Source organism: Hypanus sabinus, assembly GCF_030144855.1.
Source record: "Hypanus sabinus isolate sHypSab1 chromosome 24 unlocalized genomic scaffold, sHypSab1.hap1 SUPER_24_unloc_2, whole genome shotgun sequence".
NCBI lineage: Eukaryota > Metazoa > Chordata > Chondrichthyes > Myliobatiformes > Dasyatidae > Hypanus > Hypanus sabinus.
In genome coordinates, this window is record NW_026778933.1 from 80,861 (window position 1) to 225,039 (window position 144,179).

General features: G+C 44.3%; 3 protein-coding genes across 7 annotated transcripts; 2 read left to right on the forward strand and 1 right to left on the reverse strand.

The window, feature by feature from the left end:
- Window positions 1-33,116: 33,116 nt before the first annotated feature.
- On the forward strand, window positions 33,117-37,981 carry nat14 (N-acetyltransferase 14 (GCN5-related, putative)). 3 transcript variants are annotated; one of them, XM_059957562.1, is made up of 3 exons: window positions 33,117-33,293; window positions 34,666-34,765; window positions 35,426-37,981. In XM_059957562.1, the coding sequence occupies exons 2-3, from the start codon at window positions 34,685-34,687 to the stop codon at window positions 36,017-36,019; spliced, it is 675 nt and encodes a 224-aa protein (XP_059813545.1). In that variant the 5' UTR covers window positions 33,117-33,293; window positions 34,666-34,684; the 3' UTR covers window positions 36,020-37,981. The 3 variants fall into 3 exon arrangements, with proteins under 3 accessions (XP_059813545.1, XP_059813546.1, XP_059813547.1); XM_059957563.1 differs by having other exon boundaries at window positions 33,119-33,272; XM_059957564.1 differs by having other exon boundaries at window positions 33,229-33,254.
- A 22,627-nt stretch (window positions 37,982-60,608) lies between these two features.
- Window positions 60,609-68,664, forward strand: LOC132385472 (zinc finger protein 628-like). 3 transcript variants are annotated; one of them, XM_059957561.1, is made up of 2 exons: window positions 60,609-60,737; window positions 65,230-68,664. In XM_059957561.1, the coding sequence occupies exon 2, from the start codon at window positions 65,278-65,280 to the stop codon at window positions 67,129-67,131; it is 1,854 nt and encodes a 617-aa protein (XP_059813544.1). In that variant the 5' UTR covers window positions 60,609-60,737; window positions 65,230-65,277; the 3' UTR covers window positions 67,132-68,664. The 3 variants fall into 3 exon arrangements, with proteins under 3 accessions (XP_059813544.1, XP_059813541.1, XP_059813543.1); XM_059957558.1 differs by lacking the exon at window positions 60,609-60,737 and adding an exon at window positions 60,963-61,077 and having other exon boundaries at window positions 65,233-68,664; XM_059957560.1 differs by lacking the exon at window positions 60,609-60,737 and adding an exon at window positions 60,982-61,077.
- Window positions 68,665-83,807: 15,143 nt separating this feature from the next.
- LOC132385470 (uncharacterized) lies at window positions 83,808-101,433 on the reverse strand. Its single transcript, XM_059957556.1, has 7 exons — window positions 101,357-101,433; window positions 94,213-94,391; window positions 92,872-93,093; window positions 90,487-90,708; window positions 87,949-88,113; window positions 86,024-86,188; window positions 83,808-83,974 (listed from the first exon to the last, which is right to left on the reverse strand). The coding sequence occupies exons 1-7, from the start codon at window positions 101,431-101,433 to the stop codon at window positions 83,808-83,810; spliced, it is 1,197 nt and encodes a 398-aa protein (XP_059813539.1).
- Between the last annotated feature and the right edge of the window lie 42,746 nt (window positions 101,434-144,179).

Genomic DNA, 144,179 nt, shown 5'->3' on the forward strand with positions numbered 1-144,179 from the left:
ATGGTGACTATGTGGATGTGGCGAGAACTCTCAAGTACCTGGGGTGCACCTGGATGACAGATTTTAGTGGATCACCAATACAGAGGCCGAGTACAAGAAGGTCCAGAGTTGCCTCTACTTCCTGAGGAGACTGAGGTCCTTTGGAGTATGCAGGCCTCTCCTTCACATGTTCCACCAGTCTGTTGTTGCCAGTACAAACTTCTATGCGGCGGTGTAACGGGGCAATGGTGATGCCAACAGACTCTAAACTGATTAGAAAGGCTGGCTAGAGTCAAACTGGACATACTGGAGGCTGTGGTAGAACAAAGGACCCTCCGGGCAATTCTGGAAGATGTTTTTCACCCACTGAACAGAGGAGCACTTTTAGGAATACACTAAGACAACTGTGCTGCTCCAAAGAGTGTCATATGAGGTCATTCTTACCCTCCGCCATAAGACTCTATGGTAAGTCAATCTATAGATGGGGAAGTGATGACCCTCTCCTGTTAGACTGTTATTAACCTCTGTTTACCAGAACTCTGTTTACCACACCCTAGTATTGTGAACACTTTGTGCAATACTGTGCCGTACTACCATCACTTTTTATCTGGATGTTGTGAACGTGCATCCATTACTGTATAATATTATGGTAATTCTTGCACTACATTCTTATCAGTGTGAACTTGTAAATCTAGTAATGTTTGACTTGTAAATCTCATACATCTTATTTTTAAGGTAACTAATTTTTTATTATTTCTTCCCTTATAATACTTATAAACCTGTGCTCTTGTAATGCTACTGTGACACTGTAATTTCATTTGGGATCAATAAAATATCTGTCTATCCATCAAGAATATATCAACCTCCACTTTAAATATACCCAGTAACTTGGCCTCCACAGCTGTCTGTGGCTATGAATTCCACAAATTCACCACCCTCTGGCAAAAGAAATTCCTCCTCACCTCTGTTCTAAAGAGATGTCCCTCTATTCCAGGGGTTCACAACGTGGGGTCCACAGACCTCCTTGGTTAATGGCAGGGATCCATGGCATAAAAAGGTTGGGAAACCCTGTTCTATTCTGATGCAGTGCCTCTCTATACAGAGGGTGCTGGGAAACAAACCCCAAAAAAATCTGAAGATGCTGGAAATCCAAGGCAACTCACACACAAAATGTTGGAGGAACTCAGCAGGTCCGGCAGCATCTATGGAAAGGAATAAACTGTTGACGTTTCAGGTTGAGACCCTTTATCAAAGGTCTTGGCCTGAAACATTGACTGTTTATTTATTTCCATTGATGCTGCCTGACCTGTTGAATTCTACCAGTATTTTGTGTGTGTTGCAGACAGTGATGGGTGCCTGAAATGTGCTGCCTGGGGGGTGGAGATGGTGAAGGCAGAAACATGAGAGAGTTTTAGATAGGCACCAAAATGTGAGGAAAATGGACATTGTGCAGGCAGAAGGGATCAGTTTAGTTGGTCATTTGATTGGTTTGGAACAACTTTGTGGGCCAAAGAGCCAGTTCCTGTGCTGGACTGTTCTGTGTTCTATGTTCTAAATGCCTGAAAAGAATGCAGATGCAATCATCTCTCCGTGAGCTGTTAGCTCTCTGCCATTGAGAGGTATCCTGAGCCCACTGTTATCTCATGGAATTAATCTAATCTGAACTTTACACAGCCATTCCATTCTCTGTTGTTTCCGGAGCTGTGGTGATCCGAATACAAGCGCCATCATTTATAAATAGATTTGGCACTTTGTCCATGAGAAGCTTGTTCTCACTGAGCTTGCTGGAGTTTAGAAGAATGAGTGACAGATCAAGTTTGAAGTAAATCTACTGTCAAAGTACATATATGTCACCATATAGAACCCCGAGAGTAATTGTTTTGTCTTTAACAAGAATTTCTTTGTAAAATACAAAGAAATGCAATAGAATCAATAAAAGAATCAATAAAACTGTGCAAATACAAAAGATAATAGTACTAGTAATAAAAATAATATTAATAATGATAAGTAAATAGAGAACATGAGTTGAGTCCATATGTTGTGGGAACAGTTCAGTGATGGGGTGAGTGAAGTTGTCCGCTTGGTTCAAGAGCCTGATGGCTCAGGGGTTGATAGGAAGTGGAGAGGATGTTTTCTATGGTGGGGACACACACCAGGGCACAGAATATAGGGATGTCCCTTCAGAAAAGAGACGAGGAGGAATTCCTTTAGCCAGAGCATGGTGAATCTGTGGAAGTCAAGTCATTGGGTATATTTAAGGTTGATAGATGAGTTAGAGCATTAAAGGTTCTGGGGAAAAGAAGGAGGATGGGGTGAGAGGGATGATATATCAGCCATGATAGACAGATGGAGCAATTCTGATCCTACGTCCTATGATCATATGGTCTTGCATACAGTTCATACACAACAGATCGTTACACAGTGCATCGAGGTAGAACAAGGGAAAACAATAACAGAGTGCAGAATAAAGTGTTTCAGTTACAGAGAAAGTGAAGTACAGGTAGAGATGCAGAAGATACAGAAGCCTGAAAGCTCGAGGACAGCTTTTCCCCTGCTGTTAACAGACTATTGAACAGTCCCCCAGTACAATAAGATGGATTCTTGACCATAAGATGTAGGAGCAGAATTAGGCCATCTGTCCTCACAATCTACCTCGTTGTGACCCTTGCACCTTACTGTCTGTCTGCGCTGCACTCTCTGTAACTGTAACACTTTATTCTGCATTCTGTTATTGTTTTCCCTTGTTCTATCTCAATGCACTATGAACTGTACACTACACAAGATTTTCACTGTATCTTGATATGTGTGACAATAATAAACCAATTTAATTCCAATAGTGAGGTAGACTGTTCAATAATTCAGCACACATGCAGCATAGAAGCTGTCCTCCGCCTGGTGGGATGTGCTTTCAGGCTTTTGTATCATTACCCGATGGGCGAGAGGAGAAGAGAGAATTCTAGGGGTGTTCGATTATGCTGTCTGCTTTACAAAGGCAGAGGAATGTGTAGACAGATCTTGAAAGCACATATGTCAAACTGCAAATCTATCTGTTTTAGTGGAAGTTCCAATCGATCACAGGACTTACATCATCAAACAGTACAGCTCAGTACAGGAGATTCTGTAGATGTTGGAAATCAAGAGCAACACACAAAATGCTGAGGAACTCAGCAGGTCAGGAGGGATCTATGAAGATGGAAAATGAGTCGACATTTCAGGTCAACACCCTTCTCAGAACTGGTAAATGAATAGGAGTTGGGACATTGTGTTGCATTTGTACAAGATGTTAGCTCCTGGTGCGTCTGGGGTTGCCTATCGCATCTGGTGATCCTGATGAGCCTCCACTATGTTGGTGAGTCCCATCGTAAATTGGGGACCGCTTTGTCGAACATCTGCCAGAGGCGGAATTACCCAGTGGCCAAACATTTTAATTCCTATCCCCATTCCCATTCCAATATGTCAATCCATGACCTTCTCTTTTGCTATGATGAGGCCACCCTCAGGGTAGAGGAGCAGCACCTTATATTCCATTTGGGTAACCTCCAACCTGATGGTATAAATATCGATTTTTCCTTCAAGTAATTTTCCCCTCCCCCTTCTTCTATTCCCCACTCTAGCCTCTGGCCTCTTCTCCCCACCTGCCTATCACCTCCCCCCTGTGCTCGCTCTCCTTCCCTTTTTTCAATGATCCATCGCATCAGATTCCTTCCTCTGTAGTCCTTTGCCTTTCCCACCCACTTGGCTTCTAGTTTGTCTTCCTTCCCCTCCTCCTACCTTTTTATTTTGGTGTCTTCCCCTTCCTTCTCAATCCTGAGAATGGTTTCAGTCTGAAATGTTGACTGTTTATTCATCTCCATAGTTACTGCCTGCCCTGCTGAGTTCCTCTGGCATTTTGTGTGTGTGGAGCAGGAAGCACCAGAGGGACATTCTGTAATGATCAATAAACCAATTATTTGGAATCGAATGACTTTACCTGGTGTATCTGCAACAATGCTACGCCTGCATCTGCCACCTGTTCCAGAGCCCTCCCATGATGCCATTCCCAACGTCATTTGCTCCCACAAGATTTTCACAAAAGTCACTTTCCACTCCACATTGACAAATCTTTAATGTCTTGCACTGTATTGTTGACACCAAACAACACACTTTGTATCTTAGATACCCTAGCTAGCTAAATGTATGTGCCAAACACTTTTGCACAATATTACGTATACAGAAAGATGCCGGAAAAGGCCAGTAACATCAGGAAGGATCCCACACCCACCCACCCTGCTCATGAACTGTTTGCCCCATTCCCATCAGGGAGGAGTGCTACGTATCATCCACTCCAGGACCTCCAGACCAAAAACAGTTCCTTTCCCCAAGCTGACCAAAAGCTGATCAACACCTCCACCCAGTAACCCAGCCCTCCACACCCCCAACCACCACTACTTTATCATTTCCTGTCAGTCACCTTATATACAGACACTCCAATGCCTAGTATCATTTTATGGATGTACAATCAATCTGTGTATACAAGCTTGTCTCTTGTGTTTTCATTTTATTGTGGGCTTTATCATTTGTGGTGCATCAGATCCAGAGTAATAATTATTTTGTTCTCCTTTACACTTCTGTATGTACTAGAAATGAAAGTAAGCAATCTTGAATCTTGGAGAGTGTCATCAACTTTAATTTCCTGTCAGTATTTTACAGGAAAATAAGTGCAATTGTGAAGAAAGCATGTCAGCACCTCTACTTCCTCAGGAGACTGTGCAGATTTGTCATAACACCTAAAACTTTGACAGACTTCAATAGATGTGTCGTGGAGAGTGTGTGACCAATGCCTTTGATAAGAAAATCCTTCAAAAAGTAGTGGTTTCAGCCCAGTCCCTCTCAATCATTGAGCACATCTGCATGAGACACTGTCTTAGGAAAGCAGCATTCATTATCAAAGATCCCCACCACCCAGGCCAGGCTCTGTTCTCACTGCTGCCATCAGGTAGAAGGACTTACTCCACCAGGTTTGGGAACAGTTATTACCCCTCAACCGTCAGACCCTTGAACAAAAATTACACTCACTTGCCTCATCATTGAAACGTTCCCACAATCAATGATCTCACTTTAAGAACTCTTTATCTTTTATTGCACGTTCTTGTTATTTATAGCTATTTATCTATAATTGCATTTGCACAGTTCATTGACAGTTCATTGATAATAGTTACTATTCTATAGCTTTGCTGAGTATGCCCACAGGAAAATGAATCGCAGGGTTGTATATGGTGACACACATGCAGTTTGATAATAAAATTTACTTTGAACTTTGTATCTTGAATCACTGAAATGGACGAGTTGGGATGACAGCCTGTTTCTACCTTGTCAACGACTCCGGTGTACCGTGGCCCGGGCAATAGCGCCACCTACAGATTTCCCTGCAGGTTGCTCAGAACCAGAATCAGCGGGGTTTTTTTTATCATTGACTCACATAACGTGAAATTTGTTGTTTTGTGGCAACAGTATAGCGCAGGACATTAAATATTACTATGTTACAAAAGATATTGAGTACAGGAGATGGGATGTTATGTTGAAATTCTACAAGACTCTGGTGAGACCTAATTTGGAGAATTGTGTACAGTTTTGCGCACCAACCTACAGGAAAGATGTAAACAAGGTTGAAAGAGTGTAGAGAAAATTTAAAAAGATATTGCTGGGTCTGGAGGACCTGAGTTATAAAGAAAGATTGAATAGGTTAGGACTGCAGTTCCTAGAATGTAGAAGATTGAGAGAAGGTTCAAACATCAGAGGTGCAGAGTGACTCGTGCAAGACTCCCAGAAGGTTAATTTACAGGTTGAGTCTGTGGTAAAGAAGGCAAATGCAATGTTGGCATTTGTTTCAAGGGGAATAGCATATTAAAGCAAAGAGATAATGCTGAGCCTTTATAAGACACTAGTCAGGCTGAACTTGACAGAAGTATCTCCAACACCATCACACTGAACACGGAGGGCCCCCCAGGGCTGTGTGCTCAGTCCACTGCTGTTCACTCTGCTGGCCCACGACTGTGCTGCAACACACAGCTCGAACCGCATCATCAAGTTCGCCGATGACACGACCATGGTGGGTCTCATCAGCAAGAACGACGAGGCAGCTTACAGAGAGGACGTGAAGCGGCTAACGGACTGGTACAGAGCCAACAACCTGTCTCTTAATGTGAACAAAACAAAAGAGATGGTTGTTGACTTCAGGAGAGCACAGAGTGACCACTCCCCACTGAACATCAACGGCTCCTTGGTAGAGATCATAAAGAGCACCAAATTTCTTGCTGTTTACCTGATGGAGAATCTCACCTGGTCTGTAGCAAAGAAAGCCCAGCAGCGTCTCTACTTTCTGCGAAGGCTGAGGAAAGTCCATCTCCCACACCCCATCCTCATTACATTCTACACATTGAGAGCATCCTGAGCAGCTGCATCACTGCCTGGTTCGGAAATTGCACCATCTCAGATCGCAAGACCCTCCAGCGAATAGTGAGGTCAGATGAGAAGATCATTGGGATCTCTCTTCCTGTCATCACAGACATTTACACTACACGCTGCATCCACAAAGCAAACAGCATTATGAAGGACCCCACGCACCCCTCATACAATCTCTTCTCCCTCCTGCCGTCTGGGAAAAGGCTCCGAAGCATTCAGGCTCTCATGGCCAGACTATGTAACAGTTTCTTCCCCCAAACTATCAGACTCCTCAATACCCGAAGCCTGGACTGACACCTTGCCCTACTGTCCTGTTTATTATTTATTGTAATGCCTGCACTGTTTTTGTGCACTTTATGTGTACTGGTTAGTCTGACATTGGTGGTGGGGAAAATGCTACAGCCGGTTATCAAAGATGTGATAACAGCACATTTGGAAAGAGGTGAAATCATCGGACAAAGTCAGCATGGATTTGTGAAAGGAAAATCATGTCTGACGAATCTTATAGAATTTTTTGAAGATGTAACTAGTAGAGTGGATAGGGGAGAGCCAGTGGATGTGGTATATTTAGATTTTCAAAAGGCTTTTGACAAGGTCCCACACAGGAGATTAGTGTGCAAACTTAAAGCACACGGTATTGGGGGTATGGTATTGATGTGGATAGAGAATTGGTTGGCAGATAGGAAGCAAAGAGTGGGAGTAAATGGGACCTTTTCAGAATGGCAGGCAGTGACTAGTGGGGTACCGCATGGCTCAGTGTTGGGACCCCAGTTGTTTACAATATATATTAATGATTTAGACGAGGGAATTAAATGCTGCATCTCCAAGTTTGCGGATGACATGAAGCTGGGCGGTGGTGTTAGCTGTGAGGAGGATGCTAAGAGGATGCAGGGTGACTTGGATAGGTTAGGTGAGTGGGCAAATTCATGGCAAATGCAATTTAATGCGGATAAATGTGAGGTTATCCACTTTGGTTGCAAGAACAGGAAAACAGATTATTATCTGAACGGTGGCCGATTAGGAAAAGGGGAGGTGCAACGAGACCTGGGTGTCATTGTACACCAATCATTGAAGGTGGCCATGCAGGTACAGCAGGCAGTGAAAAAGGCAAATGGTATGTTGGCATTCATAGCAAAAAGATTTGAGTACAAGAGCAGGGAGGTTCTACTGCAGTTGTACAAGGCCTTGGTGAGACCGCACCTAGAATATTGTGTGCAGTTTTGGTCCCCTAATCTGAGGAAAGACATTCTTGCCATAGAGGAAGTACAGAGAAGGTTCACCAGATTGATTCCTGGGATGGCAGGACTTTCATACGAAGAAAGACTGGATTGACTAGGCTTATACTCACTGGAATTTAGAAGATTGAGGGGGGATCTTATTGAAACGTATAAAATTCTAAAGGGATTGGACAGGCTAGATGCAGGAAGATTGCTTCCGATGTTGGGGAAGTCCAGAACGAGGGGTCACAGTTTAAGGATAAAGGAGAAGCCTTTTAGGACCGAGATGAGGAAAAACTTCTTCACACGGAGAGTGGTGAATCTGTGGAATTCTCTGCCACAGGAAACAGTTGAGGCTGGTTCATTGGCTATATTTAAGAGGAAGTTAGATATGGCCCTTGTGGCTAAAGGGATCAGGGGGTATGGAGAGAAAGCAGGTACAGGGTTCTGAGTTGGATGATCAGCCATGATCATACTAAATGGCAGTGCAGGCTCAAAGGGCCGAATGGCCTACTCCTGCACCTATTATCTATGTTTCTGTGTAGGTCTGTAGTCTAGTGTAGCTTTTGTGGTTTTTTTTACGTAGTTCAGTCTAGTTTTTGTACTGTGTCATGTGACACTATGGTCCTGAAAAACGTCGTCTCATTTTTACTATGTATTGTACCAGCAGTTATGGTTGAAATGACAATAAAAGTGACTAGACTATTGTCAATAGTTTTGGGTTCCATATCTCAGAAAAGACTGAGTCCAGAGGAGGGTCATGAGGATGATTCCAAGAATGAAGAGGTATTGTGAAAGGGAAGCTAGGCAGGTAATAGAGAGGGGACATGCTCAGACTGATGGTTTGAGATGTGTCTATTTTAATGTGAGGTGCATCATGAATAAAGCAGATGAGCTTAGAGCGTGGATCAGTACTTGGAGTTATGATGTCGTGGCCATTACAGAGACTTGGATGGTGCAGGGGCAGGAATGGCTACTTCAAGTGCCGGGCTTTAGATGTTCCAGAAAGGATAGGGAGGGAGGCAAAAGAGGTGAGGGCGTGGCACTGTCGATCAGAGACAGTGTCATGGCTGTGGAAAAGGAGGAAGTCATGGAGGGGTTGTCTATGGAGTCTCTGTGGGTGGAAGTTAGGAACAGGAAGGGGTCAATAACTCTGCTGGGTGCTTTTTATAGACTACCCAGTAGTAAAAGGGACATTGAAGAGCAGCTAGGGAGATAGATTCTGGAAAGGAGTAATGATAACAAGGTTGTGGTGGTGGGAGATTTTAATTTCCCAAATATTGATTGGCATCTCCCTTGAGTGAGGGGTTTAGATGGAGTAGTTTGTTAGGTGTGTTCAGGAAGGTTTCTTGACACAATATGGAGATAAGCCTACAAGAGGAGAGGTTGTACTTGATCTGGTATTGGGAAATGAACCTGGTCAGGTGTCAGGTCTCAGTGGGAGAGCATTTTGGAGACAGTGATCACAATTATATCTCCTTTACCATAGCATTGGCGAGGGATAGGACAGACGAGTTAGGGAAATGTTTTGATGGAGTAAGGGGAAATATGAGGCTATCAGGCAGGAGCTTAGAAGCGTAAATTGGAAACAGTTGTTCTCAGGGAAATGTACAGAAGAAATGTGGCAAATGTTCATGGGATACTTGCGTGGGGTTCTGAACAGGTACGTTCTAATGAGACTGAAAGAAAGTTTAGAAAACTCGCTAATGACAGGGATCTAGAAGATTATAAGGCGAGCAGAAAGGAGTTTAAGAATGAAATTAAGAGAGCCAGAAGGGACCATGAGAAGGCCTTGGTGGACAGGATTAAAGAAAACCCCAAGGCATTCTACAAGTATGTGAAGAGCAAGAGGATAAGACATGAGAGAATAGGACCAATCAAGTATGACAGTGGAAAAGTGTGTATGGAACCAGAGGAGATACTGAATGAATACGTTACTTCAGTATTCAGTACAGAAAAGGATCTTGACGATTGTAGGGATGACTTAGGGTGGACTGAAAAGTTTCATCAAGGAGATATTAAGAAAGAGGATGTGCTGTTTTTGGAAAGCATCAAATTGGATAAGTCACTGGGACCAGACGGGATTTACCCCGGGCTACTGTGGGATTAAGGGAGGAGATTGCTGAGTCTCTGGCAATGATCCTTGCATCATCGATGAGGACGGGAGAAGTCCTGGAGGATTGGAGGGTTGCGGATGTTGTTTCCTTATTCAAGAAAGGGAGTAGAGATAGCCCAGGAAATTAAAGGCCAGTGAGTCGTACTTCAGTGGTTGGTAAGCTGATGAAGAAGATCCTGAGAGGCAGGATTGATGAACATTTGGAGAGGCATAACATGATTAGGAATAGTCAGCATGGCTTTGTCAAAGGCAGGTTGTGCCTCACGAGCCTGATTGAATTTTTTGAGGATGTGACTAAACACATTGATTAAGGTAGAGCCGTGGATGTAGTGTATATGGATTTTAGCAAGGCATTTGATAAAGTACCCCATGCAAGGCTTATTGAGAAAGTAAGGAGGCATGGGATCCAAGGGGACGTTGCTTTGTGCATCCACAACCGGCTTGCCCACAGAAGGCAAAGAGTGGCTGTAGACAGATCATATTCTGCATGGAGGCCAGTGGTGTGCCTCAGGGATCTATTCTGGGACTCTTCATAAGTTTTATAAATGTCCTGGATGAGGAAGTGGAGGGATGGGTTAATAAATTTGCTGAGAGTGGGGGTGTTGTGGATAGTGTGGAGGGCTGTCAGAGGTTACAATCGGACATTGATAGGATGCAAAACTGGGCTGAGAAGTGGCAGATGGAGTTTAACCAAGATAAGTGTGAGGTGGTTCATTTTGGTAGGTCAAATTTAATAGCAGAATATAGCATTAATGGTAAGATTCTTGGCAGTGTGGAGGATTAGAGGGATCTTGGGGTCCAAGGGACTCTGTGGTTAAGGAGGCATACGGTGCATTGGCCTTCATCAATCGTGGGATTGAGTTTAAGAGCTGAGAGGTAATGTTGCAGCTATATAGGACCCTGGTCAGACCTTACTCGGAGTATGTACTGTGCTCAATTCTGGTCGCTTCAATACAGGAAGGATGTGGAAACCATAGAAAGGGTGCAGAGGAAATTTACAAGGATGTTGCTTGGATTGGGGAGCATGCCTACTGAGAATAGGTTGAGTGAACTCGGCCTTTTCTCCTTGGGCCTATGGAAGATGAGAGGTGACCTGATAGAGGTGCTCAAGATAATGAGAGGCATTGATCATGTGGATAGCCAGAGCCTTTTCCCCAGGGCATTTCAGCCCATTTCAGGCTAGCACAGAGGACATAGTTTTAAGGTGACTGGAAGTAGGAACAGAGATGTCAGGATAAGTTTTTTTATGCAGAGAGTGGTGAGTGTGTGGAATGGGCTGCCGGCAACGGTGGTGGAGGTGGAAATGATAGGTTCTTTTAAAAGACTTCAGGATGGCTACATCAATCTTAGAAAAATAGAGGGCTATGGGTAAAGCCTATGTAGTTCTAAGGTAGGGACACGTTTGGGACATGTTTGGCACAGCTTTGTGGGCTAAAGGGCCTGTACTGTGCTGTAGGGTTTCTATGTTTCATTTGGCAGCTTTGGGCCCGTACTGGATGGAATTTAGAAGAGTGCAGGGGGATCTCATTGAAACCTACCGAATGTTGATGGGACTAGATAGGATGGCTATGCAGAGGATGTTTCCAGTGGTGGGGGTATCCAGAACTAGAGGGCACGACCTCACAATTGAGGGGTGACCCTTTAGAACAGAGGTAAGGGGGGAGCTTCTTTGACCAGAGAGCAGTAAATCTGTGGAATGCTCTGCCTCAGACTGCAGTGCAGGCCAAGTCCGTGCATGTATTCAAGGCAGAAGTTGATCATTTCCTGATCTGTCAGGGAATCAAAGGAAATGACAAGAAGGCAGGTGTATGGGGATTGAGGGGGATCCAGGATTGACCATAATGGAGTGGTGGAGTAGACTCGATGGGCTGAATGGCCTAATTCTGAATTAAGAGGGTATAGATAGGGTAAATGCAGAGGTCAAGGGTTAAGGGTGAAAGGTGAAAAGTTTAAGGGGAACATGAGGGGAAACTTCTTCACTCAGAGGGTCATGGGAGTGTGAAATGAGTTGCCAGTGCATGCAAGCTCGATTTTAACATTTAAGAGAAGTTTCAATAGGTAAATGGATGGGAGACGTATGGAAAGCTAGGGTCCTGGTATAGGTTGATGGCAATTAGGCAGATTAAATGGACTGGATGGGCTGAAGGATCTGTTTCTGTGCTGTACTTCTATGACTCTACACTGGACCCAGGATAGAGCATTTGAGAGGTTGACACCCAGGAACTTGAAGCATTTAACTGTAAAACAAATGTAAAGATTTTAAACAAGATATAATACTTCATTCCAAATGAACTGACAATTCACCCATCACCCACCCAGGGTATGATCTGTCTACCAAAGGAGCGGCCGGAGTAAGTGCTTGAGGCAGCCACGTTGACAACATTTAAAAGGCTCTTGGACAGGTAGAGGAAGGGAAAGGTTTAGAGTAGGGGTTGCCACCTAGGTCCTTGACATAAGAAAAGTTAGTAACCTCAGGTTTAGAGGGATACGGTGCAAATGCAGTGAGCTGGGACTGGCTCAGGAACTGGGTCGGAGGGATTGTGGAGTTCAAGTAATCCACTCAAAGACAACCTGTGGACATGGGTAGGGAAACAGCACCACCACTGTTAATGCCCAAACAACACAGACACACTTTCCTTTTGTTTAAACAAATTTACCTTCAATGACTCCCTTCAATACCTAAGGGCCGATATCCCATAATTTCCATGCATATTTTGGTGAGGATTCCTGATGTGGCAGAATTCTTTGTGCAGTTGTGCTGTTCCATCAACAGCAAGGATGTCTAACCCTACGCAGAATCTGTCATGTTCCTTGTGCCCAACTTGAAAGGCTGACTTTAGCTGAGGGATGACTGTTATGACAGAGTTTAGCAAGTTTCCCCATATGAAGTCATCCACATGACATGACTCCAATCACAAGATATCCTGAATCTTGCCAGTTAAAAAAAAATCAGCTGGTTCCACTTGAGATATCTTTCCACTTGTTTTCACCATTATTTCCTTGTCCTTTTTACACCAGTAGAGTTTTGCATCTGCTGGACCATACACACACCCTTTGAGTTTCCACAGTGTTCCTTCGCTTCTGGCTTCAGGAGGGGGTTTAATGTAAATGTCACATGACAGCTCCAATCCTTGCAAGAATACGGAATTTATGTCCATGGAAGAAGGGGTTGCCAATGCTTTTGACATATCACTGACAGAAGCAGTCTGAAGCACATGTTGGCAAGTCTTTCCTGAGTTCTTAAATGTTCATTTCCTCAGAACCTCTAGCCACCAGGAATGCTTTTGGTATAATTCCTGTCAGGATTTCTTTCAAGGTGTAGACATCTTGTAGACACTGTCTTTTGGCAAATGTTGCAGGCTTCCTCAAACACTCCAGCATTTCTCCAACTTCGTATTTCATCCCGTTTTGCAAATTCAGGTGACACCTCTTTAGTTACCAGGACATCTTCATCTTGACATTTCTCAGATGGTCCAGCTTGATCTACACTTGGTTCAATATGAAGTCTACCTACACGTGACAGGTCGGCTGACCCTGCAGTGCCAGTGACCGTGGCTGGTTCTAGGTAATTCAAGTTGTACCAACTTTTGTTCTCCTCGTGACTTTGCCTGCTTGTCCTAACTCTTCAGCTTTGTATGAGATACCAGTGTCTGTGTGCCCAAATCTCACAGTTGGTCCTGTTTTAAGATTGAAGCTTCCACGTTGTCTTTGCACTTGTGATAATTTCTATTCAGGCAAGTCTGTTGAGACCCCTGCTTCACTCTCTTCACTCTGTGTGTGCCACTGTAGCACAACTCTGTTGTGTCCTTAGCTGCACTCTCCTCACTGCGCTCACTGCTATGTGACCATGTGCTAGGTAGGTGCTTTTCACTTCAAAGGTTTCAAACATACGTTTAATGTCAGAGAAACCTATATCTTGAAAAGCTTTTTCTTCGCAACCATCCATGAAAACAGAGGAATGCCTCTGAGGAATTAATGACAGTTAAATGTTAGAACCCAAAAGTCCCTCCCACAGCTCCCCTCCCTCCCGCGCATAAGTGGCAGCAAGCAACGATCCCCCCTCCCCCCCACCAGCAAAAAAAAGCATCGGCCCCCGCCACTGAGCACTCAAGCGTAAGCAAAGCAACAGCAAAGGCATGGACCTGTGGTTACCCCAGAGACTTTGCATTTCACCAGGTATTCAACATACCATATTTCTCTCCCCTCTCATTTCACAGCGAGAGGGGAGACATAAGAAACAGCTCACTGGTTTACAATGTTAAAAGTCCATTGCATTGCTTTTTCCGAGCTCCGTGCCCAAAGATCTCAGGTCTCTGGGCACACAGCCGTAGATCTTTCATCTCCCACGACACACTGGTCTTCTGCCCAGACACCTACCTCCGATCCCCGCGTCTCCAGAGCCATGAAATCTTGGTCCTCCGAAGGCAAGTGAAGCTCTTAGGCCAAGCCCTTGGCATGCCAAACCACAGCCAGTTATGAAACCTGAGAGCGGGTCCCATTCCCACCAAGAACTGTAGTCAGTGTGTAACTCCAGGTCAGGGTTTTCAAAAAACCCTGAAAGGGAAAAACAGAGATATTAAAGATGGAAATGGAGCTGTTTCTGAAGATGCCAGCAAAGGAATCGCTGTTAGGCACCACTAACCCTCACAGCTGTCAATTATCTACTTTAGAATGGGAAATAATCTGCTTCGTTGTTTCCCGAACTCCTGAGTGGTTTCTGAAGCTTGTCCAAACTGCTTGTGAACACTTTGTATTTCTCATCCATGGCCACGTTTTGTGGGAGTTAGTACTTTGTTCTCACATTGGTTCTCAGTATTGTCTTTGTCTAGAATGTTCACAGTCATCTCCAGAGCTGGTGAGCTCAAGAGACACCAGCCATTAAACATCAGTCTCCATATCCAGTACTGCTCCTCCTTTCTTTAGTAAAGAATTACTCAAGAGTAATGGAACTTTCACTGGCCTCATCTCCATTTCAATGTAATGTTTTGTCTGCTCTATTTTTGCATGAATTTTCACTCTTTTGGTGGAATGTACAATCTTCCCATCTCCAAGTTTGAGTGCTTTCTAACTGGGCGTACCTGTGTTCACCAGTTTCTGCACTTCATTCTGGTTTAGTTCACTTAGATAGCTTTCAAACCATTTTCTCCACAGACTGTGCATGTGCATGCTGGATCAATACCCACAGATACTCGAGATGTTAACATCAAAATCCCTTTTTCAAATGTCTTAGCATTAGTCAGTGATTCCTTTGCAAACAATATGATATGGCACTCTTCTACATCTTCAGATTTGTTATTTTCTTCAGTTGGCCTAACATGCTTGGTTTAGTGCAGACAGTTCTTTGCTTAGTGGTAAATATTTTGACATACCGCACAATTTGATCTCCTAGCGTACTTGTTTTTTGGATTTGTGTCGGGTAATGGTATCCTTGTCTGATCCCTCTGGGATCTATCTTTGCTATACTATTGTTTTTGCTCAGTGAAGTGTGCAATTTCCTGACTCAAACTAATTCTAACTTATTTTAGCGGCCTTTTCTCCAAAAATCCTCTTTAGTGCTGATTTTATAGATGTTTAAGTTCTGTGCATGCAGTTAATACTAGCTATTTGTCCTTTATGTCTAGACATGCAGTGTCCAGCAATATAAAAACCAATACAGCGTCAAGAGGTTCAATTTTGTATTTCTGCATACAAGTGTACTTTGTTCAAAATCAGTAGTGTTATCGGCCATATTTTTAGAATTGTCTCAGTAAATTTTATCAAAGTCTGAATATGCTCATAAATCTGATCCTTCAAAAAACCAGAGACAAGTGTATTTATTAACACATTCATAGCACCACCTTTGTTCAAGTCTTCCACCAAAATTCCCATTGTGGTCTCCCCCACTCTTTCCGAAAGAGACAACGCAACAGCCAAGGCTTGCTTTGTCTTCTCCAGTTCTGTAACACGAGTCCATATTCCAATTTCATTGTTCCAGCTTTCGTGAAATACCAACGGGATCCTATAATTTGAAACCATCCTCTACTACCATTGTTAACTCCACTGTCCTCTGTTACCTCTCTTATCATTCAATATTCTTATAATGGTGGGGCAGGAGCTGCCTCCTGGTTGGATGAGAGCTGTGATTTCTCAGGATGATCTGAAAAACAGAGAGTAAACTTCAGGAACGATGGCAAAGCAGCACAATGGAAATCTGAAGGCGAAATTCTGTTCCCTTGGAACTAAGTAAAAATATTTCTGAGCTAAAGTACTGTGCAAAATTCTTTGGCAAATATATAGATAGAGTAAGGGTAGCCAAGATTTGCACAGTACTGTAGTAATTTTATCTCTCTCTTTCTCTTTTGTTTCCCGTTAAATGGGCTATCTTTTAACTAGGGCAGCCCTGGGCCGCTTAATTGGAGCAGGACTGGCTGAACGGTTTTTAAATAGTGTCAGTTGCATGAGTTTGTGTTCAAAAAGCAGTGATTTTTGTCACTGGTAGTTGGTGAGAAATAAGCAGTAAGACAATTCCAAATTGCTTTGCTCACTGAGGTTTCAGGCATTCAGGCTTGGAGATGCCAGAAATGGCTGGGAATGAAAATGAAACGATTTCACTACCTCAACAAGTTATGAACTGTGATGAATTTGCTGATGTTGATCAATCATCTTGAATGCCCCAATGAAAATGAAGATTTGGAGGATGCAATTGTCAAAAGCATTGTATGAAGACAGTTCATTATGTGCCACAAGTGACTACGCTGATTTTGTTCATTTACAGTCAATCAAAAGAACATGCCAGTGTACACAGGATGAATTCATCTGTCAATGATTATTAGGAACTAACTTGCAGTTTTATAGCACTGTAGTAGTATTGGTAATGTTATAATTTGTTCTATATTTCATTTAAATACAGTATATAGTTTGATATTTAATTAAATGGTAGTTTATCTTTCTTATACCTTTTTTAACTATTTCCATGAAACTTTGGCAAATTGGAACATCCACTTAATTGGGCCAAAGTGTACTGGTCCTGATGTGTCCCAATTAACCAGAATCCACTGTATAGATACACAAGTTAAAGAAGTAGTGCAAAAGAAAGCAGAAGTGGTGGAGGGTAGTGTTCTTGGCTGGTTCATCGTCCACTTGTAACGTTGATGATGGAGACGAAAAAACTGTTTCTGATACATTGAGAAATCTTAATTTGTAGCAGTTGTAGGCCAAAGCAAAGGTAGTGATGAATCAGTAGATATTAGGGAAATTGCAACTCTTACTGAGTGGTTTTGTTACAACTACTTTTTACTCAATGTCAGCAAGACCAAGGAGCTGATTATTGACTTCAGGAAAAGGAAACCAAAGGTCCATGAGCCGGTCTTCAACAAAGGATCAGAGGTGGAGAGGATCAGCAACTTTAAATTTCTGGATATTATTTTGGAGGATCTGTCCTGGGCCCTGCATGTAAGTGCAATTATGAAGAAAGCACGACAGTCCCTCTACTTCCTTAGTAGTTTTCTGAGATTCAGCATGACATCTAAAACTTTGACAAGCTTCTATAGATGTGTGGTGGAGAGTGTATTGATTGGCTGCATCCAGCCTGGTATGGAAGCCCTACAAAAAGTATAGATGCAGCCCAGTCCAGCACAGGTGAAGCCCTCCCAACTAGTGAGCACATCTACATGAAGTGTTGCACAGGAAAGCAGCGTCCATCATCAGGGACCCTCACCACACAGGGCCCATGTCCTTTTCTCACTACTACCATCAGGCAGAAAGTACAGGACCCTCAGGCCTCACACCAAGGACAGTTACTACCCCTCAACCATTAGCTCTTGCACCAAAGAGAATAACTTCACTTGCCTATCATTGATATGCTTCCACAAGCCTTGGACTCACTTTCAAGGCCTCTTCATCTCATTTATTATTATTATTTCTTCTTTTTGTACTTACACAGCTTGTTGTCTCCTGCAGTCTGGTTGAACGCCCTAGCTGGTGTGGTCTTTCATTGGTCTGTTAGATTTATTATGTCCACAGGAAAATGAATCTCAGGGTTGTACATGGTAAAATATATGTACTTTGATTATCAATTTAGCCTGAAGATACACACACAACGTTTTAGGAACAGCTTCTTCCCCTCCACCATTAGATTTCTGAATGGTCCATGAACCCATGAAGACTACCTCAGTATTCCTTTTCTCTGTTTGCATTGTAATCAGTTCTTTTACAATGTTTAGTAATTGTAATGTCTCTGCACAACTTTGCTGCCGCAAAACTATCAAATTCCTCTTAAGCCTGTCGCCCCTACTGGGGTGTAGGCTGCCAACAGCAATTCAAGGCCAGTCTCTCAAGTTGTCCCCAGGTGTACCTATCTTCTCCTTCCTCTCCCAGTGATGAGGTCTTTGGAGCCTCAGGTGGCATTTTTGTAGTTCTGGGTTTTTAGGGGATAGGATTGCTAGCCCCATGCCCAGCTCTTCCTTTCATAGCAGGGTCTGGGACCGTCCATGGTGGAGTTCGACTCGACATTGTTATTCTCGTTTGGTTTGTTTTATTTAGAGATATGGTGTGGAATAGGCCTTTCCAGCCTTTTGAGCCCTGCTGCACAGAAACCCCAACAACCTCTGATTGAAACCGACACGAATCGCAGAACACTTTACAATGACCAATAAAGCTACTAACTTTTGGGCTGTGGGAGAAAGTTGGAGCACCCAGAGGAAAGCCACACATTCCACAGGGAGGACAAATTCCAAACTCAAGCTGCAATAAAGTTGCACTAACCATTCATTACAGTGATGTCTGTACTACCCGCTCATTAATCTTCATAACAAACCATACTCTTGTAGTCGTGCACAATGCGCTACTCAAAAAACACATGGAGGCAGAGAGAGCTGAACTCAGAATGCCTTTACTGATTCAAAATCGTGCGCTTAAATCTCCCCTCCCATGGGCACCTGCTACCCGCGGTGACGTCAGACTGTCCCCAGAAGCTCCACCCCCAAGCAGGTAGTTCCAAATGTGCTACCACATGTCTGCCCGTGGATCCCCCAGTGCAGGCTGCCACACTCTCTGAATTTGGGAACGATTAAGAATGCCCTTCATCTGTTAGCAATGCTGACCTACCCTCAAGCCCACTTCTGACTGTTTCATTGTCACAAATACAAACATGGCCAATGCATACTTTCCTCTGTATTAGGTTATACCTGTGCCTGTCATCCCTACAGGGGCAAAGGCATCCATCATTGCGAACCCACAGGCAAAGTCAGCAGCTCATGAAAGTCCTTTGTCCTGGGCCAGGCGTTCACCTTGTCCCCAGGGTAGCCAACAATGTTGCCTCTGAGGTATGTATGTGCATGCACAGGAAACACACCTTTTGCTGCTAGCGCACAAAATGCTGTCATCCTCTACCTCATTGGTGCGTTAAGTACATTTCACGATCGTACACAATCACATTTCCATTTCCGGTTTCTGATATGGACAGTGTTGTTTTTATTGAAGACATTATTCAGTGCACATATGCTGTTGTCACTGGCCACGAAATTGCACAGTGCAAGACTTTTGTGCAGACTGGTCATTACAAATTAGAGGAAATATTTGTAGCCAATCATTTGGCTTCCAGGTGAAGATCCTTCCTCTCCCAAGGACAAGGTCTTTGGAGCCTCTGTTGTCATTTCTGTAGCTCTGGGATTTTATGGAATGGAGTTGCTAGCCCCATGCCCAACCCTCCTCCTTTCTAACCATCTGTGATGGAGTTCATATAAGATGGCAAGAATATATATATATATATATATATATATATATATATATAAATATTCTTGTATCAACCTCTAAATCCAGTAGGATGGTGACGTAGTCGATTGTAGCAACTTCTACAGGGTCAAACAAAGGTGTTATTATGCTTTTTTATGATTACAAGACCCAAGAATTTAAAGTACTGCAGGTCTAACATCAGCGAGTTGCTTGTTGGCAAAGAAAGTGAAGGAGCTGCACTTGGTGTGGATCACGCAGCTGCCTGTGTTGAAGAGGTGCTGGAGGAGTCAGTGCGGGAAGGCAGTGTGCAGTCTGACAGCGTGTGATTATCTTAGTCACTTTTCATGTGATCACAACTCCATGTTGAACATTGTTAATGTGGAATGCTGCAAGTACTGCAAGATTTATTTGTGGACCGGCAGGGAACTGCCTGACCTCAATTGTAGCAAGGACTAGGCCTCAAGCTGTAGTGTTGCCTGATTACAGCCACCCAGGAGACAGTGATACGCAATGTCCAATCTGCAGTCAGTGCTGCCCTTCACTGTTCATTCAGCAAAAGACAAGCTGTATTGTGCTCAACAGCAGACTGCTGAAACATTTATGGACTCAGGGGCTTGGACTATATATTTTCATTGTGACTGTATTTTATTGCTATCTTCTCTGTGCCTTGTGCTGTGTGTGACTGTTGGTACTGCATTTCACACTTTGGCCACAGAGTAACACTGTTTTGTTTGGCTGTATTCATAGATGGTTGAATGACAATTCAATGTGATTGAACTTAAATCTTACACTAAACTGCAAAATTTGTGGATTTTGCTTGTATACTGTAGATTTTCCATGATTGCAAATTTCTGGATTTCATAAAACACTTTTATAACCCTCTAGATTTTGTGCCGAATTGTAAATTTAGCAATTTTGCAAAATGCTGGAATACACCAATAGATTTTAGGTCTCTACTTTCTTAGAAGTTTGCATATTTTTGGCATGTCACCTACAATACTGTGCAGAAGTCTTAGGCACATACTGTGTATATAGCTCAGTGCCCAAGACTTTTGCACAGTACTGTAGTAACTTTATGTATTCCACTGTACTGCTGCTACAAAAAAAAACAAATTTCATGACATATGTGAGTGATGATAAACCTGATTCTGATCTGGGTCTCCATTGTGGAAAGAGAGTGGGAAGGGGGCAGGGAGAAGGGAATCATGTAAAAAAAGGAAGGGAGAGAGGAGGAAATGGGAAATACTATCTGCAATGATCATCAAACCAATTGTTTGGAATCATATTACATTGTGTCTCAGGTCTGGGAGTGTCAGCATCTGTGCCAGCCCACGACCCCGGCACCCCTTCTCTGCCACCTGCCCCACATTCTTCCTGCAGCACTTCACCCTCACCAGTCCCAACAAATTTTGCTCCTGCCAGATCTCCAAACTTGCTCTCTGCTCCACATTGACAAATACAGAACTGTGCAGAAGCCTTCAGCACCTTAGCTATATCCATGTGCTATACTTGTGCACAGTATTGCATGTTGTATTTTGTAATTCTAAACAATAAAATAATTGAAAGGAAAACGAGGGATAACTTGTGTACATAAAGTTCTACATTAAGGTGCACACCTATGATGTGGTGGCATAATGACATATGCCATTTAAGTACTTTAACATATAACCTGTAATGAAGTACATAAACAACAAGTAATACTTAATCAAACAATACATATGTGCAATATTACTCAAGGTGTGTGTGTGTGTGTGTGTGTGTGTGTGTGTGTGTGTGTGTGTGTGTGTGTGTGTGTGTGTGTGTGTGTGTGTGTGTGTGTGTGATCCGTGCGTCTTGTGAGACTATGGATGTGCACCCTCTCCAGGGCGCAGGCCTGGGCAAGGTTGTACGGAAGACCGGTAGTTGCCCATGCAGCAAGTCTCTGTCATAAGGGGACGTGGAGACTGGACCCAAATGCAGGACGCAGGACTGAAGTACTAGGGGCAGGACAGGAACAACTAAAGAATAGAACAAGATGAGGAGACTGTGGTATGCAAAGGTGATCCTGGGGTTCAGAGAGTTCATGGCGAAGGCAGGACCCTGGCTAGGCTAAAGGTTTATGGGACAAGGAATGCTGGGAGGATCGCCCCCTGGGCAGGGCCGCCTCCCAGGCAGGAACACGGGGGCCTGGGCAGGTTGCTTGCAGGGCACAACCCGTCGGAAGAGAGGGGTAGGAAAGGGTCAGAGTCCAGCCTGCTTACCCGGCGGAGACAAGGGATTGTTCCTGTCCTGCCCCTAGTACTAGCTGAAGCTCGGTCCAGGGTGACTACAAGAACGGACTTACAGAACGAGATGATTAACAGTGGGTACTCCAAGCCAGGGTCGAGACAGGATAGCCAGGCGAACAGCACGTGCGAGGGGAGGGGAGGACCCCCCCAAACTACACTCAGTTCCAGAGCCCCTTATATACACCTACCAGCCGACAGGCATCAGGTGCGCCTCCTTAAGCCAAGTTCATCCTACTTGGGCTTAAGAGTGAAAGGAGGGATGGCTACACGACCCGGAGTCCAGAGTACACGGACCGGATCAAGACCCGGAATGCGGGCTCCGGACCGGACCATAGCAGTCTCCCCTCTCCAGGGCACCGATGTTGTCCAAGGGAAGGGCAAGGGCCGATACAGCTTGGCACCATTGTCATCACAGGAGTTGCCAGAATGAGGCTGAAAGCAACATCAGACTGCCTTGTCCTTGAGGATTTGTCCTCAGGGTTCACTTCCGAAGCCTTTCCCATGAGTGCATATGACCACAAGGAAGTGGAGGTGTGAAATCAGAGTTTTCCTTCTCTTAGATTGTCTGCCTTCCCAGGCTGATGAGCTCCATCTACCTGAAAGATTAAATGCACAACATTCCCTCCTGCTTAGCTATAAACTCCAACACAATATAGATTGCACCTCAACTTGTATACAGAAGTGTTAGGCAGAGATAGAGGGTGCCTAAGACTATTGTACAATGTGGAGCAGAAAGTGAGTTTGTAATTCTGGTGGGAGCAAAGGATATTGGGAATGGCAAGGGTGGAGCACCATGGGAATGTCATAAGTCAGGTGTTGAATCAGGACCCAACTGCAGGACACAGACACTGGAGTCCCAGAAACAGGATGAGACAGAACCCAAGGACAGGATGGGATGCAGTCTAGGCAGGGGAAGCAGGACCAGAATGAGGGACTGGGAACAAGGAGCCTGGGGTGGACTCTGAGCTGAGCCTGGACAGAACCTCAGGCTCTGACCCCCAAACCCAGGTGAGGACATGACAAGACTTGGCTAGGGACTTGGGGTCTTGAGGCTTGGGTCAAGGCTTGAGGCTAGAGTTGAGGCTTGAGGCTGGAGCTAGGAGCAGACTAGGAGCTGTACATCAACATGGAGCCAGGACTTATCCTCCGACAAGCCAGGACTCATCTTTAACAGGACACTGACATGAAATGGGACAGTACACAAACATAGAGCTAGGACTTATCTATAACCCCACACTAAGGTGGGGCAGGAAAATCCATCAGGTAACAGCAGAACAGCCTGGCCTACCCAAAAGAGGCAAAGACAAGACAAATCCTCCCACAGGGCAACAGTAGAACAGCCTGACTTACCCCACAGGGGCAAGGACAGGAAGAGACAAACACCAAGGAACAACAGACAGTTCCATCTCTGCATCAGGGTAACTCTGAGTAGCCGTTACAGTCAGCAGCCTTGTCTGGCTACTGAAGCAACCAGATCCTACCTAACTCAGAGTGGCTGACGGCCACCCAGCTGGCCCAGGAAACAGCTGAAGCCATACCACAATGGCCACTCTGACTATTACCAGCAAGGCTCCCAGAAGCCATGGTTCTCCAACACGGCCCCAAGGATGGCAAGAGTCCATTCTAGCCTTCCACCAGCCATCTGTGCCATGAGTATCTTGACAAAACAACCCCCCAACCACACTCAATATCAGGGCCACTTATATTCCCAGTTCCAATATGAGCCTCTGGTGTTTCTAGTTAAGCCCAACTGCAGCAAGGGACCGCCGGAAAACCCGGAGTCTGCGGACCAGACCACGGACTTCGGACTGAACCACCACTGGGAGGGGCATGGGACAGTTGGCAGAGAAGGAGTGCTGGGGTCATTGGTTGGCGCGGGTGCAGACACACCCAGCCCTGAGATGTCAGGCAAGGTCATCTGAGTCCAAACAATTGGTTTATTATCATTACAGAATGTCTCTCTGGTGCTTCCCTACCATGAATCCCTTAACCCTTCTCCCTGCCTCCTTCTCACCCTAGGCACCGTAGCCATATATATATAGAACCACAGAACATTACAGCACAGAAACAGGCCTTTTGGCCCTTCTTGGCTGTGCTGAACCATTTTTCTGCCTAGTCCCACTGACCTGCACCCGGGCCATATCCCTCCAAACCCCTCTCATCCATGTACCTGTCCAAGTTTTTCTTAAACGTCAAAAGTGAGCCCGCATTCACCACTTCATCTGGCAGCTCTTTCCACATTCCCACCACTCTCTGCATGAAGAAGCCCCCCTAATGTTCCCTTTAAACTTTTCCCCTTCACCCTTAACCCATGACCTCTTTTTTTTCTCCCCTAGCCTCAGTGGAAAAAGCCTGCTTGCATTCACTCTATCTATACCCATCATAATTTTATATACCTCTATCAAATCACCCCTCATTCTCCTACGCTCCAGGGAATAAAGTCCTAACCTATTCAACCTTTCTCTGTAACTCAGTTTCTCAAGTCCCAGCAACATCCTTGTAAACCTTCTCTGCACTCTTTCAACCTTATTAATATCCTTCCTGTAATTAGGTGTCAAAAACTGCACACAATACTCCAACTTCAGCCTCACCAATGTCTAATACAACCTCACCATTACATTCCAAATCTTTGATTTATAAAGGCCAATGTACCAAAAGCTTTCTTTACAATCCTATATACTTGTGAAGTCACTTTTAGGGAAATTTGTATCTGTATTCCCAGATCCATCCGTTTTACTGCACTCCTCAGTGTCCTACCATTACCTTGTATGTTCTACCTTGGTTTAACCTTCCGAAGTGCAATACCTCACACTTGTCCGCATTAAACTCCATCTGCCATTTTTCAGCCCATTCCTCCAACTGGTCCAATTCCCTCTGCAAGCTTTGAAAACCTTCCTCACTGTCTACTACAGCTCCAATCTTTGTATTGTAGCGATGTACTACATACAGAGCTAGAGTCGTTTCGAGACTAGTTTATTCAAACTTCGCAGCACTGGCATTTAATCCCTAGTGCCCGCCCCCTCCGGGCGGAAATGACATCAGAGATGCATTACCAAAGTCTCTCCTCGCGCGATGGCTATTTGTGAGCCGGTCCGCCTGCACAGAAAGTGCCACAATATCATCAGCAAATTTGCTGATCCAGTTTGCCACATTATCATCCAGATCATTGATATAGATGACAAATAACAATGGACCCAGCACTGATCCCTGTGGCACACCACTAGTCACAGTCCTCCACTCAGAGTAGCAATCCTCCACTACCACTCTCTGACTTCTCCCATTGAGGCAATGTCAAATCCAATTTACTACCTCACCATGTATACCTAGTGACTGAATCTTCCTAACTAACCTCCCATGCGGGACCTTGTCAAAGGCCTTACTGAATTCCATGTAGACAACATCCACTGCCTTCCCTTCATCCACTTTTCTGGTAACCTCCTCGAAAAACTCTAATAGATTGGTTAAGCATGACCTATTCCGCACAAAGCCATGCTGACTTTTTCTAGTAAGTCCCTGTCTATCCAAATACTTGCAGATCCTATCTCTTAGAATTCCTTCCAATAATTTACCTGCTACTGATGTCAAACTTACTGACCTATAATTTCCAGGCTTTCTTTTTGAGCCTTTTTTAAACAACGGAACTACATGAGCTATCCTCCAATCCTCCGGCACCTGACTAGTGGATATCGACATTTTAAATATTTCTGCCAGGGCTCCTGCAATTTCAACACTAGTCTCCTTCAAGGTCCGAGGGAATACCCCAGGTCCTGGGGATTTGATTTGTCCTACTCTGATTTGTCTCAAGACATCAAGCACCTCCTCTCTTTAATCTGTGTAAGTTCCATGACCTCCCTACTTGTTTGCCTTGTTTCCATAGACTCCATTCCAGTTTCCTTAGTAAATACAGATGCAAAAAACCCATTTAAGATCTCCCCCATTTCTTTTGGTTCCATACATAGCCGACCGCTCTGATCTTCAAGAGGACCAATTTTATCCCTTACTATCCTTTTGCTCTTAATATACCTGCAGAAGCTCTTAGGATTATCCTTCACCTTGACTGCCAAAGCAACCTCATGTCTTCTTTTAGCCCTCCTGATTTCTTTCTCGTATTTTCTTACTCTTTTTATACTCCGCAAGCATCTTATTTTCTCCCTGTTGCCTATACATGTCATACATTTCTCTCTTCTTCTTTATCAGAGTTCCAATATCCCGCGAGAACCAACGTTCCTTATTCTTATTCGTTTTGCCTTTAATCCTGACGGGAACATAGAAACTCTGCACTCTCAAAATTTCTCCTTTGAAGGCCTCCCACTTACCAATGACATCCTTGCCAGAGAACAACCTATCCCAATCCACGCTTTTTAGATCCTTTTTCATCTCTTCAAATTTGGCCTTTTTCCAGTTTAAACCCTCAACCTGAGGACCAGATCTATTTTTATCCATGATCAAGTTGAAACTAATGACGTTATGATCACTGGAACCAAAGTGTTCCCCTACACACACTTCCATCACCTGCCCTAACTCGTTTCCTAATAGGAGATCTAATATTGCAATCTCTCCAGTCGGTACCTCTATATATTGATTTAGAAAACTTTCCTGAACATATTTTACTAACTCTAACCCATCTAGACCTTTAACAGTATGGGAGTCCCAATCAATGTGTGGAAAACTAAAATCCCCTACAATCACAACTTCCTGTCCCCTGAGTTGTCTGCTATCTCTCTGCAGATTTGCTCCTCTAATTCTCGCTGACTATTGGGCGGTCTATAATACAACCCCATTAATGTGGTCATACCTTTTCTGTTTCTCAGCTCCACCTATATGGCCTCGGTAGACAAGCCCTCTAATCTGTCCTGCCGAAGCACTGCTGTAATATTTTTGCTGACAAGCAAAGCCCCCCCCCCCCCCACCCTTCATCCCTCTGCCTCTATCACGTCTGAAACATCGGAACCCTGGAACATTAAGCTGCCAGTCCTGCCCGTCCTGTGGCCAAGTTTCACTAATGGCTACAATGTCATAATTCCACGTGTCAATCCACACCCTCAGCTCGTCAGCCTTCCCGACAATACTCCTCGCATTGAAATATACACACCTCAGAAGATTACTACCACCACACACAATCTTACTATTTGTGACTTTGCATGAACTACTAACATCATTTATTTTTACCCCCGTTCCACTATCTACTCTAGCACTCTGGTTCCCACCCCCCCGCAAATCTAGTTTAAACCACCCCCAATAGCACCAACAAACCTCCCTGCAAGGATATTGGTCCCCCTGTAGTTCAGGTGTAACCCATCTCTCTTGTACAGGTCCCACCTGCCCCAGAAGATGTCCCAACAATCCTGAAATCTAAAACCCTGGCCCCTACACCAGTTCCTCGGCCACATGTTCATCCTCCAGAGCATCATACTCTTGCCCTCACTGGCACGTGGCACAGGTAGCAATCCGGAGATTACTACCCTCGAGGTCCTGTTTTTCAACTTCCTACCAAGCTCTCTGTACTCACTCTTCAGGACCTCCTCACTCTTTCTTCCTACGTCATTGGTACCGATGTGTACCATGACATCTGGCTGCTCACCCTCCCACTTCAGAATGCTGTGCACGTGATCAGAGACATCCCTGACCCTGGCACCCGGGAGACAACAAACCGTCCAGGAGTCTCTGTCACGACCACAGAACCTCCTGTCTGTACCCCTGACTATGGAGTCCCCTATCACTACCACTCTCCTCTTCTTCCTCTCTCCCTTCTGCACTGCAGAACCAGACTCAGTGCCAGAGATCCAGCTGCCATAGCTTGTCCCAGGTAGGTCATCCCCCCCAAGAGTATCCAAATTGGTATACTTACTGTTGAGGGGAATGGCCATAGGGGAGCCCTGCTCTGTCTGCCCTTTCCCCTTCCCTCACCTGTGCGCTGGCGTAACTACCTCCCTGTAGCTACTATCTATAAACACATTCTCCCGAATAATCCGCAGGTCATCCAGCTCCTGCTCTAGTTCCCTAAGATAGTCTGTTAGGAGCTGCAGCTGTGACACTTCTTGCAGGTATCATTGTCGGGGATACCAGAGGTCTCCCTGACTTCCAACATCCTGCCTGGCATATTCTCTAGTCTGAACAAAAAAAAAAGATAAACAGAAACTTACCGGAACCTACCCTCGCCTCTGCCTGTTTCTCGCTGAAGCCTGATTGAGCCAAAGCCGTCCCACTCCGACTCAGTCCACTCCAACGATGGCCGCTACGACAATGGCCGCTGTATATGACAGTCTGTTTTTTTAAACCTCGGTGCGCTACGTCACGTGTCTGCCTCTTTTCCCCAATCAGCTAAAGAAAAAAAAAGAGCTTCCCTCCGCGATGCGGGCCAGCAACACACACAAAATGCTAGAGGAACTCAGCAGGCCAGGCAGCATCTGTAGTAAAAAGTACAGTTGATGTTTTGAGACAGAACCCTTCAGCAGGACTGGAAAATAAAAAGCCAAGGGATCGATCCCTGGGGAAAGCAGGAAGTGGGAGAGGGAACGATGTGCTTGATGGTGGGATTCCGTTGGAGGTGGCAGAAGTTTCAGAGAATTTGCGCTGGACATGGAGGCTTCTGGGGTGGTAGGTGAGGACAAGAGGAATCCTATCTCTGGTAGCATGGTGGGAAGATGGGGTGAGAGCAGATGTGCATTAAATGGAAAAGGTGAGGTTGAGGGCAGCATTGATTGGGGAGGAAAGGAAGCACATTTCTTTGAAAAAGGAGAACATTGCTTTAGTTCTGCATTGAAAAGCTTCATCCAGAGAGGAGATGTGGTGGAGACAAAGGAACTGAGAGAAGGGGGTGGGTATTTTTCCAAGTAGCAGGGTAAGACAAGGTATAGTCCACGTAGCTGTGAGTCCGTGTGTTTATTGGTGAATAAGCTGTCTCCAGAGATAGAGACAGTGAGATCGAGAAATGAGAGGGAGATGTTGGAAATGGACTGGGTAAATATGAGGGCAGGGTGGAAGTTGGAGGGAAAGTGGATGAAGTTGATGAGTTCAGCATGGGTGCAGACATTGATGTAGGGGCAGTCACCAGTGTAGATTTGGAACATAGAGTGTTCCCCATAGCTGCTGGTGGTGGAGGGGAACTGGTTGGGTCTGGAGTCCAGAAAGAAACGGAAAGCTTTGAGGCCTTCCAGGGGAGGTCCTTGTCCCTAGTCCCTAGCCGGTTCTGTCCCTTCTCGTTCCTCGCCTCCGTCAGGTTGTGCCCCGCGTCCTGTTCAGGAGTCCTGAAACCTGCCCAGGCCCCTGTGTCCTGCCTGGGAGTTCCATGGCCCACCCAGGAGGCTAGCCTCCTAGAACTCCTAACCTCCAGCTTCAAGCCAAGCCTCAAGACCTCCTAGGACTGCAAGATCTCCTTGAACTCCAAGATCTCCTTGAACCAAGATCTCCTTGACTCCAAGGGCTCCATGAAAGCAATGGTCTCCACAAATTGTCCTGTCCTTTAGTTTTGTCCCGCCCTGGTCCTAGTACTTCAGTATCTGCTCCTGCTTTTGGGTCCAGTCTCCACGCCCCCCCTTATGACAGATGAGGTTTGGAATTCAATTCTCAAGTCAGTTAATTCAACTTCTCTATTTGCTCGCCACTACCTTTTACAGTTCAAGGTTGTACACAGGGCTCATATGTCTAAAACTAGATTATCGCGGTTCTATCCTGATATTAGTCCCTGTTGCGATGTGTAAAGGGGGTGAGGCTTCCCTTATTCATATGTATTGGACTTGTCCTAGCTTGGAGAAATTCTGGAGAGATTTTTTAAAACTTTATCTCAAATACTTAATTACTACTTGGAACCGAACCCTCTGATTGCTCTTTTCAGCACTTCAGGAGAAGTTGACATGCATCTGACTCCGACTAAGCATCGTACATTGTTTCTCGCCTCTCTCTCGGCCAGACGTGCAGTCCTTCTTAGGTGGGGAGATGCTACCCCACCCACTCATGCTCAATGGCTCAGAGACAGTATGTCCTGCTTCGACCTTGAAAAGATTCGGACATGAAGTTCCAAAAGTTGTGGGGATCTTTTCTTGAATACTTTCATAATTTCTATTTAGATGAGGAGTGCATCCCTCCCTTTTTTCTTTTGCATTTAATTCCCTTACTTCCAGCTTCTTATGGTTAAGATTTACTTTCTTTTGTGGTGTAGACATATTATAGTTCAGATAGCAGGCAATATATCTTCTTTTTATAAATACAGCTCTGTGGTTATAAAAGTTCTGATTAACTTCTTTATATATCATAAAGTTGGCTTGGAGTTGGGTAGTGGGAGGGTGGGGTGGTAACTAACTTTATATGATTCTACTGTGGGTGCTTTTTCTTAATTGTTATGAACTGCACATTTGATATGTTTGCTTTGCACTGTATAAACCTCTTTTTTATTGTTTTTTGTTTTGCCACTTTGTAGAAACTTATTAAAAAATTAATAAACAAAAAACAAGATGACGACGAACATCTTTCTAACCTTGAACAAGTGCTCACCAGGTTACGAGAATATGGGCTCAGAGCTAACCGACAGAAATGTGAGTTTTTCCAAAAGGAAGTTTCATACTGTGGGCATGTGATCAACAAGGATGCTTACACATGTCTCAACACAAGATAGAAGAGGTGTTTAAGGCACCACCACCTGAAAATGTGTCTCAGCTGAGTGCATATCTTGGACCAGTGAACTATTACCACAAGTTCTTGCCTAACCTATCCACAGTAACTAAATGCACTATTACAGACAGGGCCACAACGGAAGTGGACTGGGAGCTGTGAGAAAATGTTCCAAGAAACTAAAAGACTCATAACTTTGGAAGGGGTGCTCGCACACTTTGACCCCTCCTTACCGAACCAACTGGCTTGTGATGCCTCACCCCATGGGATAGGAGCTGTGTTATCGCACAAGTTTCCAGATGGCTCAGAAAGACCAATAGCCTTGGCCTCAAGAACCACTAACTTCAGCTGAACGCATCTACACACAGATTGACAGATTCAAATTCAGACACAAATTCACATTTCTGTCGATTAGCTCTGAGCCCATATTCTCGTAACCTGGTGAGCACTTGTTCAAGGTTAGAAAGATGTTCGTCGTCATCTCGTTTTTTGTTTATTAATTTATTACTAAGTCTCGGGAGTCAAGAAATTCAGTCAGTTACTGTATGGTCAAAAGTTTACCCTGTTGACTGACCATCAGCCTCTCGTGTCAATCTTCAACCCAGGGAAAGGTTTTCCAGTGATGACAGCACAAAAGCTGCAGCGAAGGTCTCTTTTCTTAGGAGGTCACACGTATGTCATTGAACACAAGGGGACCAAACAATACAGCAACGCAGATGGTTTGTCACATTTACCACTGCTGACTTCTGAGATAACTACAGCAGAGGTCTTTATACAACAATAGCTGGACAATTACCAGTGACAAACAGCCTCATTGAAAAAGAAACACGCAATGACCCCACGTTGTCAAAAGTGTATGACATCACGGTAAAGGGATGGCCAGCACGTGGTAACACACTGCTTCCAGCTTCTCAGCCAGGAAGGAGCAGTTGTCAGTGTGCCGGGAACACTAATGTGTGGCTTACAAGTTGTGATTCCTCTCAAGCTACGCACCAGAGTGCTGGAGGAACTGCACAAGGGGCACCTGGGTACCGTGAAGATGAAAGGTCTTGCCCGTGCCTATGTGTAGTGGCCAGGAGTCAATAAACAGATTGAGGACTTGACCAAGAACTGCTCTGGATGTCAAAAGATCCGGAACGCACCACCACAAGCTCCTCTCCATCCATGGGAGTGGCCCTCATCACCATGGCAACAAGTGCACATCAACTCTGCTGGACCATTCATGGACTCTATCTTTTTAATTGCTGTCAATGCACATTCCAAATGGCCAGAGGTAATCAAAATGAAGCCAACCACATCGGAAAAGGCCATTAAAATTCTGAGGGCCATGTTCGCCAGGAATGACATACCAGAAGAAATCTGCACAGACAATGGATGACAATTTGTCTCTGAAGAATTCCAAAATTTTGTGAAGAATAATGGAATCAAGCACTTTACCTGTTACCATCCATCCACAAATGGCTTGGCAGGAAGATTTGTGCAGATATTGTGGATCAAATCTTGGATGCTCAGGTGAAAAGCCCAACAATACCTTGCCCGGACATAGAAGCAAACACTCCTGATGTGACTACATCAGCCTCATCTACAGAAGGCCCCTCCCCCGAGACTTGAGTTATAATCTGACTTTATTAAGCTACTTTGTTATAATTTGTAAACAAATGGTAGGCGTTTGTAAGTTAAGGGTAAACATATTTCTTTAGCGTAGTACCCCAGTAAAAAAAAGTTGATACACTTTTAAAATAAAGGGGAGGAATGTACTGTATAGCCTATATTATAATGAGGCTATACAACTTTATGTTGTAGTAACACGTCATTGCATGCGCTAGTAGGCGTGTATTGATCTGTACGTGAGTGTCAAAGTACGGATTTTACCAGTAAAGAACCATGAAACTTAATTGCCGTCTCCAGCATTTTTATTAATAACTTTGTTGTGTAAACAGGCCGCATACACAACACCTACAAATGTAGTGGATGCGTCCCAGTCCATCACGAGTAAACCCTCTCCACCACTGAGCATATCTACACGGGGCATTGTTGCAGGAAAGCAGCATCCAACATCAAGGACCCACGCGGTCCAGGCCAAGCTCTCTTCTCGCTGCTGCCATTGGGAAGAAGGTACAGGAACCTCAGGACTCTCAACACCAGGTTCAGGAACAGTTATCACCCTTCAACCAACAGGTTCTTGAAACCGAGGGGGTAACTTCATTCAATTTCACTTGCCCCATCACCGTATTTTTCCCATAACTAGTGGACTCACTTTCAAAGACTCTTCATCTCATGTTCTCAATATTTATTGCTTGCTTGCTTGCAAGATTTATTTATTTGTTTATCATTTTATTTCTTTTTGCATTTGTACATGGTTGACTGCCCAGCTTGTTGAGTGTGGTTTTCATTGATTCTATTGTGTTTACATTTACTGTGATTGCTCGCAAGAAAGTGAATCTCAAGAGTTGGTGACATATATACTTTGATAATAAATTTCCTTTTTATTGGAAATTTCTGGATGTTGCAAAACAGAAACCACGATGAATTGAAAATTTTTAGAATTTGGCAAATTGTGATATGAACCTCCGCAATTTGCACAATCAGAAATTTCACGATTTTGCTAAACGCCGGTAAATCTTCCAGCTGTCGCACATTGTTGGAGTTTGCAAAATGCTGGTATAAACCGGAAGGCTTCCTCCGAATTGCACAAAATCCCGCAACCTCCCACAGAAACTCCCTTCTGTGATGGTGGTCACGCCCGGCGCCGTAGCCAGTAACGGAGACCCGGGCACTTCCAATGGCAGGTGAGGGGGAAGCGTGGAGCATGACGCAAGGATGACTGACACTGGCAACGCGGGGGCGGATGGTAATGGCCACGCCCTCGGCCGCCCCGGTCAGTCGGCGGCTGGACGGCGAAGGGAAGGGGCTTGTGTAAGAGCTGAAGAGTTGGTGAGCAGCTGGACTGCGGGGGTAATTTTAAAAAGTAAAGGGAGGGGCATTTCTTCGAGCAATGCACAGAGGGGGCAGACAGTGCAGTAGTTCTGCGTTCACTACAATAAGACAGCCAGAGATTAATGCCCTGCTAGTGACGTTTTATTGGTGCGAATTTGGCAGAGGGGCAATTAAATACAAAGGGGGCATTTATTATTCGAAAGCAAAGTAAATTCGTCGCTTAAACGGTGCACCGATTACAGTCACGAGACAGAGATACTTGATCTATTCCACAGAGGATTATAAATAGAATTTAGAGCGGGGAGGGATTTGGGGTTTCATTATTTTGCATGGTGTCATTTAATGCATGAAGCGGGCAATAACCGCAAGAGGGGCGATTGCAAGGTGTATTAGTGATGCACACTTCAATCATTGCAAATAAGGGTCATTCATAGGTTTAATTTATAAAGCAACGGATAAGGATCAAGAAACAACTTTATTCGCCAGAAACATTTGCATGTATTAGGGATTTGTGTTCGCGACATTCAACAAAAAAAAAGCATTCAACAATTGATAACGAATAAAGTCAAAAGACGGATATGGAATAAACGTACATAAATACCAGCGTGTATTTACAACGTAAACAACATAATAAATAGTGATTTAAAGTATTTGCAGGGCGGTGATAGATGGGGGGGGGGGGGAGGAACGGTGTGAAGTTTGGAATTCTTACATACAGACTTTCAGAAGTGGGTGACAGAACCTCTCGATCTATTATTCTACATATAAACCTCCTAATCCAGGGGTTCAGGGTGTTTATATATAGAGTAACAGATCCCATGAGTGGGTTACAGGCTGGGATCTAATCCAGGGGTTCAGGGTGTTTATATATAAACAGATCCCTTGAGTGGGTTACAGGCTGGGATCTAATCCAGGGGTTCAGAGTGTTTATATATAGAATAACAGATCCCGTGAGTGGGTTACAGGCTGGGATCTAATCCAGGGGTTCAGGGAGCTTATATATAGAGTAACAGATCCCGTGAGTGGGTTACAGGCTGGGATCTAATCCAGGGGTTCAGGGAGTTTATATATAGAGTAACAGATCCCGTGAGTGGGTTACAGGCTGGGATCTAATCCAGGGGTTCAGGGAGCTTATATATAGAGTAACAGATCCCGTGAGTGGGTTACAGGCTGGGATCTAATCCAGGGGTTCAGGGAGTTTATATATAGAGTAACAGATCCCGTGAGTGGGTTACAGGCTGGGATCTAATCCAGGGGTTCAGGGAGTTTATATATAGAGTAACAGATCCCGTGAGTGGGTTACAGGCTGGGATCTAATCCAGAAGTACTGTTATTCTTGTTCGGATGAATCTTTTATAATTCTGTTGTCTGGGCCTGTCTCTCCCTGTAGTTCACGACTGGGCGCTCAGATGCCTCTGCATGACCTGGGCAAGGTGGAGTGCCGGGATATAAGGGAATGTGATCGCGAGATTGTCTTGGAGATCATGAGGGTAAGCAGTGCCTGCAATGACTGGGGATGGCCATGGAAGTGATTGCGAAGGCTGGAGAAGGTTGAGAAAAGATAAAATGGCAGAGACTCAATGGTCAGTCTGTTCATCTTGGAGAGAGAGGGGAAGAGGTAGATTGTTACACCATGCAAGGACAGGACTTGGGTACAAGAGGAGAGTTTTTTTTTCAAAATTAGGGTCTGTACACTATTCCCAGGAATCTATTATTCAAAGATAGGGAGGTGTTTGAACAGGAGGACGTGGAGTGTGTGGGTTACAGGGATAGGGAGGGGATGAGGGAGGGGTTTGAACCAGGAGGATGGGGAGCATAGGTGTGACAGAGATAGTGAGGGAGAGGTTTGAGAAGTTTGGACAGGGAGTGATAGGGTGACAGATAGGGAGGGGTTTGGACAGGAGGACAGGGACATGTGGCTGATACAGTGGTGTCCGAGATGAACAGTTCAGACAGAAGGATGTCTTGAATTGGTATCACATCCACTCATGTTCTCCTGTTCTTTCCCCCTCTCTCCCCCTCCTCTCTCCCCTCCTCTCTTCCCCCTCATTCCACCCTTTCTTCCCCTTCTGTCTCCTTTCTCTTGTCCTCTGCCTCACCCCTCTGTCTTCCCCTCACCTCTTCCTGCCTTCCTCCTCCCCACACCCCAGGAATGCTGGGGGGAGTCTGAGAACCGCCTCCTCCTCTTTGCCCTTACCCGCCCACCCTCGCTCCTTCTGCTTGCGCTCGCAAGCAGCGCCCTTCGCTTCCTGCTTGCCTCTTCGGCTGCTGCCCTCCTCCTGCCCCTCCTCCTGGCTGCTGCCCTCCTCAAGTTGGCGCTGGTGTCATTCCGCCGCCCAGCGTCCTCGTCCTCTAGCTCGGACGCGCTGCTGGTGGCCTCCCTGTCCACGGGCGAGGTGTGCGGAGTTCTGGGTCTGGCCCCACCCTGGGGAACAGAGTCTTGCTGTGCTGAGGTGACCTGTCTGGCCGTATCCAGGTTCCGTCGGCGCGGTGGCGTGGGCTCGGCACTCCTGCAGGGGGCAGAAGCAAGAGCGAAGGACGCCGGATGCCAGCAGGTCCTGGCCCGTCTCCGGACGACCGACCGTGGTGCTCTGGCTTTGTTCCGTGGGCGGGGGTACAGGTCGGTGGGGGATGGGGGCACGGAGGGGGTGGAAGAGACGCGAGGAGGGGCAGGATGCTGCTGGGGGGTGCCTGTGGTTCAGTTGTGCCGTGGGGCCACTGTGGAGTACATTAAAGAGCTCTGAATTTCCCTCCCTCCTCTTCTCCCTCACCAGCCAATAATTGAGGTCAGATTGTTGACCTCCCTCTAGTTGGCAAACTACTGAAGCTGAATTTCCCTCCCTCCTCTTCTCCCTCACCAGCCAATAGTTGAGGTCAGATTGTTGACCTCCCTCTAGATGGCAAACTACTGAAGCTGTACACCGTCTTTTCATCCAATGGTGGGGAGATCAAACGATTGACCTTCCTCCAGTCGGCCAATCATTTTTAACTGTCCTCCTACCAGTCACTGGTGGGGAGGCCAGATTGTTGAATGCACTCTGTCACTGCTTATTCACTGTCCTCCCTCACTAGCCAGTGGAGGAGACCAGATCTTTATCCTCCCTCCTACCAGTCTGTCAGAGCACGTACATCTTTGATCCCTCTCCACTGATGGCCAATCATAATTCCAGGACTCACTGGCCTCATTCCTTCACCAGGCAGTCGTGGGGAGGCCAATGGGGAAGAGGTTGCCTCCAGACCTTTGACCGCACTCCAGTTGCACCTCAAACAATCAGGAGGCTGCTTCTTCCATACTTCACCTCCTCTTTGACCGCACTCCAGTTGCACCTCCCTTTCTCTGCCCAATCAGAAGAAGCTGGTTCTTCTTCCTTTTCTAACAACCACCCCCCCCCACCATCCTTTGATCTTTCTCCAACTCCTCCCCCACCTCAGACCTTTGTCTTTTCTTGCTGCTGACAAGTCAGGTTCCTTCTGTTGCTTCCAAACCCAGGAGGAAGCCAAACACCCCTGGACATCTGAACTCTCACACTGAAGGAAGACCCACCTGGGATCATTGTCCACTCATCCATTCGGGTGGCTGGCGTCAAACATGTGAACTTCATCATGCTGACAAATAGGGTGGCTGCTCCCAGTATTATTGTACTTGTGTCTGTTAATCGATCAGGAGGCTAGGTTGTGGACTCTTGGCCTCCCTTCTTGCCACCCATTTAGGAGGCCGGCTCAAGACCTTTGACCTTCCATTCCAACAACCAACCAGCCAATCAGGAAGCTGGGTGCACATCAGGGTACCTCACCTGACTGGATTTTGGGACGGGGGGCGGGAGGGGGGGGGTTGCGTGGTGACGTCTTGTCCTGGGAGCAGATGTAAAACCAGAATAATTTCCACCCATTCCCACAAACATCCTTCGGTTTTATGGAAAGGAAGATCACGACCTCTACATCCACTTGCCTGTCCAGTATCTCCTAGCTCAAGAACTCCAGTTCTGGCAATCTTTTCTGCACCCCCACCGCCCCCCCATTTCTGGCAATCCCACCTTTCCTAAAGCAGGGTGACCAGAACTGAACACAGTTCTTCCAGTGTGGTCCTGTAGAACTGAACACAGTTCTTCCAGTGTGGACCTGTGGAACTGCAGCATAACGTCTCAACTCCTCTACTCCGTGCCACAACTGATGAAGGCCAGCGTGCTGAACATGGAACAATAGACAATGTCCACCTCCCTCTGTTCCCTGTAACAATGTCCACCTCCCTTTGTTCCCTGTGCACAGTGTCCATCTCGCTCTGTTCCCCGTACACAGTGTCCATCTCTTTACGCTCCCCGTACACAATGTCCATCTCCCCCCCATTCCCCGTACACAATGTCCATCTCCCCCCCCCATTCCCCATACACAATGTCCATCCCCCCCCATTCCCCATACACAATATCCATCTCCCTCCGTTCCCCATACACAATGTCCGTCTCCCTCCATTCCCCGTACACAATGTCCATCTCCCCCCCATTCTTGTACACAACATCCATCTCCCCCCCATTCCCCATACACAATGTCCATCCCCCCCATTCCCCATACACAATATCCATCTCCCTCCGTTCCCCATACACAATGTCCATCTCCCCCCATTCCCCGTACACAATGTCCATCTCCCTCCATTCCCCGTACACAATGTCCATCTCCCTCCGTTCCCCATACACAATATCCATCTCCCTCCGTTCCCCATACACAATGTCCATCTCCTTCCATTCCCCGTACACAATGTCCATCTCCTTCCATTCCCCGTACACAATGTCCATCTCCCTCCATTCCCCGTACACAATGTCCATCTCCCTCCATTCCCCGTACACAATGTCCATCTCCCTCCATTCCCCGTACACAATGTCCATCTCCCTCTGTTCTGTGTAGACAATGTCCAACTCCATAAGACATAGAAGTAGTATTAGGCCATTCAGCCCATTGAGTCTGCTCCACCATTCCATAGTAGCTGATTTTGGATCCCACTCAACCCCATATACCTGCCTTCTTGCCTTACACTTTGTCAGGAAACTATCAACTGCCACCTTAATTATACCCAAGGACTTGGCCTCCACTGCAGTTTCTGACAGAACATTCCACAGAATCACTACTCTGGCTAAAAATATTCCTCCTTAACTGTGTTCCAAAAAGTCACCCCTCAACTTTGAGGCTGTGCCTTCTAGTTCTCGATAACCCCACCAGAGGAAACATCCTCTCCATCCTCTCTAGTCCTGTCAACATTTAGTAGGTTTCAAAGAGATCCCCTGCAATCTTCTAAATTCCAGTGTCCAGGCCCAAAGCTGCCAAACATTCCTTCATGCTAATTAAACTAATCTCTGCTGTCTACACAATCTGCATCCCCTTCCGTTCCCCATACACATTGTCCATCTCTTTCTGTGCTCTGTACGTAGTGTCTATTTCCCTCTGTTCTTTTATAATTGTGAGGGGTATTGATAGAGTAAATGAAAGCAGACTTTTTCCACTGAGGTTGTGTGAGATGAGATGTTATTTTGCAGTTGTATAAGATGTTGGTGAGGCCGCACGCGGTGTATTGTGTTCAGTTCTGATCACCCTGCTGTAGGAAAGATGCCATTGAGCTGGAAAGAGTGCAGAGATTTTCAAGCACTGACTTTGTGAGAGAGATTGGCAGCGTTTGGAGTACAAAGTTCACAACTTTGTAGTTCCTTGTGGCTTGATGGTCTGAACAAGATGGGCTAGAGTCTGTCTTCTTGCTTGGTAGAACATGCTTTCAAGCATTTTTATCGTCTTCCTGAATGGAGAGGGGAGGTTAGAGAGAATGTGCAGTGTTGGTCAGGTATTTGATCACTCCGGCTGTCAGTGGGAAGTGTAGACAGAGTCCATGGAGGGGAGGCTGGTTTCTGTGAAGTGCTGAGCTGTCTCCATAACTGTGCGGTTTCCTGCGGTCCGGGGTGGAGCAGTTGCCGTTCCGAGCTGTGATGATCCGGATCAGATGCTTTCTATGGGGCATCGGTGAGGGTCAACGGGGACGTGCTGAATTTCTTTCACCTCCTAAGGACGCAGAGGTGTTGGCTTTCCTGGCTGTAACGTCAATGTGGCTGGATTAGGGCAGGCTGTTAATGATGTCCACTCCCAGGAACCTGAATCTCCCCACCTTGCTGATCTCAAATCTGCCGATTGTGAGAAAGGACTCTTCTGTTGAGAGGGTCTGTATGGTCCTGTATTTCTTATTTTAAGAAACAGCAGTGAGAAAAGATGATGTTCCTGTCTCACTTGAGGAATGGTGAAATACTCTGGATGGAGGGGAGACCCTCTTCTGGCCTTTTGCCTGTTCCTCTCCATTGGAGTTCCCCAAACCTGAAACCTGCGGCAGTTGTGATGGATCTTGAGTTCCTTTCGCCCATTCTCATGGCACTCAGGGTCAGACAGAGAGTGAAGCTCCCTCCAGATGGTTCCATCACACACTCCTGGGGTCAGACACAGAGTGAAGCTCCCTCTACTCCATCCCATCACACACTCCCGGTGTCAGACACAGAGTGAAGCTCCCTCCAGATGGTTCCATCACACACTCCTGGGGTCAGACACAGAGTGAATCTCCCTCCACACTGTCCCATCACACACTCCTGGAGTCAGATACAGATTAAAGCTCCCTCCACACTGTCCCATCACACACTCCCGGTGTCAGACACAGAGTGAAGCTCCCTCTACACCGTCCCATCACACACTCCCGGTGTCAGACACAGAGTGAAGCTCCCTCTACACCGTCCCATCACACACTCCCGGTGTCAGACACAGAGTGAAGCTCCCTCTACACCGTCCCATCACACACTCCCGGTGTCAGACACAGAGTGAAGCTCCCTCCACACCGTCCCATCACACACTCCCGGTGTCAGACACAGAGAGAAGCTCCCTCTACACTGTCCCATCACACACTCCCGGTGTCAGACACAGAGTGAAGCTCCCTCTACACCGTCCCATCACACACTCCCAGTGTCAGACACAGAGTGAATCTCCCTCCGCACCGTCCCACACACATTCCTGGAGTCAGACACAGAGTGAAGCTCCCTCTCCACTGTCCCATCACACACTCCCGGTGTCAGACACAGAGTGAAGCTCCCTCTACACCGTCCCATCACACACTCCCGGTGTCAGACACAGAGTGAAGCTCCCTCCACACCGTCCCATCACACACTCCCGGTGTCAGACACAGAGTGAATCTCCCTCCGCACCGTCCCACACACATTCCTGGAGTCAGACACAGAGTGAAGCTCCCTCTCCACTGTCCCATCACACACTCCCGGTGTCAGACACAGAGTGAAGCTCCCTCTACACCGTCCCATCACACACTCCTGGTGTCAGACACTGAGTGACCCACCGGGATCCCGTCTCCGGTACTGGTGTCCTGCTTCCTTTAAACCCACCAAGACTCAGTCTGTCACTCCTTTTAAACCCACTGGGACACTAGCTGGACATTAATCCTGCACCCCACATGGAGGGAACTTTGCATTTAGGAACACATCCCCAGTGGGTTTAGAGGGAAACGAGGTCCCAGTGGGATGAGAGAGAAACAAGGTCCTGGCGGGTTTGAGGGAAACAGCGTCTCGATGGGTTGGAGGAAGACAAGCGGGTTTCCAGGGAGAGGGCATCGCGGTGGGTTTACAGGGAGATGGCATCGCGGTGGGTTTACAGGGAGATGGCATCGCGGTGGGTTTACAGGGAGAGGGCATCGCGGTGGGTTTACAGGGAGAGGGCATCGCGGTGGGTTTACAGGGAGAGGGCATCGCGGTGGGTTTACAGGGAGAGGGCATCGCGGTGGGTTTACAGGGAGAGGGCATCGCGGTGGGTTTACAGGGAGATGGCATCGTGGTGGGTTTACAGGGAGATGGCATCGCGGTGGGTTTACAGGGAGGTGGCATCGCGGTGGGTTTACAGGGAGAGGGCATCGCGGTGGGTTTACAGGGAGGCAAAGTTCTGGTGGGTTTCAAAGAAGACAAAGCCCCAGCATGTTTGCAATTAGACGTGGCCCTGGGGATTTAACAGGGTGTCAAGCCCCGGCATGCTTGCAATTAGACGTGGCCCTGGGGATTTAACAGGGTGTCAAGCCCCGGCATGTTTGAAGAGGCAAGGCTCTGACAGGATCCCAGTGAGTTTGAAGGGAGACGTGGTCATGGCAGATGGCGTCTTGACGGGTTTTAAAGAGAGACATGGTCCCGGCGGGTTTTGAGGGAGATGGAGGTCTGGCGGGTTTAAAGGGTGACGGAGTCCAGTGACTTTCAAGGAAGAAGGGGTCCCGGTGGGCCCTAAACATCAGTCAGGGAACCAGCTGCTTAAACCTTTAGGATTTCGTGATTGTGGCGTATCGGAGTTTTGTTATAATTTGATGATTTGCCCAGTGTGTTTGTTAATTTTAAAGAATTTCTTATTAATAAATTGTGATACAAAATTGATATCTGTTTTAGAGCCAAAGTCCTTTCAGCCCAACTTGTCCATGTTAACTTTCCTGACCCGATCCCATCTACCCACATTTGTCCTGTCTCCCTCTAAATTGTTCCTAGCCCTGCACCTGTTCAAGCTTCTTTTATATGTTGTTAATGTGTCTATGATGATAAGAGGCCTTGATGGTGTGGATAGCCAGAGGCTTTTTCCACGGGCCGAAATGGGTAACGCGAGGTGGCATAGTTTCAATGTACTTGGAAGCAGGTACAAGGGGTATGTCAGAGGTAAGTTTTTCACACAGAGAGTGGTGGGTGCACTGCCAGTGGGTGTGGGTACAACAGGGTCTTTTAAGAGACTCTTAGATAGTACATAGAGCTGAGAGAAACAGAGAGCTCTTTGGTAGGGAAATTCTAGGCATTTCTAGAGTAGGTTACGTGGTTGGCACAACGCTGTAGGCCGAATGTGCTGTAGATTTCTGTGTTTCGATGTGCCTGCCTCAAGCACATCCTCTGGCAGCCTGTCCCATAGAAAGACCAGTGGGTGAAAAAGTGTCCATTGGGTCCCTAAAATCCATCCCCCCGACTCAGCTTAACACAGTTGTCCTCTACTTTTACTCCCTACCGCAGTGATTGCCCACCTTATCAACACACAGTTTCCTGCTCCCTTTAAACACTCAAGATCCTTGTGTCCCACTGCCTTTAAACCCTTCGGGACACATGTTCCGCTCCCTTTAAACCACTGGGGTCTCTGTCTCGCGCTTCCTTTAAACCCACTGGGGACACCATCCTGCACTTCCCTTAAACACACCGGGACCCCGTCTTCCACCCCGTCTTCCACTCTTTTGGAAGAGGACAGCGAGGCTTGAGAGGAAGTGCGGCGGTGGCCATTTTCAAATTGTCCAATTGCTTCTCAGATCGGAGTTCTGAGAGGCGGGACTGCGCAGGCACGTGAAGGAGGCCCGAGAAGGAGGGAAGATATATAAAGGAGATACTGAGTGAGGTAGTTCTCTTTTGGAAGAGGACAGCGAGGCTTGAGAGGAAGTGCGGCGGCGGCCATTTTCAAATTGTCCAATTGCTTCTCAGATCGGAGTTCTGAGAGGCGGGACTGCGCAGGCGCGTGAAGGAGGCCCGGGAAGGAGGGAAGATATATAAAGAACGCCGCCTTAAGAAGCGGGCAGCGGAGTGAGCCGGGCGCAGAGTGTAGGGCTTGGGCTCAGAGGGCTTAGGCGGAAGAGGGCACAGTAGGCTTATCTTTTAGTTCTTGTATTTTCAGTTATTTGGGAGGTATGAGTGTGAGGGCAGCTTGTTGTTCTCGGTGTCGGATGTGGGAGATCCTGGAGTCTCCGAGCCTCCCGGACGTCCACATCTGCGCCAGGTGCGCCGAACTGCAGCTCCTGAGGGACCGAGTTAGGGAACTGGAGCTGCAGCTAGATGACCTTCGCCTGGTCAGGGAGAGTGAGGAGGTGATAGAGAGGAGTTACAGGCAGGTGGTCACTCCGGGACCACGGGAGGCAGATAGGTGGGTTACAGTCAGGAAGGGGAAGAGGCAGGTACTAGAGAGTACCCCAGTGGCTGTACCCCTTGACAATAAGTACTCATGTTTGAGTACTGTTGGGGGGGACAGCCTACCTGGTGGGAGTGACAGTGGCCGAGCCTCTGGCACAGAGGACGGCCCTGTAGCTCAGAAGGGTAGGGTTAGAAGAAAGAGGTCCATAGTAATAGGGGACTCAATAGTCAGGGGCTCAGACAGGCATTTCTGTGGAGGTGACCGGGAGTCCCGGATGGTAATTTGCCTCCCTGGTGCCAGGGTTCGGGACGTTTCTGATCGTGTCCAAGATATCCTGACGTGGGAGGGTGAAGAGCCAGAGGTTGTGGTACATGTAGGTACCAATGACATAGGAAGGAAAGGGGAAGAGGTCCTGAAACGAGAGTATAGGGAGTTAGGAATGCAGTTAAGAAGAAGGACCGCAAAGGTAGTAATCTCGGGATTACTGCCTGTGCCACGCGACAGTGAGAGTAGGAATAGAATTAGGTGGAGGATGAATGCGTGGCTGTGGGATTGGAGCAAGGGGCAGGGATTCAAGTTTCTGGATCATTGGGACCTCTTCTGGGGCAGGAGTGACCTGTTCAAGAAGGACAGGTTACACTTGAATCGTGGGGGGACCAATATCCTAGCGGGGAGGTTTGCTAGGGCTACAGGGCGGACTTTAAACTAGTAAGATGGGGGGGGCGGGAGACTATTTGAGGAGACTATGGGAGAGGAGGTTAGTTCACCAGTGGAGCAAGTAAATAGACAGTGTGTGAGGGAGGAAAGGCAGGTGATGGAGAAGGGATGCGCTCAGCCCGAAGATGTAGGGGAGAAGAAAGAAAAGGATAATAAATTTGAATGCATTGTTAGGGATGGAAAGAGAGGAGGAGATGGAGAGAATCTTAAATGTATCTATTTTAATGCTAGGAGCATTGTAAGAAAGGTGGATGAGCTTAAAGCGTGGATTGATACCTGGAATTATGATGTTGTAGCTATTAGTGAAACATGGTTGCAGGAAGGGTGTAATTGGCAACTAAATATTCCTGGATTTAGTTGCTTCAGGTGTGATAGAGTAGGAGGGGCCAGAGGAGGAGGTGTTGCATTGCTTGTCCGAGAAAATCTTATGGCGGTGCTTTGGAAGGATAGATTAGAGAGCTCCTCTAGGGAGGCCATTTGGGTGGAATTGAAGAATGGGAAAGGTGCAGTAACACTGATAGGAGTGTATTATAGGCCACCTAATGGGGTGCGTGAGTTGGAAGAGCAAATGTGTAAGGAGATAGCAGATATTTGTAGTAAACACAAGGTGGTGATTGTGGGAGATTTTAATTTTCCACACGTAGACTGGGAAGCTCATTCTGTAAAAGGGCTGGATGGTTTAGAGTTTGTGAAGTGTGTGCAGGATAGTTTTTTGCAACAATACATAGAAGTACCGACTAGAGATGGGGCAGTGTTGGATCTCCTGTTAGGGAATGCGATAGGTCAGCTGACAGATGTATGTGTTGGGGAGCACTTCGGGTCCAGTGATCACAATAGCATTAGCTTCAATATAATTATGGAGAAGGACAGGACAGGACCTAGAGTTGAGATTTTTGATTGGAGAAAGGCTAACTTTGAGGAGATGCGAAGGGATTTAGAGAGAGTGGATTGGGTCAAGTTGTTTTATGGGAAGGATGTAATAGAGAAATGGCGGTCATTTAAGGGTGAAATTATGAGGGTACAGAATCTTTATGTTCCTGTTAGGGTGAAAGGAAAGGTTAAAGGTTTGAGAGCACCATGGTTTTCAAGGGATATTAGAAATTTGGTTCAGAAAAAGAGGGATGTCTACAATAGATATAGGCAGCATGGAGTAAAGGAATTGCTCGAGGAATATAAAGAATGTAAAAGGAATCTTAAGAAAGAGATTAGAAAAGCTAAAAGAAGATACAAGGTTGGTTTGGCAAATAAGGTGAAAGTATATCCGAAAGGTTTCTACAGTTATATTAAAAGCAAGAGGATAGTGAGGGATAAAATTGGCCCCTTAGAGAATCAGAGTGGTCAGCTATGTGTGGAACCGAAGGAGATGGGAGAGATTTTGAATGATTTCTTCTCTTCGGTATTCACTAAGGAGAAGGATATTGAATTGTCTAAGGTGTGGGAAACAAGGAAGTTATGGAACCTATGACAATTAAAGAGGTGGAGGTACTGGCGCTTTTAAGAAATTTAAAAGTGGATAAATCTCCGGGTCCTGACAGGATATTCCCCAGGACCTTGAGGGAAGTTTGTGTAGAAATAGCAGGAGCTCTGATGGAGATCTTTAATATGTCATTAGAAACGGGGATTGTGCCGGAGGATTGGCGTATTGCTCATGTGGTTCCATTGTTTAAAAAGGGTTCTAGAAGGAAGCCTAGCAATTATAGACCTATCAGTTTGACATCAGTGGTGGGTAAATTAATGGAAAGTATTCTTAGAGATAGTATTTATAATTATCTGGATAGACGGGATCTGATTAGAAGTAGCCAGCATGGATTTGTGCGTGGAAGGTCATGTTTGACAAACCTTATTGAATTTTTTGAAGAAGTTACGAGGAATGTTAATGAGGGTAAGACAGTGGATGTAGTCTATATGGACTTCAGCAAAGCCTTTGACAAAGTTCCACATGGAAGGTTAGTTAAGAAGTTTCAGTCGTTAGGTATTAATGCTGGAGTAATAAAATGGATTCAACAGTGGCTAGATGGGAGATGTCAGAGAGTAGTGGTGGATAATTGTTTATCGGGATGGAGGCCGGTGACTAGCGGGGTGCCTCAGGGATCTGTTTTGGGCCCAATGTTGTTTGTAATATACATAAATGATCTGGATGATGGGGTGGTAAATTGGATTAGTAAGTATGCCGATGATACTAAGGTAGGAGGTGTTGTGGATAATGAGGTGGATTTTCAAAGCTTGCAGGGAGATTTATGCCGGTTAGAAGAATGGGCTGAACGTTGGCAGATGGAGTTTAATGCTGAGAAGTGTGAGGTTCTACATTTTGGCAGGAATAATCCAAATAGAACATACAGAGTAAATGGTAGGGCATTGAGGAATGCAGAGGAACAGAGAGATCTAGGAATAACAGTGCATAGTTCCCTGAAGGTGGAGTCTCATGTAGATAGGGTGGTGAAGAGGGCTTTTGGAACGCTGGCCTTTATAAATCAAAGCATTGAGTACAGAAGTTGGGATGTAATGCTAAAGTTGTACAAGGCATTGGTAAGGCCAAATTTGGAATATTGTGTGCAGTTCTGGTCACCGAATTATAGGAAAGATATCAATAAATTAGAGAGAGTGCAGAGACGATTTACTAGGATGTTACCTGGGTTTCAGCAATTAAGTTACAGAGAAAGGTTGAACAAGTTAGGTCTCTATTCATTGGAGCGTAGAAGGTTGAGGGGGGATTTGATCGAGGTATTTAAAATTTTGAGAGGGATAGATAGAGTTGACGTGAACAGGCTGTTTCCATTGAGTGTAGGGGAGATTCAAACTAGAGGACATGATTTGAGAGTTAGGGGGCAGAAGTTTAAGGGAAACACGAGGGGGTATTTCTTTACTCAAAGAGTGATAGCTGTGTGGAATGAGCTTCCTGTAGAAGTAGTAGAGGCCAGTTCAGTTGTGTCATTTAAGGTAAAATTGGATAGGTATATGGACAGGAAAGGAGTGGAGGGTTATGGGCTGAGTGCGGGTAGGTGGGACTAGGTGAGATTAAGGGTTCGGCACGGACTAGGAGGGCCAAGATGGCCTGTTTCCGTGCTGTGATTGTTATATGGTTATATGGTTAAAACCCACCGGGGACCCCGTCTCCCACTCCCTTTAAACCCGCCGGGGACCCCGTCTCCCACTCCTGTTAAACCCGCCGGGGACCCCGTCTCCTACTCCCTTTAAACCTGCCAGGGACCCCGTCTCCCACTCCCTTTAAACCTGCCGGGGACCCCGTCTCCCACTCCCTTTAAACCCGCCGGGGACCCCGTCTCTCACTCCCTTTAAACCCGCCGGGGACCCCGTCTTCCATTCCCATTAAACCCACCAGGATCCCAAGTCCCATTCCCTTTAAACCACTGGGAACACCATCTTCCACTCCCTTTCAACCACTGGGTACCGCGTCGCGCTCTTCCCTTAATCCCACCGAAAACCCCATCTCCTGCTCCCTTTAACCCACTGGGGAACCCGTGACTTGCTCCTTCTAAATGACTGAGCACCTTGACTCCTGCTCCCTTTAAACCACCGTGGATCCCGTCTCCTGCACCTTTTAAACTCACTGGGGATCCCATCTCCTGCACCCTTTAAACCACCGGGGACTGTCCGCGGTTCCCTTTTAAACCCTCTGGGACCTGGTGTCCCGCTCCCTTTCAACTACCGGGGACCCCATCTTCCTTTAAAACCATCGGGGACCCCATCTCCAGCTCCCTTTAAACCCTTTTGTGACCTCATGTGCTGCTCTCTTTAAAATCACCAGGGACCATGTCTACCACGCTCTTTAAACCACTGGGGACCACATCTGCCGTTCCCTTTAAATCACTGGATCCCTGTCTCCTGTTCCCTTTAAACTAGCAGGAAATAGTCTCCCGCTCCGCAGGAAGTAGACTCCATCTCCCATTCCCTTTAAACCCACCGGGGACCCCATCTCCCATTCCCTTTCAACCGTCTGGTTCTCCATCTCCTGCTCCCTTAAACCCACTGGGGACCCCTTCTCCCACCCCCTTTAAACCCTCCAGGACCTCGTGTCCAGCTGGTGAGGGAGAAGGGCTGCATCCTGGTGAGGCTGAGGCGACGTGCAAATTGACCAGTGCTCCCTAGCATACTCCTGACTGGCATTCAGTCCGTGAATAACAAGCTTTGTGAACTGAGAGCCAGAATTCCCTATCAGCGGGAACGAAAGGAGTGCAACACTTTGTGCTTCATGGAGACGAGGCTGATGGAGGAGATGCCTTCGAGCCCTCTGGATTCTCCCTTTCCGGGTGGACAGGTCTAAAACTTCTCTGGGAAGAGTAAAGGAGGAGGAATAGGCTTCATGGTCAATAATGCTTAATTTGACCCTGGAACATGGATGCCCTCAAACCCTTTTGTTTCTGGATCTGGAGTACATGGTGCAGCTGCGCAGACCTTCCTGGCTGCCGAGGGAGCTCATGGCTGTCGTTATCACTCTGATACTGACCTGAATCTCAAGGAACGTTACAGGACCGTCAACCCTGGAGACTGCACACCCAGAGGTTGCTGGTGACTAATCGAGTGTCGCTGTCGAAAGTCTCTCTGACGTTCTGTCAGCACGTCCAGGTGAGCACACAAGGAGATAAGCTTCCTGGCCACTGCTGCACTCCCTTCCACAACGCTTACAAAGCTCTCCTTTGCCCAGTTTTTGGAAAACCAGATCTCTCTGTGATCCTGCTTTTGCCGATGTACAGGCAGAAGCTGAAAGTAGATGCTGCCATAATTAAAACCATCCGCTGTTGGTTCGACCACTCAGCCTGCGTGCCATAGGACTGCTTTGATGACGCCGACTGGGATGTCTTCCATGATGAGGATGTCACCGAGTTCACTGATGGAGTCACATGCTTCACCCGGAAGTGCATCGACGAAGTTGACACCCAGAAGTTGATCAGGGTCTTTCTGAACGAGAAACCCTGGATCAATATAACCATATAACAATTACAGCACGGAAACAGACCATCTCAGCCTTTCTAGTCCATGCCGAACGCTTTCATGCCTAGTCCCACTGACCTGCACCCAGCCCATAACCCCCCCCCAGTCCTTTCCTGTCCATATCCCTATCCAATTTTACTTTAGATGACAATACCAAACCTGCCTCTACCACTTCTACTGGAAGTTCATTCCACACAGCTATCACTCTCTGAGTAAAGAAATTCCCCCTCGTGTTACCCTTAAGTTTTTGCCCCCTAACTCTCAACTCATGTCCTCTTGTTTGAATCTCCCCTACTCTCAATGGAAAAAGCCTATCCACGTCAACTCTATCTATCCCCCTCATCATTTTAAATACCTCTATCAAGTTCCCCCTCAACCTTCTACGCTCCAAAGAATAAAGACCTAACTTGTTTAATCTTTCCCTGTAACTTAGGTGCTGAAACCCAGGTTACATTCTAGTAAATCTTCTCTGTACTCTCTCTATTTTGATGACATCTTTCCTATAATTCAGTGACCAGAACTGTACACAATACTCCAAATTCGGCCTTACCAATGCCTTACCTTACATCGCAACTCCTATACCCAATGCTCTGCTTTATAAAGGCCAACATACCAAAAGCTTTCTTCACCACTCTATCCACATGAGATTCCTCCTTCAGGGAACTATTCACCATTATTCCTAGATCACTCTCTTCTACTTCATTCTTCAGTGCCCTACCATTTACCATTAAATCACTGGGGACCCTGTCTCCTGCTCCCTTTGAACCACTGGATCCCTGTCTCCTGCTCCCTTTGAACCCACTGGGAATCCTGTCTCAACCTTAAACCTACCAGGGACCCCATCTCGAGCTCCCTTTAAACCATCCGGGACTCTTGTCTCCCGCTCCCTTAAACTCACCAGGGACCCTACCTCATACTCCCTTTAAATCCACTGGGGACCCCATTTCCCACTCCTGTTAAACCCACCGGGGACCCCATTTCCCACTCCTGTTAAACCCACCGGGGACCCCATTTCCCATTCCTGTTTAACCCACTGGTGGCCCCATTTCCCACTCCTGTTAAACCCACTGGTGGCCCCATTTCCCACTCCTTTTAAACCCACCGGGGACCCCGTCTCCCACTCCTTTGAAATTCACCAGGGACTCCATCTCCTGCTCCCTTTAAACTCACCAGAGACTCTGTGTCCTGCTCCCTTTCAACCATTGGAGACCCTTTCTCATGCTGACTTTAAACCACTGGCAACCATGTCTGCCGCTCTCTTTAAATCACTGGGGGACCCCGCCTCTTCCCTTTAAACCCACCGGGGATGCTGTCTTAAACCCACCAAAGTTACGTGTCCCTGCACCCAACTGTTCCAGAAAATCTGTCCCACCCTACCTAGTCTCTAAGTCAAGCCCTCCAGGCCTGGCAACATCCTGGTGAATCTTTCCTGCTTCCCTCTCTGGCTTAAGCCCAATCTTCCTATATCAGGGTGACTAGAAATGAACTTAATACTCCAAGTACACAATACACCAACATCTTGTACAACTGCAACATAACGTCTGAACTCCTGTACTCAGTGCCCTTGCTGATGAAGGGCAGCATGGCAAATACCTTCACCTGTGATCCCCCTTTCAAAGAATCACATCCTTGCTTCCTTGTGTCCCTCTGTTCCACCACACTTCCCAGGGTCATAGAGTCAGAAGCAGACTCTTTGGCCCATCTAGTCCATACTGAAGCATTATTCTGCCTATTGACCTGCCCTCCATACACCTTCCATCCATGTACCTATCCTGAAGTTGAAATTGAATCAGTGTCTACCATTTCTGCTGGCAGCTCATTCCACATTCTGACTGAGAATTTCCCCTTAAACATTTTGTCTTTCACCATTAACTCATGACTTCTAATTCTAGTCTCACCCAACCTCAGTGGAAAAAGCCCGTTTGTGTTTTCCCTATCTATATCCCTCATAAATTTGTATATCTCTATCAAATCTCCCCTCAATCTTCTACGCTCCAGGCAATAAATAATGTCCCAAGCTCTTCAACCTTTCTCTTTCACTCAGGTCCTCAAGTCCCATTGAGGACACCTTCAAAAGATGGTGCCTCAAGAATGCGGTATTCATCACTATGGTCCCCCATCATCTAGGATGTGCCTTCTTATTGCTATCCTCGAGGAGAGCCTGAAGACACACACTCAATGTTTTAGGAACACTCCTCCCTCCCTTCCCTGGCCATCTGATTTCTGAATGGTTCACGAACACTTCCTCACTGTCCGTCTTTCACACTATTTATGCATTTACTGTAAAGGTACAGTAATTTTATATCTTGCAGTGAAGTAAAACAGCACATTTCACAGCAGAGGTCAGAGGTAATTCTGATTCAGGTGCTTGTCTCTCTGTGTAAAAACCTTCTGCAGTTCCTGTGCGTTGGAGACTCTGGTCAGAAAGCTCTGCACTGTATACCTGGAGAAATTTGCGAGCTTCAAATTCCTGAACAAACAGAGTAGCTGACGTGCCTACTTCGTGGTTATATCAACGTGTTCAGTCTACTTGTGGAGCATGGAATGAGGCCATTCGTCCCACTAGCATTGAGCACTCATGAATACTAATCCTACACACTGTCCCTCTCCCACCCCCCAGATTTCACACATTTGTGGCAATTCATGTATTGAGGTATTGTTCATAGAGTACAGTGCAGGAATAAGCCATTCAGTCCATCATGTCTGTTTGGAACATGGTGCTGAATTAAACTAACTCAATTCATGGCTCACATCCGTACCTTCCTTGCACATACGTGTGCCTATCAAAGAGCATCTGAAGCACCTCAATCTTATCTGCTTTGACCACCACCCCTGGAAGAACATTCCGCATACCCAGCACTCTCTCTGTATAAAATAACTTCCCATCTCCTTTCAACTTTCCCCCTCTCACCACAAAAGCAAGCCCTCTGGTATTAGAGGTTTCACAGGAGGACATGGATGGACATATGGGAATGGGAAGTGGAATTAAAGTGGGTGGCCACTGGGGTATCCAGCTTATTCTGTTGGACAGAGCGTAGATAGTCAGCCAAGTGGTCTCCCAATCTGCAAAACCCATTTCCAGAAAAGTTGGGATATTTTCCAAAATGCAATAAAAACAAAAATCTGTGATGTGTTAATTCATGTGAATCTTTATTTAACTGACAAAAGTATAAAGAAAAGATTTTCAATAGTTTTACTGACCAACTTAATTGTATTTTTTAAATATACACAAATTTAGAATTTGATGGCTGCAACACACTCAACAAAAGTTGGGGCAGAGGCATGTTTACCATTGTGTTACATCACCTTTCCTTTTAATAACACTTTTTAATCGTTTTGGAACTGAGGATACTAATTGTAGTAGATTTGCAATTGGAAATTTTGTCTATTCTTGCTTGATATAAGACTTCAGATGCTCAACAGTCTGTGGTCTCTGATGTCTGATTCTCCTCTTCATGACACGCCATACATTTTCAATAGGAGATAGATCTGGACTGGCAGCAGGCCAGTCAAACACACACACTCTGTGTCTACAAAGCCACACTGTTGTGGCCCGTGCAGAATGTGGTCTGGCATTGTCCTGCTGAAATAAGCACGGACATCCCGGGAAGAGACATCGCCTTGCTGGCAACATATGTCTCTCTAAAATCCTAATATACGCCTCAGAGTCAATGGTACCTTCACATACATGCAACTCACCCATGCCGTGGGCACTGATGCATCACAGATGCTGGCTTTTGCACCTTTTGCTGATAACAATCAGGGTGGTCGTTTTCATCTTTGGCACGGAGAACTCGACGCCTGTTTTTTACGAAAGCTAGCTGAAACGTGGACTCATCTGACCATGGCACACGGTTCCACAGTCTTTCGGTCCATCTGAGATGAGCTCGGGCCCAGAGAACTCACCGGCGTTTCTGCATAGAGTTGGACCCGTTACTGTCTGGTCAAAGACCAGCTACGTGCACTTTTCGTGGTTTTATGTGTCACGTCCACAAATGAGTGGATTGTTCCCTACCCCCATCGGGGAACGGTTCTTGCCAATGTCATGGGCACTCGCCGGTGTTTGGGCCAATCGTCTTACTCACTCATAGCAGTTTCCTTGCGATCTTAATTTAGTCGGCAGAATAGTGACAACGGGGATGTGAAGCAGAATTGGGTTAGTATTAAGGGTTAGGGTTTTTTTTTAAATAATAAATAGGGAAAACGAGAACATGAGCTTTGTTTAGACCATTGACATTCATCTTTGCTTCATCCTTGCGTAATAGTTTCAAGTTGCATTTCTGGATGCAGCGACAGACTGTGTTAAGTGACAATGGTTTTCCGAAGTACTCCCGAGCCCAGGTGGCTATAATTGTCACAGTAGTATGACGGTTTCTTAGGTAGTGCCGCCTGAGGGCTCGAAGATCACGCGCATTCAACAGTGGTTTCCAACCTTGCCCTTTACACACTGAGATGTCTTTGAATTCTCTGAATCTTTTCACAATATTATGTACTGTAGATGTTGAAAGACCTTAAGTCTCTGCAATCTTGCGTGGGGAAATGTTCCTTTTGAACTGACTAACAATTCTCATGAAGTTTGGCACAAAGGGGTGAGCCACGACTCATCCTTGCTTGCAAAGACTGAGCCTTTGATGGACGCTACTTTTATACCCAGTCATGATACCTCACCTGCTAGCAATTAGCCTGCTTAATGTGGAGTCTTCCAAACCGGTGTTACTTGAATATTCTGTGCACTTTTCAATCTTATTTTAACTCTGTCCCAACTTTTGTTGAGTGTGTTGCAGCTATCAAGTTCTAAATTTGTGTATATTTACAAAATACAATTAAGTTGGTCAGTAAAACTATTGAAAATGTTTTCTTTGTACTTTTGTCAGTTAAATAAGGGTTCACGTGAACTAACATTTCACAGATTTTTGTTTTTACTGCATTTTGGAAAACATCCCAACTTTTCTGGAAATGGGGTTTGTATGTCGGGTCTCACCAATATACAGGAGGCCACATCAGGAGCCCCACAGCGTTTGCAGTTCCAGAGAAAACAACCCCAGTTTGTCCAACCTCTCCTTGTAGCACATCTGCACCCTCTCCAAACAACCCCTGCTCACCCTTCCCGTAATGGGGACACCAGAACTGCACACAAAACCCCTAGTGTTTGGCCAGAATTTTATATGGCTGCAACGTGACTTCCCAACTCTTGTACTCAACAGCCTGATGGAGACAAGTGTGTTGTACGCCTTGTGCAGTCATCTATAGGGAGCTGAGCACTTGGACCTGAAATCCCTTTGTGCATCAACACTGTTACGGGTCCTGTCATTAACTGTGTCCTCACCTTTCACATTTCACCTCCCAAAGTGCACCTTGTGTCATCTCGTTTTTCACTGCTACCATCAGGAAGGGGGACAGGAGCCTTAGGTTTCACCCCACCAGGCTCAGGAACTGTTATGACCCAGAGAGGATAACTTCTCTCACCCCAACACTGATCCTACAACATATGGACTCACTTTCAATGACTCATCAACTCATGTTCGTGATATTTATTATTATTATTATTTTTTTTTTGTATTTGAACAAAAAGGACAACAGCCCTTTGAACACTGGTTGTTTGTCTACTTTTGTTGTGTGCAGTTTTTCATTGATTCTGTTGTTTGTCTTGTATTTACTGTGAATGTCCAAAGAGGTATAAGGCACTTACTTCCTCCGCTAGCCTGCAGGTCACCCTTGGGCAAGGTGTAGCCCCTGCTTAGCCCCCGGTCAAGGTCAAATGAAGCCTCGGGAGCAGGTGATGGATGGTCGCATGAGCAGCTGCTTATGAAACCGCTGACACCAGGCAGACAATCTCTGAAGTGTATTGAGAATGGCTGGGGCCACTCGTCTTGCTGTGATACTGCCCAGAAGAAGGCAATGGCAAACCTTTTCTGTAGAAAATTTTGCCAAAAACAATCATAGCCATGGAATTACCATGATCACCCATGTCATATGACATGGCACATCTTGGACGAACTATAAATCTCAGGTTAGTATATGGTGACATGTATGTACTCCGATAATAAATTTACTTTGAACCTACCAATCTAGGTAAGTTCATGAGCTTCACTACAAGAAGAACAACCAATAGAGCAAAAGAAAACCCACAATTCCAACTGGAGTTTCGGATGCACCTCTGCTCTGGCAGGATTTTACATGATATTACTTCCTGAAAGGAGAAACAATATGCTGGTAGGTGTGTGACATGTGTAAAGTGCTAGAGGAACTCAGCAGGTCAGGCAGCATCTATGGAGGGGAAGGTTCTTTATCCAAAATATCAGCTGTTTATTCCTCATAGATGCTGCCTGGCCTGCTGAGTTCCTCCAGTATTTTGTGTGTGCTGCTCTGGATTTCCAGCATCTGATGACTCTCTTTAAGATTCAAGATTTAAAAATTATTTAATGCCATTTTCCAAGATGGCAGCGCGACGCAGCTTGCAGCGGCCACTCCAGAGCCAATTATCTGTTATTTGTTAAGCGGGGTGCTGTGCACAATCCTAATCTGATGAGAAACGGACGTAGGAGCACAGAGGAACATCTGGAAATCTCCAGGAAGGCCTTCTTCGTTGCTGCTGCTGCTGTGATGTCCGGGTCTCTGTGAGAAGAACAGGCCCCCCAGTCCTTGGGATCACGTTGCTGATGGCCGTTGGGAGGGGTGTCAATGCGCTTGGCAGAGGATGGTGCTCGGAGAAGCTGTACCGGAGGGGATGGTCGGAGGCTTGGAGGTTCGACGGACTCGAAGTCCGCAGTCAGGGCGCTTTCACTGTGTGCTGTGTCTGTGAGGCTGGGTCCGATGAAGCTTTCATCGTGTGCTGCATCTGCGAGGCTGAGTCCAGAGGCGCCTTGGAAGCCCATAGCGGGGGTATTCCCTTCTGCCACCGGCGAGGGATGACAAGTCTATCGGGACCCTGAGAACTTGTAGGAACTGTGTAGTGGTTTCTTTCAAACTTACAGTCTTTTAACATCTTTGGACTATTTTTTTTACTGTGTCCACGGTCTTTTTTTTCAATTATAGTATTGTCTGCACTGTTGTAACTATATGTTAACTATAACTATATGTAACTATGTGGTTTTTTATAGGACTTGTAGCTTTAGTTTTTGGTTTGTTGGGTGGTAGAGTTGCTCTCCTGACTTGGTGTGTCTGGAATGTCTTGTTGCGTCTGGTGGGTTTGGAGCTCCTTTCCGGGTAATGTGATAAGATGGTAGCACGATATTAATATGCAGCAGCCTGTCCAGACTCTGGATTGGGGATTGCCAAACGTTATGTGGATTTTCTGGTGTAGTCTGTTTTGTCGTGTGTTTTTGTGATATCATTCTGGAGGAACGTTGTCTCATTTTTTAACTGCATTGCATTTGTGGTTTCTAAATGACAATAAACTGAACTGAACTGAAGTGTAAAGGAAATAATAGTTACTCCGGATCCGATGACACACAAAAAAACACAATAAAATAAAGAACACAATAACAAAAACAAACCACAGTGAATATAAATACATAAGTTAGCTTATATTTCACAACCTATGCCAGTGATATTAAACTTGAATCTGATTATATTCATAGATTGATATATCCGTAAGTGACACTTGGCAGAGAGGAGTTTCTGCATAAGGTGACTATTATAAATTGAGCACATCTACATGAAACGCTGTCATAGGAAATGTCATAGGAAATCATCAGAGACCCCCAACCCTTTCTTGCTGCTGCCATTATTGGAGTATTACAGTATAAAAATATTATGGAGTATAAAACTTGTATCATTTGCTGTGCATGTACTCAATTTAGTAGAATGAAGTCTTAAAAATGTAGAAGACAATGGTATGTTAATGAGAGGTAGCTAAGAGATGTAGATTAGAACATGATTAAGCCAATTGATAGGAACAATAGGGACATGATGTACGTGTAGTACGTGTAATATGCAACTATAGATCGATTACATATGCTAATACAACTGGACAAATACTATAAAAAATGCTGTGTCCAGAGATCGGTGGGCAGTCAGCGACTAGCTCAATGACTTTCTCAGCTTTGATTTGCAAATTAAAGTTTAACCTTTCTTGAAGAATCTTCTGCGTCTCCTGGTCATTTGTGAGGCACGAAAAACCACAACACCATCAGCAGAAGGTACCAGAACCTCAGGACCCACACCACCAAGCTCAAGAACAGTCACCATCCTTCAACCATCAGGCTCTTGAATAACTCACTTGCCCCATCATTAAAATATTCCTACAAAATATAATCCAGGACCAATGATCCAGGATCGAAAGGCTTGCCATATGAGGGCTCAGGGTTTCTACTTACTCTGCAATTCAGAAGAATGAGATGAAGGTGACCTCATTGAAACCTATACAGTGCATGTGTCCTATGGTGGGGGGGAGGGGGTCGAAGAACATAGGACACAAACTTAGTAAGAGGGGTATCCTTTCTGAAGTGAAATCAAGAGGAATTTATTTAGCCAGAGAGTACAGTCTGTAGTATACCAGACATTCAAGTAACTATATAACATATAGTTACAGACACTTGAATGTCTGTAGTATACCAGACATTCAAGTATGCCAGGGAAGTGTAGTATGTGCAGTGAACTGAGGTGCTCAGGAAGCTTAATGGTCTGAGGGTGGATAAGTCTCCTGGACCTGATGGAATGCACCCTTGGGTTCTACAGTCGATAGATCCTGGGGTTGTACCGGATGACTGGAAAATCGCAAATGTTACTTCACTATTTAAGAAGGGTGGAAGGCAGCAGAAAGGCCTGTTAGCGTGACATCAGTTGTCAGGATGTCGGTGGAATCGATTGTTGGGGATGAGATTTTGGAGTACCTGGATGCACATGACAAGATAAGCCAAAACCAGCATGGTTTCCTTAGAACCATAGAACACCACAGCTCAGTACAGGCCCTTCAGCCCTGTGTTGTGCCAACCCATATAATCCTTTAAAAAAAGTACTAAACCTACACTACCCCATAACCTTTCATTTTTCTTTCATTCATGTGCCTGTCCAAGAGGCTCCTAAATACCCCTAATGTTTTAGCCTCCACCACCATCCCTGGCAAGTCATTCCAGGCACTCACAACCCTCTGTGTAAAAAAACTTAGCCCTGATGTCTCCCCTAAACTTCCCTCCCTTAATTTTGTACATATGCCCTCTGGTGTTTGCTTTCGGTGCCCTGGGAAACAGGTACTGACTATCCACCCTATCTATGCCTCTCGTAATCTTGTTCACGCTCAACTGGCTGATGTCACATGCCTGCACAGTCTGGCCTCTCTCTTCCCCCGAGAACTCAAAATGTCTTCCCGCTGGAAATCCTTAGGCGCTCTCCCGCTGCCTTCTTGTTCCAAATCAAAAAAAGGAAAGGAAAGGAGAACCCTGCCTGACTAACCTCCAGCAATTCTTTGAGGAAATTACAAGCAGGGTAGACAAAGGAGATGTAGTAGATGTGGTGTACTTGGATTTTCAGAAGGCCTTTGACAAGGTGCCGTGCATGAGGCTGCTGAGCAAGGTAAGAACCCGTGGGATTACAGGGAAGTTACTAGCACGGGTGGAGTGTTGGCTGATCATCAGAAAACAGAGTTTAGTAATAAAGGGATCTTATTCTGGCTGGCTGCTGGTTATCAGTAAAGTTCCACAGGGGTTGGTGTTGGGACCACTGCTTTTTACCATGATTTGGACTATGGGATTAATGGATTTGTAGCTAAATTTGCCAGTGATACAAAGGTCAGTGGAAGAGTGGGTAGTGTTGAGGAAACAGAGAGACTTAGATTAGGGGAATGGGCAAAGAAGTGGCAAATGAAATACAACGTTGTGCACTTTGGGTGGAAGACTGTTATTTAGATGGGGAGAGAATTCACAATGCAGAGGTGCAAAGGGACCTGGGAGTCCTTGTGCAGGATACCCTCCTGGTTAAGTTGGTGGTGAAGAAGGCAAATGCAATACCTCTAGAGGTAGAGGGAGGTGACATTGAGGCTCTAAAGGCACCCATGAGACCACACTTGGGGTATTGTGTGCAGTCTTGGGCTCCTTATTTCAGAAAGGATATACTGACATTGGAGAGGGTTCAGACAGGGTTCACGAGAATGATTCTGGGAATGAAAGGATTACCGTATGAGGAACATCTGGCAGCTCTTGGGCTGTATTCCCTGGAGTTCAGGAGAATTGTGGAGGATCTCATAGAAACACTCTGAATGTTAAAAGGCCTTAACAGATTGGATATGGCAAAGTTGTTTCCCATGGTAGGGGTGTCCAGGACAAGAGGGCACAACTTCAGTATTGAAGGACGTCCATTTAGAACTGAGATGCAGAGAGATTAGTCAGGTTGGACTTTGTGGAATTTGTTGCCATGAGTGGCTGTGGAGGCCAAGTCATTGGGTGTATTTAAGGCAGAGATAGATAGGTTCTTGATTAGCCAGGGCATCAAAGGGTATGGGTGATGCACCATCACTGAGACATGAGGCGAGATAGCGGCTTTTATTGACTGGAAGAAGGAACAAGCAGTAGTTGACCACCATACTACATCCTGGAGACTGAGGGCAGGGCTCAGCCACAAGAGCAGTCAGCGGGGGGTGTGTCCAGACAGGTATATGTATTGGGGAGAAGGGAGGGGAGTGGGGATGACTGTAAGAATTGGATCAGCCCATGATTGAATGGTGGAGCAGGCTCGATCGGCTGAATGGCCTACTTCTGCTCCTATATCTTATAGGCAACTGTGCAACATTGCGTATGTTTAAGGCGGAAGTCGATTAGTCGGACCATGAGGGGTTACAGAGAGAAGGCAGGAAACGGGCTGAGAGAAATGGATAAAACGCCGGAGCAGACATCCCACCTCTCCCGGAAGTTCCGGGAGTCTCCCGCATAGCGGCTTCCTGACACCCGGAAATGATAGATCCTGGAAATAGATTTGTTTTGAGAGCGAGCATCCTGATTGGTCTCTCTTCGTGCTAAGTAGACCTGTCAGTTTTCTCTGCGGGCGGGCTTGACAGTCGACCTCAAAAATAATGACAGTGTTGCTCACTGCACTGTTTGCAACAGCGACTGTTTACAACATTGCCCATGGTGGATTAAAATGTAAACGACATGTTGAGGTGAATTTAACAGGTGTCATTCGTACATTGGCATAGCTAACATTTAAACGAGCTGGCTAGCTGCTAAGGAGATACTCTACTGATGTCCTACATGATGAGGCCAATCTCCCTGTACACTTGCTTAAAGTTGTAGTAGAATAAACATATCATAATATAAGTACATATCTTTTCCGCAAATACCCAGCTTAGTTTACAGATTAGACGAAATCACTAAACAAAGTATTACACAAACCCTTGGAGGTCGACCGGGGGGTGGGGGGGGGGGGGGAGGGATATGGGGTTGCTACCTCCCTGAAATGGGTTTTTGCAGAGTGGGATGTCTGCATGATGGCCTAATTCTGCTGCTCTATGTTATGCTCTTTAAGGACTCTTTAGCTCATTATCTCATGTTCTCGTTGCTTATTGCTATTTCTTTATATTTGCATTTATACTGTTTGTTGCCTTCTGCACTCTGGTTGATCTTTCATTGATCCTGTTACTATTCTATAGATTTGCTGAGTGTACTCACAGGAAAATGAATCTCAGGGCTGAAGTACATATACTTTGATAATAAACTTTACTTTGTGTCGCATCCAGGTCTGGTGCCACAAGAAGGTGAGAGGAATTAGTGCGAAGCTTCACCACATTCTTCTCATTACTACCATCAGGGAGGAGACAGAGGAGCCTGAAGACCGCCAACACACGCAAGCTGCTGATCGGCCCCGCCTTGCTCCGAGGGTGGACCCGATTGGACAAAGGCTGACCTATGCGAATATCCATTGGACGAAAATGAGGAGGTCTGTCTAGATACTGATTGGATAAGAGCTGTAATTTTTTCACCGTATCGGTTCGGGCAGAGGGGCAAACCTGATTGGACGAGGGTAAAACTGCGCGAATCCGATTGGATATGGTTTGCGCCTCTGCGCGAATTGGATTGCGGAATGTCGGGCGAGCAGCGAGAGGAGGAGAGCACGGTTGGAGGTTAAAATGTACCGACCAATAAAGAGTGAGACTTTGGCACGCCGACCAATAGCGGGAGGGGGAGGAGGTGGGTCGATATAACGTCACCGTCCCGAGCGCCCGCGGCAGAACGGTGACGCAGCAAGAGCTCCGGCTGGCGTTTGGCCTCGCGTTTCGGTGGGTGAGGAAACCGGGGGCGGGGGCGGCGGCGGCGGCGGCGGCGGCTGGGGGGGGGGGGGGGGGGGGAGTAACCGTAGTTACCGGGGGGGAGGTCTGCGCAGCCGCGGCAGCCAGATTCCGCGATGGGCAACGGTCGGCCTGGAGAGCGGGAGGGGGTTGGGGAGAGCGAGCGGGTGACGGTCACTCTCTGAAAGGGGCGGTGCCTCCTCCCTCAAACTTTCCATACTCCCCTTCAAACCCTCACTCTTTCCACACTCCCCTTCAAACCCTCACTCTTTCCACACTCCCCTTCAAACCCTCACTCTTTCCACACTCCCCTTCAAACCCTCACTCTTTCCACACTCCCCTTCAAACCCTCACTCTTTCCACACTCCCCTTCAAACCCTCACTCTTTCCACACTCCCCTTCAAACCCTCACTCTTTCCACACTCCCCTTCAAACCCTCACTCTTTCCACACTCCCCTTCAAACCCTCACTCTTTCCACACTCCCCTTCAAACCCTCACTCTTTCCACTAAGCCTCTTCAAACCCTCACTCTTTCCACACTCCCCTTCAAACCCTCACTCTTTCCACACTCCCCTTCAAACCCTCACTCTTTCCACACTCCCCTTCAAACCCTCACTCTTTCCACACTCCCCTTCAAACCCTCACTCTTTCCACACTCCCCTTCAAACCCTCACTCTTTCCACACTCCCCTTCAAACCCTCACTCTTTCCACACTCCCCTTCAAACCCTCACTCTTTCCACACTCCCCTTCAAACCCTCACTCTTTCCACACTCCCCTTCAAACCCTCACTCTTTCCACACTCCCCTTCAAACCCTCACTCTTTCCACTAAGCCTCTTCAAACCCTCACTCTTTCCACACTCCCCTTCAAACCCTCACTCTTTCCACACTCCCCTTCAAACCCTCACTCTTTCCACACTCCCCTTCAAACCCTCACTCTTTCCACACTCCCCTTCAAACCCTCACTCTTTCCACACTCCCCTTCAAACCCTCACTCTTTCCACACTCCCCTTCAAACCCTCACTCTTTCCACTAAGCCTCTTCAAACCAATCCAACTGTTCCAGCCGCTACCATCTGCGAAGCGACAGGCTCCGGGACAGAGTGACACAGCTGTATTCCTATGTTAAATTGGCTGTCCTGTTGTACATAATATTTATTATAAACTACTATTACTACGCATTTAGATGGAGATGTAATGTAAAGATTCTTACTCCTCATGTAAATCAATTCCTCAAACTGTCACCTCCACCTCTCAGTACCCCTATGTCCCTCCCTTTCAAAACTCCCTCCTCCCCCCAAGCCATCTCTCTTCCTCCTTCCTTTAAACCGGACCTTCAATCTCTCCTTCCCTTAAAACATCCTTGCTCCCAGTGTCTCTCAAACCCCACCCTCCTCCTCCTCAAACCCTCCCTCCTTCCATTAGACCCACCCTCCAGTCACTCCTCCCCTTCACCCAATCATCCCTCTACCCCTAAACCATCTCCTCCCTTTAAACCTCTCCTTCTCAAGGAAACTGCACCCTTCAAACTATTCCTCCTCCTCACTACCCCTCTCCCCTAAACTTTTCTTGTCACTTCTGTCCCTCCTCATCAACCTCTCCTCCTGTGCCCTCTTCTCCATCTCAGACCAACTCTTCACTACCTCTCCTCCCCCTCCTCAAACCGATACTTCCTCCTCCCCTAGCCTGCCCCATTAGACTTTTCTTCACTGCTCCCTCCATTGTTAACCATCCCTCCTCCCATTCTCTCAAACCCTCTTCTTCTCAATCCAATTCTTCACCTCATCTCTCTTTCTCCCTCTCAAATCCTCCATTCACCCTTGTCCTCCCCCTCTCTCCCTTCCCCTCAATTACTGCTCTTATTCTCTCTCCTTCCCCTGAAACCCTTCACCCTCCCTCTGTACCTGTTCTTCCCCCTCTCCACTCCCTCAAAAAGTGTCTACACTTCTCTGCTCCTCTCCCTTCTCCAACCTACCCTTCACCTTGTCTGCCCATTCTCCCCTCCTACCTCTCAAACCCTTTTTCACCCCTCTAACCTACACCTCCCCCTTCCATCTACTCCTCTCTTCCCCTAAACCCTAGGTTAGTCTTCTGCCTTCAACCCTAGGTCCCTGCTCATCTCCCCACCCCTTCAAACTGACCCTTCGCTCGCTCCTTATCCAACCACGCACTTAGTCCCAATCATTGTCTTTTGAGGAACTGGTCATTGTGGTTGGACCTTGGCCAACCCACTGTCCAATCGCCATGCTTGCGAGGCTAAGCCACAGCCAATTGAGAACGAGTGAGTGAGGTAATGGCAAATTACGTGTGGAGGGGTGGACAATCAGTGGCCAATTCCCTCCTGTGCCTGTTCAAGTCTCTGTTCACGTGCCTGTTAAACAGGGTGGTATCTCCTTTTACCACTTTGTCTGGAAGCTCCCTCCAGAAATCCCATGAAGTCCTATTGTATGGAAACAAGCCACTTGGCCCATCTTGTCTATGACAACGGGGATTCCTATCTGCTTCTAACCCTTTCCAATCCACATAGCTGTCCAAGTGCTTTTTAAATGTTACTGTATTTCCTCTGGCCACTCATACCATAGACAGACCAAGAGTCATCCCTTGGGACCCTATTAAATCTCTCTTCCCCTCTCTCCATAAACCTGTGCCCTCCAGTTCTTTATAAACCTCTGTCAGGTTTCCCTTCAGCCTCTGCTGCTCCAGAGAAATCAACTCAAGTTTATCCAACCTCTCATTGTAGCTCATGCCTTCTACTCCAGGCGGCATCCTGGTGAATCTCTTGCACTCTCTGCAAATGTGTGTTGCTTTGGACTTTCACCTCAGTATGTTTTGTAATTTGTTGTTTTGTGACAGCTGTACGGTGCAATTGACTATAAATTTCAATAATATTACAAATATTATAATATTTTAGTCGTGCACAAAAGAGCAAAAATAGTGAGATGCTCTTGTTCATGGACCATTCAGGAATCTGATGGTGAAGGGGAAGAAGTTGTTCCTAATATGTTGAGTGTAGGTCTTCAGGCTCCTCCTTTATGGCAATAATTAGAAGAGGCCATGTTCCAAATGGCGTGGTCCTCAGTGTAGACAATATAGTGCAATGTAAAGACAAATATTGAGGTAGTGTTCAGAAATCTGATGGTAGGGGGAAGCAGCAAAAATATTTTGTGGGTCTTCCTGTGCTTCCTCCTCGACTGTACTGACTACACACTGCACCAAATACAGCTTCACCAACATCTTGTATAACTAACATAATATCTCAACTCCTGTACTCTGACTGAAGGTCAGTGTGCCACATAGAATCTTCACTGCCTTGTCTACCTGTGATCAGGAGTCTTTGAACGCCTACCCCTCAGTTGGGAATAAAATAACCAATCTCTCTCTATAACTCAGTCCCTTGAGACCCAGCAACCTCCTCATAAATCTCCATTGTACTTTTTCCAGCTTAATGGCATCTTTCCTACAGCAGGGCCTCCAGAACTGTACACAATACTCCCAACTTGCGTCCTTACAAACATCTTGTACAACTGCAACATAATGTCTCAGCTCCTGTAATTAGCGCTCTGACTGAGGAAGGTCAGCTTGTCTACCTTTGATCCTTCTGCCCATTACACAATGTAGTGCCCTATTCATAATACAAGTCTTACGCTGGTTAGACTTTCCAAAATGCAGCACCTCACCGTTTTTTATATTGAAATCTTTTTGAATCTTGGCCAGTTTTCCTAACCAGTTTCCCTCTTAATCATCCTTGATAACCAGCTTCACTATGAATGTTGCCTCCTTGTTATTAGTTCTGTGTCATCTGGGTATTTGATTATTATTGTCACATGTATTGAGGTACAGTTTAAATCTTGTCTTGCCTACTGTTCATACAGATCAGATCATTACACAGTGCACTGAGGTCGGACAATGAAAAACAATAATGGAATGCAGAACAGAGGGTTGCAGTTGCAGAAAAAGTGCCGTGCAGGCAGACAATAAGGTGCAAGGGTCACGACGAGGTCAAGAGTTCCCAGGTTACAAAGCTTTAGTGTTCCAAAGTTCTAAGTTTAAGTTTCATCATGATCTAACATCATGAAAGATGGCAGCAAGTTGTGTCCCTCACAGTGTCCTATTCCCACCTGACTGGCTCACTTCTGTTTCCTCAGCAGGGGAAGGAAGGAAGCCTGGAGACCGGAGTTGGAAAGGTCTCCTTGATGGCGGACAGTGAGGAGGGGGTGCGGCAGGACCCGATCCCCCGGCCCGAGCAGCCCTACCAGTGCCTGGAGTGCGGCAAGGCCTTCAAGTGGTCGTCGAGATTGGCCCACCACCAGCGCAGTCACACTGGCGAGCGGCCTTACAAGTGCTCTGAGTGCGGCAAGGCCTTCAAGGGCTCATCGGCTCTGCTCTACCACCAGCGAGGCCACACTGGCGAGCGCCCCTACAAGTGCCAGGAGTGTGGCAAGGCCTTCAAGCGGTCCTCGCTGCTGGCAGTCCATCAAAGTGTGCACACGGGGCTGCGGGCATTCCAGTGCACCCTGTGCCCGCTGGCTTTCAAGTGGTCCTCTCACTACCAGTACCACCTCCGCCAGCACTCTGGGGAGCGGCCCTATGCCTGCGGCGAATGCGGCAAGGCCTTCAAGAACTCGTCCAGCCTCTCCCGGCACCGGCATGTCCACACCGGTGAAAGGCCTTACCCCTGCCCGCTCTGCGGCAAGGCCTTCGCCCAGTCTGCCAACCTTCGTCAGCATCAGCGCACTCATACCGGCGAGCGGCCGTACCGCTGCCCTGACTGCGGTCGAGCCTTCACTCACTCCTCCAACCTCCTGCTCCACCGTCGCACTCACTCGTCTCAGCGGGCTCAATCACCTCCCCGGCGGACCCAACCCCGCATCTTCCCTGCACCTCCCCCTCCTGCTCACCCCACTCCAGCTGACCCGTCCACCCCCATTTCACCTCCCCATCCTCCACCTTCTGCTGCAGGAGAGGACCAGCTCTCTCTTGTCCCGACGTGTTCTCCGGAAGGGGGCCGGACCCTCGAGGAGGAAGATGTTGGGGCAGAAGAGGGGGATGAGGGAGAGGAGGGGGGAGCGTCGGCCCCCTATCAGTGTGGGCTTTGCGAACGGGCGTTCTCCCGGCTTCCTGCCCTCCTGGCCCACCAGCGGGTGCACACCGGTGAGCCCCCTTTGGCTGGAGCTGAGGCTGAGGTGACCTGCACTGCCTACCTCCCTTCCTCCTCCTCCTCCTCCGCCGCCGATGAGACCACCACCTCAGCTCCCCCACAGCCACAGCCCCCTTCCTCTGGTGAGCGGCCCTATAAGTGCCCCGAGTGCGGCAAGGCGTTCCGGGGTTCTTCGGGCCTGCGTTATCACCTAAGGGGCCACACTGGCGAGCGTCCCTATGAGTGTCAGGAGTGTGGCAAGGCCTTCAAGCGGTCCTCGCTGCTGGCAGTCCACCAACGGGTACACACGGGGCTGCGGGCATTCCAGTGCACCCTGTGCCCGCTGGCTTTCAAGTGGTCCTCTCACTACCAGTACCACCTCCGCCAGCACTCTGGGGAGCGGCCCTATGCCTGCGGCGAATGCGGCAAGGCCTTCAAGAACTCGTCCAGCCTCTCCCGGCACCGGCATGTCCACACCGGTGAAAGGCCTTACCCCTGCCGGCTCTGCGGCAAGGCCTTCGCCCAGTCCTCTAACCTTCGTCAACATCAGCGCACTCATACCGGCGAGCGGCCGTACCGCTGCCCTGACTGCGGTCGAGCCTTCACTCACTCCTCCAACCTCCTGCTCCACCGTCGCACTCACTCCGCCGAGCGTCCTTACGTCTGCGGTGCCTGCGGCAAGTCCTTTGTCATGGCTTCCTATCTTCAGCGCCATCTCCGCACCCATGCCCCTGGACCGCCGGCAGTGGCCAGTGGTTCTGCTGCTGCCGCATCTGTCGAACCAGCCGCACAGGCCCTGCCTAACATCCAGACCCTGCAGACAATCCAGACGCTGCAGGGGGTGCCAGCTGTGCAGATCATCCACACCGTACAGGCCCTCCCCACCATCCAGCTAGTGCAGACATTCTGAGAAGTGGGCTCACCCCCCTACCCTCAGGAATCATCCCTTTGCCAGTGCTCTGCTTCAGATCTGTCGAGAGATGTTGTATTGCCTGGCGTCTGTTACCAGGAAATGCTTTGGAGATGTGCAGGTTGTTCAAACCAAAAGATTCATCTTGGAATTGGTGGGTTTCTACCACCGAGAAGAGCTTTGGAGCTATCTGGATATTGTAGTGACTTGTCTCTACCACTAGGAGCACTGTGACAGTGCTTCATTGTTGCATTCACCAACAGGAGATGCATTCCATCCCCAGTGGGCTTCAATGCAGTCAGCTTTGGTTTATGTTGCTTGGCTTCCACCATCTAGAAGCATTTTGGAGACGTATGGTTGCAATGGCCTTTTTGAAACACTGGAAGTCACCACTGGAGTCATCTGTGGATTGTATTCATGGATTTCCACCTCCAGAAGGGCCTTTGGAGCTGTCTTGACATTGCAGTGACTTTCCCCAGTGAGAGGGTATGGCAGAGATGATTCAATGCTGCACTGCCTAGCATCTGGCACCAGGGGGCACTTTGGAGCCATCTGGGTGTTGAGAGTCCTGTTTCCACCACCAGAGGGCTCTTCAGGGTTTCCCCTTCAACCATTCTTTGGAGTCTTCTTGGCATTGTACTGACTTGAATTCACAGTTGCAGGAAGGAATGGAGGCACTTGGGTGTTGCATTGCTGAACTTTATTACCAGGAGCTGGCGGGGATGCTAAGGGACAACTTTTGACGTTGCAGTGATCTGTTTCCAGCATTGGGGGTTCAGTGGACTCTTTGGGGGGTGGGGGGTGGAGCGCTGTTTGCACACACTGCCCAGCGAGGCAGTGCAGAGCCATGCCATCCTTTGCAGAGACCCAGGTTTGCATTGCTGGCGAGGGAGGAGGGTGAAGTTTTTCTTCTGGCCCCTGTTGCCAGGATGTGACCCATTTGTGCTGGCAGGATGGAGCTGTGGAGTTTGTCTTGATGCATTGACCAGCCTTTTACTGCCAGGGTAGCAGTGTGGGGCAAAGTGGTGGACTGCTGCAGTAACCCTGGCAGGGGGAGCTGTTTGCTGGGCGACAGCGCACCGTTTTCCCCACCAGGAGTCATTGTGGTGGGGGTGGGAAGGAGGCATGCTGGGTGCAAAATTTAAGGAATGTGCTCCGGACAGTGGATGTGCTCTCTGTGTGTGTATATATTACTGTGTATATATGTATATATAATATGAGTGTGTAAATTTACTAATTTGATCCTGTATATGTGTGTAAAAAGAAACAGCAAATTAACGACACAACCGTGTGGGTCCCAGAATTGGCATGGGGTGGTTCACTTGGAGGGAATGCGGGAGGAAAGCACCAGGCTGTGACGGGAGATCTGGCCTCATCTTCCTATAGCTCCTGTGGCGATAAAGCAAGCGCCCTTGTGCACACTGGGCCCTTCCTCATGTCTCATAATTTAATATCTGTAAAAATATACTAAGTTTAACACTAGGTACGCAAAATGATTCCTTGAACTGGTGTTAATAAATATTCTGCATGTGATTACTTTGTACTTTGGTCATTAACTGCTGACAGGATATTATCAAATATCGTGGCATTAACTCTTTCGTGACCTAAAACTTGGATGGTGACCTAAAACACTGGAAATTTCAAGATTCAAAGTAAATTTATTCTCAAAGTACATATATGTCATTATATGCAATCCTGAGGTTCCTGTTTTTTTGTGGACATTCACAGTAAATATGAAGAAACACAGCAGAATCAATGAAAGACTGCACACAAGAAGGCAAAACAGAAGACAAACTTAAATGGAAAAAACAATACATATCTGGAAGCTGAGGCATTGAAAGTGAGTCAATAGGTTGAGTTGGGTTGAGTGAGGCCATCCCTGTGGTTCAAGAACCTGATGGCTGAGTGGTAATAACTGTTCCTGAACCTGGTAGTGTGGGTCTTCCTGGTGGTAGAAATAAGAGAGCGTAGCCTAGATGGTGGGGGACCTGGGATCTTGTTTAGATGTCAACAGATTTTAAGTTTTTCTTATGGTATATCAGTTGGAAAGGTGGGTGGAGAAATGGCAAACAAAATTTAGTCTGGCCAAGTGTTGCCCTTTGGGAGGTCAAATGTAAAGGCACAGGACCTTGGGGTCCAAGTCCACTGTTCCCGTAAAGTGGCTACACTGTAAATAGGGTGCTAAAGAGTGCATACAACATGCTTACCTTCATTGTTACCTTAATTATAAATTCAGGAATAAAGTGAAGCTGCACCCCCCTCCCCAATTTCTCTACTCAGTTCCCCTCCATTCTCCTCCTCAACCCCATAACTTCTCTCTAAACCTACCCCACTTTCTTCCTCAATTTTTATTCCCTTGCCTCTACATCTTTTCCCCACTCTCCCATACCACCTCCCCTTCTATCCCCCCTCTCTTCCCTCCCCTTCACACTCATCATGTCCCTGCATCCCTTTACTCCTCCAGCCAACACTTCTCTCCCCGCTCCACCCCTGTTCTAACCCTTTTCCCATCCTCTGCCTCCCCCTCAATACCCATCTCCACCCTCTCTCTTCCTCTCCCTGCACCCCTTTCCCCACCTTGTTCCCTCTCTACCCCCATGATCTCACTTTCTTCTCCCTCACCTTTCTCTTTCTTACCACATAGCCCTGTTTTAAATTTTGCCATTGCCTTCTTCTGGACAGTGTCTTTATAATATGGGTGCCCCAGTCATGAACCCGTTAGAGATTGCCTGGCGTCAGTGGTTGAGTGACATTCACCATCTGCTTGTATGACCGTCCACCACCTGCTCCCATGGCTTCTCGTGACCCTGATCCGGAGGCTAAGCAGGTGTTACACCTTGCCCAACAAGCTAGTGGAGGGAACAATCGTCTTACACCTTTTGTAGAGATGTATCTACACCCCGCAGGTACATTAACAATATTTTAACGGCACCTGAACAGGTGTTCAGTTTATCGAAGATATTATCAAAATAAAACAAATAGATTGAAAAAGAAGCCAAAGTATTTTTTAGAGTTCAAAATGGTAACAGTGTTGCCATACCGAGGTTATGATTAGGGACACACCGGTTGGTCCAATAGCCGAATGGTTGATGGGAAATTATATTCCAGAATGTGGCGGTGTGGGACCTCCTGCATCGTCTCTTCTGCGCCTGATCAGACAAATCCTGCCTGGCAGGTCTGTTTTGGTCTCTTGGAGTGTTTTGAAGGAGTTGTGCAGGGATAAGAGTTGGTTCGTGCTGGCATCGCTGTATCATCACAGTGTGGCAGTTTCCCTAATCCGCCAAAGGAGGGCACAGCACCCCCCCCCCCCCCCCCCGTGCACATGCCTCCTGCCAGCGGCTGCGGAAACAGTGGGATCTCACCTGCAGTAGGATTTTGACCCGAACTGTCAACTGCCAATTTCCCTCCACAGATGCTACCTGACCCACTGAGTTCCTCTGGTAACCATACGATTTGCTGCAGATTGTTAGCATCTGTTGTCTTGAGTCTTAGATCTCTCCTGTTGCTTACGTGTACCACAAGATTGAAAGACGCCAGACAGCGAATTTCCCAACAACTATACTAGTTTCTTAAATATCAATTTCTCTGTATGCACAAATGAATTAATTAGAATAATGTGGCAGTGTTAACAGGCACACAATGGATGGCGCATTGTCCACAAAGAAATAAATTATACACTATTTTACAAGAGGGAGCACAATAACAAGAACATGATTACACCAAAAATTAAAGAAGCCCACAAAGTCCATTTTAGAGATCAGAGTGCTGCTTAGCTGTACGAGTTAGGGTCGTTACGTTTAGTTTAAGAACCGAGTAGCCAAAGGGAAGTAGCTACACTTGGGTTAGGGTATGAAAGGGTTTTCTGCAATTCTAAATCAAGTGCGGCTTAAAAGCAGAACTCTTTCATATTGTTATATTGATTGTCGAAAAGCATTTGACTCTGTCCCACATTCATGGGTAATAGAAAATTTTAATATACAGTATACAAACTACACCCAATATTTGTGAAATTCTGACAACAGTTGATGAATATTTGGCACACTCTAACCACCTTATCAATAACCAAAAAAACACTAGGTAAAAAATCAAGGTAAACTGAGGTATTTTCCAAGGCAATTGTCTTATGGTTTTGTCCAGCTTTAAACCCACTCTAATTAACTGACTTATATGAAAATTGAGTGTTAACCAGAAACAGACACATCGACGATTTGAAATTATGCACCTCTTCTTCAGAAAAGCTAAAACAATTAATGCAAATAATAGAATTATTTTCCAAAGATATAAACATTAACTTTGAACTCGCTAAGTGCAGACGTTAAATATCAAGAAAGGTGCAGTATAGCTGATAGAAGCAGTAGGATACAATGCAAACAATGGATGAATATGAAACATTTCAATATATTACATCCAACAGCAGGTAGGGAGACAGATTGGTGTGGGAGATTTTAATTTCCCAAATACCGATTGGCATGTCCCTAGAGCGAGGAGTTTAGATGGGGTGGAGTTTGTTAGGTGTGTTCAAGAAGGTTTCTTGCCACAACATGGAGATAAGCCTACAAGAGGAGAAGCTGTACTTGATCTGGTATTGCAAAATGAACCTGGTCAGGTGTCAGATCTCTCAGTGGGAGAGCATTTTGGAGATAGTGATCACAATTCTATCTCCTTCATAGCATTGGAGAAGGATAGGAACAGACAAGTTAGGGAAGTGTTTCATTGGAGGGGAGAGTGTTTAAATTAAGGGGAGATATGAGGCTATCAGGCAAGAACAGAGGATAAGAGGTGACTGATAGAGGTATACAAGACGAGGATGAGAGGTGACCTGATGGAGATAATGAGAGGCATTGATTGTGTGGATAGTCAGAGGCTTTTTCCAGAGCTGAAATGCTAGCATGAGAGGGCACAGTTTTAAGGTGCTTGGAAGTAGGTATAGAGATGTCAGGCGAAAGTTTTTTACGCAGCGAGTCGTGGGTGCGTGGAATGGGCTGCTGGCAGCGGTGGTGGAGGGGGAAACGACAGGGACTTTTAAGAGACTCCTGGATGGATACACTGAGCTTAGAAAAATTGAGGGTAGTTCTAAGTACCTAGGTAGTTCTAAGGTAAGGAAGTTTTCAGCACAGTCTGTGGGTCGAAGGGCCTGTATTGTGCTATAAGTTTTCTATGTTTCTAACTTGGAAGCATAAATTGGGAACAAATGTTCTCAGGGAAATGTACGGAAGAAATATGGCAAATGTTTAGGGGATATTTTCGTGGTATTCTTTACAGGTACATTCCAATGAGACGGGGAGAGGATGGTAGGGTACAGGCACCGTCGTGTACAAAGGCTGTTGTAAATCTAGTCAGGAAGAAGAGCCTACGAAAGGTTCAAAAAAGCTAGGTAATGATAAGAGAGCTAGAAGATTATAAGGCTAGCAGGAAGGAGCTCAAGAAAGAAATTAGGAGAGCCAGAAGGGGCCATGAGAAGGCCTTGGTGGACAGGATTAAGGAAAATCCCAAGGCCACAAGTATGTGAAGAGCAAGAGGATAAGACGTGAGAGAATAGGACCAATCAAGTGTGACAGTGGAAAAGTGTGTATGGAACCAGAGAAGATAGCAGAGGTACTTAATGAGCACTTTGCTTCAGTATACCCTACAGAAAAGGATCTTGGTGATAGTAGGGATGACATACAGTGGACTGACAAGCTTGAGCATGTAGATATGAAGAAACAGGATGTGCTGGAGCTTTTGGAAAGTATCACGTTGGATACGTCACCGAGACCAAACAAGATATACCTCAGGATACTGTGGGAGGTGAGAGTGGAGATTGCTGAGCCTCTGGTGATGATCTTTCCATCATCAATGGGGACGGGAGAGGTTCCGGTGTATTAGAGGGTTGCAGATGTTTTTCCATTATTCAAGTAAGGGAGTAGAGATAGCCCAGGAAATTATAGACCAGACGAGATGTAACGTTGCAGCTATATAGGAGAAGATCCTGAGAGACAGGATTTATGAACATTTGGAGAGGCATAATATGATTAGGAATAGTCAGCATGGCTTTCTGAAAGGCAGATCATGCCTTAAAAGCCTGATCGAATTTTTTGAGGATATGAATAAACACGTTGATGAAGGTAGAGTAGTAGATGTGGTGTATATGGATTTCAGCAAGGCATTTGACAAGGTACCCCATGCAAGGCTTATTAAGAAAGTAAGGAAGAACGGGATCCAAGGGGACAATGCTTTGTGGAACTGGCTTGCCCACAGAAGACAAAGAGTGACTGTGACTGAGTCATATTCTGCATGGAGGTCTACATATTCTACCAGTGGTGTGCCTCAGGGATTTGTTCTGGGACCCCTAATCTTTGTGATTTTTATAAATATAACCATATAACAATTACAGCACAGAAACAGGCCATCTTGGCCCTTACAGTCCGTATCGAACGCTTACTCTAACCTAGTCCCACCGACCTGCACTCAGCCCATAATCCTCCATTCCTTTCATGTCCATGTACCAATCCAATTTTACTTTAAATGACAATACCAAACCTGCTTCTACCACTTCTACTTGAAGCTCGTCCTACACAGCTACCACTCTCTGAGTAAAGAAATCCCCCTCGTGTTACCCCTAAACTTTTGCCCCCTAACACTCAACTCATGTCATCTTGTTTGAATCTCCCCTACTCTCAATGGAAAAAGCCTATCCACATCAACTCTATCTATCCCCCTCATAATTCTAAACACCTCTATCAAGTCCCCCCTCAACCTTCTACGCTCCAAAGAATAAAGACCTAACTTGTTCAACCTTTCTCTGTAACTTGGATGCTGAAACCCAGGTAGCATTCTAGTAAATCTTCTCTATTTTGTTGACATCTTTCCTATAATTCGGTGACCAGCACTGTACACAATACTCCAAATTCGGCCTTACCAATGCCTTGTACAATTTTACATCCCTATACTCCTACACTCAAAGCTCAGATTTATAAAGGCCAACATACCAAAAGCTTTCTTCACCACCCTATCCACATGAGATTCCACCTTCAGAGAACTAGATCACTCTGTTCTACTGCATACTTCAATGCCCTACCATTTACCATGTATGTCCTATTTGGATTATTCCTACCAAAATGTAGCACCTCACACTTATCAGCATTACACTCCATCTGCCATCGTTCAGCCCACTCTTCTCATTGGCCTAAATCTCTCTGCAAACTTTGAAAACCTACCTCATTATCCACCTACCTTAGTATCATCTGCATACTTACTAATCCAATTTACTACCCCATCATCCAGATCATTAATGTATTTGACAAAGAACATTGGACCCAGTACAGATCACTGATGCACACCACTAGTCACCGGCCTCCAACCTGACAAACAGTTATTCACCACTACTTTCTGGCATCTCCCATCCAGCCACTGTTGAATCCATTTGACTATTTCAATATTAATACCTAATGATTGAACCTTCCTAACTAACCTTCCATGCGTAGTCCATATAGACAACATCCACTGCTTTACCCTCATCAACTAAATGACCTGGATGAGGAAGTGGAGGGATGGGTTAGCAAATTTGTTGATGACACAAAGGTTGGGGGTGTTACGGATAGCGAAAGATTGTTTCGAATTTAAGAATGAGCAGTGGATCTTTTCTAAATTTAAATAAGACATAATATCACATAGCCATTGAAGATGTGTAGGAGGGATAGACTCCTTCCATTTAAGCAAGTTTGCTCTCCTTGCTTAAAAGAGAGGTAAAAACTAAAACCTATAGGTTAGGAGTATTTAGAGTTATATCTTCATTTGCAATAATACCAAACAAGGCAGTAAGGGGATTTGAGTCAAATTGGACCCTAAAAAGTTGTGAGAAGGTATGGAATACTTCCCGCCAAAACTTTTCAATTTTAAAGGAAAACCAAAACACATGAATTAAAGAGGCATCAGCAGAGTTGCATTTATTACAAAGTGAAGAAACGTTCAGATAAAAACTGGACATCTTCTGTTTAGAAATGTAAGCTCTATGAACCACTTTAAATTGTAGAAGAGAATGGCGAGCACAGAAAGATGATTTATTAACCCGTTTAAGAATTTTATTCCATCTTTAATCAGAAATCTGACAATTTAGGTCATCCTCCCAAGCTTTTTTTATTTTATCTAAGAAGTCTTGTCTAGAATCAACCAACAAGTTATAGATACCGGTAATAGAACCATTAACAATAGGTTTTAAATTTAAAAGATTGTCCAGTAAATTTTTATCAGGACCTATAGGAAAAGTAGTTAATTGGAAATGTAAAAAATCTCTAATTTGAAGGTATCTGTAAAAATGTGTTTTTCGCAGTGCAAATTTAGTTGACAATTGGTCCAATGAAACAAGAGATCCTGAGATAAATAGGTCCCAAAAACACCTAATACCTAGTTCATCCCAATCCTTAAAGACTTTGTCAGTCATGGAAGGGATAAAAAATAATTAAGAAAAATGGGAGATGATAATGAAAAATTTGCTAAACCAAAAGATTTTCTAAATTGAGATCAGATCCTTAAAGTTTGCTTAACAATTATGTTATCTGTTGTTTTATTTGCTGAAAAATAAGAGTATGATCCAAGAAGAGAGACAATAGAGGAATTTTTTACAGAATTAACTTCTAAGGAGACTCATGATGGGCAATCTTTACGATAAATATGATAGGACCAAAAAGTAATATTCTTTATATTGGCAGCCCAATAGTAAAACCTAAAATTGGGTAGGGCTCATCCACCCATCTGTTTATTTCTTTGTAGGTAAACTTTACTTAAACGAGCTTGTTTATTATTCCAAATATAAATTGTTAAAATTGAATCTAAAGAATCAAAGTAGGTCTTAGGAATAAAAATAGGTAAAGCCTGAAAGAGATATAAAAATTGAGGAAGAATCTTCATTTTAATTGAATTAATTTGGCCAATTAGGGATAAAGAAATAGGGGACCATTTAGAAAGCTTCTTTTTCACATAATTCAATAAGGGATTTAAGTTTTCTTTAAATAAATTCTTGAAGTTTTTAGTAATTGTTGCACCTAGATATGTAAATTGACTTGTAACAACTTGGAATGGAAATTTGGCATTTGATGACATTAGGTCATTTAAAGGAAATAGCTCATTTTTATGTAAGTTCAGTTTATATCCTGAAAAAAAAAACTAAACTGGGAAATTAAAGAAAGAACCGAAGGTAAAGAAGTTTCAGTGTTAGAGATAAAAAGTAAAATGTCAAAAGCGTATAACAAAATTTTATGAGTCATACCTTCCCTAAGTATTCCAGAAATGTCCCTAGATTCTCGAAGTGCTATTGCTAAGGGTTCTATAGCTAAAGCAAAAAGTAAAGGACTAAGAGGGCAACCTTGTCTAGTTCCCCGCTGTAATTTAAAGGGCTTAGAAATTTGAGATTTAGTAATAACCTGAGCGGTAGGAGACAAGTAAATTAATTTAATCCAACGAATAAAATTAGGCCCAAAATTAAACTTTTCTAAGGTCTTAAAAAGGTAATTCCACTAAATCCTATTGGAGGCTTTTTCTGCATCTAAGGATAATATACACTCTGATATTTTTTGGATATTTTTCAAAAACCGATGTATATTAAAATGTGAGTAATGATTTTTAATAAATCCTGTCTGGTCATGTGATATAATAGATGGTAAAATATTTTCAAGTCTTCAAGCTAAGATTTTGGATAAAATTTTTGCACCAACATTTAATAAAGAAATCGGTCTGTATGGAGAACATTCAGCTGGATTTTTTTTTTAAGAATAAGAGAAATAAAAGCTACATAAAAAGACTGAGGGAGTTTACCTGATTTAAAGGACTCTGATAAAACAGAGGATAAATAAGGTGTAAGTAACGTGGTGAAAGTTTTATAAAACTCTCCAGGAAAGCCATCAGGTCCTGGGGTCTTACCAAAATGTAAAGCACGTATAGCCTCAGCCACTTCTTCATTGGAAATAGGCTGATCTAACTGTATTAGGCTATCAGCAGACAATGTAGGAATGTTGTTAATTTCAGAATGGTTGGATATCTTATTACCATTATCTTTAAAAATTTCTGTGATTTCATGATTTACTGTAAAAGATTTTAAGCAATTGGCTAATAAACTACCTGTTCTATCCCTGTGAATGTAAAATTGAGTTTTATCTCTCAACAACTGTCATTCAATTGAGTAAGTCAGCGGAAGATTATACTTGGATTGGATTTCAATCTGCTTATTATATATACTTGGATCTGGAGATAGGGCATACCTTCGATCAAGATCTTTTAATATCGCTGCTAGGTCAGACCTTTTTTGTCAGCTTTTTTCTTTATATAGGTAGAGTAAGAGATAATTTCTCCACGAATATATGCTTTAAAAGTATCCCAGACTATAGTACCAGCAGTATCTCCTTTAAAATTTTCTTTAAAGAAAAAAGTAATATGGTTTTCCAAAAAACTTTGGAAAATTTTTATCAGATAACAGATAACAGATAACGCCAACTTCTATTTGATACAGAATAAACAGGTAATCTTAAAGCCAGAAGCACAGGTGCATTATCAGACAAAGCAATCTCCTGATAATCACAGGATTGTACCAGTGGAAGCAAGTTTCTATCTATAAAAAAGTAGTCAATCCGAGAGTACATATGATGAACCTGAGAGAAATATGAATATTCCTTTTCTTGGGGGTACAAAAAATGCCACACGTCGAGAACATCACATTGAAATAGAAAAGATTTAAAAAGTAGGACTGATTTATTAGTGACGGGGTTTTACTTGAAGAGCGGTCTAATATAGGGTCACGCCAAAAATTAAAATCTCCACCCATCACTAAGGAATACCGATTCAAATCAGGCAGAAAAGAGAAAAGATGTTCAAAGAACAAGGAGTCATCTGTATTTGGAGCGTATACATTCGCAAATGCTATTAGTTTATTCTCAAGACTACCCGAAACAATAACAAAGCTGCCATTTGTATCAGAAATTACATTATGTTGATAAGGGTACATTCTGATCAAACAGGATAGAGACGGCTCTCGATCTAGATTGAGAGGGTGAGTGAAAATGTATACCCTTCCATCCTTTGAAAGAACGTGAAATATCATCTTTACGAATTTAGGTTTCTTGAAGAAAGCTTATATGAGTTTTAAGATTCCAGATATAAGAGAAAATCTTATTTCATTCAACAGGCTTATTTAGACCTTTCACATTAAAACTGAGTATATTAATAAAAGAATCCATCAAGTATCCTTTAGTAATGTATAAAAGGTAATCACAGACATGTAGATAGCAAATAAATAAAACAGTAAAAACATCCAATCAGCTTTCTGGAAGAACCCATTCCCCCCCTCCCCCACAAAGAGAGAAAACAGCCAAGGGAGGCTGAAGACTAATTCTAATGTTCAATTTCCCTTAAATTGCTGGGCTTAGTTTATGTAAATATTCAGAAAGCTACAATATTAAACACCACTAGAATAGTCCAAAAGTTTCTAGCAATTGAGAAATAAATGTGCTTGGTATGCCAATAAATAAGTAATAAAGATCGAGAACATGAGAAGAAGAGCCATAGGTCATAGGTTGTGCGACTGCTCGGCTTTGTAGTGGGTGAAGTTGAGTTTCAAGTGCTTGCTGGTTGAGGGGTTATAACTGTTCCTGAACCGGTGGTGTGTAACTCCTTCTTTATGGCAGCAGCAAGAAGAGAGCATCACCTAGATGGTGGTGTTCAATGATGTTGGATGCTGTTTTCCCACGACAGATAGTGGGGAGGGTTTTACCCATGAAGAACAAAAGGAGGCTCTTTCATTCAAGAGCATTGGCGCTTCAATACCATGCTGTGATACAACCAGCCAGCTATAAAAAAATTATCAAAGTGTTAGATAGTATGCTGAATCTTCACAAATTTCTAATAAAGTAGTGGTGCTGCCGAGCTTTCTTCGTAATTGCATTTATGTGTTGGACCCAGAACAAATCTTGTGAAATGATAATACTTTGATAATTCAAAGTTGTTGATGTCCACTGATCCATCGATAAGTACTGGCTGATGAACCTCTTTTGAACCTCTCCGGTTTCAGCACATCCTTTCCAAGGTAAGAGGCCCAAACTTTCTCAAAATGTGCCATGTGAAGGTTCCTTAGTGCTTTATAAAGTTTCAACATTACATTCTTGCTTTCATATTCTAGTCCTCTTGAAATGATTGCCAACATGGCATTTATCTTCCTCGTCAGAGACTCAACCTGCAAATTAAACATTAGGGAATCCTGCACATGGACTCCCTTTGAATCTCTTTTTTTCTGTATTTTCTCTCCATTTAGAGATAGTCAACCCTTTCATTTCTTTTACCAAAATGCATGACCATACACTTCCTGATACTTCCTGATACACATCTGCCACTTCTTTGCCCATTTTCCCAATCTGTTCTTCTGTAGTCTCCCTACATTCTCAAAACTACCTGTCCCAGTCATGGTCCCATTGACTAGTCACTTCAGTTAATTTCCTTTTCTCCGTGTTCCACTGGGCTCCTTGATGAGGGCACTTGATCCTCATTCAAACCAGCAGCATAAAAAAGCTCCGGCTTTCATCTACTCGCTGCTGGTTCATCACCTTAGCAGAGCGCCAAGTCAGGTTCCAAGCCCGAGTCACGTTGAGAGCTTGCCATCCAGCTGAGTTTGGCCGGCCATTTTGCCGCTACTCGAATAGAATGTCGTGGTTTTGTCGTATGGTATCCAGCTCAGTAGGCAGGTCATTTGCCACTCCTTGAATGGACTGTCATGGTGTTGTCATCTCCGTGGTCCAGTTCCAGGCTCGGTGTCCAAGTCAAGTGTGAGTCCCATCTCCGTGCCTGTGTCCTGCAATTGGGTCCGCTTCCAGTCGCTTTGTGTAACTGTTCCTCCACTTATCTTTATATTGTCTGCAAATTTTGGAACAAAACCATCAAATCCATCATCTAAATTATTGATGTATAATGTAAAAAGAATTGTCCCCAACCCTGGTCCCTGTGGAACACCACTAGTCATCAACGCCAACCAGAAAAGGCTCCCTTTGTTTCCACTGTTTGCCTCTGCCAATCAGCCACTGCTTCATCCATGTTAGAACTGCTTTTGTAGTACCATTGAGCTTTTTAAGCAGCCTCATGAAAATCTGGCCTTCTGAAAATCCAAGTACACATCATCTCTCCTTTGTCTATCCTGCTTGTTATTTCTTCAAAGAATTCCAACAGATTCATCAGGCAAGTTTTTCCCTTCAGAAAACCATGCTGTCTACGGCCTATATTATCAAGTGCCTCCAAGTACCATGCGACTCCTTAATAATCGACTCCGACATATTCTCAACCTCTAACTGGGCTATAGTTTCCTTTCTTCCATCTCTCTCCCTTCTAGAAGAGTAAAGTGCCATTTGCAACCATCCCAGAATCTAGCATTTCTTGAACGATCATTCCTAGTGCCATCTGGAACTCTTCAGCCACCATTTTCAGAAACATCATCTGGTCCACATGACTTCAGATCTTTCAGTTTCCCAAGAACCTTCTTCCTAGCACACACTCCATGACCCTGGAACTTCCACCATACAGCTAAAATCTTCCACCGTGAGACTGATGCAAAATACTTATTCAGTTCGTCCTCCAGTTCGTTCAGCATTGTTTTCCAGTGGTGCAATATCCACTCTCACCTCCATCTTATACTTTATGTATCTGAAGAAATGTTTGGTATGCCTAATGCCTTGTCCTACACAGCTGTCTCTGGCAATAAATCCCATAATAATACCCCTTCTGGCTAAATAAATTCCTCTTGATCTATATTCTAAAAGAAACTACCCGTCTTCTGAGGCTGTGTCCTTTTATCATTGACTCAAGCATACTCTGCATGTCCAGTCTCTCTAGGCTTTCAATATTTGGTAGATTTCAAAGCGATCCCCTCTCATTCTTCTAAACCCCAAGGAGTTCAGCTCCAGAGCCAACAATCACTCCTCATACATTACACTTTTCATTCCCGGAATCACTGCTCTCTTTGGCGGCAGAGGGAGAAAACTGGGCCCACTGCTGAGCAGTGCTGTCAGCAGGACCCGCAAACCAGAAAAGGCTCCCTTTGTTCCCACTGTTTGCCTCTGCCAATCAGCCACTGCTTCATCCATGTTAGAACTGCTCTTGTAATACTGCTCATTTCCATCCACAGATGCCAATTGAGTTACTGAGTTTCTCCAACACCGGGGCACTGAGGAGTGAAGTAGAACAAAGGGATCTGGGAATACAGATCCATAATTCATTGAAAGTGTCATCATATAAAGTCATAAAGAAAACTTTTGGCACAATCGCTTTCATAAATATGAAGTTTAAGAGAGGGGATGTTATATTGAAGCTGTCTAAGACACTGGTAAGACCAAATTTGGAGTTTTAGTCACTTACCTACAGGAAAGATGTAAATAAGGTGTAAAGAAAATGTACAAGGATGTTGCTGAGTCTGGACAACCCTAGTTATATGAAAGGTTAAATTGGTTAGAACTTTATTCCCTGGAATGTAAAAAGTTAAGAGGAGGTTTGGTAGACATATACAAAATTATCAGGAGCTTAGAGAGAGTAAAAGCAAGCTTGCTTTTTCCACTGAGGTCGGGTGGGACTACAACCAGAAGTCATACATTAAGGGTGAAAGGTCTATGGTTTCTGGCCTCAGATCTTCGGTCTGTGCTCCACGGACTGTCATCTATGGTCCCTTCCCTGTGCTCTGTGGTTTGACTTCTACCTTCTGTGATCTATAGCCTTTGGCCTATGCTTCGGTCTGTGCTCTACGGTCTCTTGCCTATGCTCTATGGGCTGAAATCTACAGTCTCCGGTCTGTGGTCTCTGGCTTAAGCTCTTTGGTCAGTGGTCAGTGTTCACTGGCCTCAGCTCTATGTTATGTGGTCTATGGTCTCTGGCTAAAGCTCTATGGTTTATGCTCTACGGTCTGTAGTCTATCATCTTTGGCAGAAGCTTGTGATCTGTTGCCTTTGGCATAAGCTTTGGTCTGTGCTCTAATATCTTTTGCCTGAGCTGGACCCTTATTGTCTCTGATCAATGGTCTCTGGTCACCTCTACTCTCTGTGGCATATGGCCCCTGACCGAAGCTGTTAAGGTGTATGCAGCATGGTAATTGGCATAATCTCTGTGGTCTGTGGCCTATGGTCTCTGGCCCAAACTCTATGGTCTATGCTCTGTGGTGTATGCTGGCCTAAGCCTAAGCTCTCAAGTCTGTGCTCAACGATCTGTGGACTGTGGTTACTGACTGGACCCAAATGCAGGACACAATCACTGAAGTACCAGGAACAGGACAGGACAAAACTAAAGGACGGGACAGGTCACAGACTTGTGAAGCAGGACCAGGACAAGGGACTGGGAACAAGGAGCCTGGGGTGGACTCCGAGCCCGAGACTGTACACGGACCCAGAACCTGGGTCTTGACTTGGGCTCGGACCCCAAACCAGGTGAAGATATGACGAGGCCTGGGTTTTAGCAGCTTGAGACTTGAAACTAGAGGCTGGGGGCTTGAGGTGAGACTTGAGGCTGGGGGCTTGAGGCTTGAGACTAGAGGCAGGGGGCTTGAGGTGAAATGAGGCTGGGGGCTTGCTTGAGATGAGGCTGGGGGCTTGAGGCTTGAGACGAGGCTGGGAGATTGAGGTGAGACGAGGCTGGGGGCTTGAGGCTTGAGACTAGAGGCTGGGGGCTTGAGGTGAGACGAAGCTGGGGGCTTGAGGCGAGACGAGACTGGGAGCTTGAGGTGAAATGAGGCTGGGGGCTTGAGGCTTGAGATGAGGCTGGGGGCTTGAGGCTTGAGACGAGGCTGGGAGATTGAGGTGAGACGAGGCTGGGGGCTTGAGGCTTGAGACGAGGCTGGGGGCTTGAGGCTTGAGACGAGGCTGGGAGCTTGAGGTGAGACAAGGCTGGGGGCTTGAGGCTTGAGACGAGGCTGGGGGCTTGAGACAAGACGAGGCTGGGGGCTTGAGGCTTGAGACGAGGCTGGGGGCTTGAGATGAGACGAGGCTGGGGGCTTGAGGTGAGTGGGGGCTTGAGGTGAGACGAGGCTGGGGGCTTGAGGCTGGGAGCTTGAGGCGAGATGAGGCTGGGGGCTTGAGGCGAGACTAGAGGCTGGGGGCTTGAGGCTTGAGACTGGAGGCTGGGGGCTTGAGGTGAGACGAGGCTGGGGGCTTGAGGCTTGAGACGAGGCTGGAGCTTGAGGTGAGACGAGGCTGGGGGCTTAAGGTGAGACGAGGCTGGGGGCTTGAGGTGAGACGAGGCTGGGGGCTTGAGGTAAGAGTAGAGGCTGGGGGCTTGAGGTGAGACTAGAGGCTGGGGGCGAGGCTTGAGACTAGAGGCTGGGGGCTTGAGGCTCGAGTCTAGAGGCTGGGGGCTTGAGGTGAGACTTGAGGCTGGGGGCTTGAGACAAGACTAGAGGCTGGGGGCTTGAGGCGAGATGAGACGGAGCGAGGTGAGATGAGGCTGGGGGCTTGAGGCTTGAGACGAGGCTGGGAGATTGAGGTGAGACGAGGCTGGGGGCTTGAGGCTTGAGACGAGGCTGGGGGCTTGAGACGAGACGAGGCTGGGGGCTTGAGACGAGACGAGGCTGGGGGCTTGAGACGAGACGAGGCTGGGGGCTTGAGGCTTGAGATGAGGCTGGGGGCTTGAGACGAGACGAGGCTGGGGGCTTGAGGTGAGACTTGAGGCTGTGGGCTTGAGGCTTGAGGAGACTAGAGGCTGGGGGTGAGGCTTGAGACGAGGCTGGGGGCTTGAGACGAGACGAGGCTGGGGGCTTGTGACAAGATGAGGCTGGGGGCTTGAGACTTGAGGCTGGGGGCTTGAGGTGAGACGAGGTTGGGGACGAGACCTGAGGCTGGGGGCTTGATGTGAGACGAGGCTGGGGGCTTGAGGCTTGAGACTTGAGGCTGGGGGCTTGAGGTGAGACGAGGTTGGGGACGAGACCTGAGGCTGGGGGCTTGATGTGAGACGAGGCTGGGGGCTTGAGGTGAGACTAGAGGCTGGGGGCTTGAGGTGAGACGCTGGGGGCGAGGCTTGAGACTAGAGGCAGGGGGCTTGAGGCTTGAGACTAGAGGCTGGGGGCTTGAGGTGAGACGAGGCTGGGGGCTTGAGGCGAGACGAGACTGGGAGCGAGTGAAATGAGGCTGGGGGCTTGAGGCTTGAGATGAGGCTGGGGGCTTGAGGCTTGAGACGAACTGGGAGATTGAGGTGAGACGAGGCTGGGGGCTTGAGGCTTGAGACGAGGCTGGGGGCTTGAGGCTTGAGACGAGGCTGGGAGCTTGAGGTGAGACAAGGCTGGGGGCTTGAGGCTTGAGACGAGGCTGGGGGCTTGAGGCTTGAGACGAGGCTGGGGGCTTGAGGCTTGAGACGAGGCTGGGGGCTTGAGGCTTGAGACGAGGCTGGGAGCTTGAGGTGAGACGAGGCTGGGGGCTTGAGGCTTGAGACGAGGCTGGGGGCTTGAGGCTTGAGACGAGGCTGGGAGCTTGAGGTGAGACAAGGCTGGGGGCTTGAGGCTTGAGACGAGGCTGGGGGCTTGAGACGACGAGGCTGGGGGCTTGAGGCTTGAGACGAGGCTAGGGGCTTGAGATGAGACGAGGCTGGGGGCTTGAGGTGAGACGAGGCTGGGGGCTTGAGGCTGGGAGCTTGAGGCGAGACTAGAGGCTGGGGGCTTGAGGCTTGAGACTGGAGGCTGGGGGCTTGAGGTGAGACGAGGCTGGGGGCTTGAGGCTTGAGACGAGGCTGGAGCTTGAGGTGAGACGAGGCTGGGGGCTTAAGGTGAGACGAGGCTGGGGGCTTGAGGTGAGACGAGGCTGGGGGCTTGAGGTAAGAGTAGAGGCTGGGGGCTTGAGGTGAGACTAGAGGCTGGGGGCGAGGCTTGAGACTAGAGGCTGGGGGCTTGAGGCTCGAGTCTAGAGGCTGGGGGCTTGAGACAAGACTAGAGGCTGGGGGCTTGAGGCTTGAGACGAGGCTGGGAGATTGAGGTGAGACGAGGCTGGGGGCTTGAGGCTTGAGACGAGGCTGGGGGCTTGAGACGAGACGAGGCTGGGGGCTTGAGATGAGACGAGGCTGGGGGCTTGAGACGAGACGAGGCTGGGGGCTTGAGGCTTGAGACGAGGCTGGGGGCTTGAGGTGAGACTTGAGGCAGTGGGCTTGAGGCTTGAGACGAGACTAGAGGCTGGGGGTGAGGCTTGAGACGATGCTGGGGGCTTGTGACTTGAGACGAGGCTGGGGGCTTGTGACAAGACGAGGCTGGGGGCTTGAGGCTTGAGACTTGAGGCTGGGGGCTTGAGGTGAGATGAGGCTGGGGGGTGAGGTGAGACGAGGCTGGGGGCTTGAGGTGAGACGAGGCTGGGGGCTTGAGGTGAGACGAGGCTGGGGGCTTGAGGTGAGACTTGAGGCTGGGGGCTTGTGACAAGACGAGGCTGGGGGCTTGAGGCTTGAGACTTGAGGCTGGGGGCTTGAGGTGAGACTTGAGGTTGGGGACGAGACCTGAGGCTGGGGGCTTGATGTGAGACGAGGCTGGGGGCTTGAGGCTTGAGATGAGACTAGAGGCTGGGGGCGAGGCTTGAGACTATGCTGGGGGCTTGTGACTTGAGACGATGCTGGGGGCTTGTGACTTGAGACGATGCTGGGGGCTTGTGACGAGACGAGGCTGGGGGCTTGTGACTTGAGACGAGGCTGGGGGCTTGAGGCTTGAGACGAGACTAGAGGCTGGGGGCTTGAGGCTTGAGACTAGAGGCTGGGGGCGAGGCTTGAGACGATGCTGGGGGCTTGTGACTTGAGACGATGCTGGGGGCTTGTGACTTGAGACGAGGCTGGGGGCTTGTGACTTGAGACGAGGCTGGGGGCTTGAGGTGAGACGAGGCTGGGGGCTTGAGGTGAGACTTGAGGCTGGGGGCGAGGTGAGACTTGAGGTTGGGGACGAGACCTGAGGCTGGGGGCTTGATGTGAGACGAGGCTGGGGGCTTGAGGCTTGAGATGAGACTAGAGGCTGGGGGCGAGGCTTGAGACGATGCTGGGGGCTTGTGACTTGAGACGATGCTGGGGGCTTGTGACTTGAGACGAGGCTGGGGGCTTGTGACTTGAGACGAGGCTGGGGGCTTGAGACGAGACTAGAGGCTGGGGGCTTGAGGCTTGAGACTTGAGGCTGGGGGCTTGAGGTGAGACGAGGCTGGGGGCTTGTGACTTGAGATGAGGCTGGGGGCTTGAGGCTTGAGATGAGACTAGAGACTGGGGGCTTGAGGCTTGAGACTTGAGGCTGGGGGCTTGAGGCTTGAGACGAGGCTGGGGGCTTGAGACGACGAGGCTGGGGGCTTGAGGCTTGAGACGAGGCTAGGGGCTTGAGATGAGACGAGGCTGGGGGCTTGAGGTGAGACGAGGCTGGGGGCTTGAGGCTGGGAGCTTGAGGCGAGACTAGAGGCTGGGGGCTTGAGGCTTGAGACTGGAGGCTGGGGGCTTGAGGTGAGACGAGGCTGGGGGCTTGAGGCTTGAGACGAGGCTGGAGCTTGAGGTGAGACGAGGCTGGGGGCTTAAGGTGAGACGAGGCTGGGGGCTTGAGGTGAGACGAGGCTGGGGGCTTGAGGTAAGAGTAGAGGCTGGGGGCTTGAGGTGAGACTAGAGGCTGGGGGCGAGGCTTGAGACTAGAGGCTGGGGGCTTGAGGCTCGAGTCTAGAGGCTGGGGGCTTGAGACAAGACTAGAGGCTGGGGGCTTGAGGCTTGAGATGAGACGGAGCGAGGTGAGATGAGGCTGGGGGCTTGAGGCTTGAGACGAGGCTGGGAGATTGAGGTGAGACGAGGCTGGGGGCTTGAGGCTTGAGACGAGGCTGGGGGCTTGAGACGAGACGAGGCTGGGGGCTTGAGATGAGACGAGGCTGGGGGCTTGAGACGAGACGAGGCTGGGGGCTTGAGGCTTGAGACGAGGCTGGGGGCTTGAGGTGAGACTTGAGGCAGTGGGCTTGAGGCTTGAGACGAGACTAGAGGCTGGGGGTGAGGCTTGAGACGATGCTGGGGGCTTGTGACTTGAGACGAGGCTGGGGGCTTGTGACAAGACGAGGCTGGGGGCTTGAGGCTTGAGACTTGAGGCTGGGGGCTTGAGGTGAGATGAGGCTGGGGGGTGAGGTGAGACGAGGCTGGGGGCTTGAGGTGAGACGAGGCTGGGGGCTTGAGGTGAGACGAGGCTGGGGGCTTGAGGTGAGACTTGAGGCTGGGGGCTTGTGACAAGACGAGGCTGGGGGCTTGAGGCTTGAGACTTGAGGCTGGGGGCTTGAGGTGAGACTTGAGGTTGGGGACGAGACCTGAGGCTGGGGGCTTGATGTGAGACGAGGCTGGGGGCTTGAGGCTTGAGATGAGACTAGAGGCTGGGGGCGAGGCTTGAGACTATGCTGGGGGCTTGTGACTTGAGACGATGCTGGGGGCTTGTGACTTGAGACGAGGCTGGGGGCTTGAGGCTTGAGATGAGACTAGAGGCTGGGGGCGAGGCTTGAGACTATGCTGGGGGCTTGTGACTTGAGACGATGCTGGGGGCTTGTGACTTGAGACGAGGCTGGGGGCTTGAGGCTTGAGACAAGACTAGAGGCTGGGGGCTTGAGGCTTGAGACTAGAGGCTGGGGGCGAGGCTTGAGACGATGCTGGGGGCTTGTGACTTGAGACGATGCTGGGGGCTTGTGACTTGAGACGAGGCTGGGGGCTTGTGACTTGAGACGAGGCTGGGGGCTTGAGGCTTGAGACGAGACTAGAGGCTGGGGGCTTGAGGCTTGAGACTTGAGGCTGGGGGCTTGAGGTGAGACGAGGCTGGGGGCTTGAGGTGAGACTTGAGGCTGGGGGCGAGGTGAGACTTGAGGTTGGGGACGAGACCTGAGGCTGGGGGCTTGATGTGAGACGAGGCTGGGGGCTTGAGGCTTGAGATGAGACTAGAGGCTGGGGGCGAGGCTTGAGACGATGCTGGGGGCTTGTGACTTGAGACGATGCTGGGGGCTTGTGACTTGAGACGAGGCTGGGGGCTTGTGACTTGAGACGAGGCTGGGGGCTTGAGACGAGACTAGAGGCTGGGGGCTTGAGGCTTGAGACTTGAGGCTGGGGGCTTGAGGTGAGACGAGGCTGGGGGCTTGTGACTTGAGATGAGGCTGGGGGCTTGAGGCTTGAGATGAGACTAGAGACTGGGGGCTTGAGGCTTGAGACTTGAGGCTGGGGGCTTGAGGTGAGACGAGGTTGGGGACGAGACCTGAGGCAGGGGGCTTGATGTGAGACGAGGCTGGGGGCTTGAGGCTTGAGACGAGACTAGAGGCTGGGGGCGAGGCTTGAGACGATACTGGGGGCTTGTGACTTGAGACGAGGCTGGGGGCTTGAGGCTTGAGACGAGACTAGAGGCTGGGGGCTTGAGGCTTGAGACTTGAGGCTGGGGGCTTGAGGTGAGACGAGGCTGGGGGGTGAGGTGAGACGAGGCTGGGGGCTTGAGGTGAGACTTGAGGCTGGGGGCTTGAGGTGAGACGAGGCTGGGGGCTTGAGGTGAGACTTGAGGCTGGGGGCTTGTGACAAGACGAGGCTGGGGGCTTGAGGCTTGAGACTTGAGGCTGGGGGCTTGAGGTGAGACTTGAGGTTGGGGACGAGACCTGAGGCTGGGGGCTTGATGTGAGACGAGGCTGGGGGCTTGAGGCTTGAGATGAGACTAGAGGCTGGGGGCGAGGCTTGAGACTATGCTGGGGGCTTGTGACTTGAGACGATGCTGGGGGCTTGTGACTTGAGACGATGCTGGGGGCTTGTGACGAGACGAGGCTGGGGGCTTGTGACTTGAGACGAGGCTGTGGGCTTGAGGCTTGAGACGAGACTAGAGGCTGGGGGCTTGAGGCTTGAGACTAGAGGCTGGGGGCGAGGCTTGAGACGATGCTGGGGGCTTGTGACTTGAGACGATGCTGGGGGCTTGTGACTTGAGACGAGGCTGGGGGCTTGTGACTTGAGACGAGGCTGGGGGCTTGAGGCTTGAGACTTGAGGCTGGGGGCTTGAGGTGAGACGAGGCTGGGGGCTTGAGGTGAGTCTTGAGGCTGGGGGCGAGGTGAATCTTGAGGTTGGGGACGAGACCTGAGGCTGGGGGCTTGATGTGAGACGAGGCTGGGGGCTTGAGGCTTGAGATGAGACTAGAGGCTGGGGTCGAGGCTTGAGACGATGCTGGGGGCTTGTGACTTGAGACGATGCTGGGGGCTTGTGACAAGACGAGGCTGGGGGCTTGAGGCTTGAGACGAGACTAGAGGCTGGGGGCTTGAGACGAGACGAGGCTGGGGGCTTGAGGCGAGACTTGAGGTTGGGGACGAGACCTGAGGCTGGGGGCTTGAGGCTTGAGACGATGCTGGGGGCTTGTGACTTGAGATGAGGCTGGGGGCTTGTGACTTGAGACGAGGCTGGGGGCTTGAGGCTTGAGACGAGACTAGAGGCTGGGGGCTTGAGGCTTGAGACTTGAGGCTGGGGGCTTGAGGTGAGACGAGGCTGGGGGATTGAGGTGAGACTTGAGGCTGGGGGCGAGGTGAGACTTGAGGTTGGGGACGAGACCTGAGGCTAGGGGCTTGATGTGAGACGAGGCTGGGGGCTTGAGGCTTGAGGCTTGAGATGAGACTAGAGGCTGGGGGCGAGGCTTGAGACGATGCTGGGGGCTTGTGACGAGACGAGGCTGGGGGCTTGTGACGAGACGAGGCTGGGGGCTTGAGGCTTGAGACGAGACTAGAGGCTGGGGGCTTGAGGCTTGAGACTAGAGGCTGGAGGCGAGGCTTGAGACGATGCTGGAGGCTTGTGACTTGAGATGATGCTGGGGGCTTGTGACTTGAGACGAGGCTGGGGGCTTGTGACTTGAGACGAGGCTGGGGGCTTGAGGCTTGAGACGAGACTAGAGGCTGGGGGCTTGAGGCGAGACTAGAGGCTGGGGGCGAGGCTTGAGACGATGCTGGGGGCTTGTGACTTGAGACGATGCTGGGGGTTTGTGACTTGAGACGAGGCTGGGGGCTTGAGGCTTGAGACGAGTCTAGAGGCTGGGGGCTTGAGGCTTGAGACTTGAGGCTGGGGGCTTGAGGTGAGACGAGGCTGGGGGCTTGAGGTGAGACTTGAGGCTGGGGGCGAGGTCAGACGAGGTTGGGGACGAGACCTGAGGCTGGGGGCTTGATGTGAGACGAGGCTGGGGGCTTGAGGCTTGAGATGAGACTAGAGGCTGGGGGCGAGGCTTGAGACGATGCTGGGGGCTTGTGACTTGAGACGAGGCTGGGGGCTTGTGACTTGAGACGAGGCTGGGGGCTTGAGGCTTGAGACGAGACTAGAGGCTGGGGGCTTGAGGCTTGAGACTAGAGGCTGGGGGCTTGAGGCTTGAGACTTGAGGCTGGGGGCTTGAGGTGAGACGAGGTTGGGGACGAGACCTGAGGCTGGGGGCTTGATGTGAGATGAGGCTGGGGGCTTGAGGCTTGAGACGAGACTAGAGGCTGGGGGCGAGGCTTGAGACGATGCTGGGGGCTTGTGACTTGAGATGAGGCGGGGGGCTTGTGACTTGAGACGAGGCTGGGGGCTTGAGGCTTGAGATGAGACTAGAGGCTGGGGGCTTGAGGCTTGAGACGAGGCTGGGGGCTTGAGGTGAGACGAAGCTGGGGGGCGAGGTGAGACGAGGCTGGGGGCTTGAGGTGAGACTTGAGGCTGGGGGCTTGAGGTGAGATGAGGCTGGGGGCTTGAGGTGAGACTTGAGGCTGGGGGCTTGTGACAAGACGAGGCTGGGGGCTTGAGGCTTGAGACGAGACTAGAGGCTGGGGGCTTGAGGCTTGAGACTTGAGGCTGGGGGCTTGAGGTGAGACTTGAGGTTGGGGACGAGACCTGAGGCTGGGGGCTTGATGTGAGACGAGGCTGGGGGCTTGAGGCTTGAGATGAGACTAGAGGCTGGGGGCGAGGCTTGAGACTATGCTGGGGGCTTGTGACTTGAGACGATGCTGGGGGCTTGTGACTTGAGACGAGGCTGGGGGCTTGAGGCTTGAGATGAGACTAGAGGCTGGGGGCTTGAGGCTTGAGACGATGCTGGGGGCTTGTGACTTGAGATGAGGCTGGGGGCTTGTGACTTGAGACGAGGCTGGGGGCTTGAGGCTTGAGATGAGACTAGAGGCTGGGGGCTTGAGGCTTGAGACGAGGCTGGGGCTTGAGGTGAGACGAGGTTGGGGACGAGACCTGAGGCTGGGGGCTTGATGTGAGACAAGGCTGGGGGCTTGAGGCTTGAGACGAGGCTGGGGGCTTGAGGCTTGAGACGAGACTAGAGGCTGGGGGCTTGAGGCTTGAGACGAGGCTGGGGGCTTGAGGTGAGACGAGGCTGGGGGGCGAGGTGAGACGAGGCTGGGGGCTTGAGGTGAGACTTGAGGCTGGGGGCTTGTGACAAGACGAGGCTGGGGGCTTGAGGCTTGAGACTTGAGGCTGGGGGCTTGAGGTGAGACTTGAGGTTGGGGACGAGACCTGAGGCTGGGGGCTTGATGTGAGACGAGGCTGGGGGCTTGAGGCTTGAGATGAGACTAGAGGCTGGGGTCGAGGCTTGAGACGATGCTGGGGGCTTGTGACTTGAGACGATGCTGGGGGCTTGTGACAAGACGAGGCTGGGGGCTTGAGGCTTGAGACGAGACTAGAGGCTGGGGGCTTGAGACGAGACGAGGCTGGGGGCTTGAGGTGAGACTTGAGGTTGGGGACGAGACCTGAGGCTGGGGGCTTGAGGCTTGAGACGATGCTGGGGGCTTGTGACTTGAGATGAGGCTGGGGGCTTGTGACTTGAGACGAGGCTGGGGGCTTGAGGCTTGAGACGAGACTAGAGGCTGGGGGCTTGAGGCTTGAGACTTGAGGCTGGGGGCTTGAGGTGAGACGAGGCTGGGGGATTGAGGTGAGACTTGAGGCTGGGGGCGAGGTGAGACTTGAGGTTGGGGACGAGACCTGAGGCTAGGGGCTTGATGTGAGACGAGGCTGGGGGCTTGAGGCTTGAGGCTTGAGATGAGACTAGAGGCTGGGGGCGAGGCTTGAGACGATGCTGGGGGCTTGTGACGAGACGAGGCTGGGGGCTTGTGACGAGACGAGGCTGGGGGCTTGAGGCTTGAGACGAGACTAGAGGCTGGGGGCTTGAGGCTTGAGACTAGAGGCTGGAGGCGAGGCTTGAGACGATGCTGGAGGCTTGTGACTTGAGATGATGCTGGGGGCTTGTGACTTGAGACGAGGCTGGGGGCTTGTGACTTGAGACGAGGCTGGGGGCTTGAGGCTTGAGACGAGACTAGAGGCTGGGGGCTTGAGGCGAGACTAGAGGCTGGGGGCGAGGCTTGAGACGATGCTGGGGGCTTGTGACTTGAGACGATGCTGGGGGTTTGTGACTTGAGACGAGGCTGGGGGCTTGAGGCTTGAGACGAGTCTAGAGGCTGGGGGCTTGAGGCTTGAGACTTGAGGCTGGGGGCTTGAGGTGAGACGAGGCTGGGGGCTTGAGGTGAGACTTGAGGCTGGGGGCGAGGTCAGACGAGGTTGGGGACGAGACCTGAGGCTGGGGGCTTGATGTGAGACGAGGCTGGGGGCTTGAGGCTTGAGATGAGACTAGAGGCTGGGGGCGAGGCTTGAGACGATGCTGGGGGCTTGTGACTTGAGACGAGGCTGGGGGCTTGTGACTTGAGACGAGGCTGGGGGCTTGAGGCTTGAGACGAGACTAGAGGCTGGGGGCTTGAGGCTTGAGACTAGAGGCTGGGGGCTTGAGGCTTGAGACTTGAGGCTGGGGGCTTGAGGTGAGACGAGGTTGGGGACGAGACCTGAGGCTGGGGGCTTGATGTGAGATGAGGCTGGGGGCTTGAGGCTTGAGACGAGACTAGAGGCTGGGGGCGAGGCTTGAGACGATGCTGGGGGCTTGTGACTTGAGATGAGGCGGGGGGCTTGTGACTTGAGACGAGGCTGGGGGCTTGAGGCTTGAGATGAGACTAGAGGCTGGGGGCTTGAGGCTTGAGACGAGGCTGGGGGCTTGAGGTGAGACGAAGCTGGGGGGCGAGGTGAGACGAGGCTGGGGGCTTGAGGTGAGACTTGAGGCTGGGGGCTTGAGGTGAGATGAGGCTGGGGGCTTGAGGTGAGACTTGAGGCTGGGGGCTTGTGACAAGACGAGGCTGGGGGCTTGAGGCTTGAGACGAGACTAGAGGCTGGGGGCTTGAGGCTTGAGACTTGAGGCTGGGGGCTTGAGGTGAGACTTGAGGTTGGGGACGAGACCTGAGGCTGGGGGCTTGATGTGAGACGAGGCTGGGGGCTTGAGGCTTGAGATGAGACTAGAGGCTGGGGGCGAGGCTTGAGACTATGCTGGGGGCTTGTGACTTGAGACGATGCTGGGGGCTTGTGACTTGAGACGAGGCTGGGGGCTTGAGGCTTGAGATGAGACTAGAGGCTGGGGGCTTGAGGCTTGAGACGATGCTGGGGGCTTGTGACTTGAGATGAGGCTGGGGGCTTGTGACTTGAGACGAGGCTGGGGGCTTGAGGCTTGAGATGAGACTAGAGGCTGGGGGCTTGAGGCTTGAGACGAGGCTGGGGCTTGAGGTGAGACGAGGTTGGGGACGAGACCTGAGGCTGGGGGCTTGATGTGAGACAAGGCTGGGGGCTTGAGGCTTGAGACGAGGCTGGGGGCTTGAGGCTTGAGACGAGACTAGAGGCTGGGGGCTTGAGGCTTGAGACGAGGCTGGGGGCTTGAGGTGAGACGAGGCTGGGGGGCGAGGTGAGACGAGGCTGGGGGCTTGAGGTGAGACTTGAGGCTGGGGGCTTGTGACAAGACGAGGCTGGGGGCTTGAGGCTTGAGACGAGACTAGAGGCTGGGGGCTTGAGGCTTGAGGCTGGGGGCTTGAGGTGAGACGAGGTTGGGGACGAGACCTGAGGCTGGGGGCTTGATGTGAGACGATGCTGGGGGCTTGTGACTTGAGACGAGGCTGGGGGCTTGTGACTTGAGACGAGGCTGGGGGCTTGCTTGAGACGAGGCTGGGGGGCGAGGTGAGACGAGGCTGGGGGCTTGAGGTGAGACTTGAGGCTGGGGGCTTGAGGTGAGATGAGGCTGGGGGCTTGAGGTGAGACTTGAGGCTGGGGGCTTGAGGTGAGACGAGGCTGGGAGCTTGAGGCGAGACTTGAGGCTGGGGGTGAGGCTTGAGACGAGGCTGGGGGCTTGAGGCTTGAGATGAGACTAGAGGCTGGGAGCTTGAGAAGAGGTGGGGGACTTGAGGTGGGGGGCTTGAAGTTGTTGGATCTCGAGGCTTGAGGCTTTGATTCTTGGAGCTCACTCCTGGGCAGGACGTGGGACTCCTCCCTACGGAGGCAAGGGACAGGAAGCGAGCTGGGGTGGCTCCAAGACTCGAGGTGGCCAGTAACCCCGGCGGGCTACAGAACAGCCAAATCCATAACTCAATGAATGTACTGGTGGGTTGCTCCAGGGGAAGACTGACGAGAAGACCCCCCAACCACACTTATATTCCCAGACCCCAAGATGAGCATCAGGTGCTTATGTTTAAGTTCAATCTAAACAAGGGACAGTCGGAGGACCTGGAGTCTGGAGTCTACGGACTGGACCGTGAACCGGAATGCAGATTTTAGACCAGACCATGACAATAACAACCCCCCCCACTTCTATGGGAGCCTCCAGGCGACCAAAGAGGCTCTCCAGGACTAAGGACGACTCGGGTTGGTGGGGGGGGGGGGTGTTCAATCAGGAGAGGACCCCAGGGTGTTGGGAGTAGACGTTGAGACTGGATCCAAATGCAGGACACAGACACTGAAGTGCTAGGAACAGGACGGGACAGGTCGCAGACCAGGCAGGGGAAGCAGGACCAGGACGAGGTCCTGGGAACAAGGAGCCTGGGGTGGACTCCGAGCCCGAGACTGGACACGGACCCAGAACCTGGGTCTTGACTCAGGCTCGAACCCCACACCAGGTGAAGACAGGTCACATCAGGTCACATGCGTTAAACAGGTCACATCAATCACCTTTCATGAAAACTCAAAGGCCAAAAGCTGCAGCTGCTGCTAATCTGAATCAGGTTTAATATCACTGGGATGTGTCATGAAGTTTGCTGTCTGATGATACAGAATAAAACACAAGATCAAATCTACTGCGTATGTCACATGTTCTGTAACTTTGAAATATTGTTCTTTACTTTCTAGTTCAGGGATTGCTGCTTTTCTTCAGCAGCACACACATGAAAATGACCACATTAAACACCGTGTTCAAATATGATCATTGTAATGATGGCACAGTACATATAAACCATATAACCATATAACAATCACAGCACGGAAACAGGTCATCTCGGCCCTCCTAGTCCGTGCCGAACTCTTAATCTCACCTAGTCCCACCTACCCACACTCAGCCCATAACCCTCCACTCCTTTCCTGTCCATGTACCTATCCAATTTTACCTTAAATGACACAACTGAACTGGCCTCTACTAATTCTACAGGAAGCTTATTCCACACAGCTATCACTCTCTGAGTAAAGAAATACCCCCTCGTGTTTCCCTTAAACTTCTGCCCCCTAACTCTCAAATCATGTCCTCTCGTTTGAATCTCCCCTACTCTCAATGGAAACAACCTATTCACATCAACTCTATCTATCCCTCTCAAAATTTTAAATACCTCGATCAAATCCCCCCTCAATCTTCTATGCTCCAATGAATAGAGACCTAACTTGTTCAACCTTTCTCTGTAACTTAAGTGCTGAAACCCAGGTAACATCCTAGTAAATCATCTCTGCACTCTCTCTAATTTATTGATATCTTTCCTATAATTCGGTGACCAGAACTGCACACAATATTCTAAATTTGGCCTTACCAATGCCTTGTACAATTTTAACATTACATTCCAACTTCTGTACTCAATGCTTTGATTTATAAAGGCCAGCGTTCCAAAAGCCTTCTTCACCACCCTATCTACATGAGACTCCACCTTCAGGGAACTATGCACTGTTATTCCTAGATCTCTCTGTTCCTCTGCATTCCTCAATGCCCTACCATTTACCCTGTATGTTCTATTTGGATTATTCCTACCAAAATGTAGAACCTCACACTTCTCAGCATTAAACTCCATCTGCCAACGTTCAGCCCATTCTTCTAACCGGCATAAATCTCCCTGCAAGCTTTGAAAACCCACCTCATTATCCACAACACCTACCTTAGTATCATCAGCATACTTACTAATCCAATTTACCACCCCATCATCCAGATCATTTATGTATATTACAAACAACATTGGGCCCAAAACAGATCCCTGAGGCACCCCGCTAGTCACCGGCCTCCATCCCGATAAACAATTATCCACCACTACTCTCTGGCATCTCCCATCTAGCCACTGTTGAATCCATTTTATTACTCCAGCATTAATACCTAACGACTGAACCTTCTTAACTAACCTTCCATGTGGAACTTTGTCAAAGGCTTTGCTGAAGTCCATATAGACTACATCCACTGCCTTACCCTCGTCAACATTCCTCGTAACTTCTTCAAAAAATTCAATAAGGTTTGTCAAGCATGACCTTCCACGCACAAATCCATGCTGGCTACTCCTAATCAGATCCTGTCTATCCAGATAATTATTAATACTATCTCTAAGAATACTTTCCATTAATTTACCCACCACTGATGTCAAACTGGCAGGTCTATAATTGCTAGGCTTACTTCTAGAACCCTTTTTAAACAATGGAACCACATGAGCAATATGCCAATCCTCCGGCACAATCCCCGTTTCTAATGATATCTTAAAGATTTCAGTCAGAGCTCCTGCTATTTCTACACAAACTTCCCTCAAGGTCCTGGGGAATATCCTGTCAGGACCCGGAGATTTAGCCACTTTTAAATTTCTTAAAAGCGCCAGTACTTCCACCTCTTTAATTGTCATAGGTTCCATAACTTCCTTACTTGTTTCCCACACCTTACACAATTCAATATCCTTCTCCTTAGTGAATACCGAAGAGAAGAAATCATTCAAAATCTCTCCCATCTCCTTCGGTTCCACACATAGCTGACCACTCTGATTCTCTAAGGGGCCAATTTTATCCCTCACTATCCTCTTGCTGTAGAAACCTTTCGGATTTACTTTCACCTTATTTGCCAAACCAACCTCGTATCTTCTTTTAGCTTTTCTAATCTCTTTCTTAAGATTCCTTTTACATTCTTTATATTCCTCGAGCAATTCCTTTACTCCATGCTGCCTATATCTATTGCAGACATCCCTCTTTTTCCGAAACAAATTTCTAATATCCCTTGAAAACCATGGTGCTTTCAAACCTTTAACCTTTCCTTTCAACCTGACAGGAACATAAAGATTCTGTACCCTCATAATTTCACCCTTAAATGACCTCCATTTCTCTATTACATCCTTCCCATAAAACAACTTGACCCAATCCACTCTCTCTAAATCCCTTCGCATCTCCTCAAAGTTAGCCTTTCTCCAATCAAAAATCTCAACTCTAGGTCCTGTCCTGTCCTTCTCCATAATTATATTGAAGCTAAATACAATCTTCCAAGATTTAAATTAATTAATTTGTTATTTTGTTTCTATAAGGACAGCTGACAGATCAACCTCTGCTTTAAATATACCCCAATAGTTGCCCTCTGAATTCCACAGATTTACCACCTACTTGCTAAAGGAATTCCTCTTTATCTCTGTTCTAAAGGAATATACTTGTATTCTGAGCACCACAATCTCACAAACATCCTCTACACATCCACTCAGAAAATAATCTGCTCCTTTTTTCCTTCAACATGACTATAGACATCGGTTAGTCTCGTGGACAATGGATTTGCGCCTTGGAAGGTTTCCAGGGCAGGGTTGTATGGGAGACTGGCAGTCACCCAAGCTGCAAGCCTTCCCCTCTCCACGCTACCGAAGTCCAAGGGACCCAAGCAGCTTGGCACCAGTGTCGTCGCAGAGCAATGTGTTGTTAAGTTTCTTGCTCAAGGACACAACACGCTGCCTCAGCTGAGGCTCGAACCAGTGACTTTCCTCTTATCCACTAAGCCACGTGCCAACTACATGACTATACTATATACTATATTCCATACTATATTATACACTATACTATATACTATATTCCATCTGCTAGTTCTTTACCCATTCTCCTAATGTGTCTAAATTCTGAGAGGGGGCTTGATAGACTTGTATAGATATTAAGCGGCATCTATAGTGGACAGCCAGCAGCTCTTTTCCCAGTACAGAAATGGGTAATACAAGATATTCCAAGAATGTGGTCTGAGTGCCTTCACAGTGCTGATTCTTGGCCACTGCCGCTAACTGAGGTCCGCCACTGTCTGTATATTCGTATATTCTCTCCATGTGGGTTCTTCACACATTCCAAAGTTGTATGAGTTAGTTGGTTAATTGGGCGGTGAGCCAAAAAGGCATGTTATCTCTAAATAACTGGAAATGAAAATTAGTCTTTTCTCTCAAATTCACCGACTATTGCTCTATACCAGCTGTACTTTGTGATCATTGAGTATCAGAAGGACAAGGAATACTTTTACAGAAAATAATTATGTTAAAAAATTGGGCTCATACATGATTATCAAAAGCACTGCAATGCTCTGTATGAATACAATGATGATGAAAGGGAGGGAGGGCTATTGATGGTGTTTTGTAAAGATAGTAGGCAAAGTGAGAAAGCTTTGAGGTTCAAATGAAGAGGTGGAATGAAGAAAAGTAACACCAAGAAATTATGCTGAACAACAGTGGTTTTGGGGAGTAGTCATTGGAGTGTTCCGGATGTATTCTGAAGAGCTGCAGAAAATACAAAAGACAGTGTCAATGGGCCTATCAATATCCAGAATATAGATTGATTAAAGACAGTATGTAAAGCACCTGAGAGATTAATAGTGGATTTGTTGATTATTGATAATCTAAAATTTGTCACTTTCATAGCAGATGGGGCGAATTGTACATCACACAGTAAATGTAGGAGAGTAAAAAATTAAAGCTACATTGAAAGCTGCGAAATACATCTAGAGATAAAAAAATTAACTCTTGACATTATTAATGATGCCTTAGAAAGAGGAATAAATACTGTTCTGACATCAAAGAAGGGTTGTTAATAGTTTTTGAAATCTTACAATGGAATGCTAAAAGCCTGTTTGATAATGGACAAGGATTACGAAATGTATTCAAGACTAACCAAGTAACAATGACATTCTATGTGTACAGTAGCCCTGTTTCAAATCTTGTCTAAGTACTGAGACACAAGGTTATCATATTAGGCATGATTGTAAAATGGTAATGCAGGAAGAGAAGCTCCCTTTGTCAAAAATGGGATAGTACACAGAGTTTTGGAAATTGGAGATGTTTATGAGTCAAATGTCATTGAAATGTAGGGAAAGAATAATAAAGTACAAGTAATAGTTTTTATAAGCCTTGTGACAAGTTAACACCTGATGTATTAGAAAATGTAGGTTACGGTATAGGAAAAATAATGTTATATGGTATGGGAAATTTAACACTCATAATTCAAACTGGGGTTGAAGTGACACATATGAATGGGACAATGGTGGAAGAAAATGGGGGAAGCAATAGCAACCATGTCGCTGGCCCTGTGGCTCAGAAGGGTGGGGAATTCAAGAGATTGGCAGCAGTATAGTTAGCTAGACAGGCAGGCGATACTGTGAACACAAAACAGGAACATCCATGGGAAACAAATACTCTCTGTCCGCTCTATCTTTACCTTACATCATCTTGCAAACCTCTATCAGATCTCCCCTCCACCTGCAAAGAATGCTGCAAATAAACTACCAAATTTTGTCCCAAAATACCAAACTACCAAAATAGTTGCAGACAACTAAATCATATGGTAAGAAAATTTAAAATGTTTACTTCAAGTTAGCATATGGTACTTTTGAGCAAAATTGAAATGTACACTCTTTTGAGCCGAATGCATTACTTTCTATTCTGTGCATTTTGTGTTAAGTATCTGTACATAACTATTCAGCTTCAAGTGCAACTGTATAGAAACGGCATGAATAATACTGAGAACCATGGAATCTTAAAAATAATGCTGAATTTAGGACCCGAACACATAGCATTTACACTGGAGCTTGCTTTTGCTTCAAAAACGATGTGGTTCTATTTTGTGCAAACGATAATATAACTTAACATATATAAAAATAATTGCAGACAACTCTAAATCATATGGTAAGTAAAATTAAAAGTTTATGTAACCCCCCTTATTGTGGGGTGCTCGTCCAGGATTGACTTCTGCGGAAGCTGTGTGATCGCCCTCTTTAAATTATGTCTGCGGCGAAGAGCTGATGTGCCTTTGTGGGTGTGCGATTGCTGGTTATCGCTGCATGTGTGTTGGGTGGGGTGGCTGTTGTCGGTAGCCCGGAGGTCGTTGTCCGAGTTCTGACTAACGCTGACGAAATGGTGGTGGGACCATGGGTTGTCCGTACTATTAAGAGAGTGAGGAGTGATGGGTTGGGATGTTTCAGCAGTGGTGAGCTCCGCCCGGTTGTTGGAATAATGTCCAGCCCTAAAGGGGCGGAGGCGTGGGCGGAGTGGCAGTGCTTGGCTGAGGGAAAGCGACAGGAATTGGTTGGAAGTCTGAGTAGGCCGGCTGGTGGCGTTGTTAGAACTGTCGGGTACAATTACCTCGGGGTGACAGCTGTCAGTTATGTGAAAGTTATGGGAAAATGCGTGTGGTTCGACTGGAAGTCAAATGCCGCAGCTGGGGTGGGGGGGGGGGGCTTAACGTATCCGTGGCAGGAGATTGGTGGAAAGATTTTAGGGTATCCCTTTTGGCTAGGGGGGTAGATAAATTGCTTGCGATGCCAAGGGGATCTGTCAAGGGGATCAGCTCCTCCCTCAGTTGTTCAGTTGATCCGAGAGGTGTCGGGAAACTTAGAAGAGGCCCAGTGGGGGAACGGCTTGGGGTCTCTGGGGGAGCACGTTCCCAGCAATGTACCAAGGAACTCCCGAAAGGAACAGACCCTATTCCTGAAGGCTTAGAGGGGCCAAGCGCACAGGTGTTGTTATGGATGGATGGAAGCCAAGTTAAAGCCATCCTCGACACCGGGGCTCCGGTTAAGTTGCTGTACAGTTTGTTTTATAACCGTTATTGGAAGCATTTACCCTTGACGACATTGAGGGCACTGAAGATTCGGGGTACCAGTGCCGGTGATTATCCAGACGACGGTTGTGGGTCAGTGAAAATGGAGTTCTTAGAGGCAAATGTGGGGGTGACTGAGGTTCATGAATCGTTAATGCTGATGTGTCCGGACACTGTTGAGACGGGAAGCGTTACCTTGTAGAAAACCAATATCCTGCTGGTGCACTTGGGGGCCTGTCCGGAGGAGGTGGGTGAGCGTTGTTTGGAGGCATTGTCGATGCACCCAGAGTTTCGAGCTGCTTGTGCGGACGTGTGTAGCAGCATTGGGCCGATACCGAATTCAAACAAAAGCCGGTGGTGGTACGGCCTGGGGGAAGTATCTGAGGGTGAGACCCTCTTAGTGGACGCTCTGAAATACTACGAGGGAGGGGTGTTTACCGCTGAAGACACCTCGGTGATCAGTGCCCAGAATATGGCCCTGAGGGCCGAAGAGGCGATGGCCTGTCTGAGTGGTGCGACGTGGTTTAAGGGGCTGGATCTGAAAAGTGGATGTTGCCAGATCCCGATAAGTGGGGCCGACAAGGAGAAGACGGCCGTTATAAGTTCCCTAGGAGTCTTACGGTCCAGAAAGAAGCCACAGGGCATATCCGGAGCCCTTGCAACCTTCCCGTGGGGCATAGAGGATGTGGAGGTGTTGGAGTTTTGGTGTATATGGATGACCTCCTGGTATTTGGATTTGCATCGGGAAAATATGAAGTGAGGTTGTTGCAGAAGTGGCTGAGAACTACAGAATTAAAGTGTTTTCTGGACACGTGCCAGGGCTGGCGAAGGTCGCAGCTCGTGAGTGACTGTCTCTACGGAATCAAGTTTGAAATGAAGACTGAAATATTGGAGAGAGTGATCTGGAACCAGTGGGAAGACTTACAAGTTGGAGAAAATGAAGAAAGTTGTCTGACTGAGGGCAACAGCAAACTGTTGGAGAAGGGAGTTTGCGGAGGTGAAGAAATTGCGGACGAATCTCGGAAGAGGGAAGCAGAAGCTTGAAGGGAACCCGAAGATGACCATCGACAGTTCAAATGAAGTGCAAAACCTGAAAGTTGATCTGGAAGAAGTCACGAGGAAGAAGAAGCTGGAGATAAGTGCAGTGAAGACTGAACTGGAGGCTGACCAATCTTTAACTGCTGCTTTTCAGGTCGGGGTGGAAGAAGCTGTTGGAGTAACTGCATCCCAGATTGAGATGGCCGGGATGCGTGAGTCAGAACTGCTGAGCCTGTGGCGAGAGTTGCAGGGGCCAGAGAAGAAGCTGATCTCTCGATTGCAGGAGGCTGCAGAGACTGCAGGAGCAGTGCAGGCCACGTGTTACCGTTTGGAGAAGCTACCAATTGCAGAAATGAGGAAGAATACGGATTCGAAGGATGATGTGCTGGATGTGTGGTACATGCTGCTTTTTGCTGACTTTCCCTCGATTGAGGAAGAGACCTTTGGCCCTTCTCCCACTGAGTCAGGTGTAGTGGGGAGGGTTAGCTGTGTGCAGTGGGGGGCAAGAGTGAGAGGTTGAGAGAGGAGTTGGTAGTGGGCCCAAGGTATCCCCAGTTGTGTCTTAGCCTGAAGGGTTTAGGTGAAGGGGTATGGAGGTCTCAGAAGGGTTAGGGAGCCTCCCAGATAGTTGGCCTATGTAGCGCCTGAGGAACAGGGCGTGAGGTTTACTGTGTGGGGAGGAGATGTCACAGTTTGTGCTTGGGTTAGGGTGTGTTGGCAGGAAAGGTGGTGAGTTATTTAATAGTCATGAGGACATGACTTTTATTTGGTGGGGGGAAAGTGTAAAGGGGGTTTCTTCTTTTTCTTTGTTGCTGTGTATGTTAATCAAAATGGCTTCTTTGTTTTGTTAAAAGTAGGAATGCTTCTTTGTTGCGAGAGAGTGCTGGACGCTTGTTTGGGTTAAAATTTACTGAGAACGAGAATTGTATTCCTTTGTAAGCCAATTGGGATTAATGTTGTTCTTTCTTCTGTCTGTAAGCTATTGTTGGAGGGCTTTTGGGGAGATCGGCGTGAGGGGGTGAGAGAGAGAGAGGATGCGATGCTGTAAACTGGGCGAGGAAAGGACACTAAGCGGGGATCCAAGGTCAGGAGGTACCCCGAGGAGAGGAGACGAAGATAGATGTGTTTGGTTGACCACTTCGGGTGGTCCTAAGCTGCAAGTCGAGGAGTTCGGAGGGGATCGAATGGTGGCCAGAAGACTTCAGTAATTGAGCTCCAACGGTTGTGCACGAAGTGGTTTGGACTTTGATAACTTTGATAAGTTGATAAGTTCCAGGACCTGGAAAGATACAGTCCTTTCAGGTGAGGTATACTGTGTCCGGTGCTCCCAGTGTGTCCTCTTATATATTGGCGAGACCCGACGCAGACTGGGAGACCGTTTCGCTGAACCCCTACGCTTGGTCCGCCAGAGAAAGCAGGATCTCCCAGTGGCCACACATTTTAATTCCATGTCCCATTCCCGTTCTGATATGTCAATCCACGGCCTCCTCTATTGTCAAAATGAAGCCACACTCAGGTTGGAGGAACAACACCTTATATACCGGCTGGGTAGCCTCCAACCTGATGGCATGAACATTGACTTCTCTAACTTCCGTTAATGCCCCTCCTCCCCTTCTTACCCCATCCCTGACATATTTAGGGTTGTTTGCCTGTTCTCCATCTCCCTCTGGTGCTCCCCCCATCCTTTCTTTCTCCTGAGGCCTCCCGTCCCATGATCTTTCCCTTCTCCAGCTCTGTATCACTTTCGCCAATCATCTTTCCAGTTCTTAGCTTCATCCCAATCCCTCCGGTCTACTCCTATCATTTCACATTTCCCCCTCCCCCCTCTACTTTCAAATCTCCCTTTAGATGCTTCCCTATATCTTCTCCCTATAGATGCTGTCTAGCCTGCTGTGTTCTACCAGCATTTTGTGTGTGTTGTTGTTAAAATAAAGTTCTGTAACTTTAGTATCACACACGCGAAAATGGCTGCAGACAACTAGAAATCATTAGTAAAGTAAAATCAGAAGGCTCACAACAAGTTAGCACATTATACATTTGAGCCAAATTGAAAAGTACACTCTATAGAGCTGAATGCATTTCTAATTTAATCTAATCTAATCTTTGCATTTTGTCTTAAGTATATCTACTTAACCATTCAGGGTCAGGAACAACTGTACAGAAACTGCATGAATAGTACACAGAACAATGGAATCTCCAAAACAATGCCGAATTCAGGAACGTACTACATAGCATTTACATTAGAACTGCCATTAGCTTTCTGTTGCATTGAAAACGCAACTGTTCCCTTCTGTGCAAATGTTAATAAAACATCAACTAACTTCTCTAGCTTTAGTAACAAATTCATAAAATGGATACAGTCAACCTTAAATCATATGGTAAGTAAATTAAAATGTTTTCATCCAGTTAGCACATAGTACTTTGGAGCAAAATTGAAATGTACACTCCTTTCAGCTGAATGCATTATTATCTATACTGTGCATTTCGTGTTAAGTATAAGTGTATAACTATTCACGCTCAGGTGCAATTGTATGGAAAAAGCACGAATTTTACCCAAAGCCATGGAATCTTCAAAATAAAGCTGAACTCAGGAACCTACCAAATAACATTTACATTGGATCTCCGTTAGTTTTCTTTCGTTTTGAAAACGCTGTAGATCTATTATGTGCAAATGATATCATCACCTACAGTAACTTCTCTAACTTCAGTAGCACATGCATAACAATGGTTGCAGATAACTCTAAATTATATGCTAAGTATAATTAAAAGTTTTTCATCAAGTTAGCAAATTGTATGTTCCAGCAAATTTGAAATATACTTTCTTTTTAACTGAAGGCACTACTTTGTATTCAGCCATTTTGGGTTAAGTATATGTACATAACTATTCAGCTTCTGCTTCAACTGTATAGAAACGGCATGAATACTGCTCAGAACCATGGAATCTTCAAAATAAAGCAGAATTCAGGAAACTACCACAATGCATTTACTTTGGAACTGCCATTAGCGTTCTGTTGCTTTGAAAACGCCATTCTTCTCTTCTGTGCAAATGGTAGTAAAACATTAACTAACTTCTCTAACTTTAGTAGCACATTAGTATCAAAATGGGTGCAGATGTCTAGAAATGTCTAGAAATCATATGGTAAGTAAAATCAGAAGGCTCACAACAACTTGGCACATTATACATTTGAGCCAAATTGAAAAGTACACTCTATAGAGCTGAATGCATTACTCTGTAATCTGTGAATGTTGCCTTAAGTATATCTACTTAACCATTCAGGTTCTGAAACAACCGTATAGAAACGGCATGAATAGTACATAGAACAATGCAATCTGCAAAATAAAGCTTAATTCAGGAACGTACCACATAGCATTTGCATTGGAACTGTCATTAGCTTTCTGTTGCATTGAAAACGCAACTGCTCTCTTCTGTGCGAATGCTAATATAACACTAACGAACTTCTCTAACTTTAGTAGCACATTCATAAAATCATTGCAGTGAACTTTAAATCATATGGTAAGTAAACTAAAATGTTTACATTCAGTTAGCACCTAGTACTTTGGAGCAAAATTGAAATGTACACTGCTTTCAGCTGAATGCATTATTTTCTATATTTGCATTTTGTGTTATGTACATGTGCACAACTATTCACGCTCAGGTGCAACTGTATAAAAACGGTATGAATACTACTGAGAACCATAGAATCTTCAACATAAAGTATAATTCAGGAACGTTCCACATAGCATTTACATTGGAATTACAATTACCTTTCATTACTTTGAAAACCCTATAGTTCTATGAAATGCTAAAGGTAGTATACTTCAAATTAACTTCTCTAACGATAGTAGCACACACATCAAAATGGTTGCAGACAACTCTAAATCATATGCTAAGTAATATCAGAAGGCACACAACAAATTAGCACATTATACACGAGCCAAATTGAAAAATATAGAGCTGAATGCATTACTCTCTAATCAGTGCATTTTGCCTTAAGTACAGCTACTTAACCATTCAGGTTCAGGAACAGCTGTACAGAAACGGCATGAATAGTACACAAAAGAATGGAATCTCCAAAATAAAGATTAATTCAAGAGCGTATTACATAGCATTTACAATGGAACTGCTTTCTGTTGCATTGAATACGCAACTGCTTTCTTCTATGCAAATGGCTAATAAAACATCAAAAAACTTCTCTAACTTTAGTAGCACATTCATAAAATTGTTGCAGTCAACATTAAATCATACGGTAAGTAAATTCAAATGTTTACATTCAGTTAGCACATTGTACAAAGACCCATATACTGCAAATGGAGATATGAGTTAAAGAACCTTCTGAAACTTTAGTAGCACGCTCTCAAAACTGGTTGTAGACAACTCTAAATGATAAGGTAAGTATATTCGAATGTTTATTTGAAGTTAGCACATAGTACTTCTGGGCAAAATTGAAGTCAACACTCTTATCAGCTGAATGCATTACTTTCTGTTCTGTCCATTTGCATTATGGATGTCTACTTAACTATTCAGGTTCATGTGCAACAACAGAGAAACGGCATACATTCTCCTCAGGACCATGGAGTTCACAAAATAAAGCTGAGTTCAGCAACCTAGCACGTGGCATTTACATTGGAGCTGCATTTAGCTTACTTTATCTTCCATCCACTAAAGTTCCACTCAGTACAAGTGGCGATATTAGTTAAAGGTCCTTCTCTAATTTTGGTAGCACATTCATAAAACTGGTAGCAAACAACTCTAAATCATAAGGTAAGTAAATTTCAGATGTATATATCATGATAGTACCTTGTGCTATTAAGCAAATTTGAAGTGTACATAGTAACAGCTGAATACATTGCTTTCTGTTCTCTGTATAATGTATTATGTATGTCTACATAACTATTCTGGTTGAGGTGTAACTGCAGAGAAACGGCATCGATACTACTCACAACCATGGAATACTCAATGTAAAGCTGAATTCCGGAAGCTACCACATCGCATATACATTGGAACTGTCATTAGCTTACTATTGCTTTGAAACACAAGTTCAATTCAGTGCAAATCCGTTAAAGTACCTTCTCAAACGTTAGTAGCACACTCGCAAAACTGGTTGGAGACAACTCTAAATCATAAGGGAAGTAAATTTCAAAGGTTTATTTTGAAGTTAGCACATAGTAGTTCTGGGCAAATTTGAAAAAAACTCTTATAGGCTGAATGCGTTACTTTCTGTTCTGCCAATTTTGTGTTATGGATGTCTACTTAACTATTCAGGTTCTTGTGCAACAGCAGAGAAACGGCATGAATACTGCTCAGAACCATGAAGTTCACAAAATAAAGCAGAGTTCAGCAACCTAGCACATAACATTTACATTCGAACTGCATTTAGGTTAGTTTTTCTTCCATCCACAAAAGTACCTTTCACTATAATTGGTTACATTAGTTAATGTAACTTCTCTAATTTTAGTAGCACACTCATAAAACTGGTAGCAAACAACTCTAAATCATAAGTAACATTCAGCTGTATATATATCAAGATAGACCTTGTGCTTTTAAGCAAATTTGAAGTATTCCATGGCTGTGAGTAGTATCGATGCCGTTTCTCTGCAGTTACACCTCAACCAGAATAGTTATGTAGACACACATAACACATTATATACATATCAGAAAGCAATGTATACAGCTTGTACGAGTGTACAATACAAATCCGTGTCAAAGCACAAGGTGCTAACTTGATGTATGCATCTGAATTTTACTTACCTTATGATTTAGTGCAGTTTGCCACCAGTTTCATGAGAGTGCTACCAAAATTAGAGAAGCTACTTTAACTAATATCACCACTTGTACTGAATGGAACTTTAGTGGATGGAAGATAAAGTAAAGCTAAGTGCAGTTCCAATGTAAATGTTATGTGCTAGGTTCCTGAACTCAGCTTTATTTTGTGAACTTCATGGTTCTGAGGAGTTTGCATGCCGTTTGTCTGCTGTTGTACAATAACCTGAATAATTAAGCAGACATCCATAACACAAAATGGACAGAACAGAAAATAATGCATTCAGCTCATAAGTGTTGACTTCGATTTTGCCCAAAAGTACTATGTGCTAACATCAAATAACCCTTTGAATTTTACTTTCCTTGTAAGTTAGAGTTGTCTCCAACCAGTTTTGTGAGTGTGCTACTAACGTTTGAGAAGGTACTTTAACTAATACTACTAATACCACTAATACACTGAATGCAACTTTAGTGTTTCAAAGCAATAGTAAGCTAATGACAGTTCCAATGTATATGCGATGTGGTAACTTCCGGAATTCAGCTTTATATTGTGTATTCCATGGTTGTGAGTAGTATCAATGCCTTTTCTCTGCAGGTACACCTCAACCAGAATAGTTATGTAGACATACATAGCACATTATACAGAGAACAGAATGAAATGTATACAGCTGCTACGAGTGTAGTTCAACTTTGCTTAAAAGCACAAGGTGCTAACCTGATATATACATCTGAATTTTACTTACCTAATGATTTAGAGTTGTTTGCTAGCAGTTTTATGAGTGTGCTACTAATATTAGATAAGGTACTTTAACTAATACCTCCACTTCTACTAATGGAACTTTAGTGGATGGAAGATAAAGTAAGCTAAATGCAGTTCCAATGTAAATGCTAAGTGCGAGGTTCCTGAACTCAGCTTCCTTTTGTGAACTTCATGGTTCTGAGGAGTTTGCATGCCATTTGTCTGCTGTTGCACATGAACCTGATAAGTTAAGCAGACATCCATAACACAAAGTGCACAGAACAGAAAGTAATACATTCAGCTCATAAGAGTGTTGACTTCGATATTCCCCAAAAGTACTATGGGCTGACATCAAATAACCCTTTGAATTGTACTTAGCTTATGATTTAGAGTTGTCTACAACTGTCCTACCAATGATCGAGAAGTTACTTTCAGTTATAGCACCTTTTGTACACAATGGAACATTAGAGTTCACAGAAGAAAACAAAGATATTGGATGTTCACCTGTGAATGTTATGAGGCAGGTTCCTGAATGCACCTTGCATTTGAGTATTCCATGGCTCTGAGCATTATACATTGTATATCTATACAGTTCCAGCTCACCACAGGTAGTTATGTAGACATCCTTAATTCAAAATGCAAACAATAGAAAGTAATGCATTCAGCTCAATAGGGTGTACAGTTCAATTTTGCTGAAAACTACTATATGCTAACTGGATGTAAACCATATTACTTTACACCATATGATTTCGAGCAGAATGCAACCAATTTTATGAGTGTGTTTCCAATGTTCAACAAGTTACTTTCAGGAACATCAGGTTTTGTACAGAATGCAACATCTGCGTTGACAGAACTAAACAAATATATTAGCAGTTCCACTCTGAATGTTATGTAGTTAGGATCCTGAATTCCTTAACTCAAAATGCATACAATAGTAAGTAATGCATTCAGCTCAATAAAGTGTACAGTTCAATTTTGCTGAAAACTACTTTATGCTAACTGGATGTAAACCATATTATTTTAGTTACCATATGTTTTAGAGCACAATGGAACCAATTTTATGAGTGTGCTACCAATGTTCATGGTTACTTTCAGCTATAGCACCTTTTGTACACAATGGAACATCGGAGTTCACACAATTAAATCAACATCTTGGATGTTCCACTGTGTATGTTATGAGGCAGGTTCCTGAATGCACCTTGCATTTGAGTATTCCATGGCTCTGAGCATTGTACATTGAATATCCAGCTCACTTTATTGATGAACTCCTCCTTAACAGTGCATAGAATAGAAAGTAAAGCATATAGCTCAATAGTGTAGAGTTCAACTTTGCTGAATACTACTATATGATAACTGGATGTAAACCATATCATTTTAGTTACCATATGATTTAGAGCACAATGCAACCAATTTTAGGAGTGTGCTACCAATCTTCAAGAAGTTACGTTCAGGAACATCACCTTTTGTACACAGTGGAACATTAGCGATTACAGAAGGAAACAAAAATATTAGAAGTTCCACTCTGAACGTTATGTTGTAAGTTCCTGAATTCATCTTGCATTTGAGTATTCCATGGCTTTGAGTAGGATACATGCAATATCTATAGTTCCACCTCACCCGGAGTAGTTATGTACACATCCTTAACTCAAAATGCATAGAATAGAAAGTATTGCATTCAGCTCAATATAGTGTCGAGTTGAAATCTGCTGAAAACTACTATGGGCTACCTTGATATAACCATTATTATTTTAGCTAGCATATGATCTAGAGTAAACTGCAACCAATTTTATGAGAGTGCTACCAAGGATCGAGAAGTTACTTTCAGTTACAGCACATTTGGTACACTATTGAACATTATGTTTACTGAACAAAACGAAGATATTAGCAGTTCCACTCTGAATGTTATGTTTTAGGTTCCTGAACTCATCTTACATTTGAGTATTCCATGGGTCTGAGTGGAATACATGCAATATCTATACAGTTCCACCTCAGCCTTGGTTATGTACACATCCTAAACTCAAAATGCATAGAATACAAGGTATTGCATTCAGCTCAATGGAGTGTAGAGTTGAAAGTTGCTGAAAACTACTAGGTGCTAGCTTTATGTAAACCTTATTATTTTCCTTAACATATGATTTAAAGTAGTCTACAACCAATTTTATGAGTGTGCTACCAATGTTCAACGTTACTTTCAGTTATATCACCTTTTGTACATAATGGAACATTAGAGTTCACACAATTAAATTAACAACTTGGATGTTCCACTCTGAATATTATGAGGCAGGTTCCTGAATGCACCTTGCATTTGAGTATTCCATGGCTCTGAGCATTATACATTGAACATCCAGCTCACCTTAGGTATTTATGTACACATCCTTAACTCAAAGTGCATAGAATAGAAAGTAAAGCATTCAGCTCAATAGACTGTAGAGTTCAGTTTTGCTGAATAATACTATATGCTAACTGGATGTAATGCATATCATTTTATTTACCATATGATTTAGAGCACAATGGAACCAATTTCATGAGTGTGCTACCAATGTTCAAGAAGTTACGTTCAGGAACATCACCTTTTGTACACAGTGGACCATTAGCGATTACAGAAGGAAACAAAAAGATTAGAAGTTCCACTCTGAATGTTATGTTGTAAGTTCCTGAATTCATCTTGCACTTGAGTATTCCATGGCTTTGAGTAGTGCACATGCAATATCTGTACATTTCCACTTCACCCTGAATAGTTATGTACACTAACTCAAAATGTATAGAATAGAGAGTAATGCATTCATCTCAATAGAGTGTATAGAAAGTTGCTGAAAACAAATAGGTGCTAGCTTGATGTAAATCTTATTACTTTCCTTAACATATTATTTAAAGTAGTCTACAACCAATTTTATCAGTGTGCTACCAATGTTCAAGAAGTTACTTTCAGTTATAGCACCTTTTGTACACAATGGAACATTAGAGTTCACACAATTAAATCAACATCTTGGATGTTCCACTGTGTATGTTATGAGGCAGGTTCCTGAATGCACCTTGCATTTGAGTATTCCAAGGCTCTGAGCATTCTACATTGAATGTCCAGCTCACCTTAAGTATATATGTACTCATCCTTAACTCAAAGTGCATAGAATAGAAGGTAAGGCATTCAGCACAATAGAGTGTCGAGTTCAATTTTGCTGAATACTACTGTATGCTAACTGGATGTAAACCATATCATTTTAGTTACCATATGATTTAGAGCACAATGCAACCAATTTTATGAGTGTGCTACCAATGTTCATGAAGTTACGTTCAGCAACATCACCTTTTGTACACAGTGGACCATTAGCGATTACAGAAGGAAACAAAATTATTAGAAGTTCCACTCTGAATGTTATGTTGTAAGTTCCTGAATTCATCTTGCATTTGAGTATTCCATGGCTTTGAGTAGTGCACATGCAATATCTATACACTTCCACTTAACCCTGAATAGTTATGTTCACTACTTTAACTCAAAATGCATAGAATAAAAAGTAATAGAGTGTAGAGTAGAAAGTTGCTGAAAACAACTAGGTGCTAGCTTGATGTAAACATTATTTTCCTTAACATAGGATTGAAAGTAGTCTAAACCAATTTTATGAGTCTGCTACCAATGTTCAAGAAGTTACTTTCAGTTATATCAATTTTTGTACACAATGGAACATTGGAGTTCACACAATTAAATCAACATATTGGATGTTCCACTGTGTATGTTATGAGGCAGGTTCCTGAATGCACCTTGCATTTGAGTATTCCAAGGCTCTGAGCATTCTACATTGAATATCCATCTCACCTTAGGTATTTTTGAACTCATCCTTAACTCAGTGCATAGAATAGAAAGTAAAGCATTCAGCTCAATAGACTGTAGAGTTCAATTTTGCTGAATACTACTATATGCTAACTGGATGTAATGCATATCATTTTAGTTACCATATGATTTAGAGCACAATGGAACCAATTTTATGAGTGTGCTACCAATGTTCAAGAAGTTACGTTCAGGAACATCACCTTTTGTACCCAGTGGACCATTAGCGATTACAGAAGGAAACAAAAATATTAGTACCACTCTGAGTGTTATGTTGTAAGTTCCTGAATTCATCTTGCATTTGAGTATTCCATGGCTTTGAGTAGGATACATGCAATATCTATAGTTCCACCTCACCCGGAGTAGTTATGTACACATCCTTAACTCAAAATGCATAGAATAGAAAGTATTGCATTCAGCTCAATATAGTGTCGAGTTGAAATCTGCTGAAAACTACTATGGGCTACCTTGATATAACCATTATTATTTTAGCTAGCATATGATCTAGAGTAAACTGCAACCAATTTTATGAGAGTGCTACCAAGGATCGAGAAGTTACTTTCAGTTACAGCACATTTGGTACACTATTGAACATTATGTTTACTGAACAAAACGAAGATATTAGCAGTTCCACTCTGAATGTTATGTTTTAGGTTCCTGAACTCATCTTACATTTGAGTATTCCATGGGTCTGAGTGGAATACATGCAATATCTATACAGTTCCACCTCAGCCTTGGTTATGTACACATCCTAAACTCAAAATGCATAGAATACAAGGTATTGCATTCAGCTCAATGGAGTGTAGAGTTGAAAGTTGCTGAAAACTACTAGGTGCTAGCTTTATGTAAACCTTATTATTTTCCTTAACATATGATTTAAAGTAGTCTACAACCAATTTTATGAGTGTGCTACCAATGTTCAACGTTACTTTCAGTTATATCACCTTTTGTACATAATGGAACATTAGAGTTCACACAATTAAATTAACAACTTGGATGTTCCACTCTGAATATTATGAGGCAGGTTCCTGAATGCACCTTGCATTTGAGTATTCCATGGCTCTGAGCATTATACATTGAACATCCAGCTCACCTTAGGTATTTATGTACACATCCTTAACTCAAAGTGCATAGAATAGAAAGTAAAGCATTCAGCTCAATAGACTGTAGAGTTCAGTTTTGCTGAATAATACTATATGCTAACTGGATGTAATGCATATCATTTTATTTACCATATGATTTAGAGCACAATGGAACCAATTTCATGAGTGTGCTACCAATGTTCAAGAAGTTACGTTCAGGAACATCACCTTTTGTACACAGTGGACCATTAGCGATTACAGAAGGAAACAAAAAGATTAGAAGTTCCACTCTGAATGTTATGTTGTAAGTTCCTGAATTCATCTTGCACTTGAGTATTCCATGGCTTTGAGTAGTGCACATGCAATATCTGTACATTTCCACTTCACCCTGAATAGTTATGTACACTAACTCAAAATGTATAGAATAGAGAGTAATGCATTCATCTCAATAGAGTGTATAGAAAGTTGCTGAAAACAAATAGGTGCTAGCTTGATGTAAATCTTATTACTTTCCTTAACATATTATTTAAAGTAGTCTACAACCAATTTTATCAGTGTGCTACCAATGTTCAAGAAGTTACTTTCAGTTATAGCACCTTTTGTACACAATGGAACATTAGAGTTCACACAATTAAATCAACATCTTGGATGTTCCACTGTGTATGTTATGAGGCAGGTTCCTGAATGCACCTTGCATTTGAGTATTCCAAGGCTCTGAGCATTCTACATTGAATGTCCAGCTCACCTTAAGTATATATGTACTCATCCTTAACTCAAAGTGCATAGAATAGAAGGTAAGGCATTCAGCACAATAGAGTGTCGAGTTCAATTTTGCTGAATACTACTGTATGCTAACTGGATGTAAACCATATCATTTTAGTTACCATATGATTTAGAGCACAATGCAACCAATTTTATGAGTGTGCTACCAATGTTCATGAAGTTACGTTCAGCAACATCACCTTTTGTACACAGTGGACCATTAGCGATTACAGAAGGAAACAAAATTATTAGAAGTTCCACTCTGAATGTTATGTTGTAAGTTCCTGAATTCATCTTGCATTTGAGTATTCCATGGCTTTGAGTAGTGCACATGCAATATCTATACACTTCCACTTAACCCTGAATAGTTATGTTCACTACTTTAACTCAAAATGCATAGAATAAAAAGTAATAGAGTGTAGAGTAGAAAGTTGCTGAAAACAACTAGGTGCTAGCTTGATGTAAACATTATTTTCCTTAACATAGGATTGAAAGTAGTCTACAACCAATTTTATGAGTCTGCTACCAATGTTCAAGAAGTTACTTTCAGTTATATCAATTTTTGTACACAATGGAACATTGGAGTTCACACAATTAAATCAACATATTGGATGTTCCACTGTGTATGTTATGAGGCAGGTTCCTGAATGCACCTTGCATTTGAGTATTCCAAGGCTCTGAGCATTCTACATTGAATATCCATCTCACCTTAGGTATTTTTGAACTCATCCTTAACTCAGTGCATAGAATAGAAAGTAAAGCATTCAGCTCAATAGACTGTAGAGTTCAATTTTGCTGAATACTACTATATGCTAACTGGATGTAATGCATATCATTTTAGTTACCATATGATTTAGAGCACAATGGAACCAATTTTATGAGTGTGCTACCAATGTTCAAGAAGTTACGTTCAGGAACATCACCTTTTGTACCCAGTGGACCATTAGCGATTACAGAAGGAAACAAAAATATTAGTACCACTCTGAGTGTTATGTTGTAAGTTCCTGAATTCATCTTGCATTTGAGTATTCCATGGCTTTGAGTAGGATACATGCAATATCTATAGTTCCACCTCACCCGGAGTAGTTATGTACACATCCTTAACTCAAAATGCATAGAATAGAAAGTATTGCATTCAGCTCAATATAGTGTCGAGTTGAAATCTGCTGAAAACTACTATGGGCTACCTTGATATAACCATTATTATTTTAGCTAGCATATGATCTAGAGTAAACTGCAACCAATTTTATGAGAGTGCTACCAAGGATCGAGAAGTTACTTTCAGTTACAGCACATTTGGTACACTATTGAACATTATGTTTACTGAACAAAACGAAGATATTAGCAGTTCCACTCTGAATGTTATGTTTTAGGTTCCTGAACTCATCTTACATTTGAGTATTCCATGGGTCTGAGTGGAATACATGCAATATCTATACAGTTCCACCTCAGCCTTGGTTATGTACACATCCTAAACTCAAAATGCATAGAATACAAGGTATTGCATTCAGCTCAATGGAGTGTAGAGTTGAAAGTTGCTGAAAACTACTAGGTGCTAGCTTTATGTAAACCTTATTATTTTCCTTAACATATGATTTAAAGTAGTCTACAACCAATTTTATGAGTGTGCTACCAATGTTCAACGTTACTTTCAGTTATATCACCTTTTGTACATAATGGAACATTAGAGTTCACACAATTAAATTAACAACTTGGATGTTCCACTCTGAATATTATGAGGCAGGTTCCTGAATGCACCTTGCATTTGAGTATTCCATGGCTCTGAGCATTATACATTGAACATCCAGCTCACCTTAGGTATTTATGTACACATCCTTAACTCAAAGTGCATAGAATAGAAAGTAAAGCATTCAGCTCAATAGACTGTAGAGTTCAGTTTTGCTGAATAATACTATATGCTAACTGGATGTAATGCATATCATTTTATTTACCATATGATTTAGAGCACAATGGAACCAATTTCATGAGTGTGCTACCAATGTTCAAGAAGTTACGTTCAGGAACATCACCTTTTGTACACAGTGGACCATTAGCGATTACAGAAGGAAACAAAAAGATTAGAAGTTCCACTCTGAATGTTATGTTGTAAGTTCCTGAATTCATCTTGCACTTGAGTATTCCATGGCTTTGAGTAGTGCACATGCAATATCTGTACATTTCCACTTCACCCTGAATAGTTATGTACACTAACTCAAAATGTATAGAATAGAGAGTAATGCATTCATCTCAATAGAGTGTATAGAAAGTTGCTGAAAACAAATAGGTGCTAGCTTGATGTAAATCTTATTACTTTCCTTAACATATTATTTAAAGTAGTCTACAACCAATTTTATCAGTGTGCTACCAATGTTCAAGAAGTTACTTTCAGTTATAGCACCTTTTGTACACAATGGAACATTAGAGTTCACACAATTAAATCAACATCTTGGATGTTCCACTGTGTATGTTATGAGGCAGGTTCCTGAATGCACCTTGCATTTGAGTATTCCAAGGCTCTGAGCATTCTACATTGAATGTCCAGCTCACCTTAAGTATATATGTACTCATCCTTAACTCAAAGTGCATAGAATAGAAGGTAAGGCATTCAGCACAATAGAGTGTCGAGTTCAATTTTGCTGAATACTACTGTATGCTAACTGGATGTAAACCATATCATTTTAGTTACCATATGATTTAGAGCACAATGCAACCAATTTTATGAGTGTGCTACCAATGTTCATGAAGTTACGTTCAGCAACATCACCTTTTGTACACAGTGGACCATTAGCGATTACAGAAGGAAACAAAATTATTAGAAGTTCCACTCTGAATGTTATGTTGTAAGTTCCTGAATTCATCTTGCATTTGAGTATTCCATGGCTTTGAGTAGTGCACATGCAATATCTATACACTTCCACTTAACCCTGAATAGTTATGTTCACTACTTTAACTCAAAATGCATAGAATAAAAAGTAATAGAGTGTAGAGTAGAAAGTTGCTGAAAACAACTAGGTGCTAGCTTGATGTAAACATTATTTTCCTTAACATAGGATTGAAAGTAGTCTACAACCAATTTTATGAGTCTGCTACCAATGTTCAAGAAGTTACTTTCAGTTATATCAATTTTTGTACACAATGGAACATTGGAGTTCACACAATTAAATCAACATATTGGATGTTCCACTGTGTATGTTATGAGGCAGGTTCCTGAATGCACCTTGCATTTGAGTATTCCAAGGCTCTGAGCATTCTACATTGAATATCCATCTCACCTTAGGTATTTTTGAACTCATCCTTAACTCAGTGCATAGAATAGAAAGTAAAGCATTCAGCTCAATAGACTGTAGAGTTCAATTTTGCTGAATACTACTATATGCTAACTGGATGTAATGCATATCATTTTAGTTACCATATGATTTAGAGCACAATGGAACCAATTTTAGGAGGGTGCTACCAATGTTCAAGAAGTTACGTTCAGGAATATCACCTTTTGTACCCAGTGGACCATTAGCGATTACAGAAGGAAACAAAAAGATTAGTACCACTCTGAGTGTTATGTTGTAAGTTCCTGAATTCATCTTGCATTTGAGTATTCCATGGCTTTGAGTAGTGCACATGCAATATCCATACACTTCCACTTCACCCTGAATAGTTATGTACACTAATTTAACTCAAAATTCATAGAATTGAAAGTTATGCATTCATCTCAATAGAGTGTAGAGTTCAATTTTGCTGGAAACTACTTTATGCTAACTGGATGTAAACCATATTATTTTAGTTACCATATGTTTTAGAGCACAATGGAACCAATTTTATGAGTGTGCCACCAATGTTCAAGAAGTTACTTTCAGTTATACCACCTTTTGTACACAATGGAACATCAGAGTTCACACAATTAAATCAACATTTTGGATGTTCCACTGTGTATGTTATGAGGCAGGTTCCTGAATGCACCTTGCATTTGAGAATTCCAAGGCTCTGTGCATTCTACATTGAATGTTCAGCTCACCTTAAGTATATATGTACTCATCCTTAACTCAAAGTGCATAGAATAGAAAGTAAAGCATTCAGCTCAATAGACTGTAGAGTTCAATTTTGCCGAATACTACTATATGCTAACTGGATGTAAACCATATCATTTTAGTTACCATATGATTTAGAGCACAATGGAACCAATTTTAGGAGTGTGCTACCAATCTTCAAGAAGTTACGTTCAGGAACAGCACCTTTTGTACACAGTGGACCATTAGGGATTACAGAAGGAAACAAAAATATTAGAAGTTCCACTCTGAATGTTATGTTGTAAGTTCCTGAATTCACCTTACATTTGAGTATTCCATGGCTTTGAGTAGTGCACATGCAATATCCATACACTTCCACTTCACCCTGAATAGTTATGTTCACTACTTTAACTCAAATTGCATACAATAGGAAGTAATGCATTCATCTCAATAGAGTGTAGAGTTGAAAGCTGCTGAAATCTACTAGGTGCTAGCTTGATGTAAACCTTATTATTTTAATTAACTTATGATTTAGAGTAGTCTACAAACAATTTCATTATTGTCCTACCAATGATTGAGAAGTTACTTTCAGTTCTAGCACCTTTTGTACACAATGAAACATTAGAATTCAAAGTACTAAATCAAGATATTGGCTGTTCCACTGTGAATGTTATGGGGCAGGTTCCTGAATGCACCTTGCATTTGAGTATTCAATGGCTGCGAGCATTATACATTGTACATCTATACAGTTCCAGCTCACCTTAGGTATTTATGTAGACATCCTTAACTCAAAATGCATAGAATAGAAAGTAATCTATTCAGCACAATAGAGTGTACAGTTCAATTTTGCTGGAAACTACTTTATGCTAACTGGATGTAAACCGTATTATTTTAGTTACCATATGTTTTAGACCACAATGTAACCAATTTTATGAGTGTGCTACCAATGTTCAAGAAATTACTTTCAGCTATAGCACCTGTTCTATACAATGGAACATAGGAGTTCATACAATTATATTAACATCTTGGATGTTCCACTGTGAATGTTATGAGGCAGGTTCCTGAATGCACCTTGCATTTGAGTATTCCAAGGCTCTGAGCATTCTACATTGAATGTCCAGCTCACCTTAAGTATATATGTACTCATCCTTAACTCAAAGTGCATAGAATAGAAGGTAAAGCATTCAGCACAATAGAGTGTCGAGTTCAATTTTGCTGAATACTACTTTATGCTAACTGGATGTAAACCATATTATTTTAGTTACCATATGATTTAGAGCACAATGGAACCAATTTTATGAGTGTGCTACCAATCTTCGAGAAGTTACGTTCAGGAACAGCACCTTTTGTACACAGTGGACCATCAGCGATTACAGAAGGAAACAAAAATATTAGAAGTTCCACTCTGAATGTTATGTTGTAAGTTCCTGAATTCACCTTGCATTTGAGTATTCCATGGCTTTGAGTAGTGCACATGCAATATCTATACACTTCCACTTCACCCTGAATAGTTATGTACACTACTTTAACTCAAAATGCAAAGAATTTAAAGTTATGCATTCATCTCAATAGAGTGTAGAGTTGAAAGCTGCTGAAATCTACTAGGTGCTAGCTTGATGTAAACCTTATTATTTTAATTAACTTATGATTTAGAGTAGTCTACAAACAATTTCATTATTGTCCTACCAATGATTGAGAAGTTACTTTCAGTTCTAGCACCTTTTGTACACAATGAAACATTAGAATTCAAAGTACTAAATCAAGATATTGGATGTTCCGCTGTGAATGTTATTTGGCAGGTTCCTGAATGCACCTTGCATTAGAGTATTCAATGTCTCTGAGCATTATACATTGTATATCTATACCGTTCCAGCTCACCTTAGGTATTTATGTAGACATCCTTAACTCAAAATGCATACAATAGGAAGTAATGCATTCAGCTCAATAGAGTGTACAATTCAATTTTGTTTTAAACTACTATATGCTAACTGGATGGAAACCATATCATTTTAGTTACCATATGATTTAGAGCACAATGGAACCAATTTTATGAGTGTGCTACCAATCTTCAAGAAGTTACGTTCAGGAACATCACCTTTTGTACACAGTGGACCATTAGTGATTACAGAAGGAAACAAAAAGATTAGAAGTTCCACTCTGAATGTTATATTGTAAGTTCCTAAATTCACCTTGCATTTGAGTATGCCATGGCTTTTAGTGCATATGCAATATCTATACGCTTCCACTTCACCCTGAATAGTTATGTTCACTAACTCAAAATGCATAGAATAAAAAGTGATACATTCATCTCAATAGAGTGTAGAGTTAAACATTGCTGACAATTACTAGCTGCTAGCTTTATGTAAACCTTATTATTTTACTTAACATATGATTGAAAGTAGTGTACAACCAATTTTATGAGTGTGCTATAGTGAGAGCAACGCTGTAAGTTAATAGATAATCGATATATTGAACTAAGATGTTAATGCCGATCCTGTTAGAAGTAACGACGGTAGATAATGTTTATGCTTTCGTTAGTTAAAGAGTCGCGGATAGTTTGCATGGAAGTGTATTTAAAGTAGTCAATGGAGCAGGTAAACTCTCCCTGTAAACTGCACCTTAGTGTAATGTAGTTATAGTCACCTTTGCAAGTATTTACACTTGAAATGTGATATTAAGGAAGGAACAAATACTGTATCAATCTTGTATTGTTTTATCAACAGTTTTCACCATATGTTAATGTGAAGAGTGAACAGTAAATGGTTAATCTTACTGCGATCTGGTTTGCATTGGCTGTGGTTTATCCGGACGTTAAATTCGGCGTTCGTTACACCCGAAGGAGAACGTTACAGCACCTATAACTAGATTTTCAGAAGGCATTCGATAAGGTGCCACATAGGAGATTGGTGAGTAAAATCAGAGCTCATGGCATTGGGGGCAGGGTTTCAACATGGATAGAAAACTGGTTGGCAGATAGAAAGCAAAGGGTAGCAGTGAATGGGTGTTTCTCAGATTGGCTGGAGGTGACTAGTGGGGTACCACAGGGCTCTGTATTGGGACCACAGCTCTTTACGATTTATGTCAATGATTTAGATGAGGGCATTGAAAACTATATCAGCAAGTTTGCTGACGATACTAAACTGGGTGGCAGTGTGACATGCAAAGAGGACGTTAGGAGAATACAGCGAGACTTGGATAGGCTGGGTGAGTGGGCAGATACTTGGCAGATGTCATTCAATGTGAATAAATGTGAAGTTATCCACTTTGGAAGCTGGAACAAGAGGGCAGAGTATTGTCTGAACGGTGTCGAGTTAGGTAAGGGAGAAATACAAAGAGACCTAGGAGTCCTAGTTCACCAGTCAATGAAGGTGAATGAGCAAGTGCAACAGGCAGTGAAGAGGGCAAATGGAATGTTGGCCTTTGTTACAAGTGGAATTGAATACAAGAGCAAGGATGTTCTTTTGCATTTGTACAGGGCCCTGGTGAGACCACACCTGGAATATTGTGTACAGGTTTGGTCTCCAGGTTTAAGGAAGGACATTCTGGCAATTGAGGAAGTGTAGCGTAGATTCACTAGGTTGATTCCTGGGATGGCAGGGCTGTCTTACGCAGAGAGATGGGAGAGCTTGGGCTTGTACACGCTGGAATTGAGGAGATTGAGAGGGGATCTGATTGAAACGTTTAAGATAATTAAAGTATTTGATAGGATTGAGGCAGGAAATATGTTCCAGATGTTGGGAGAGTCCAGTACCAGAGGGCATGGATTGAGAATAAGAGGTCAGTTATTTAAAACAGAGTTGAGGAAGAGCTTCTTCTCCCAGAGAGTTGTGGAGTTGTGGAATGCACTGCCTCGGAAGACGGTGGAGGCCAATTCTCTGGATGCTTTCAAGAAGGAGCTGGATAGATAGCTGATGGATAGCTGAATCAAGGGATTTGGGGACAAGACAGGGACTGGGTATTGATAGTGAATGATCAGCAATGATCTCAGAAAGGCGGTGCAGACTCGAGGGGCCGAATGGTCTACTTCTGCACCTATTGACTATTGTCTTTTGTACACAATGGAACATAGGAGTTCACACAATTAAATTAACATTTTGGATGGTCCACTGTGAATGTTATGAGGCAGGTTCCTGAATGCACCTTGCATTTGAGTATTCCATGGCTCTGAGCATTATACACTGAATATCCAGCTCACCTTAGGTATTTATGTACACATCCTTAACTCAAAGTGCATAGAATAGAAAGTAAAGCTTTCAGCCCAATAGAGTGTAGAGTTCAATTTTGCTGAATACTACTATATGCTAACTGGATGTAAACCACATCATTTTAGTTACCATATGATTTAGAGCACAATGGAACCAATTTTATGAGTGTGCTACCAATGTTCAAGAAGTTACTTTCAGGAACATCACCTTTTGTACACAGTGGTCCATTAGGGATTACAGAAGGAAACAAAAATATTGGAAGTTCCACTCTGAATGTTATGTTGTAAGTTCCTGAATTCATCTTGCATTTGAGTATTCCATAGCTTTGAGTAGTGCACGTGCAATATCTATACACTTCCACTTCACCCTGAATAGTTATGTTCACTACTTTTACTCAACATGCATAGAATACAAATGCATTCATCTCAACAGAGTGTAGAGTTGAAAGTTGCTGAAAACGACTAGGTGCTAGCTTGATGTAAACCTTATTATTTTACTTAACGTATGATTTAGAGTAGTCTACAAACAATTTCGTTATTGTCCTACCAATCATTGAGGTTACTTTCAGTTCTAGCTCCTTTTGTACACAATGAAACATTAGAATTCAAAGTACTAAATCAAGATATTGGATGTTCCGCTGTGAATGTTATGGGGCAGGTTCCTGAATGCACCTTGCATTTGAGTATTCAATGGCTCTGAGCTTTATACGTTGTACATCTATACAGTTCCAGCTCACCTTAGGTATTTATGTAGACATCCTTAACTCAAAATGCATACAATAGAAAGTAATGCATTCAGCTCAATAGAGTGTACAGTTCAATTTTGCTGAAAACTACTTTACGCTAACTGTATGTAAACCATATTATTTTAGTTACCATATGTTTTAGAGCACAATGGAACCAATTTTATGAGTGTGCTACCAATGTTGATGGTTACTTTCAGCTATAGCACCTTTTGTACACAATGGAACATTCGAGTTCACACAATTAAATCAACATATTGGATGTTCCACTGTGTATGTTATGAGGCAGGTTCCTGAGTGGACCATTAGTGATTACAGAAGGAAACAAAAATATTAGTTCCACTCTGAATATTATGTTGTAAGTTCCTGAATTCATCTTGCATTTGAGTATTCCATGGCTTTGAGTAGTGCACATGCAATATCTATACATTTCCACTTCACCCTGAATAGTTATGTTCACTACTTTAACTCAAAATGCATAGAATAGGAAGTAAAGCATTCATCTCAATAGAGTGTAGAGTTGAAAGTTGCTGAAAACTAGTAAGTGCTAGCTTGACGTAAACCTTAATATTTTACTTAACGTATGATTTAGAGTAGTCTGCAACCAATTTCATTAGTGTCCTACCAATGATTGAGAAGTTACTTTCCGTTCCAGCACCTTTTGTACACAATGAAACATTAGAATTCAAAGTACTAAATCAAGATATTGGATGTTCCGCTGTGAATGTTATGGGGCAGGTTCCTGAATGCACCTTGCATTTGAGTATTCAATGGCTCTGAGCTTTATATGTTGTACATCTATACATTTCCAGCTCACCTTAGGTATTTATGTAGACATCCTTAACTCAAAATGCATACAATAGAAAGTAATGCATTCAGCTCAATAGAGTGTACAGTTCAATTTTGCTGAAAACTACTTTATGCTAACTGGACGTAAACCATATCATTTTAGTTACCATATGATTTAGAGCACAATGGAACCAATTTTAGGAGTGTGCTACCAATCTTCAAGAAGTTACGTTCAGGAACATCACCTTTTGTACACAGTGGACCATTAGCGATTACAGAAGGAAACAAAAAGATTAGAAGTTCCACTCTGAATGTTATGTTGTAAGTTCCTGAATTCACCTTGCATTTGAGTATTCCATGGCTTTGAGCAGTGCACCTGCAATATCTATACACTTCCACTTCACACTGAATAGTTACGTTCACTACTTTAACTCAGCATGCATAGAATAGAAATTAATGCATTCATCTCAACAGAAGGTAGAGTTGAAAGTTGTTGAAAACTACTAGGTGCTAGCTTGATCTAAACATTATTTTTCTTAACGTATGATTTAGAGTAGTCTACAAACAATTTCGTTATTGTCCTATCATTGAGAAGTTACTTTCAGTTCTAGCACCTTTTGTACACAATGAATCATTAGAATTCAAAGTACAATAGAAAGTAATGCATTCAACTCAATAGAGTGTACAGTTCAATTTTGCTGGAAACTACTTTATGCTAACTGGATGTAAACCATATTATTTTAGTTACCATATGTTTTAGAGCACAATGCAACCAATTTTATGAGTGTGCTACCAATGTCCATGAAGTTACTTTCAGCTATAGCACTTTTTGTACACAATGGAACATAGGAGTTCACACAATTAAATTAACATCTTGGATGTTCCACTGTGAATGTTATGAGGCAGGTTCCTGAATGCACCTTGCATTTGAGAATTCCATGGCTCTGAGCATTATTCATTGCATATCCAGCTCACCTTAGGTATTTATGTACACATCCTTAACTCAAAGTGCAAAGAATCGAAAGTAAAGCATTCAGCTCAATAGAGTGTAGTGTTCAATTTTGCTGAAAACTACTTTATGCTAACTGGATGTAAACCATATCATTTTAGTTACCATATGATTTAGAGCACAATGGAACCAATTTTATGAGTGTGCTAACAATCTTCAAGAAGTTACGTTCAGGAACATCACCTTTTGTACACAGTGGACCATTAGCGATTACAGAAGGAAAGAATAATATTAGTTGCACTCTGAATATTATGTTGTAAGTTCCTGAATTCATCTTGCATTTGAGTATTTCATGGCTTTGAGTAGTGCACATGCAATATCTATACACTTCCACTTCACCCTGAATAGTAATGTTCACTACTTTAACTCAACATGCATAGAATAGAAAGTAATGCATTCATCGCAACAGAGTGTAGAGTTGAAAGTTGCTGAAAACTACTAGGTGCTAGCTTGATGTAAACCTTATTATTTTACCTAACGTATGATTTAGTGTATTCTACAAACAATTTCGTTATTGTCCTACCAATCATTGAGAAGTTACTTTCAGTTCTAGCACCTTTTGTACACAATGAAACATTAGAATTCAAAGTACTAAATCAAGATATTGGATGTTCCACTGTGATTGTTATGGGGCAGGTTCCTGAATGCCCCGTGCATTTGATTATTCAATGGCTCCGAGCATTATACATTGTATATCTATACAGTTCCAGCTCACCTTAGGTATTTGTGTAGACATCCTTAACTCAAAATGCATACAATAGAAAGTAATGCATTTAGCTCTGTTACGTATTCAGGCAACAATAAATATATGAGTTCGGCAAGGGTTTCTTATAACAAACAACACGTTTATTAAACACAGAAAACAAACCCCCCAAAAGTAAACAAACACTACCGTAACCGGAAACAGCTGCTGAGCGGCTGTTGAAACAGTTCGTAAAGTGATATTCCAAAACAGTTCTTTAAAGTGGTATTGCCAAAAGTTCGATATGCTCACAGTCCATTTAAAACAGAGACTTTACAGGACGATTTAGGTTCTCTTTCACTTCGCTTGCTTCGATCCCCGACGTCGAACTTCCCACGAAGAATTCACGAAACAGAACGGCTTAAAGGCACTGACCTTTCCTTCTCCACTACCTTCAATCCTTTCTAGGTAAACCTAGGGATTAACACGAAGATAGTCAACGAAATCCTTCCAAATAAGGATCAAACAAAGGTCGCCCCCGTTTCACCGTAGAAAGCGATTCTCCTCGATCTTTAACTTCCAACTTTCACTCTCCTCTAATTTCAAACTAACAGAATCATAAAGAACCTGCTGGCAATGACCTTTTAATCTTCAGACATTAAATAAAAACTTCATCCTTCAACTAAACTGCGTCATCACTTCAAACACGCAGTGGCATGAAGTCAACCTGGCAAATCCAGCCACGAACTGCCCCTCCTCACAGGGTGGGGTCTACCTTTCATAACCTGTAAAAAAAACCCGTCACATGATCTCTACTGGTGGGAAAATGACGTTATTCCACCATCACCTCAAGTCCAGTACAGCTTCAACCCCAGTCACATGACAAGGGCTCCACTGTCATGTATCATGAGTACGTAACACCTCCCTCCAAAAAAACATTTTTGGTCTGACAAGAACAAAAATTTTTAACAATTGCTTACAAGAAAAACAAAGGTATAAATTTTATAACATATACAATACACAACACCATCATATAACACCTTATAAGTCACAATGCAGTAGGAGTGTTACAATTGAAAAAAAAACCACTCCATAAAAAAAAATTACAGTGTACATTATCTTTACCTTTAATATGAGTCATCACAATATTGTACTCTTGTAACATCAAACTCCAATTTAATAATCTTCTGTTTTTGTTTTTCATCTTACTCAGAAAAACTAACGGATTATGATCAGTGTAAACAATAAGTGGTTTCTGAGTTGTACTAACATATACCTCAAAATATTCCAAAGCTAAAACAAGAGATAACAATTCTTTCTCTATTGTCGAATAATTTCTTTGATGCTTATTAAATTTCTTAGAAAAGTAAGCTACTGGATGATCAACCTCATCACCCTCATTCCTTTGCATTAATACTGCTCCTGCAGCCTCATCACTAGCATCCACAGCCAATGAAAAAGATTTTCCAAAGTCAGGTGCCTTAAGCACAGGTTGTTGACATATCATTGTTCCAATTTTTCAAATGCTTCTTGACAAGGCACCGTCCATACAAACTTCTCATTCTTCCGCAGAAGGTTAGTTAATGGAAGGGCAACATTAGCAAATTTCTTCAAAATTTCCGATAATATCCTACCATTCCCAAAAACTTTCTGAGAGTCTTTTTCCCTGTTGGAGTGGGAATCTCTAAAATTGCCTGAACTTTTGCCTGAACAGGAGCTACCTTACCTTGACCCACAACATAACCAAGGTAAGTCACAGTGGCATGTCCAAATTCACTCTTAGCTAAATTAATAGTTAAGTTAGCTTTTGAAAGCCTTTCAAACAATTTCTCCATCGCAATAATGTGTGCTTCCCAAGTATCATTTCCTGTCACTAAATCATCAATATAAGCATCAGTATCTTTCAATCCCTGAATCACAAAGTTAATCATCCTCTGGAAAGTACCTGGGGCATTCTTCATCCCAAATGGAAGAACATTATACTCATATAACCCAGATGGAGTTACAAATGCAGAAATCTCTCTACCTCTGTCCGTTAATGGAACACACCAATACCCTTTCAATAAATCAATCTTTGTAAGGAACTTTGCCTTTCCAACTTTATCTACACAATCATCTACTCTAGGAATTGGTTATGCATCTGTTTTCGTTACAGCATTCACCTTCCTATAATCCGTACAAAACCTAATACTACCATCTGGCTTTGGCACCATAACACATGGCGAACTCCAATTCGAGTTAGAGTGTCTAATGATATTATTCTCTAACATGTATTCAATTTCTTTCTCAGCAAGTTCACATTTTTCCATGTTCATCCTAAATGGATGTTGTTTAATAGGTTTGGCATCCCCAACATCTACATCATGTGAAGCTATAGTAGTCCTTCTCGGAACATCTGGAAACAACTCCCTATATTTAAAAATCAACTCCTTCATCTGTTGTCTCTGCTCTAACTGTAAATGTGCTAATTTTTCATCAATATTTTCCAGAATGGTTGAATTTGGTAACCTAACAGAAACAATGTTGGATTTAGAATGAAAGTCAGATGAATCATCTATCATGTTCCTAGTTAAATCAAACTCATTCTCACTAGCCACAACAGTCACAGTATCAGATTGTTTTTCAAAATATGGATTCAACATATTTATATGGCAAAGTTGTGTTGACCTTCTACGATCTGGAGTTTTTACCACGTAATCCACATTATTGATTTTAGACACAATTTCATAAGGACCATGAAATCTAGCTTGTAAAGGATTTGTCTGCACTGGGAAAAGAACCAACACCTTATCTCCAGGCTTAAACATCCTCATCCTAGCGTCTTTATCATACCAAGTCTTCATTTTCTCCTGAGCCAACTTTAAATTTTCCTTAGCTAAGCTACAAGCTTTATGTAACCTGTCCTTAAATTTCAACACATAGTCCAACAAATTAGTGTGTACTTCCTTATTAATCCACTGTTCTTTCAACAAAGCTAAAGGTCCTCTAACTCTATGCCCAAACACAAGTTCAAATGGACTAAAACCTAAAGATTCCTGTACCGATTCCCTTACTGCAAATAAAAGTAAGTTTATACCCTCATTCCAGTCACTTTCATTTTCCACACAAAATGTCCTAATCATATTCTTGAGGGTAGAATGAAACCTCTCCAAGGCACCCTGCGATTCTGGATGGTATGCAGACGAAGTGATTTGCTTAGCTCCCAATTTATAAACTATCTGTTGAAACAATCCAGACATAAAATTACTGCCTTGATCAGTTTGTATCTCCTTAGGTAATCCAAAATAAGTAAAAAAATTTATAAGGGCCTTTGTCACAGTCTTAGCTTTTATATTCCTAAGTGGTACTGCCTCTGGAAACCTAGAAGAAGTACACATGATAGTCAACAAATACTGATAACCAGTTTTTGTCTTTGGTAATGGACCAACACAATCTACAATAACTTTAGAAAATGGTTCACCAAATGCTGGGATAGGTTGTAATGGAGCTACTGGTGTAACCTGATTTGGTTTACCCACAATTTGACAAGTATGGCACGTTTTACAAAACATCGCCACATCTTTTCTTAGACCAGGCCAGTAAAAATGTTTTAAAATCTTGTCCACAGTTTTCCTTACCCCTTGATGTCCACCTAAAGGCACACTATGAGCGAAAGTCAAAATCTCATTTCGATAAACTTTTGGAACAACTACCTGGTAAACAACATTCCAATCCTCACTTGCAGGAATTGTAGGCGATCTCCACTTCCTCATCAACACTCCTTTTTCCAAGTAATATCCTACTGGCACCTTATCAATTTCACTATCTAGTAAAACCTACTCTCTTAATTTTATAATCTCAGAGTCTCTATTCTGCTCTGCTATCATCTCCTTCCGAGACAAAGATAAATCTTTATAGTCAGACTTACTCCCAGAATCTTGTTCAAACAACGAAGATAAGAAAGTCTCTGACACATCCTCAAAACTCGAATCCTGAGTTGAACAGTCCTGAATAACAACCTCATTCTGCGCATCAATCTTTTTAGCCATAGCTCTAGTCACAACACAGGAAGAATCTGTATTAGAATTCAACTCTGGTTCTTCTGACTCCATTGTCAAATGCACTTCAGGAAAAACTTGTCCACCTAACAATAAAGAAATACCCTTCACAGGTAAGCTATGCTGTAATCCTACTTTAACAAATCCAGTAACTAACCCCGACTTTAAATTTACTTTATGTAAATGTACAGGCATAAAATCACTTCCAACACCTCTTATGTAATTTACCTCACCAGTATCAGACTCTTCATTAAACTTCAACACACTGTCTAACATCAGTGATTGAGAAGCACCAGTATCCCTAAGGATTTTTATTGGCACCAGAGTAGATCCTTCCTTCAAGGATACAAACCCTTCAGTTACAAAATGATCATATCCCTTTCTAACTTGGTCAGACTCTAACAAAGCCTCATTTATGTTTATCAAACCCTGTAACTTTACAGGTTCTTCAGTATGTTGCACACAAGCATCTGGAACTGCTTCCTTCTCTTTCTTTTTCAATTTGAAACAGTTAGCTATTACATGGCCAGGCTTCTTACAATAGTTACAAGTAAGACCAAACTGTCTTTCCTTCACAGGCTTTCCTTTCTCATCAACCTCCAATTTAATTTCAAATTTACCTGGAGTCTGTGTTATTTTTCCTCTTAAAAATTCTGCCCTGAGGAAATTTGTTCTTATGGATCAAAACATACTCATCAGCTAATCTAGCACAGTCCTGCAATTTATCAGTATCCTTCTCATTTAAGTAGGTCCTTACTTCAACAGGAATGCTTCTTTTAAATTCCTCCATTAAAATCAGCTCTCTCAATGTATCATAGTCCCCATTTACATTTTTAGAAGAAACCCATCTCTCAAAACACATAGCTTTATCATAGGCAAATTCCACATAAGTTTTTTCCACAGACTTTTTCAAACTTCTGAATCTTTCCCCATATGCTTCTGGGACTAACTCATATGCGTTTAAGATATGCCTCTTTACAATATCATAATCAAGTGCTTGCGCAGCTGTTAAAGCTGTGTAAACTTGTTGTGCTTTGCCTTTAATTACACTCTGTAACAACACTGACCATTTATCTTTCGGCCACTCTGACATCCGAGCAATAGTTTCAAAATGTTGAAAATACCTTTCCACTTCTGTTTCACTAAATGGAGGGACCAATTTAATTTCTTGACTAGCAACAAACGTTTTTTTAGAACCAGAAGACTGATTTCCAGTCCTTAATTCCTCCATTGCATATGCAAATTCTCTCTGCTTTTGTTCCATCTCCAATTTACATCTCTCCAATTTCATTTGTTCGATTTGCAACTGCATCTCCAGATTACTTATTGGAAACTACTCTAAAATCGATTCATCAAAAACACCCGAATCCACATAGTGTGACGCGATTTTCCTCTGTATCACAGCCTTAGAAGTAGTCTGCAAAATACCTTTAAGTCGCAATCTACTAGCTCGGGGGTCGGCAACCTGCGGCTCCCGAGCCATTTGTGGCTCTTTCACCTCTGTGCTGCGGCTCCCTGTGGCTTTGGGAAATAATTGGTCAGTATTTAATTAAAATGTATTTTATGTTAGTTTGTTAGCTTTTGAAATGTAATTCTAAATTTGAAGATTATGGTGATCTTGTACAATCTAAGTGTGGCGACACATTTCCTGCCACATCCGAAACGGCTCACAATTAGCCAGCATTCCGGCTAAGGGAGATAGCCTACGGGGGTTTGTGAGTACGCGTCTTTTGCAGCATCTGCGTCCATGGGGGCTGGGTTGAGGGAGGCTTAAAAGCAAGGCTGTTTAGTTCGAATAAAGCTATCTTTGACTGCAGTTTACTGACACCGCTACAACGTGTTTTTATCGCTGGCTGTCCAGACGGAAGGTGCTGAAACGCTTTGTCGCGTGTCTGGAAGAAGTGAAAACTTTCCTGGGCAGCAAAGGGCTCACCTTTCCTGAGCTGGAACAGCCAGAGTGGCTGGAAAAGCTACACTTCATGGTAGACATGACAGCGCACCTGAACACGCTGAACACAGCTCTTCAGGGGTAAGGACGTACAGCCCTGCACATGTTGGAGGATGTTTTGGCATTCGAGCGCAAGTTGACAGTGCTTGCCAGAGATTTACAGAAAGGCACTTTGTCTCACTTCCCCAATTTGAGAGAGTTCAAACAAGGTCACGACATGATAATTTCGGAGTATTTACATTCTGCAATCATCGCAATGCAAACATCGTTTGGGAAACGCTTCTGTGAGTTCAGAGAGGAAAAAAACACATTATCCTTCCCGGTCACTCCCTTAAGCATCGATCCTTCCCTACTGAATACGACTGCATTGGCAGGTGTGAGTCAACCTGATCTTGAGATGGAACTGGCCGACATAGCCGACAAAGACATATGGGTGTCCAAGTTTAGACGCTTGACAGCAGACCTTGAAGATGTTGCCCGTCAGAAGGCCGTTCTTGCTCAGAAACACAAATGGAGTGATATTGAAAACCTTCCAAAACCGGACAAACTTGTGTTCGAAACATGGAATGCTATGCCCGACATTTATGTAAACATTAAAAAGTATGCGCTTTGAGTCCTGTCGATCTTTGGATCCACATATGTAAGTGAGCAGGTGTTCTCCAACATGAACTTTATTAAAAACAAACATCGCGCACGCCTCACAGATGACAGCTTGCGATCCTGTGTAAAGATGAAGGTGACGTCATACAGCCCTGATGTGCAGACGCTGTGCGCTGAGGTCCAGGAGCAGAAATCCCATTAACCAAGTATGATAAATATTTTAATTGCCTATTATTTTATGTATATTCATATTTTTTCATTGTTCAGTGAAATAGTCCTTTTATTTTTCAGGCTGACAGCTGGCTGATGTTATTTTTGGTTTGCTGCTGGCGGAAAATTTAAGTTCGGCGTTTTTCATAAATACAAGAAGGACTCAAATAGACATTGAGTATTTTACTTAAAAGTAACTTTCAACCCAACGTCTTTTTTTCGGAGTTCAAGATGTTTTTGTTGCATGCAGAAATGTAATTTCGTTTTCTCTGCAGGAGTTCATCAATTTCATAAATGCAACACATTATAGTTTGTTTATACATAGCATAAAGGCAAAAAAAAACGTTGTATGCAGTGTTATTTCATTTTAAATGTCAAACGGGTTTTGCGGCTCCCAGTGTTTTCTTTTCTGTGGGAAACGGGTCCAAGTGGCTCTTTCAGTGGTAAAGGTTGCTGACCCCTGTACTAGCTATCTCAAACACCTCAGTTTTTTTCGCCTTCGCCAACACCTCCGCAGCTGGCGAAGCCAGAAACTCATCAATATTCATTGCTGCCGAATACCACAACAAGCCAAACAAAAGAACCGAGTAATCCCCGTTTCCAAAACACCGATTTAAAAGTCAGCAAGCATTCAAACTCAAAAGTTTCAATCCAGACGCAGCCCCCATATTTAATGTTACGTATTCAGGCAACAATAAATATATGAGTTCTTATAACAAACAACACGTTTATTAAACACAGAAAACAAACCCCCCAAAAGTAAACAAACACTACCGTAACCGGAAACAGCTGCTGAGCGGCAGCCCAAACAGTTCTTTAAAGTGATATTCCAAAACAGTTCTTTAAAGTGGTATTGCCAAAAGTTCGATATGCTCACAGTCCATTTAAAAGGAGAGACTTTACAGGACGATTTAGGTTCTCTTTCACGTCGCTTGCTTCGATCCCCGACATCGAACTTCCCGGGAGTCAGCTGGAGACGCTCATGGAGTGAGTACCGTTTTGGATTCGCTCCATAACTTTTACTTTTTTTAACCTTTGATCACCCTTATTCAGCTTATTTTTACCTATACCGAAAGTTTCTTTATCCTTTTTTTGGATTTACTGCCAAGCGTTTGTTGTGAACTTTTGATGATATGCAAACAGAAATGTCTCTCAGGTCTAAGGGACGGGATCCCGGACGTAATCCCGGACGTAATCCGAACGGTAACGGAAAAAAGCAGGCTCCGACACAACAAACACCATTAACTTTTGAATTGTTTATGGAGGTTTTGAATCAAAAATTTGTTGAACTACAACAATTTTTTAAAGAAGATATAAAGGCTTTTCAAGAGTACATGGTTAAGACGGATTTAGTAATTAAACAGCAACAAGCTCTTATTACGTCTCTGCAAGAAGAAGCTCGGAAGCGAGATTTGACTATTGGAAAACTGCAACAGGATTTAATTTCGACCATTAAGCTGATGGAAGCCCTTAAAGCCAAGAGTGACGATTTTGAGAATCGCTCCAGAAGACAGAACGTACGTATACTTGGTCTTCCAGACGGCATAGAAAAAGATGACCCTTCGAAATATTTTGCTCAACTTTTAAAAGAAGCGTTTCCGACAATTTTCCCGAATAACCCCCCTTTATTGGATCGGGCACATAGAATTCGGCGTCGATCGCTGAGTGTTACAGACAAACCTTCGGTGATAATTGTCCGGTTCCATTATGTACATGACAAAGAACAAGTTATAAGAGCAGCTCGTCGACTAGGAATGATTAAAATCAAAGATTTTTCCTTCCGCCTGATCGAAGATTTTAGTTCAGATCTTTTAAAAAGAAGGCTTCTTTTTAAACCGTTGAGCCATCAATGTTATGAGTTATGAGTCATGAATGTTATGAGAAATGTTATGAGAAAAATCTGAAACCTGCGCTTCTATACCCTGCGAAGCTTCGAATTTATCCGTCGAATGCTCCACGACAAGTTTTCCTTTCAACTTCAGAAGTGAGAAAATATCTGGAGGAGAACTTCCCTACTGCTACAGACACCAGTCTTTAATAAATGAATGATTCTGATCGTATAAGATGGTTCTCGATCTCTTAAACCAGAATTATAATCTGGTTATTGGTGTAGGTTCATCCTACACTTTATACTCAAGTTAAAGTGTGTTTGCGTCATGTTAATTGTTTTGCCTTATACACTTTAATCATTTAACTACATACTTGTCTATTAACTTTGTTCCTTTGAAGGTATATTTTTAATTCTTTGAAGGTAAATTTTTCCTTGATTAAGATGGTGGTTTTTTGGAAAAGATTTTTGGTTTTGCTTAAGATGGCATTATGTTTATATTTTTCGTGTTTCTCCCAGACAAGGCATCGCTTATTTCAGCTTAAATATTTTTTGTTTTGTCTGGGCCAGAGCCCGAGTTATAATTGTTTTAAGTGATTATATCTTTATTCTTTTTACAACTAACTATACAGAAATATGGTTTTTATTATAGCGATTTTATTTTTAAAGTCGGGGTGATTCTTTTATATATATCCTTTTTATATGGAGTGTTCTTCAGCTGACATGGGGGTAGGATTAGTCTTACTTTTTCTCTTTTTAAGTCATATTTTGGCTTTTTCTCTTTTTCTCGGGGGGTGGGGGGATGGTCTGTTTTCTAATTCTATTTTTTTTGTACCAGTTTGTGTTAGTTTTTTTATTCGGGCTGTTTTTGAACTTCAAATATGTCTGTGTTGTCGTCACTTCCGGGTCTTCTCACTACTTTTGTTCCTCTTCCGGGTGCATGAGTTTATGTTGGTTAACCCTTTCTATACCAAAGGGTTGATTGTAGAATTATGGCTCAGACCATTAATTTTGTGTCTTGGAATACTAATGGTTTAAATCATCCAATTAAATGAAAGAAGATTTTCAAAGTATTCCAAAGACTTAATGCTCATATCATTTTTGTACAAGAAACTCATGTGAGGAGGGAGGACAAATTTCGTTTTTTTAGATTTTGGCGGGGTCAACAGTATCATGCAAATTCGAATGCTAAAGTAAAAGGAGTTTCAATTTTTATTGACTCCTCTATTTCATTTGTTCAACATGATATTTTTTCGGATCCGAATGGCAGATTTTTGTTAATTACGGGTTTACTTTGTAATAAAAAGGTTGCTTTGGTTAATGTTTATGCTCCAAATGTGGATTGTCCTGACTTTTTTAAGTCTTTATTTACTTCTTTACCCAATCTAAACGAATATAAGTTAATAATGGGTGGTGACTTTAATTGTTGTTTAAATCCTCTGATGGATAAATCTTTATCTATTCAGACTTTACCTAATAAGTCGGCCACTTGTATTAACTCCTTTTTGACTGACAATGGAGTTTTTGATGTTTGGAGATTTCGGCATCCTAAAGACAAAGAGTTTTCTTTTTTCTCACATGTTCATCACTCTTATTCAAGAATTGATTATTTTTTTGTAGACTCTTGTTTTATTCCATTGGTAATCGGTTGTAACTATGATATTATAGCTATCTCTGATCATGCTCCGTTATTACTTTCTATGAAATTTACGGATACAGCTTTTAATGCTAGACAATGGCGATTTGACTCTACCTTGTTGCAAGACTCTGACTTTATTAAATTTATGGAGGAGCAGATCGACTTCTTCTTCTCAACTAATTCTACAGATGATATTTCCTACGGAACACTTTGGGACACTTTTAAAGCTTATATACGTGGACAGATTATTTCTTATTCTGTTGGTTTGAGGAAACGTATCAAGATGGAAACTCTTTTATTGGTTGATAAAATTAAAGAGATTGATAAGAAATATTCGATTGCTCCTAGTAAGGAGCTTTACAAACAAAGGGTTGAACTTCAAATGGAACATAGTTTATTACTTACATCCTCGATTGAAAATCAATTAATGAAAACTAAATCTGATTTTTATATACACAGTGATAAATCTGGTAAACTGTTAGCTAGTCAATTGAAGAATGCTCTGGTTAAACGTCAAATCACTAAGATTGGTCAGCAGAATGGGAATCTGACAGTTAATCATGATGAGATAAATAAGGCATTTCAAGATTTCTATACCTCCCTGTATCAATCTGAATTTCCTCAAGATTATAATACCATGTCTGATTTTCTGGGGAAATTAAATTTTCCAAGGTTATCATCTGATGATCTTTTGATATTGGATACTCCTATTACGGATGTAGAAATTAAAGGGGCTATTTCCTCAATGAATTCTGGGAAAGCACCGGGTCCAGATGGTTATACAGTTGAATTTTTAAAATTTTTTTCTGCTACTCTTTCCCCTTGGTTAGGTAAGGTTTTTGAGGAGGCCATTAGATTAGGGAATTTGCCACAATCTTTTTATAGAGCTTCCATTTCTCTAATATTGAAGAAAGATAAAGACCCTACTAATAGTGCTTCTTATAGACCTATATCTTTATTGAATGTAGACTCCAAGATTTTTTCTAAGTTACTGGCATCTAGATTGGAGAAGGTATTACCCAAAATTATTTCAGATGATCAAACTGGCTTTATTAAAAATCGTTATTCTTTTTTTAACATTAGGAGATTGTTGAATATTGTTTATACTCCCTCACATGATACTTCAGAATGCGTGATTTCATTAGATGCGGAGAAAGCATTTGACAGAGTTGAATGGCCTTACTTATTTAATGTGTTGGAGAAGTTTAATTTTAGTCCGATATTTATATCATGGATTAAATTGATTTATCATACTCCAGTAGCCTCAGTGGTTACCAATAATCAAAGATCTCCCTTTTTTCACCTATTTCGGGGCACTAGACAGGGATGTCCTCTTAGTCCATTACTATTTAACATTGCCTTAGAACCTTTGGCAATTGCCATCAGACAATCACAGGATATTTTGGGTATTAATCGTGGGACAGATATTCATAAGTTATCTTTGTATGCAGATGATTTATTACTATTCATTTCTAACCTGGAGAAATCAATTCCAGCAGTTTTATCATTATTGGCTCAATTTAGTGAGTTTTCTGGGTATAAGTTAAATCTTAATAAAAGTGAATTGTTTTCATTAAATAAACGAGTCCCAATTTATGGAAATTTACCCTTTAAATTAGTTAATGACTCTTTTACTTATTTAGGGATCAAAATCACAAAGAACCATAAAGATTTGTTTGGATTTAATTTTTTACCCTTAATTGATCAGATTAAAGGTTTGTTTACTAAGTGGTCACCTTTGTCTCTATCTCTAATAGGCAGGATTAATGCTATTAAGATGGTTATTTTACCTAAGTTTTTATATATTTTTCAAGCGATACCAATTTTTATCCCGAAATCTTTTTTTACTAATGTTGACTCTAAAATTTCTTCAAATATATGGCAGTATAAAAATCCCAGGTTAGGTAAAACATATTTACAGAAGACAAAAAAGGAAGGCGGGTTAGCATTACCTAATTTCAGATTTTACTATTGGGCAGCTAATATTAGATATTTGTTATGCTGGTTGAAAGATGGGGGTGGATCTTTTGGCCCTTGTTGGGTGAGTTTAGAAACTAAATCGGTATCAGCTTATGCTTTGGGTTCTATTTTAGGGACTTCTCTCCCTTTTGCTCTTTCTAAATTGCCGAAACGAATTGACAACCCGATAGTTAAACATACATTGCGTATATGGTTTCAATTTCGGAGATTTTTTGGGTTGACTCAATTCGTTTTAAATAGTCCTATTGTATCTAATTGTTTTTTTCACCCTTCCATTATAGATCAAGCTTATTCAGCTTGGAAAACCAAGGGATTACTAAGATTTTCTGATTTATTTTTAGATAATTGTTTCATGTCTTTTGAACAATTATCCAACAGATATAACTTGCCGAGATTTCATTTTTTTAGATATTTACAGATTAGACATTTTTTAAGTTCTGTACTCTCTACGTTTCCAAATTTTGTGTCTTCAGATACTTTGGAGAGTTTATTTGAATTAGACCCTTTTCAAAAAGGGCTTATTTCAAAACTTTATAATATAATTATGAAGATACGTTCAGAGCCCCTTTATAAGACTAAACAGGATTGGGAAAGAGAGCTTAGTTTTAGTATTTCTAGTGAGAATTGGGATAGAATTCTTCAATTAGTTAATACATCATCGTTATGTGCCAAACATTCACTAATACAATTTAAGGTTGTACATAGGGCCCATATGTCCAAGGATAAATTAGCTCATTTTTACTCTTATATAAGTCCTATTTGTGATAGATGTCATTCTGAAATTGCGTCTTTAACTCATATGTTTTGGTCGTGTTTATTTTTGGAGAAATATTGGAAAGATATTTTTGATATTATTTCTGCGGTTTTGAATATTGATTTACAACCTCATCCTATTACCGCAATTTTTGGTTTACCAATGTTAGATTCACAGCATTTATCTTCTTCAGCCCGTCGAATGATTGCATTTCTAACTCTGATGGCTAGAAGATCTAAATTGTTGAATTGGAAAGAAATTGATCCTCCCACTGTATTTAATTGGTTCTCTCAAACTATGTTATGTTTAAATTTAGAAAAAATTAGAAGTGGTACTTTTGAGACTTCTATTAAATTTGAAAAGTTATGGAGACCATTTATTCAACATTTTCATATGATGTAATATGACCCTGTGCCAAGTACATTTGATTTCCTAGCTTTTAGCTTATGTATTTTGAGAGGACCGGAAGTGACGGCATTGATGAATACTTATTTTTGTGAGATATTATAAACAGCCCACTTTTTTTTTCTCCTTCTCTTTTGTTTGTTTTTCTTTCTTTTATATTACTTATTAGTTATAGTTATTAGATTAGATTAGTTAGTTTTGCATTATATAAATTTTTTTTTTGTTTTTGTTTCTTTTTTCTGTTTTTTTTATATTATACATTATGAAATATTTAGATTTACTATGTACATACATATATCTTATGGCTTATGTCTTGGTAAACTCATTTATATTGTAACTATTGTTACGTATTCAGGCAACAATAAATATATGAGATCGGCAAGGGTTTCTTATAACAAACAACACGTTTATTAAACACAGAAAACAAACCCCCCAAAAGTAAACAAACACTACTGTAACCGGAAACAGCTGCTGAGCGGCAGCCCAAACAGTTCGTAAAGTGATATTCCAAAACAGTTCTTAAAGTGATATTGCCAAAAGTTCGATATGCTCACAGTCCATTTAAAAGGAGAGACTTTACAGGACGATTTAAGTTCTCTTTCACGTCGCTTGCTTCGATTCCCGACGTCGAAATTCCCACGAAGAATTTACGAAACAGAACGGCTTAAAGGCACTGACCTTTCCTTCTCCACTACCTTCAATCCTTTCTAGGTAAGCCTAGGGATTAACACGAAGATAGTCAACGAAATCCTTCCCAATAAGGATCAAACAAAGGTCGCCCCCGTTTCACCGTAGAAAGCGATTCTCCTCGATCTTTAACTTCCAACCTTGAATCTTCACTCTCCTTTAATTCTCAAACTAACAGAATCATAAAGAACCTGTTGGCATAAACCTTTTAAACTTTAGGCATTAAATAAAAACTTCATCCTTCAACTAAACTGCGTCATCACTTCAAACACGCAGTGGCATGAAGTCAACTTGGCAAATCCAGCCACGAACTGCCCCTCCTCACAGGGTGGGGTCTACCTTTTATAACCTGTAAAAACCCATCACATGATCTCTACTGGCGGGAAAATGATGTCATTCCACCATCACAAGACCATCACCTCAAGTCCAGTACAGCTTCAACCCCAGTCACATGACAAGGGCACCACTGTCATGTGTCACGAGTATGTAACACCTCCCTCCAAAAAAAAACATTTTTGGACTGACAAGAACAAAAATTTTTAACAATTGCTTACAAGAAAAACAAAGGTATAAATTTTATAACATACACAATACACAACACCATCATATAACAGCTTATAAGTCACAATACAGTAGGAGTGTTACAATTGAAAAAAAAAACCACTCCATAAAAAAAATTACAATGTACATTCAACATCGAGATAGACAATCAGCAACCACATTATCTTTACCTTTAATATGAGTTATCACAATATTGTACTCTTGTAACATCAAACTCCAATTTAATAACCTTCTGTTTTTGTTTTTCATCTTACTCAGAAAAACTAACGGATTATGATCAGTGTAAACAATAAGTGGTTTCTGAGTTGTACTAACATATACCTCAAAATATTCCAAAGCTAAAACAAGAGATAACAATTCTTTCTCTATTGTCGAATAATTTCTTTGATGCTTATTAAATTTCTTAGAAAAGTAAGCTACTGGATGATCAAGCTCATTCCCCTCATTCCTTTGCATTAATACTGCTCCTGCAGCCTCATCACTAGCATCCACAGCCAATGAAAAAGGTTTTCCAAAGTCAGGTGCCTTAAGCACAGGTTGTTGACATATCATTGTTTTCAATTTTTCAAATGCTTCTTGACAAGGCACCGTCCATACAAACTTCTCATTCTTCCGCAGAAGGTTAGTTAATGGAAGGGCAACATTAGCAAAATTCTTACAAAATTTCCGATAATATCCTACCATTCCCAAAAACCTTCTGAGAGTCTTTTTCCCCGTTGGAGTGGGAATCTCTAAAATTGCCTGAACTTTTGCCTGAACAGGAGCTACCTTACCTTGACCCACAACATAACCAAGGTAAGTCACAGTGGCATGTCCAAATTCACTCTTAGCTAAATTAATAGTTAAGTTAGCTTTTGAAAGCCTTTCAAACAATTTCTCCATCGCAATAATGTGTGCTTCCCAAGTATCATTTCCTGTCACTAAATCATCAATATAAGCATCAGTATCTTTCAATCCCTGAATCACAAAGTTAATCATCCTCTGGAAAGTACCTGGGGCATTCTTCATCCCAAATGGAAGAACATTATACTCATATAACCCAGATGGAGTTACAAATGCAGAAATCTCTCTACCTCTGTCCGTTAATGGAACACACCAATACCCTTTCAATAAATCAATCTTTGTAAGGAACTTTGCCTTTCCAACTTTATCTACACAATCATCTACTCTAGGAATTGGATATGCATCCGTTTTCGTTACAGCATTCACCTTCCTATAATCCGTACAAAACCTAATACTACCATCTGGCTTTGGCACCATAACACATGGCGAACTCCAATTCGAGTTAGAATGTCTAATGATATTATTCTCTAACATATATTCAATTTCTTTCTCAGCAAGTTCACATTTTTCCATGTTCATCCTATATGGATGTTGTTTAATAGGTTTGGCATCCCCAACATCTACATCATGTGAAGCTATAGAAGTCCTTCTCGGAACATCTGGAAACAACTCCCTATATTTAAAAATCAACTCCTTCATCTGTTGTCTCTGCTCTAACTGTAAATGTGCTAATTTTTCATCAATATTTTCCAGAATGGTTGAATTTGGTAACCTAACAGAAACAATGTTGGATTTAGAATGAAAGTCAGATGAATCATCTATCATGTTCCTAGTTAAATCAAACTCATTCTCACTAACCACAACAGTCACTGTATCAGATTGTTTCTCAAAATATGGTTTCAACATATTTATATGGCAAAGTTGTGTTGACCTTCTACGATCTGGAGTTTTTACCACGTAATCCACATCATTAATTTTAGACACAATTTCATAAGGACCATGAAATCTAGCTTGTAAAGGATTTGTCTGCACTGGGAAAAGAACCAACACCTTATCTCCAGGCTTAAACATCCTCATCCTAGCGTCTTTATCATACCAAGTCTTCATTTTCTCCTGAGCCAACTTTAAATTTTCCTTAGCTAAGCTACAAGCTTTATGTAACCTGTCCTTAAATTTCAACACATAGTCCAACAAATTAGTATGTACTTCCTTATTAATCCACTGTTCTTTCAACAAAGCTAAAGGTCCTCTAACTCTATGCCCAAACACAAGTTCAAATGGACTAAAACCTAAAGATTCCTGTACCGATTCCCTTACTGCAAATAAAAGTAAGTTTATACCCTCATTCCAGTCACTTTCATTTTCCACACAAAATGTCCTAATCATATTCTTGAGGGTAGAATGAAACCTCTCCAAGGCACCCTGCGATTCTGGATGGTATGCAGACGAAGTGATTTGCTTAGCTCCCAATTTATAAACTATCTGTTGAAACAATCCAGACATAAAATTACTGCCTTGATCAGTTTGTATCTCCTTAGGTAATCCAAAATGTAAAAAAATTTATAAGGGCCTTTGTCACAGTCTTAGCTTTTATATTCCTAAGTGGCACTGCCTCTGGAAACCTAGAAGAAGTACACATGATAGTCAACAAATACTGATAACCAGTTTTTGTCTTTGGTAATGGACCAACACAATCTACAATAACTTTAGAAAATGGTTCACCAAATGCTGGGATAGGTTGTAATGGAGCTACTGGTGTAACCTGATTTGGTTTACCCGCAATTTGACAAGTATGGCACGTTTTACAAAACATCGCCACATTTTTTCTTAGACCAGGCCAGTAAAAATGTTTTAAAATCTTGTCCACAGTTTTCCTTACCCCTTGATGTCCACCTAAAGGCACACTATGAGCTAAAGTCAAAATCTCATTTCGATAAGCTTTTGGAACAACTACCTGGTAAACAACATTCCAATCCTCACTTGCAGGAATTGTAGGCGATCTCCACTTCCTCATCAACACTCCTTTTTCCAAGTAATATCCTACTGGCACCTTATCAATTTCACTATCTAGTAAAACCTGCTCTTTTAATTTTATAATCTCAGAATCTCTATTCTGCTCTGCTATCATCTCCTTCCGAGACAAAGATAAATCTTTATAGTCAGACTTACTCCCAGAATCTTGTTCAAACAACGAAGATAAGAAAGTCTCTGACACATCCTCAAAACTCGAATCCTGAGTTGAACAGTCCTGAATAACAACCTCATTCTGCGCATCAATCTTTTTAGCCATAGCTCTAGTCACAACACAGGAAGAATCTGTGTTAGAATTCAACTCTGGTTCCTCTGACTCCATTGTCAAATGCACTTCAGGAAAAACTTGTCCACCTGCCAAGTCATTACCTAACAATAAAGAAATACCATTCACAGGTAAGCTATGCTGTAATCCTATTTTAACAAATCCTGTAACTAACCCTGACTTTAAATTTACTTTATGTAAATGTACAGGCATAAAATCACTTCCAACACCTCTTATGTAATTTACCTCACCAGTATCAGACTCTTCATTAAAGTTCAACACACTGTCTAACATCAATGACTGAGAAGCACCAGTATCCCTAAGGATTTTTATTGGCACCAAAGTAGATTCTTCCTTCAAGGATACAAACCCTTCAGTTATAAAATGATCATATCCCTTTCTAACTTGGTCAGACTCTAACAAAGCCTCATTTATGTTTATCAAACCCTGTAACTTTACATGTGCTTCAGTATGTTGCACACAAGCATCTGGAACTGCTTCCTTCTCTTTCTTTTTCAATTTGAAACAGTTAGCTATTACATGGCCAGGCTTCTTACAATAGTTACAAGTAAGACCAAACTGTCTTTCCTTCACAGGCTTTCCTTTCTCATCAACCTCCAATTTAATTTCAAATTTACCTGGAGTCTCCGTGTTATT

Excerpts from the sequence above, each read along its gene's own strand:
- LOC132385472 (XM_059957561.1), top strand. The coding sequence starts at position 65,278 with ATGGCGGACAGTGAGGAGGGGGTGCGGCAGGACCCGATCCCCCGGCCC.
- nat14 (XM_059957562.1), top strand. The coding sequence starts at position 34,685 with ATGCCTCTGCATGACCTGGGCAAGGTGGAGTGCCGGGATATAAGGGAA. Across the intron at positions 34,766-35,425 it reads TTGTCTTGGAGATCATGAGG|GAATGCTGGGGGGAGTCTGA; the intron begins GTAAGCAGTGCC and ends CCCACACCCCAG.
- LOC132385470 (XM_059957556.1), bottom strand. The coding sequence starts at position 101,433 with ATGCCTCCAAACAACGCTCACCCACCTCCTCCGGACAGGCCCCCAAGT. Across the intron at positions 93,094-94,212 it reads AGCCTCACCCCCAGCCTCAA|CTTCGTCTCACCTCAAGCCC; the intron begins GTCTCGCCTCAA and ends CTCGCCCCCCAG. Across the intron at positions 88,114-90,486 it reads CATCAAGCCCCCAGCCTCAG|CCTCGTCTCAAGTCACAAGC; the intron begins GTCTCGTCCCCA and ends TCAAGCCCCCAG.